The sequence below is a fragment of the Taudactylus pleione genome, unplaced genomic scaffold (assembly GCF_031769625.1).
Source record: "Taudactylus pleione unplaced genomic scaffold, aTauple2 ptg000128l, whole genome shotgun sequence".
Classification (NCBI taxonomy): domain Eukaryota; kingdom Metazoa; phylum Chordata; class Amphibia; order Anura; family Myobatrachidae; genus Taudactylus; species Taudactylus pleione.
The window spans coordinates 312913-457091 of NW_028284530.1; the positions used below are offsets into that span (position 1 = coordinate 312913).

Consider the following 144179-nt stretch of genomic DNA (forward strand, 5'->3'; position numbering starts at 1 on the left):
CCACAAGGGTCTCATCGCAAGCCTCGATGGTCTTGATGGTCTTGAGGCCGCGCAAAAACAAGAAAAAAATGCCCTGATTCAGAGCAAGAGCTCTTTCAGAGCATCCGGCTCTGAATTAGGCCCTAAATGCCTACAGTAGTTTGCCTTTATGCAGAGATCTATGTATCACTGTGTACAGAACATCCTTATCCGTATGCTTGGTTTCATAGCTGTCATCATTAGTATTCACTTGCCCCTTTAAACAAACAAACTTCTGTGGATCAAAGACATATCTAAACAAGCTAAAGCCTTTTCATTTATAAGGCAGTTTGCATGTCTTCACAGTTAAACTATGATAGGAAGGAAGCATGAGCTGTCTGAAAATGCTGTAAACGTCAAGTTTAAAACGTTACTATTACTTTGATATTCGTTTAATAAACTAATTGTACTTAGAGAAAAGTCTTTAAAATTAACTTTTAATTAATTTACATTTTATTTTTAATATACTTTATTTCCATGGGACAGTTCTATGGCTCTCTCCTTATTGCAGCTGGTTACTACAGGGTACATGAGGCGGGAAGCATCTGGCATCAACCTCCTCACCCCCAAGACGCAGTTCCCTGTCTACAGCTGCATAGTCTTAGGTAGCCTATTATAATGCAGCATGATTAAGGAACCTGTAGCAATCCTGTAAGCTGGGAGTTGTAGTTCAGCTGGCAAGCTGTTGGTTGCCTATATAGTATTGTATGGTAAAAGACCTACAGCTGTTGTAAAACCAGCACCATGTTCTCCCTTTTTCTTGTGTTTAACCCCTGGTTCTGCTGCATCCTGCATAACTGCTATCTCATGTGCATTTTCTGTTCCTGACTTCAACGTACCTCGAAGTGTCACTATGAAGTCAATCTGTCATCTTTATTAGTATTCAATTGTACCTGTTATGGATTGGATGGCTAATCAGACAAGAGTTGTCAGAGGACTGCTGCCAGTAGACTAGTTGTGGCCAAGTGTAGAATGTGAGATGCAGCCTGTGGGCTGTAGGAGCAGCCTTGAGGGCTAGTTGTGGCCTTTATAGTCGTGGCCAAGGGACTGGTGATGTGAAGCAGCCTTGGGGCTGTTGGAGCAGGCTTGGAGGCTGATTGTGGCCTTTATAGTCGTGGCCAAGGGACTGATGGTGTGAAGCAGCCTTTGGGCTGATGAGACTCAGGTGAGGTATGCAACAAGAACGTGGGGCTGCTACCAGTGCCGCCAGGATGACACTGGTGACGGTGTGTTAAGTTGCACACCTGGAACGCAGAGCTGCTACTAGCGCCGCCCTGATGACTCTGGAGACGGTGTGCTAGGTTGCACACCTGGAACGCTAAACTGCGACTGGTGCCGCCGGGTTGACACAAGCCACCGGATGGTGACAGATGCTTCTGGGGTAGGAAGAGCTCCGTGCTGCCCAGATGGAACAAGCAAGTGTGGACGAGATGCAGGTGGAGCCGCCTGGATGGATTAAATGGCACACATGAAACACAGCTAGACAGATTCAGGAATTCGACTGACATGTAGGAGACAGGAACCGGAAGTACGAAAAAACTTCTATCACCGGCATGGAGTGCTGGGCTGGCTGGACTTTAACAGAGACAGAGTAAAATCAAAGCAAGTCTCTCTTAATGACAGACTACTGTGCACCTGGGCTGTGTCCAGACAGGAGAATCAATTAGTGCACATGACACTGCACAGAGACAGGCAGTAATTAGTGCAGTACCTCAGTAGCAACAAAGGCTGGAACTCCAAGCAATATGATCATTCAGTGCAGGGAGAGGACTAGGGGCAGCCCAGCTACTGACGGAGTGCTGGACTCACACCCAGCCTGACGTTAAATGGGAGATGTGTCATATGGGCACGCCCCTAAATAGCCCTCGACAGGACTCCGCTCTTACCCCTGCCGGCTCGAAGATCTCTGGGATCCTCCTCTCTGGTCTGGTGTCCCTTGTTACGTGTCCTGGCAGTAAGTGTCAGCCGACACTGTGGATTCAGTGTTTCTCTCCAGTCTTCGCTTGTGGGTTAAATAGGATTATGGTTCTGGTGCCAACGCGTTTCGACCCACAGAGGGTCTTCTTCAAGGCGGAGTCCTGTCGAGGCAGGAGGAGGTGAGTGCCTTAGCAGGTCTGGAGAACGGGGACTGTTCCCACCAGAGCCATCTCCGTTCATCCGTCTCTGTTACACCACGCAGTCCCGCCCGACTGGACGCGCCGGTGGTCACGGAGTCAGCCCGGTGCTCTCCGGCGAGGTCCACGGCCCGGACTCGGTGTTAGTGTCCTACGCCTCCCACTGCTATCCAGGTATATATACCCGTACTGCTTACCCCAGAACATCACCCCGGGCATCTATACTCATCCTACACGCCGCTGTCCACTGACTTTATCGTGCGGGACGCCGCACCAACTTATTCCCCCCCCTTACACATTAACTCTTCCCAGCTAAATTATCTCCAGATCCCAGCAGTGTGTTGTTTTATCACATCATATCCCACTTTGTAACAGTGGGGGACTCATTCTCTTACAGAGAGGCACGCACCTCGAGACTTGCCCCATACAGCTGTACACCATACTCACATGCATGTGTATAATCTGACGATTCATTCACCATCCACTACAATACTTTGATAATATTGTTTGCTCTTTATTCATGTATGTTTTTCTTCAGTAAACATATATCTTTTAGCCAATTGGGTCATTTTGTATGCACCATATGCAATCATACGTACTTATATATTTGTAAGGGGTATAGAGCGCATTTGCTCACATTTGTTTTTCTCTATATTAGAAAGGCTGGACACCCTTTCATTAGTGCAGCCATACCTCTTACCTTTGCACTAGTCCAGTGCGCAATAGATCTCCACTTGTACTGTATCTCTTTACTATATCCCAGCTCTGCATCTATTTATTTATCACAGCTCAGCATCACTTTACTATATCCCGACTCTGCATCTCTTTACTATATCACACCTCTACATCTCTTTACTTTATCCCAGCTCTGCATCTCCTTATTTATCACGGCTCGGCATCTCTGTACTATACCCCAGCTCTCTATCTCTTTACTATATCACAGCTCTGCATCTCTTTACTATACCACAGATCGGTATCTCTTTGCTATATCCCAGCTCTGCATCTCTTTATTTATCACAGCTCAGCACCTCTTTACTGTACCCCAGGTCTGCATCCCTTTATTTATCACAGCTCAGCATCTCTTAACTATACTCCAGCTCTGTATCTCTTTACTATATCCCAGCTCTGTATCTCTTTATTTATAACAGCTCAGCATCTCTTTACTATACCCCAGCTCTGCATCTCTTTATTTATCACAGCTTAGGATCTCTTTACTATATCCCAGCTCTGCATCTGTCTATTTATCACAGCTGAGGATCTCTTTACTATACCCCAGCTCTGCATCTCTTTATTTATCTCAGCTCAGCATCTCTTTACTATACCCCAGCTCTGCATCTCTTTATTTATCCCAGCTCTGTATCTCTTTTCTATAACCCAGCTCTGCATCTCTTTATTTATCCCAGCTCTGTATCTCTTTACTATACCCCAGCTCTGCATCTCTTTATTTTTCCCAGCTCTGCATCTGTCTATTTATCACAGCTGAGGATCTCTTTACTATACCCCAGCTCTGCATCTCTTTATTTATCTCAGCTCAGCATCTCTTTACTATACCCCAGCTCTGCATCTCTTTATTTATCCCAGCTCTGTATCTCTTTTCTATAACCCAGCTCTGCATCTCTTTATTTATCCCAGCTCTGTATCTCTTTACTATACCCCAGCTCTGCATCTCTTTATTTTTCCCAGCTCTGTATCTCTTTTCTATAACCCAGCTCTGCATCTCTTTATTTATCCCAGCTCTGTATCTCTTTACTATACCCCAGCTCTGCATCTCTTTATTTTTCCCAGCTCTGTATCTCTTTACTATACCCCAGCTCTGCATCTCTATATTTGTCACAGCTTAGCAGCTCTTTATTTATCAGAGCTCTGCATCTCCTTATTTATCACAACTCATGATCTCTTTACTATATCCCAGCTCTGCATCTCTTTATTTATCACAGCTCAGCATCTCTTTACTATACCCCAGTTCTGCATCTCTTTAGTATATCCCAGCTCTGTATCTCTTTATTTATCACAGCTCAGCATCTCTTTGCTGTATCCCAGCTCTGCATGTCTTTATTTATAACAGCTCAGCATCTCTTTACTATACCACAGGTCTGCATCCCATTGTTTATCACAGCTCAACATCTCTTTACTATACCCCAGCTCTGCATGGCTTTATTTATCACAGCTCAGCATCTCTTTACTATATCCCAGCTCTGCATCTCTTTATTTTTTACAGCTCAGCATCTCCTTACTATACCCCAGGTCTGCATCACTTTATTTATCACAGTTCAGCATCTCTTTAGTATATCCCAGCTCTGCATGTCTTTATTTATCACAGCTCAGCATATCTTTACTGTACCCCAGCTCTGCATGTCTTTATCACAGCTCAGGATCTCTTTACTATATCCCAGCTCTGCATCTCTTTATTTTTCACAGCTCACCATCTCTTTACTATACCCCAGCTCTGCATCTATTTATTTATCACAGCTCTGCATCTCTTTACTATACCCCAGCTCTGCATCTCTTTATTTATCACAGCTCAGCATCTCTTTACTATACCCCAGGTCTGCATCTCTTTATTTATCACAGCTTAGGATCTCTTTACTTTACCGCAGCTCTGCATCTGTCTATTTATCACAGCTCAGGATCTCTTTACTATACCCCAGCTCTGCATCTCTTTATTTATCTCCGCTCAGCATCTCTTTACTAATCCACAGCTCTGCATCTCTTTATTTATCCCAGCTCTATATCTCTTTACTATACCCCAGATCTGCATCTCTTTATTTTTCCCAGCTCTGTATCTCTTTACTATACCCCAGCTCTACATCTCTTTACTATACCCCAGCTCTGCATCTCTATATTTGTCACAGCTTAGCAGCTCTTTATTTATCAGAGCTCTGCATCTCCTTATTTATCACAACTCATGATCTCTTTACTATATCCCAGCTCTGCATCTCTTTATTTATCACAGCTCAGCATCTCTTTACTATATCCCAGCTCTGCATCTCTTTATTTATCACAGCTCAGCATCTCTTTACTATACCCCAGCTCTGCATCTCTTTACTATACCCCAGCTCTCTATCTCTTTACTATACCCCAGCTCTGCATCTCTTTACTATATCTCAGATCTGCATCTCTTTGCTATATCACAGCTCTGCATCTCTTTACTATACCCCAGATCTGTATCTCTTTATTTATCACATCTCAGCATCTCTTTACTATACCCAGCTCTCTATCTCTTTACTATATCACAGCACTGCATCTCTTTACTATACCCCAGATCTGTATCTCTTTATTTATCACAGCTCAGCATCTCTTTACTATACCCCAGCTATCTATCTCTTTACTATATCACAGCTCTGCATCTCTTTACTATACCCCAGATCTGTATCTCTTTATTTAACACAGCTCAGCAGGGCATGATTAAGGGGGGGGTGACAGGGGCGGTCATCCCTGGGCCCCCACACATGGAGGGGCCCCCACTAGCAGCGGTGCAGCCTGCATCCGCCGCAGGTCTCCCTGCCGCTAGTGTATTGTAGACCGCAGTGAGCGCGGCCACACTACACAGTTCCAAACCCACAGCCGCCGACGGCAGCTGTGTGTTTGTTAGAGCAGCCAATGAGAGTCAAACAGACTCTCATTGGTTGCTGCATCAACGGAGGGACCCGGATGGAGCTCACTCATGAGCTCCGCCTTCTAGCTTCCCACACAGCGTGTGATGATGGGAGAGACGTCATGACGCTGATGTCTCTCCTATAGTGCAGTGGAAGAGCTGAGACTCAGAGTGGGCAGCGGCAGTTGAGTCAGAGTGGGGATTCAGGTAAGTTGTGCATTTCATTTTTTTTTCTGTGTGTTTGTAAAAGGGGCCTCTACAGGGTGTGCTGCATAGTGGGGGTCGCTGCAGGAAACACTGCATAGGGGGGGCCGCTACAGGGGGCACTGAATAAGGGGACACTGCATAGGGGGGGCTGCTACAGGGGGCACTGCATAGGGGGGCTGCTACGGGGGCACTTGGGGGGTGCTACTAGGGTCAATGCATTGGGGGGACAACTACTGGCCCCACTGTATAGGGGGGACTACTACTGGGGGCATTGCATAGGGGGCGACTACTACTGGGGGCACTATATAAGGTGCTCTGCATAGGGGAGGACCACTACTGGGTCTAGGGGCACTATATAAGGGGCACTACTGGGGTCACTGTATAGGGGGACCACTACTGGGGGGCATTATATAAGAACTGCATAAGGGGCATTACTACAGTGGGCACTGCATAGGGGGGACCATTACAGGGGCACTGCGTAAGGGGCACTGCTACTGGGAACATTGCATAAGGGGCCACCACAAGTTTGTTGCCCAGGGGCCCCCACAGAACTTAATCCGGCCCTGCAGCTCAGGATCTCTTTTCTATAACCCAGCTCTGTATCTATTTACTATATCCCAGGTCTGCATCTCATTACTATACCCCAGCTCTGCATCTCTTTATTTATCACAACACAGGATCTCTTTACTATATCCCAGCTCTGCATCTCTTTATTTATCACAGCTCTGCATTTCTTTACTGTACCCCAGCTGTGCATCTCTTTATTTATCACAGCTCAGGATCTCTTTACTATATCACAGCGGTGCATCTCTTTACTATATCACACCTCTGCATATTTTTACTAAATCACAGCTCTGCATCTTTTTACTAAATCACAGCTCTTCATCTCTTTACTATATCACAGATCTGCATCTCTTTACTATATCACAGCTCTGCATCTCTTTACTATACCCCAGCTCTGCATCTCTTTACTATATCACAGCTCTGCATCTCTTTACTATACCCCAGCTCTGCATCTCTTTACTATATCACAACTCTGCATCTCTTTACTATATCACAGCTTTGCATCTCTTTACTATATCACAGCTCTGCATCTCTTTACTATATCCCAGCTCTGCATCTCTTTACTATATCACAGCTCTGCATCTCTTTACTATATCACAGCTTTGCATCTCTTTACTATATCCCATCACTGCATCTCTTTACTATATAACAGCTCTGCATCTCTTTACTATGTCACAGCTCTGTATCTCTTTACTTTATTACAGCTCTGCATCTCTCTGCATCTCTTTACTGTATCACAGCACTGCATCTCTTTACTAAATCACAGCTCTGCATCTCTTTACTATATCCCAGCTCTGCATCTCTTTACTAAATCACAGCTCTGCATCTCTTTACTAAATCACAGCTCTGCATCTCTTTACTAAATCACAGCTCTGCATCTCTTTACTATATCACAGCTCTGCATCTCTTTACTATATCACAGCTGTGCATCTCTTTACTATATCCCAGCTCTGCATCTCTTTACTATATCACAGCTCTGCATCTCTTTACTATATCACAGCTTTGCATCTCTTTACTATATCACAGCTCTGCATCTCTTTACTATAACACAGCTTTGCATCTCTTTACTATATCCCAGCTCTAAATCTCTTTAGTATATCACAGCTCTGCATCTCTTTACTATATCACAGCTCTGCATCTCTTTACTGTATCACAGGTCTGAATCTCTTTACTATATCCCTGCTCTGCATCTCTTTACTATATCACAGCTCTGCATCTCTTTACTAAATCACAGCTCTGCATCTCTTTACTATATCGCAGCTCTGCATCTCTTTACTATATCCAATCTCTGCATCTCTTTACTATATCCCAGCTCTGCATCTCTTTACTATATTCCAGCTCTGCATCTCTTTACTATATCCCATCTCTGCATCTCTTTACTAAATCACAGCTCTGCATCTCTTTACTATATCACAGCTCTGCATCTATTTACTAAATCACAGCTCTGCATCTCTTTACTATATCCCAGCTCTGCATCTCTTTACTCTATCCCAACTCTGCATCTCTTTACTATATCCCAGCTCTGCATCTCTTTACTAAATCACAGCTCTGCATCTCTTTTACTATACCCCAGCTCTGCATCTCTTTACTATATCACAGCTCTGCATCTCTTTACTATACCCCAGCTTTGCATCTCTTTACTATATCACAGCTCTGCATCTCTTTACTATATCACAGCTCTGCATCTCTTTGCTATACACCAGCTGTGCATGTCTTTACTATATCACAGCTCTGCTTCTCTTTACTATATCACAGCTCTGCATCTCTTTCCTATATCACAGCTCTGCATCTCTTTTCTATATCACAGCTCTGCATCTCTTTACTATACACCAGCTCTGCATCTCTTTACTATATCACAGCTCTGCATCTCTTTACTGTACCCCAGCTCCACATTTCTTTACTATATCCCAGCTCTGCATCTCTTTACTATACACCAGCACTGCATCTCTTTACTATATCACAGCTCTGCATCTCTTTACTATACCCCAGCTCTGCATCTCTTTACGATATCACAGCTCTACATCTCTTTATGATATCAAAGCTCTGAAACTCTTTACTTCAGTATATCCCAGCTCTGCATCTCTTTACTATATCACAGCTCTGCATCTCTTTTCGATGTCACAGCTCTGCATCTCTTTACTATATCACAGCTCTGCATCTCTTTACTACAGTATATCCCAGCTCTGCATCTATTTATTTATCACAGATTTTTGTTCTTTATATTATAGCTCTGCAGCACTTCCCCCCAGACTTTGAGCCACCTCAGTTATTTCAGCTGTCCCTCATTTATTACATCGTGCCCCATCCCCCCTCCATTAAGGGGCTTTCAGCTTTCTGTTTAATTTAGCCCTGTGCCTCTGCAGTGAACCCTCTCATTACTGGCTGCTCGGGGCTTTTTAATGTGGGAGCTCTACCCCCCCCCACACCCTCTGTAGTCATACTGAGGGGCTCGTAAGCTGGGTTCACACTATATGATCCATTGTACGATACATTGTTTCATCAAGGAACGGAACCATATATCATACGGATTGCGCAGTGTGTACCCCTGATCCGTCATTTGCGATGGTCGTTCCTCATATCGTCTCATTTGCTGTTCGGCACAGCAGAATGAACAAGGCAATGAACGGTGCCATGAAGCTAAATGCAGCTTGTAACAATACATTGCGTCATCATACACCTGATCATGCAGTTTGTATGGCGCAGAATGTATCATTACATTGCATTGTTCCTTCACTGGATACACACATAGTGTAGTGTGTACCCAGCTTTACTCCTGTCCATAACTGAGTCCATGCCCATGGGTTATTCCCCCTCTTCAAATATTGGCTCTTTGCCCCTGCTTTGTGTGGTATTTCTTCCCTCAGAACATAATTAGGGGTAACTGGATCTCTCTCCAACAACTTAGAGTACCTGGGATCCCAGGAACTCTTTCCCCAGCTGAAATGTCCCCCTCTGTTCTCACTGATAAGAATCACCACACAGCACAGCTATGTAATGGATGTATCAAAGAAGCCCATTTATCAACGAGTTTTATCATACGCAACGAGTTTTAAAACTAGTTGTGTATGATAATGGTGCTCCAGCCAATCAGCTCCTAACTGTCATCTGTTTGAAAAATTGACAGTAGAGAGTTGATTGGCTGGAGCATCATTTATCATATGCAACTAGTTCTGAAACTCTTTGCGTATGACAAAACTCATTGATATAATGCTATAATAAAAGTTACTACTGAACAGATAATGCTATAATGCTTTGCAGCAACCAGTGAATTTGTACAATATAATAAAATGTTTCATTATACAAAGAAATTTTCTATCCTTTTAAATGTAATTGTGATTTGCAATCTGCTGTGAAATGCATGAAGTATAGGTTACATTTTGTTAATTATGAGATGGCTGACACAGCAAGGATGTACCCCATATGGACATTGTACAAGAATTTCATATTCATATTCAGCTGGATGGATAATTTATAATAAGTTGTCCAGGACCTGGGTCCCATTTACAGCATAGGGAGAGGCAGATTCCCAGTGGTTAGAGATGATGCAATCTCCAAGTGCTGGCAGAACAGTTCCACTGCACCTGTGAGCGCCATCCCTGGTTGGAGCCGAGTTGTGAAAGAGGTCTGACCTGTACTGGAACCGTGTTCCAAATCCCGGGTTAGACGAAGGATTTTGGTGTGAAAGGGGTATAAAAAGGACACTGGGGTGATTAAGACTCGGACGCAAAGCAGCGCACTTTCGCAGCCATCAGGGGCAGAGTATGCAAATTCTGCGAGCTCAAGGCAAGGCTTAAGGATTCCCTCTATGTCTTAGATAGCTACGGCTGAGCGAACGCACGCCAATCTAAAGACACCTCCTTTTCCTTCGCAGCACACGTCATCTCCAGGAAGTGTATGTAATATCAGTAACATCAACAGGCATCGGAGCTGCTCGTAGCCCTTGAGGTAGACCCTACCCTGCCAAAAGCACTGCGATCACTGCAGGCTGAAATGCAACCAGGTGACGTGTACAATGACACCTCCATGCTAATTATGCATGCCCATAAAATGCCGTTAGAACACACAGGCACGCCTGCGTTCATACATCCACACCCCCGTTTGCATAGACCTTCCCCTGATACCACCAACAAACGGCACTATCTGTCACTCAAATTAGTGCTCAGTCTGTGTACTACGAGAACACGAATCCAAATCGCAGTGACTGGCTCGCGCAAGCACATTGTGAGGCATACGCATGCACAGATGGGCGACTATCGGCCATAGCGTGCGTTCTCGGCTTAGTGTTCGGTCTGAATCAGGCCCACTGTCCATTAGATGTTCTGCGTACTGATAAACTTGCATCAAGGCTCAAAGTAGGTTCTTTGTATATCTTACACCAAGATCAGAATGAAAATGTCATAAGGATCCAGAAGATTGATATACAGTATACTGTATATCCTAAAAAAACAACAACATATAAACATATACATACAGTAGGCCCCATTTATCATTGAAGGTAAACACCAGAGCAATTTTTCATTTAGTATCACTGTGATACAAACTAAAAATCCATTGGTATTTACCAATACTTGCTCCTCCTCTGCGAGGTCCTCCTGTAGGCTGCTGCACATGTGCAAGACATGGGGACCCAGCAGTGCCTGGTAGGCTTTGCTGAATCCGGAAGGGCGAGAGCGATGCTGTGACAAACATCGGTAATCTTAGATTACCGTTGTATGTTAAATGCAGAAAGGAAGTCATAACCCCTTTAGCAGCGCTAAAGGGGTTATACATCATTGATAAATGGGGGACATAGGTCCTGATTCAGACCCGCTCGCAAGTAATATGCGCTCACAAGTGGGTCGATGGTGGGGCATGCGCAAGCCCCAGAGCAATTAAGAAATTCACTCGCTCCGGGGCTCGCTACAAATGGAGTGGCTGTCGATGTTGATCGACAGCCGGGGAGGGGGGGTGGCTGGACAAACAGAGGCATTCCTGAAGGAACCCCTGCCATTTGTGGGCGGCCCTACTGACATCACCAGTGATGTCAGTAGTGAGCTTCTGACTCTATTAGAGCCGGAAGCTCACTGGGTCTTGCAGCAGACGTGACCCCACCACAAGGGTCTCGTCGCAAGTCCAATGGTCCATCGCGACCATCACCTAGCTGCTCATTTTGCGAGTGGCTCTGAATCAGGGCCATAGTGTAATAGGTAAAAACATTTAATTGACCAAAATCGGTCCAACACATAAAAATGCACAATTAAAAAATAACATAACAGAAACATTCACTTCCTACTGGACAAGATATGTCAATAGTGCCTGTCACAACCATCATAGTGGACTCAGATAGAACTCTGCAAGTTTATCTACGATATAGTGAAAAATATCCACGGTAGGTGTAGCCCTTCCACCCACTATTGCAACGCGTTTCGACTACTTCTAGCTTCGGAAAATAGACTTGAAAGCTGGAGTCTCTTGTCTCCTCCTTGTTTAAAACAGAAGTGCGGCACAGTCTGTCTCTTGTTCACATAGAAGAAATCAATAAAGTTGAATGATGTTGCTAATGCTAGTATTATACCAAATGCCCACATCGTACCCTAGCTGCCAGGAATCTGGTGTAAATAAAGCTAAGTGACAGTCACGATCTCAATGTCTTATAGTAACCATGGAAACTAGACTCGATGCTCCTGTGCATCTTCTCTTTTGCCTTCTAGTGCCCTCCTCTGGCTTCTGACTCATCAGCCCTCCAGCAACTGTGACATTTGTGCATCCCAGAGTCAGTTATGGGGACACTGGGACTGTAGGCAGAAAACTGGTATGATCCCAGGAAATCCAGAATATATAGCATTCCTATGCTATGCAGAGCAGCGGATGAGAGGGAGAACTCCCAACCTTTCCTCATGGGGTGGGACAATGGGACAATGTCTGAAAAGCAGGACTGTTCCTCTAAAATTGGGTCGATTGAGGGGTCTGATATTTTTTTTTCAAATTGTATTACTTCTGGATTGCACCATCAATATCTGCTTTTAACAACTGGGGACTCAAATATATATATATATATATATATATTTGTCTATCTATTTATCCAAACAGGGGTATGGCCACACCCATCTGCTGCCCAGAATATACAGCCCAGCTGGGGCTGCAGAAGCCAACCCAGACCAGGAGGCCAGTGTGGCCATACCTACAAGAAGCAGACAGGACTTTGTGTGCTGTTGATATTTAGGGCTGAATAAGTGGGGTAGTGCCCTAAATGGGGGCAAGGTTGTTTTTTATTTTCTGTTACTATACGCTGATGATATTAAAGCACCATTTTGATTGTTTTAAACCAAACAAGCTGTATGGAGTCCCTTGTTTGAGCGCCCACAATTCCGCACCACTGACCACTCAATTGAGCAAAATAAAATTCCCCTTGTTTTGGGCCCTAATAGGATATCAGAGCCGACTCCAGCAGGAGCCGCGCCCTGCGCAGGGAGGGGATCAGACGCTCGCCTTGTGCGTCCGAAAGTAGGCATGGCCATATTATCATAGGACATGCCCACAAAATGATACGAAGCTGGGTATGCGTTTAAGATGACGGCGGTCATTATGCCGACCGCCAGCATCTCCACTACAGAATAGGTTAATTAACCCTCACCAGGAGACCGGCGCCCAGCATCCTGATCGAAGGGATGCCGGGCGCAGAGCGTGGACATCCGCAGGGGAGTGAAGGTTAGGTTTAGGGTTCCGGGGGGGACTTAGGGTTAGGCACCCCCCTCCCCAGAGGTTAGGTTTAGGCTAGGGGGAGGGAGGGTTAGGTTTAGGCACCCCCCCGGGGGACTTAGGTTTAGACGGCGGGGAAAGGGGGGGTTAGGTTTAGGCACTTAGAGGGGGATTAGGGTTAGGCAAAGGGGGGGAGGTTAGGGTTAGGCACCCTAAAAGAGGGTTAATGGTTAGATTAGGTTAGCAAATACTCATCTTTCAGACGATCGGGATTTCCTTCCACGTCGGGCTGGCGCTGCCGGGATTTGAACATGCCGATTCCGGTAGCTGGGGTATAGTAAAAGATGCTGAGCTGTGATAAATAAAGAGACACAGAGCTGGAATATAGTAAAGGGATACGGCGCTGGAGTATAGTTAAGAGACGCTGAGCTGTGACAAATAAAGGGATGCAGACCTGGGGTATAGTAAAGACATGCTGAGCTGTGATAAATAAAGAGATGCAGAGCTGGGATATAGTAAAGAGATGCAGAGCTGTGAAAAATAAAGAGATGCAGAGCTGGGTTATAGTAAAGAAATCCTGAGCTGTGATAAATAAAGAGTTTCAGAGCTGGGGTATAGTAAAGAGATGCTGAGCTGTGATAAATAAAGAGATGCAGAGCTGGGGTATAGTAAAGAAATCCTGAGCTGTGATAAATAAAGACATGCAGAGCTGGGATATAGTAAAGAGATGCTGAGCTGTGATAAATAAAGAGATGCAGAGCTGGGATATAGTAAAGAGATGCTGAGCTGTGATAAATAAAGAGATGCAGAGATGGGGTATAGTAAAGAGATGCAGAGCTGTGATAAATAAAGAGAACCTGAGTTGTAATAAATAAATAGATGCAGAGCTGTGATAAATATAGAGATGCAGAGCTGGGGTATAGTAAAGAGATGCTGAGCTGTGATAAATAAATGGATGCAGAGCTGGGGTATAGTAAAGACATGCTGAGCTGTGATAAATAAAGAGTTTCAGAGCTGGGATATAGTAAAGCGATGCAGAGCTGAGATAAATAAAGAGATGCAGAGCTGGGGTATAGTAAAGAGATGCTGAGCTGTGATAAATAAAGAGATGCAGAGCTGGGGTATAGTAAAGAGATCCTGAGCTGTGATAAATAAAGAGATGCAGAGCTGGGGTATAGTAAAGATATGCTGAGCTGGGGTATAGTAAAGAGATGCTGAGCTGTGATAAATAAAGAGATGCAGAGCTGGGGTATAGTAAAGAGATGCAGAGCTGGGGTATAGTAAAGAGATGCTGAGCTGTGATAAATAAAGAGATGCAGAGCTGGGATATTGTAACGAGATGCAGAGCTGTGATAAATAATGGAATGCAGAGCTGGGGTATAGTAAAGAGATGCAGAGCAGGGATAGAGTAAGAGATGCTGAGCTGTGATAAATAAAGGAATGCAGAGCTGGGGTATAGTAAAGAGATGCTGAGCTGTGATAAATAAAGGAATGCAGACCTGTGGTATAGTAAAGAGATGCTGAGCTGTTATAAATAAAGACATGCAGAGCTGGGGTATAGTAAAGAGATCCTGAGCTGTGATAAATAAAGAGATGCAGAGCTGGGATATAGTAAAGAGATGCTGAGCTGTGATAAATAAAGAGTTTCAGAGCTGGGATATAGTAAAGCGATGCAGAGCTGAGATAAATAAAGAGATGCAGAGCTGGGGTATAGTAAAGAGATCCTGAGCTGTGATAAATAAAGAGATCCTGAGCTGTGATAAATAAAGAGATCCTGAGCTGTGATAAATAAAGAGATGCAGAGCTGGGGTATAGTACAGAGATGCTGAGCTGGGGTATAGTAAAGAGATGCTGAGCTGTGATAAATAAAGAGTTTCAGAGCTGGGATATAGTAAAGCGATGCAGAGCTGAGATAAATAAAGAGATGCAGAGCTGGGGTATAGTAAAGAGATGCTGAGCTGTGATAAATAAAGAGATGCAGAGCTGGGGTATAGTAAAGAGATGCAGAGCTGTGGTATAGTAAAGAGATGCTGAGCTGTGATAAATAAAGAGATGCAGAGCTGGGATATAGTAACGAGATGCAGAGCTGTGATAAATAAAGAGATGCAGAGCTGAGATATAGTAAAGAGATCCTGTGTTGTGATAAATAAAGAGATGCAAAGCTGTCATAAATAAAGAGATGCAGAGCTGGGATATAGTAAAGAGATCCTGTGTTGAGATAAATAAAGAGATGCAGAGCTCTGATAAATAAAGAGATGCTAAGCTGTGAAAAATATAGAGATGCAGAGCTTGGGTATAGTAAAGAGATCCTGAGTGTGATAAATAAAGAGATGTAGAGCTCTGATAAATAAAGAGATGCGAAGCTGTGATAAATAAAGAGATGCAGAGCTGGGGTACAGTAAAGAGATCCTAAGCTGTGATAAATAAAGCAATGCAGAGCTGGGGTATAGTAAAGAGATACAGAGCTGGGGTATAGTAAAGAGATGCTGAGCTGAGATAAATAAACAGATACAGAGTTAGGAAAAATAAAGAGATGCTGAGCTGGGGTTTAGTAAAGAGATGCTGAGCTGTGATAAATAAAGAGATGCAGAGCTGGGGTATAGTAAAGAGATGCTGAGCTGGGGTATAGTAAAGAGATGCTGAGCTGTGATAAATAAAGAGTTTCAGAGCTGGGATATAGTAAAGCGATGCAGAGCTGAGATAAATAAAGAGATGCGGAGCTGGGGTATAGTAAAGAGATGCTGAGCTGTGATAAATAAAGAAATGCAGAGCTGGGGTTTAATAAAGAGATCCTGAGCTGTGATAAATAAAGAGATGCAGAGCTGGGGTATAGTAAAGATATGCTGAGCTGGGGTATAGTAAAGAGATGCTGAGCTGTGATAAATAAAGAGATGCAGAGCTGGGGTATAGTAAAGAGATGCAGAGCTGGGGTATAGTAAAGAGATGCTGAGCTGTGATAAATAAAGAGATGCAGAGCTGGGATATTGTAACGAGATGCAGAGATGTGATAAATAATGGAATGCAGAGCTGGGGTATAGTAAAGAAATGCAGAGATGGGATAGAGTAAAGAGATGCTGAGCTGTGATAAATAAAGGAATGCAGAGCTGGGGTATAGTAAAGAGATGCTGAGCTGTGATAAATAAAGGAATGCAGATCTGTGGTATAGTAAAGAGATGCTGAGCTGTTATAAATAAAGACATGCAGAGCTGGGGTATAGTAAAGAGATCCTGAGCTGGGATAAATAAAGAGATGCAGAGCTGGGATATAGTAAAGAGATGCTGAGCTGTGATAAATAAAGAGTTTCAGAGCTGGGATATAGTAAAGCGATGCAGAGCTGAGATAAATAAAGAGATGCAGAGCTGGGGTATAGTAAAGAGATCCTGAGCTGTGATAAATAAAGAGATCCTGAGCTGTGATAAATAAAGAGATCCTGAGCTGTGATAAATAAAGAGATGCAGAGCTGGGGTATAGTACAGAGATGCTGAGCTGGAGTATAGTAAAGAGATGCTGAGCTGTGATAAATAAAGAGTTTCAGAGCTGGGATATAGTAAAGCGATGCAGAGCTGAGATAAATAAAGAGATGCAGAGCTGGGGTATAGTAAAAAGATGCTGAGCTGTGATAAATAAAGAGATGCAGAGCTGGGGTATAGTAAAGAGATGCAGAGCTTTGGTATAGTAAAGAGATGCAGAGCTGGGATATAGTAACGAGATGCAGAGCTGTGATAAATAAAGAGATGCAGAGCTGAGATATAGTAAAGAGATCCTGTGTTGTGATAAATAAAGAGATGCAAAGCTGTCATAAATAAAGAGATGCAGAGCTGGGATATAGTAAAGAGATCCTGTGTTGTGATAAATAAAGAGATGCAGAGCTCTGATAAATAATGAGATGCAAAGCTGTGAAAAATATAGAGATGCAGAGCTTGGGTATAGTAAAGAGATCCTGAGTGTGATAAATAAAGAGATGTAGAGCTCTGATAAATAAAGAGATGCTAAGCTGTGATAAATAAAGAGATGCAGAGCTGGGGTACAGTAAAGAGATCCTAAGCTGTGATAAATAAAGCGATGCAGAGGTGGGGTATAGTAAAGAGATACAGAGCTGGGGTATAGTAAAGAGATGCTGAGCTGAGATAAATAAACAGATACAGAGCTAGGATAAATAAAGAGATGCTGAGCTGGGGTATAGTAAAGAGATGCTGAGCTGTGATAAATAAAGAGATGCAGAGCTGGGGTATAGTAAAGAGATGCTGAGCTGGGGTATAGTAAAGAGATGCTGAGCTGTGATAAATAAAGAGTTTCAGAGCTGGGATATAGTAAAGCGATGCAGAGCTGAGATAAATAAAGAGATGCTGAGCTGGGGTATAGTAAAGAGATGCTGAGCTGTGATAAATAAAGAGATGCAGAACTGGGGTATAGTAAAGAGATGCAGAGCTGGGGTATAGTAAAGAGATGCTGAGCTGTGATAAATAAAGAGATGCAGAGCTGGGATATTGTAACGAGATGCAGAGCTGTGATAAATAGAGGAATGCAGAGCTGGGGTATAGTAAAGAGATGCTGAGCTGTGATAAATAATGGGATGCAGACCTGTGGTATAGTAAAGAGATGCTGAGCTGTTATAAATAAAGACATGCAGAGCTGGGATACAGTAAAGAGATCCTGAGCTGTGATAAATAAAGAGATGCAGAGCTGGGATATAGCAAAGAGATGCTGAGCTGGGGTATAGTAGAGAGATGCTGAGCTGTGATAAAGAGTTTCAGAGCTGGGATATAGTAAAGCGATGCAGAGCTGAGATAAATAAAGAGATGCAGAGCTGGGGTATAGTAAAGAGATCCTGAGCTATGATATATAAAGAGATCCTGAGCTGTGATAAATAAAGAGATGCAGAGCTGGGGTATAGTAAAGAGATGCTGAGCTGGGGTATAGTAAAGAGATGCTGAGCTGTGATAAATAAAGAGTTTCAGAGCTGGGATATAGTAAAGCGATGCAGAGCTGAGATAAATAAAGAGATGCAGAGCAGGGGTATAGTAAAGAGATGCAGAGCTGGGGTATAGTAAAGAGATGCTGAGCTGTGATAAATAAAGAGATGCTGAGCTGTGATATAGTAAAGAGATGCAGAGCTGGGATATCGTAACGAGATGCAGAGCTGTGATAAATAAAGAGATGCAGAGCTGGGATATAGTAAAGAGATCCTGTGTTGTGATAAATAAAGAGATGCAGAGCTGTGATAAATAAAGAGATGCAGAGCTGGGATATAGTAAAGTTATCCTGTGTTGTGATAAATAAAGAGATGCAGAGCTGGGATATAGTAAAGAGATCCTGTGTTGTGATAAATAAAGAGATGCAGAGCTCTGATAAATAAAGAGATGCTAAGCTGTGAAAAATATAGAGATGCCGAGCTTGGGTATAGTAAAGAGATCCTGAGTTGTGATAAATAAAGAGATGCAGAGCTCTGATAAATAAAGAGATGCTAAGCTGTGATAAATATAGAGATGCAGAGCTTCGGTATAGTAAAGAGATGCAGAGCTGGGGTATAGTAAAGAGATACAGTGCTGGGGTATAGTAAAGAGATACAGTGCTGGGGTATAGTAAAGAGATGCTGAGCTGAGATAAATAAACAGATTCAGAGCTGGGATAAATAAAGAGATGCTGAGCCGGGGTATAGTAAAGAGATGCTGAGCTGTGATAAATTAAGAGATGCAGAGCTGGGGTATAGTAAAGAGATCCTGAGTTGTGATAAATAAAGAGATGCAGAGCTGGGGTATAGTAAAGAGATCCTGAGTTGTGATAAATAAAGAGATGCAGAGCTGGGGTATAGTAAAGAGATCCTGAGTTGTGATAAATAAAGAGATGCAGAGCTGGGGTATAGTAAAGTGATGCTGAGCTGTGATAAATAAAGAGATGCAGAGCTGGGATATAGTAAAGAGATCCTAAGCTGTGATAACTAAAGAGATACAGAGCTGGGGTATAGTAAAGAGATCCTGAGCTATGATATATAAAGAGATCCTGAGCTGTGATAAATAAAGAGATGCAGAGCTGGGGTATAGTAAAGAGATGCTGAGCTGGGGTATAGTAAAGAGATGCTGAGCTGTGATAAATAAAGAGTTTCAGAGCTGGGATATAGTAAAGCGATGCAGAGCTGAGATAAATAAAGAGATGCAGAGCAGGGGTATAGTAAAGAGATGCAGAGCTGGGGTATAGTAAAGAGATGCTGAGCTGTGATAAATAAAGAGATGCTGAGCTGTGATATAGTAAAGAGATGCAGAGCTGGGATATCATAACGAGATGCAGAGCTGTGATAAATAAAGAGATGCAGAGCTGGGATATAGTAAAGAGATCCTGTGTTGTGATAAATAAAGAGATGCAGAGCTGTGATAAATAAAGAGATGCAGAGCTGGGATATAGTAAAGATATCCTGTGTTGTGATAAATAAAGAGATGCAGAGCTGGGATATAGTAAAGAGATCCTGTGTTGTGATAAATAAAGAGATGCAGAGCTCTGATAAATAAAGAGATGCTAAGCTGTGAAAAATATAGAGATGCCGAGCTTGGGTATAGTAAAGAGATCCTGAGTTGTGATAAATAAAGAGATGCAGAGCTCTGATTAATAAAGAGATGCTAAGCTGTGATAAATATAGAGATGCAGAGCTTCGGTATAGTAAAGAGATGCAGAGCTGGGGTATAGTAAAGAGATAAAGTGCTGGGGTATAGTAAAGAGATACAGTGCTGGGGTATAGTAAAGAGATGCTGAGCTGAGATAAATAAACAGATTCAGAGCTGGGATAAATAAAGAGATGCTGAGCCGGGGTATAGTAAAGAGATGCTGAGCTGTGATAAATTAAGAGATGCAGAGCTGGGGTATAGTAAAGAGATCCTGAGTTGTGATAAATAAAGAGATGCAGAGCTGGGGTATAGTAAAGAGATCCTGAGTTGTGATAAATAAAGAGATGCAGAGCTGGGGTATAGTAAAGAGATCCTGAGTTGTGATAAATAAAGAGATGCAGAGCTGGGGTATAGTAAAGTGATGCTGAGCTGTGATAAATAAAGAGATGCAGAGCTGGGATATAGTAAAGAGATCCTAAGCTGTGATAACTAAAGAGATACAGAGCTGGGGTATAGTAAAGAGATGCTGAGCCGGGGTATAGTAAAGAGATGCTGAGCTGTGATAAATAAAGAGATGCAGAGCTGGGATATAGTAAAGCGATCCTGAGTTGTGATAAATAAAGAGATGCAGATCTGTGATAAATAAAGAGATGCAGAGCTGGGGTATAGTAAAGAGATCCTGAGCTGTGATAAATAAAGAGATCCTGAGCTGTGATAAATAAAGAGATGCAGAGCTGGGGTATAGTAAAGAGATGCTGAGCTGGGGTATAGTAAAGAGATGCTGAGCTGTGATAAATAAAGAGTTTCAGAGCTGGGATATAGTAAAGCGATGCAGAGCTGAGATAAATAAAGAGATGCAGAGCTGGGGTATAGTAAAGCGATGCAGAGCTGAGATAAATAAAGAGATGCAGAGCTGGGGTATAGTAAAGAGATGCTGAGCTGTGATAAATAAAGAGATGGGGTATAGTAAAGAGACGCTGAGCTGTGATAAATAAAGAGATGCAGAGCTGTGATATAGTAAAGAGATGCAGAGCTGGGATATCGTAACGAGATGCAGAGCTGTGATAAATAAAGAGATGCAGAGCTGGGATATAGTAAAGAGATCCTGTGTTGTGATAAATAAAGAGATGCAGAGCTGGGATATAGTAAAGAGATCCTGTGTTGTGATAAATAAAGAGATGCAGAGCTCTGATAAATAAAGAGATGCTAAGCTGTGATGAAATATAGAGATGCAGAGCTTGGGTATAGTAAAGAGATGCAGAGCTGGGGTATAGTAAAGAGATCCTGAGTTGTGATAAATAAAGAGATGCAGAGCTGGGGTATAGTAAAGAGATCCTAAGCTGTGATAAATAAAGAGATACAGAGCTGGGATAAATAAAGAGATACAGAGCTGGGATAAATAAAGAGATGCTGAGCTGGGACATGGTAAAGAGATGCTGAGCTGTGACAAATAAACAGATGCAGAGCTGGGGTATATAAAAGAGATATAGAGCTGGGATATAGTAATGAGATACAGAGCTTGGATATAGTAAAGTTGTGCAGTGTAATAACTGCATATGAGTTGTGTGTGTATGGCTGGTGCCTGTAAATTAGTGAGAGTCTTATAAAATAAGTAAATATGTTTAAAATGGCAGGCACTAATAAGGAGATGTATTTATTTTTTATTGTCATAACCCAAGTACTGTGCAGGAGGAGACGGAGATGTAGAAATATTTCCTCCATCATTTATGGTTTTAAATGAATGTAATGTGATGAAGGAGTAATTTAATAAAATAAAAATAATTTATTTTAGGATAGAGATGGTCTGGCACCCACCTTATTGTATTAGCACCGCACACCCAGCACGTAGCATCACCTGTGTCCACACAAGAAAAAACTTTACTGTAAAGCCTGAATGAGCGGTGAAGCCTATTTTTTCACAGGCCATAACTAGCTATGGTCGACCAGTGCCATCGCACCAAGGTTCTGTGGGCAGCACCATCGCTGCCCAATGGCCATTGCTCCTGGCTAGCAGGGTGTTCAGAAAGGCACCTTGTAGACAGGATTGCTGCTGCAGTACCCATAGAGCATCCTGTGGATGCTCCAGACAGGACTCCTGCACACTATATGCTGTCGATTAGGCATCCTGAGGACACCCGGTCAGTGCTGCACTTACCTGAGCTGTCAGTATCTCCCCCTTTGTGCCATATCATGTTGTCGTGTGTCCAGCGGGCAGGACCAGCTCTGGGCATTGATATGCCCTGGTCCATACCCATGTCATGTCTGACCACTGTGATGCCATGGTTCCTAGTGAACTGATTGCATTCTCAAAAGTATTGGTTGAGATAACAAAATGTCTGCCCCTATCGTGTTCTTGACAGGTGCACTTAAGAGTGCGCTTAAGGATAATAGCATAAATGATCTGGCAACAATAAACTTGTAAAAAGGTGTGATATCCATGTTTAGTCTAGAAAATCGGTCAGGTCCTAAAAGTAATTAATGATTTGAAATACCACCTTGTGAGTATCTGCTGGAATCCAGCAAAGCATTCCAGCAAAATGTTGCATGCATCTTTCTGTTTAAACTAATAACTCGTTATCTATTAATCTAAAGTCAACCTGTCTAAAATTCTAAAATATTTTCATCCAACCTATTTCTTTGCCAACAGAAATTGTGTCCTGGTTACAGTTTCTAATGCATAAGCTTATCTCCACATCTGCAGAAAACAAAGTATCTCACTCATTCCTGTAGACTGGGGTTAGGCAAAATATGACTCTCAAGCTTGCAGGGTGCCCTTCCAGTCATGGGCTGGCAGAATGTACTGGCACATAGTTCCACAACATCTGAATAGCCACAACAGAATGTACAACAATGCAAACAACTGGAACTACAATAGTATTAAGAGGACACACTCTACCACAGTTTTTGTTTTGTTCTCCATAACTTTAAACAATATTTCAGATTCTGAACAGCATTACTCATCCATCCACCTTAAGGATTGGCAACAGCCAGAACTGTTATCAGTACACATATGTTACGTATGTAATACTCATCTCCATTAACTCCTGTTATCTTGACTATTTTATAAATATTCATAAGAACATTTTGAATCTAATCATTTAAAGTAAGTATGTGTATATGGATTGTGCCATGCTGACCACATACATAAAGCATATTTTTGGGTTTATAAGTTAAATAGTACCCCCATTGCTCAGGAGAATATTACGTAGTTTAACCCTTCCAGCACTACGTGTGTTCATCTTATAAGACTTTTCACATTTTTTCTGGAAGCCATTTTTACGGGTAATTACTTTTTCTTATTTTTTGCAGCCTTCCCAAATCTTCATTTTGGATTTTCTTTTTGGACTATTTGTTAGACTATAGTGATAAATATATATTTTTGGAATTTGAATAGCAAATTTTTTTTTATTTAAATGGACTTAGCCTTCATTCTATCCCTTGTTATTATTTCACAACCGTGGCAGTAACACTTACTGTAACACCAAAAGTATATTTATGCTTAATATGCATACATTATCACAAATGACATTGAGTGTTATGAAATATTATTGATATCTAAGCATATGTTATTACATGTTCTTGCACTATGAGGATTGTGCAGAGCACCTCTCTGTGTGCTACTAGACCAAGAACCTTTCCCTCATCTATGGATTATGGGGTGGATTTGCCATGGGTCTCAATTTGAGATTATCCACAAAGTAGTCTGCCTCCCATATACTGTAATTATTAAAGCAGTAGAGTGTTGCTGCATGGTTTCATATTAATATGCTGGCAGCTCCCTGTTCTCTATGTGGTGGTGCTTCAATAACACCCTACAACAAAAATAATTAGATTTTTTTATAAGAAAAATCAAAAAATTCTAGATCGCTTTACACGCAATCATGCTGAACTCAGTCAGTCATCTTGGAAGTGCACAAACCCACCATAAGAGGTATGTTAATAAGCATAGCATCAACACAGGAAAAAAATGGAATTGACCTGAATGGCAAATCTGATGGCCTGGATTTTGTCATGGAGTTTAAAGCAGCAGGGATTCTCTAAATATAGCACATGTAAGAGCTCTAGAGCTCCGGGGTCAACCTAATCAGATCTTGCTGGCTGAAGTTTATTTTCTCATCCATGTTATCTAGTGGCTCTAGACAGGGCTAACACAGACCTCTTCTCACTAATGATGGAGGCATTAGCAGACTGAATTACAATGAACCCTGGCATTGTGGATCGGTAGTGGCCCCAAGTTTATAATCTGCTCTTACTCCTCCCCTGCTATATTTTTGGCTTTCTCACTCTTCTCAGACCCCTTTTTCTCTTCCTCCTGCCCTCACTTCATTCCCCTCACAGGATCCTCTTGATAAGGGGTCAAAGCTATTATTATTAACTTTATGTACGGCTTGAGTCCTTATAAGTTGCTTTACTATGATGTTGAGCCTTCTGTAGTCTTCATTACTCCCCTAAACCCCTCCCTTCTACCACTACTACTTTCTATATCACCGTTTCCTGGTACTTATTTTAAAAATTGTAATGCAATATTTCCTATTTTTTTTTATGTAAATGCTGCTAATATAATGTTGGGGCTGGTTGGGGGAAGGAAGCCTAATTATTAAACATAGTTGTTATTTATTTAAACTTGGGGCTGGATAGGGGGATGTAGACCTATTTATTAAACATGGGTGTAGCTTATTTAATGTCAGGCTATTTGCGGTGATGGAAACCTAGAGGGTTCACTCTATTCTTGACTTTCCATGAGCTGAACAGTATCTATCTCTTTCCAAACAGGATCCCAACATTCCAGGAAGCAGACAAACAGCAATTAACCTTAGGAGACCAGCATCAGCAAGCAATGAAAGCTGTAGAAGCAGGTACAGAGGAGGAGAGACACAGTCTACAAATAGGATTCTGGTGGGACAGTCTGATTTTTTGGGGGACTATCCAGCACAGTCATAACATTTGTACCTTTCATGCTGCTTTACTTGCAATACTATCTACTATCATATAGGATGTGAATCTCATTTAGTGGTCTATTATGGTGTGCTGGGGGGATTTTGTTTTTGTTTTTCTTTACTTGTGAATACCGAAGCCATGTGCACATAATTGTGGTGTGTGCAGTAATGCTAGTGTGTTTCAATGGGAATGGGTTTCAGGGTGGCCTAACATTACACTATATAAAACAATTGCGAAAACCCACTCTTGCAACATGCCAGCACCCATACCATTGTCGATCTGTCATTACATGGTGGAACATACTTTGCCTCAGCCCTTACTAAATAATAGCTACAATCTATCTGTGGTGCACCTAACTTTCCAACTCACAAACAAAACAATTGTAGGCAAACTGGTCTCACTTAGGTAGTACCTTTCTGCTTAGTCTTCTTCTTTCCAGGTAGAGGCAGTGCCATAAAAAGGATAGTCAAGGTGGTATCTGGGGACAAAGGTATCAGAGCAGGTTGGGCAAGGGGATGTCTCACATCTCCCAAATATTTCAGGTAGGCACTAGTGGAGGCACTGCTGGGTCTAATATTTATTTATTTTCACAAACAATATTTTTAACTGAGTCTGGGAATGGAGGTGCCAAGGAGGGGTGGCATGTAGCCAGGAAGACCATGTCTGACCACACAGATGAAGCACATCACTCTTCCTGGGGCCATGCAGACTATTGCTGCAGCGCCTAGCCCCTACCTCGTCCTTGGTGGTCCTCTCCTCCTCACAGGCTGAGGCAAAGCCTGTTACCTGCATTTAGTAGACTAAGGAGTTCACAATTCACATGGCCAGGTTAATGGTATAATGCTAACTAATGGAAACTAAGATGAAGGGATTAATGCTTTTATTTGGATTTATTAAGTTTATTTTTATGAGACTGAGGGAGGTAATGAGGGTGTTCACAAATGTTAATTAAATGAATTGATGATGCAGGGAGTAGTTAATGACTAGGATAAGAAAGTTAAAGATTTAAGGTGATAATTATGTTGAATTGTTACGTTGAGTTTTTACGATGAAGCTAAAAAATTTTAATGATTTTTGAGGAAGGCTCAATAGTAATTAGGGGATGATTTGTGTGGTGGTCAAAAAAATGCTCTTTGTATTGTATGGCAGTCACAAAAATTCTCTCTGTATGGCAGTCACAAAAATGCTCTCTATTTTGCAGCGGTCACTATGATGCTGTATAACCTGTATGGCAGTCACTAGAGGCTGTGTATACTGTATCACTGGGTCCAGGCTGTGTTGCTTTATATTGTTTCTGTAGTGCATGTTGAGGGCCATTCATGCAATATCAGGAGTAATTATTGATGTCATTTTGATGCAAATAATGTACATAGATGTTGATATTAGAATTTGGAAACACTTGAGCCTGGAATGCCTATTTTCCCAACTTCACTCCTTCTCACGTCAAAGCTGGCTAACCCCTTTCAGACAGAGAAAACAACCCGCTGAAGCACTGCTGATATTCTTCTGTCAGCGCTGTATTGCCGAGTGACTTGGCCCGGCTCGCCAATGGTGATGACGTCACTTTTGCGTGCCGCAGGCGGATGATGTATGCAGGCATCAGTGAAATGAACCAAGTACCCTTGAAGATAGAGGTAGGGAAAGTTAGCACTGGACTCCTATGGTGTGTATACTACGTATATGAGCATCACTTATCCGGTCTTCACCAACACTTCAGAAAAGAGCTATAAACATATTTTATACTTATTCATACACGTTTCGTTTTCTCTCCCCCCTCTCTTTATCTTTAACCCTTACTCATTTTCCTTTTCAGGTGCCACATATAGCAATAGCGCAAATTTTTTTACAAATTCAGGTTTTTTTTCTGTCTGAAAGGGTCAACCCGGGTCCAAATTCCCTGGTCTTTGTCCCAGGTATTTACCTGGGTTTTTCCCGGGTCTTACACGGGTTGCTGGCTGTCTGAAATGCTCTGACCCGGGTTTTGCAACTCCGGTCACAGTAAACAGCGCTTATTGGCTGAGATTGCGGGGCACTGGCTGATTGGCTGAGCGAGCAGGGCAGTGGCGTTGGCGTCTGATGTCACAATCGTGCTGCAGAAAAACAGAGAGGCATGACGCACTGGAAAGAGGAGGAGATCCGCCAGAAATTTAGCTCTTCTCCTCCTGGCATAAGATTGTGCCAGGTAGCACAGTGTAAGCACCTGCATCAGGCTCTCATTTGCTGTGTAAATAAAACAGCAAAAAGCAGCAATAACTCAGGAATGCCGGGCTACTCAGGAGTAACTCGTCTGCCATAGTAATGCAATGCAGTGAACAGTCACCACCCACTTTTTATTACCTCATCTCTGTGTGCCATAAAAGCAGTCCATATATTATGACACACAGTATATTGCAGGGCTGACCTCGGTTCAGTCTGAATAGGGTTGACCTGGTAATTACCCAGGTCTAATGGGCTGTGTGAAAGGGGGTTAGGAGCAAATTCCCGGATCCTTCCCAGGTTGAAAAATATGGATATTTTTCTGTCTGAAAGTAGTATGAGTGGTACTAAAACAGCATATTGACACACCCTTTAATTTACACATTACAGCTGCTAATCACTTTGTTGCCTGGATGGTGTCGACAAAACCTGGACTGGGAGAGATGACTGGAGCACCTAGTTTCTCTTTATTTACTACAGGGAAAATTTAAACTAGCTCATTCTTAGGCCAAGCCATTGGGAAAACTGTCTTCCCATCACAGTACATCATTTCCCTGGAGTCATCTATAACTTTGTCAGTGTTTTAATTACAATATATACAGTACTGTATATATTTATATATCCCATGAAAAAAAAATAGTATAAGAACATAAGAAAAATCTTGGTAATTAACATTTCCCTATGTTTATTTATTCAGGCTGTTATGACTGATTTATAATACAACACATTGTATCATAGTCACATGGTACTGTACATGATTTTGGGCTTTATTTATTACAATCCGCATTTGTAATGCACATTGTAGTGTGATATTCAGGCAATATCACAGGGATTTACTACAAATCCCTTGCAGGGACAGAGCTTGCGATAAAGCTCTGTCCCTGCGAATCCCCTCCGCACACTAGTCACGGTTTTTTCGCCAAAAATACTGTGACAAAGTGCCTGCGCATGCGCCGACCAGCCGCCGCTGCTACCCCCCTGGCGCTAAGCCCCGCCCCATCATTAAGCCCCACCCCCCACAATCATGGAACCCCCCCACGACCCCCCCCTCCCTTAATAGCACTTACCAGCAGTCATCAGTGCTTCGGTGATGTCTTCCATGCCTCCGGTCAGCTGATATCCCGTACAGCACTGGGACCCGCTCACCTGATGACCGGGCCACAGTGCACCATGGGAGACCAGCTAACCAGAGAGGAGTCATCACCGGAGCCCCGACCACCGGTCCATGGACTCAGGTAAGTACATTTTTTTTTTTTTTAGCAGAGATCAGCTTGCGGTCTGTTTAGACCACACAGCTGATCACTGGGACCGGCTCCGGGCTCTGCTCTGCCATTTAGAGCAGAGTAGGAGCCCGGTAACCGGGGGAGACCCTGAATAACGCCACCTCCAGTTATTATCACAGGGCTTTCCCCGATATTTTTTTACAATTTATTTTTAGTAACTTTGGTCGGATCACATTTCCCATTACAATTATGGGAAATGCGATCTGCTTACTAAAAATAATTAGGGGTTGGAGTACAATTTTACGAATTCTACACCAATTGCCCTATAATAACTATAGGTGATACTAAAATAATGTGAAACACCCTTTTTCACTTTATTTGAGTAGAAATAATGTTAATAAATAGAGCCCTAAGTGAGAAGAAGGCATTCCTGATATCTGCCTTCACTGTAACGGAACCCATCTTCACATGACACGCTGAGATTGTGTGTGCATGTGTGGGCACGTGTATGTGTGTCAGTCATATTCACCTCCCCTCCAGAGAGATTTTGAAAAGATCCTTTTTTTCTGTGTGTGGATGGACATAAAAAGCTTTTGTGGCATTCAAATGACAGGACAATATGATACAATACAATACAATAAATACAATACAATAAATACAATACAGTGCTCTGCCACTGTGAAATGGAAACTCACAGTCAACAAAGGCAGAATACCAGGTGTAAGGGCACGCACTATCTGTCCTTCCCTTGGAAATATGAGACACCCAAGGAGCACTTCAAAACTGGTAGCTCAAGGGAGACAAAAGGTCTTCTGTGAAGTCCATACTGGGGATTTCACTTCCTGACAGACAAGTGTTCATGGTGTGCTATTGCCGCACATTGGTAAACAGTATTTGGCCAAAGTTGCTGAAGTGACCCTCCACAATTAGGAAAACCTGAGGTTATGGCTGTGTTCTGCTCAGTAGGGACATATGGGACAAAAAGGGAGTGTAGACTCATGGTAAGGGGCGTGGCCTCGAGTTAAATTCAGTGCCCATGAGCCACGCCCACAGTTTTTGTCACACAGGGGGTATCCCCAGCTCTCCGGGAGCCTCCAGTCCCTCTCTCCAGTGAATGGACTGAGCAGTGGGTGAGAGGACTCCCAAACCCCCCTCCCCCATAGTGGAACACTCTGGCCTGCAGATGGGACTGCAGGTCAGTATCGTGTAACATCCTTTTACTGGTGGTTCTCTTTGTTATATGTAAAATAAGTGGATTTAGTGCTATAAATAATAATTATTTATGTAAAAAAATATTTTGACTGTTATTGTAGTATTAATAACTAATAGGAGCAATATACTTGTAACTGACAGCAGCTGTCAGCCTTTTACAGATTTCCAGTAGCCCTATGTGCTGGGATTTATGCAGCAGTGAGGGGGTTAATGTGGGAGTGTCCATTATATGGCTAGCTATGGGGTGATCTGCAGGTTTCCATGGCAACCCAAGAGAAGCTATAAATACCGCTGAGGCAAGGAGAGTTGGCAGTTGGCCTGAGGTAAAGGCTAAGAGAGGAGTGTCTGAGAGGGGCATCTGATGGAGAGAGACTTGTCTGTGTGACTTGTCTGTGTGTCGGTGCTGCTGGTATTCGGCCACCGCATCAGGTACGGAGAGCGGCTCAGTGCAGGAGCCAGTACCAGTAAGAGGAGGACTGTCCGAGCCCAAGTCTGACCCCACAGGCGGCGCTGAGGTCGGGGGAGGAGACTGAGGAAGTGCATTACAGAGATCTGTGAGGGAGAGAGCAGCATCATATTATAAATCGGAGCTCCAGTCACTTAAAGTGCAAAATACATTCATAGCTGCAGCAGTCTTGAATTCTGACACAAAGTAAATAAAAGATAGAATAACACCATTCTGCAACACCTTAGTATTGCCCCACAGATTATTCTATTCATACAAACGTGTACAGAGGAAAGCAGAAGTGACCCTACCCCTCAGACACCAGAGGCTTATGTAAAAGTGCACTAGCTTTTATAAGCAGACAGCATTATAAGCAGACAGCAAACAAACATCTGTTGAACTATCTGGGAGCATCACTAACGCAGATCTAGTAATATTCAATGCAGCAATAACTTGAAGTTACAGTTATCAACAAAAGTGTCAATAATCTAATCCAGGGACTGCAAACATCATATATCCTTAAAGGACGTAATGACTATCAGTAAATGTATCCCTAATCCTATGAGGACTGCTCTGTGCTGAGATAGTGTTCTTCTACAGTTAGGATCAGATACAGCAAGGATAGACTAGAGACAAAACCCAAATTCATCATCCCAAGGATATTGACTATCTCTAGTTGCTTCAGCATTTCATTTTTAGTAGCAAAACATTTTGTTAAAGATCAAATATTCGGCTAACAAACGAAACTAGATTTTGGAGCTAAATATAAGGGAACTCAGCCCATCGAGAAGTGGCATTGGATTGGCGATTGGCTCAAGATTATCAATTTAAGTACCACCCATCCGGAATAAAGGAGCAAAATCACCCCCCCCACCATTCTCCTTTCATCCGTTAATCACATGTGTGCACCTTCGTAGCATGGCCATGATAAGTCAGCAGCTATTTAGACTGTCATCTGCAATTGGTTCATAACTTTGAAGCTTTAAAGTATGTTGTATTCATCATTTCAAATATTGAGGGGTATTACCTATCCAATTAGCTAAACAAGTATTATAGTGGGGAAGTTAGGTTAAGCTCTTATGAGAACCAACAAAACAGTAACTAGCTTGTATAATTTACAATCTAAATTGGATTTTGGACTGTATGCAATTGTTTTGTGGATGCAAAATATAATAGGAGTTTGTTTAATGCTGAATATTATAGTTACTGTGTTTGCTTTTCTGTGTAATATATGCATTATATGATTGGGTATTCCCTAAATGCCATTTATTTCATAGGATTTACATCCTAAAGTAATCCAGTATAATAAAGCATATATTCCGTTGTTCTGATAAACCTTCTCTGTGTGTTGTCCATGTTGGAGCTGGTAACACGTTAGCCCTTTTCACATACTTTTAACTAAAATTCGGGGTTCTCCCAAGCCAGCCCCTGATAATTTGATGACTAATAACTAAGGCTTGAGTGGAGGCACCACAGAACACCTAGACAAGAGGAGATCTGAACCACGGACATAGTAACCCATACAAATACTAGGTGAGCCAGGGTTACATTTGGAGGCGCACTGCTGAGATTCAAAGAACATACACAGAGCCTGTTACCATACAAGTGTCAAAAGCCATCATCCATAATTAATTAGCGCAGTTTGCTTCCTCAAATTCCACACCATGGGAAAGAAGCAAAAGAAAAAGAAAGAGAGTGGTCTAACTGCTATAGCTGCTACAATTGGGGGAGCTGGAGCACATATGGATCAGATTGGAGCCAAAAAGAAAGAATTAATTCTAAATGATCCAGGAAGAAAAGATGGAAGCGGATCTGAAGTTGCCTCAGTGGAGACAGAAAAGAAAAATAAAAGATCAAAGGGCAAGAAATTAAGATTTAGACTTAACAACGAAGAGAGTGATGAAAGTGTAGGTGATGAATTTTCTAAAATTACGACCACTGATGAAGATGGCGAAGTACCGGAGGATCAGGCAGTACTTCCACCAGAAGAGAGGGATCCAGTGGGAGCAGTGACAGTAGTTGATGTGAAAGGAGAAGAGGATAAAAGCAAAGTAGAGAAGAGAGATAAAAAGGAGGGTAGTAGCTCAAGTGCCCTAAAAGCTGAACAAGAGGGTATCATTAAACAAAAGAAGAAAGACGAAAAGAATGACAGAGAAGTGAAAAGAGAGGAAGTTGATATTGAGGCAAAAGCACAGAAAATAAGAAAAGTAATAGGACAAATATCTGAGGACAGTAAGATACATGAAACACTGCTTTCAGGTCTTCGAGAGAGAGAACAAAATGCCCAGACCAAAAAGAGGTCTACTAATAACAATGGGCAAGTGAGTGATTTTATTCCCAATGATGTTATATCCCCGCTGGAGGTATTAGAACGAGTATCAGCTGACCGGATAAAACATATTAACTGGCTGCTGAATATTTTAGGAGAGGAATTAGGTGAAGTGAATGAGCTCAGAGGGGAACTTAAATTTGAGCAGATGCTCTATATGAAAATAGACAAAAGAAATCAGGAACTTGAGGGAGAGCTTTGGGAGATACGGTCAGAAATGAAATACTTGAGCCCAGAGGAGATTCAGAAGAAGAAAGAGCAAGAGCAGAAAAACACACAGAGGTCCATTGAGCAGGAGGAAAGGATTCAGTTGCTGGAATTGCAAATAACTCAGCTGTCTGAACTCTTGCGAGCAGCTGAAACTTCTAAACAGAAAGACCAGACTAGGCTTCATGAGATGAAAGAATACCTACTGTGGCTGGAATCTGAAAACAAAACACTTGCCATTGCCACCTCAATGAAACCCCTTCTTGAAACCAAAGAAATCGCCTCACAGACTGAAGTAGTGTTGGCTGATTTGCAGGAAAAAGATGCTGTTTACAGGATTGAATTTGGGCAGAATAGAGATACCACGCCTAGAATAGCAGGCACTGTTATATGGTTCTATGTAAAAAAAAAGGGGACGGCTTCATTAAAAGACATGACATGCAAGGAGATGTTTTTGTCCATTGGACTGCTATAACAAAGAATAACACTCTTAAGCTTCTGCAAAGTGTTGGACGTGGAGAAAGTGTAGAGTTTGAAGTAGTTGAAGGAGTGAAGGGGTTGCATGCAATCAATGTGACTGGCCCTGGAGGTGTACCAGTGAAAGGGAATCGATTTGCTCCAAGCCGACAAGGGACTTGCATATGTTGTCATCAGTCAAGAAAAAGAGAGAGAGGGACCGTCAATAAAAAGTCTTTTTCCCAGGACCCAGCCCAGACTAGACACTCTGCTTCATCAAGCTACCAACCTCATTCCAGATGGAGAGACAGAGCCACCAGACCCCAGCATCAAGCAAATTTAGATGCTAAAAATATGACACATTTAGACATTTCGCTAGAGAAAGAACATCATCCAAATGATTACCAAAGTGAAGTACTTCCTAAATTTGCCTTAACACAGCATCCCAAAGATCCCATACAAGGACAAATTGTAAGGAAACACAATAATGTTGATTTAGAAGATCAAGGTGGACCAGCTCAACAGGAGCAAAGCAGAAAAGAGGTAAAGGAAGGTGAATCTGAAATAAAAGCCCAAGAGATCATCACCTGGGAGAGGCAGGAGATTTCTGTGGTACTATCCCATCCTAGTTGGCCATCAGCTCGAAATATTGCATTAAGATGGCGTGCTAATATGTTCGAACAATTTGTGAATGGATCTAATAATTATATTATTATTTAGGATATATTAGCATTATATGCATTATGGGTGGTGCACTGGCAAAGTTTTTTAAGAAAAGTAATCTGTCAGTGCACCAGGGGGAGAGTGTAACATCCTTTTACTGGTGGTTCTCTTTGTTATATGTAAAATAAGTGGATTTAGTGCTATAAATAATAATTATTTATGTAAAAAAATATTTTTACTGTTATTGTAGTATTAATAACTAATAGGAGCAATATACTTGTAACTGACAGCAGCTGTCAGCCTTTTACAGATTTCCAGTAGCCCTATGTACTGGGATTTATGCAGCAGTGAGGGGGTTAATGTGGGAGTGTCCATTATATGGCTAGCTATGGGGTGATCTGCAGGTTTCCATGGCAACCCAAGAGAAGCTATAAATACCGCTGAGGCAAGGAGAGTTGGCAGTTGGCCTGAGGTAAAGGCTAAGAGAGGAGTGTCTGAGAGGGGCATCTGATGGAGAGAGACTTGTCTGTGTGACTTGTCTGTGTGCCGGTGCTGCTGGTATTCGGCCACCGCATCAGGTACGGAGAGCGGCTCAGTGCAGGAGCCAGTACCAGTAAGAGGAGGACTGTCCGAGCCCAAGTCTGACCCCACAGGCGGCGCTGAGGTCGGGGGAGGAGACTGAGGAAGTGCATTACAGAGGTATCTGTGAGGGAGAGAGCAGCATCATATTATAAATCGGAGCTCCAGGTCACTTAAAGTGCAAAATACATTCATAGCTGCAGCAGTCTTGAATTCTGACACAAAGTAAATAAAAGATAGAATAACACCATTCTGCAACACCTTAGTATTGCCCCACAGATTATTCTATTCATACAAATGTGTACAGAGGAAAGCAGAAGTGACCCTACCCCTCAGACACCAGAGGCTTATGTAAAAGTGCACTAGCTTTTATAAGCAGACAGCAAACAAACATCTGTTGAACTATCTGGGAGCATCACTAATGCAGATCTAGTAATATTCAATGCAGCAATAACTTGAAGTTACAGTTATCAACAAAAGTGTCAATAATCTAATCCAGGGACTGCAAACATATATCCTTAAAGGACGTAATGACTATCAGTAAATGTATCCCTAATCCTATGAGGACTGCTCTGTGCTGAGATAGTGTTCTTCTACAGTTAGGATCAGATACAGCAAGGATAGACTAGAGACAAAACCCAAATTCATCATCCCAAGGATATTGACTATCTCTAGTTGCTTCAGCATTTCATTTTTAGTAGCAAAACATTTTGTTAAAGATCAAATATTCGGCTAACAAACGAAAATAGATTTTGGAGCTAAATATAAGGGAACTCAGCCCATCAAGAAGTGGCATTGGATTGGCTCAAGATTATCAATTTAAGTACCACCCATCCGGAATAAAGGAGCAAAATCACCCCCCCCACCATTCTCCTTTCATCCGTTAGTCACATGTGTGCACCTTCGTAGCATGGCCATGCATATAGATAAGTCAGCAGCTATTTAGACTGTCATCTGCAATTGGTTCATAACTTTGAAGCTTTAAAGTATTTTGTATTCATCATTTCAAATATTGAGGGGTATTACCTATCCAATTAGCTAAACAAGTATTATAGTGGGGAAGTTAGGTTAAGCTCTTATGAGAACCAACAAAACAGTAACTAGCTTGTATAATTTACAATCTAAATTGGATTTTAGACTGTATGCAATTGTTTTGTGGATGCAAAATATAATAGGAGTTTGTTTAATGCTGAATATTATAGTTACTGTGTTTGCTTTTCTGTGTAATATATGCATTATATGATTGGGTATTCCCTAAATGCCATTTATTTCATAGGATTTACATCCTAAAGTAATCCAGTATAATAAAGCATATATTCCGTTGTTCTGATAAACCTTCTCTGTGTGTTGTCCATGTTGGAGCTGGTAACACGTTAGCCCTTTTCACATACTTTTAACTAAAATTCGGGGTTCTCCCAAGCCAGCCCCTGATAATTTGATGACTAATAACTAAGGCTTGGGTGGAGGCACCGCAGAACACCTAGACAAGAGGAGATCTGAACCACGGACATAGTAACCCATACAAATACTAGGTGAGCCAGGGTTACAATCGGAAAAGTGGGACTGTCCCATCAAAATCAGGATGGTTGGGAGGTATGTATCCCAACCTTATAATTTTGTTACAAGTTGAGCTGGTCTTCCTGCATGTTTGTCTGGGGGAGATGTATCAAACCCTTAAAAGAGATATGGTTGAACATAGCAACCAATCAGCTTCTAACTGACATCTAGATTTCATCTAGCACAGTCTAGATTTTCCTACTGAAGTTGGTTACTTTAGCATATTGTTTTACTGTGCAGTTTGTGGTTGGCAGTTTATGCCAAAATACACTTAATTTATTTATACCTGGATTTCTACCCACATATATGCTGCCAATTTCCATATTCCCTAGCAAGGGATCTTCATGAGAATTAATTACAGTAGTATATGGCACAGACTCAGTAGGAAAGGACAAGCTCAAAGTAGCCTGTTGCTCAAGCGAGAACTTTCACCTCTATACTACTAATAGGAGCATCAGTAAATCCAGGGCCGGCTCTAGGGGTGTTCAACCAGTGCGGTCGCACAGGGGCGCCACCCATAGAGGGCGCACCCCTCCCTAACATCCCGATTTCAGCAGGACAGTACTGTCCCGCTGTTCCATCTGTGGGCCGAAGTGGCCAGCAGGTGTTGGTGAAATTGGCAGGTTGGGGACCCCCACCGCCACAGCTGTGCGGTGGTGCCGGACCCCGGAGTCTGAATGGATGCTGCGCACATGCGCGCGGCATCCATTCAGTGATTGGAGAGGGGCGGGAGGAAGCCCAGCTAGTGAGGCTCCCCCCAGCCTGACGTTATTTGGATGTGTGCCATGCGGGCACGCCTCCAAATAACGTCATGTAGGGGCTGTGGCCTATGGTAATTAGGTCATGCCCCCATTTTCGGTCGCACGTGGCTTCCTTGTGCTCGATGTAAGGGTGCCCTGCTAAGAGCCGGCACAGGGTGCTGCGACCCTTGGAGCCGGCCCTGAGTAAATCCAATAGATAAGTAAATGTGCAAAATCAGAGTAGTAGCAAGAGATGAGTTAGCATTACTGCCTCACAGCACTGAAGTTGTGTATGTGCGTGTACATGTGGTAGGGAATACAGATTGTAAGCTCCACTGGGACAGGGACTGATATAAATGGCCAAATATTCTCTGTAAAGCGCTGCGGAATGTGTACGCTATATAAATAACTGGTACTAAATAATGAGAATATGAGCATAGTTTGTGCAATATATATATATATATATATATATATATATATAACCAGTACGGGTGGCGCTCCCATGTACTGTAACAACCATGTGGGTGCCTTCCGGTGAAGCCCCACTCCAGTGGGCTCCAATATACAAACGGACCGGCGGCACTCTCTCAAAAGATCACACAGACAGCAGGTCAAATACGTTCAATGTTTCAATGTTAATACATCATCATCAGGATCCTGATGACGATGTATTAACATCGAAACGTTGAACGTATTTGATCTGCTGTCTGTGTGGTCTTTTGAGAGAGTGCCGCCGGTCCGTTTGTGTATATATATATATACAGATAGATATATATATATATATATTGCCTATATTTTATATGTGTATATGTATATTTATTTATTTACTTTTTTCCTTATTTTTTTTTAATGTCGGGGAGTATGTCATAGGTCTACAACAGGATAAATAATTAAAGCGGATTATCTAATTGGTTATTATAATTTTAGGACAGATTTGCACCTATGAGCAATATTAATAATTTACTCTCACGAAGCTGCTTTTACAAGGGACTTATTCTGGGATGTCCTAAACAGAAAGAAATTCAAAACAATTCAGCATTTTCCAAGATTCACACATATTTTAGTATTTCAACATTTCAGAGTGACAGCATGATGAAAGAGCAAAGAATTTAGACATTTCAGTTTCCAACAACTCAATTATATTGTTAGAAATGCCAAGGTATGACAGCTACTAAATAGAAAGTGGGAAAATGGGACAGCCTTTACATGCTTCCAAACATTCCTTCTACATGACTTTTGTAAAAGTATTATACCATATTTGAGGCAAAATCTTTTATATGTACAATATCAAGATCAAGTATATCGCACAGTACAGAACTTTTACATTCAAATACTCATTATTTAAATGTTTATGAGGAGTTTTTTTGGAGAATGTGTGATTGCCATGGAGCTTTCCTCTATAGATGCACTCTTCAAATATAAATTTCACTGAAATGTTAAGTGCCTCAGTTGATTGCCCTTTGTAAAGATGGCCACCGTTATATGTTATAAACTTTAAGATGGCCACTGTTTGGAACGCAACTGCACGCGTCACTTCCGGTTTGGCAATAATTGCGGAAATTGCATGAGAAGGTAATCCGGAATAGGGGTATTTAAACCTCTCCAAGGAGAGGTATGATCAGAGCCGGCCCTAGGCATAGACAAACTAAGCTAATGCCTAGGGGCATCCAAGCCCGCCTAGTGCCGGTGGAGGTTTGGTGCAGGTACGGCCGGGGCACCTACTGCCGGCTGGACAAATACTCTGGCACCTTCTACTGCCGCTGCTCAGCGTCCATGATTGGAGCTCAGCTGACAGCTCCAATTGGGCCTGGCAGCAGCAAACAGTGAGCGGGCAGTGGCAGAAAAGCCGGCAGCAGTTTGCGGGGACAGAACACCTGGACAATGGCTAGTCGTTTCTCAGGCGTCACACAATGAGAATGAGCTTTTGTGCATGAGCAGAGACTATTCAGGACTATAAGTAAATGGTAGCAGGAGGGCTGCTGCACCATGTGCCTTTGCGGAGCTCGGAGTAGTGAGTCACACCTCACGGCTCTGGGCTCTACCTCCAGCAATCATCACACACAGCTGCGGCCTGCAAGCCTGAGATGGGAAAAGCAGGTCTGCCGCCCACGGTTTGCTGTATCTTGAGTCGGATGGCTCTGCAGGCTGTGCTCAAGTAAAGTAAGTTTGGAACTGGGAGAGGGTCGTGGTGCTGTGGTTCTCACTGCTGGGAGAGGGGTGTTCTGCTTGGATGGGGTTGTCGGTGAGGGTAGGTGCTGATACCGTGCTGTGCTGGGTGAGGTCCCTTCCATGAGGCCACACCCCTTTTCAGGATCCCACGGGGAGGGGGGCACCGCCCAAAATCTTTCTAGGGCACTAATTTGGCTAGGGCCGGCTCTGGGTATGATATCCATTCCTGAAGATGGTAATAAACTGAAACGCCTTGTATGGACGCCTTCATGCCAGGACTTCTGTTAACTCCAGCAGCAGAAATTTGAACCAGGTCCTATTGAAGTGCTGCAGAAGGTAAGTAATTAAGGACTAGTTAAGCTAATTGGAAACTTCCAATTGCTTAATTAGTCCTCAGGGGGGTTGCCGCCGGGGTCCCAGAGCAAGGCCCACTGATTTTTAGGAAAAATCTAACTTGCTCTGTAGGTGCGAAAATACCTCCCAGTGCTCAAAACAGAAAAAAACACGCACCTAATTGAATAGCAAAAATCCTGCACCTGCAGGAAAAACCTTGCAGGTGCGGAATTTTTTGTATTCTCGCCCCCAATTGAATATGCCCCTTGGACTGTATTGTGACATTTGCTGCTTTGCTTTCAATGAAGTCCTTGATTTGATGTCTCCATGTAGGTTTTCTTTTTTTTATATATATATATATGTTTGTAGTTTTCTAATGTCCACATTTGTGTTTTGTATCAGTGGAACAAAACCTGCTCAATTTATACATATGTCTTGCTACATTATATATATATGTATACACACATATGATATATATGTATACACACATATGATATATATGTATGCACACATATGATATATATATGTATACACACATATGATATATATGTATACACACATATGATATATATGTATACACACATATGATATATATGTATACACACATATGATATATATGTATATGTATACACACACATATGATATATATGTATACACACACATATGATATATATGTATACACACATATGATATATATGTATGCACACATATGATATATATATGTATACACACATATGATATATATGTATACACACATATGATAGATATATGTATACACACATATGATATATATGTATACACACATATGATATATATGTATATGTATATGTATACACACACATATGATATATATGTATACACACACATATGATATATATGTATACACACATATGATATATATGTACGAGGTTTAAATTAGCATGCATCTTTATGAAACATAGCGCCATTCACTGCACAGAATTTTGTTCTTTTTCTATTTGTTACTGGGGACTTGGTGTTACTCCCTTATGTACATGTGAGGCAGCTGGTTTCATTTTCACTGCACAACCCAAGGTGATATCAAACTGTTGTTTCACAATCTGTAATCTGCAATAGCAGAGCATGATGCACTTTACTGACTTCAGACAGAATCCAGATTTCTTACACTTGGTTTTCTCTTTGACCAAGCTTCCATAGTTATTATACCCTTTTGGGAATGGTTCTTGAGATAAACTGCTGTGGACAAGGCTTCTGCCCAAAACTGTTTGTCTAGGTCTGCATCCTCTACTCTATTGGTACATGGTTTGCTCATTCACTGACAATGTTTTGCTCAGTAGTATAGTCAATGGTCAATTGATGCTCTATTTTATATTTTCTTAAGAATTGTTCCATCTCTCCTCTGAGATATTCTCCAACGTTCTCAGATCTCAGGGTCTTGAGTTTGTAACCTGTCTGATTTTCTACAAGTCTCTTGCAATCTGCAATCTTTTTTGCCACTTCAGATCTCTCTCTGATGAACTACATGTGTCATAGTATCTGTATCCACTAACAGACTTTACTTCCATTGGACCACAAACATCTGATTGTACTATTTCAAGTGGTTTTGTAGCTCTGTTTGTTGATTTTGAAAATGGCTGATGACATTGTTTCCCCACAATACAGCTCTCACATATGGGTTTCTCTGCATTAGTCACTAACAATCCTGAGACCATCCGCTCTCTAGCTTCTGAGCACAGTGGTATCCAAGTTGACCAAATATTGTATGCCAGCTCAGTTGTCATCATTGCATAACAGTGCTGTGTATCAAGGACGTACAATTGCTGACATCTTGTGCCTGTAGCTATGATGGTCCCTTTTCTGTTTCTCACAATGCCCTTTCCTTTAGCAAAGTGATCTCTGTGTCCTCTTTGTTCTAAGACACTGATGGCGATAAGTAATGTTAAACCGAAAAATGGTGATGCACTAATCAAATGGGTAATGTTCCCAATATGGCAGAAACAGAATTTCAGGAACCCAACTGTTTAAATCAATATATTTTATATTATAAATACGTATACATCAATATCTAAAAACTAAACATATAAAGCTTCTCATTAAATATATATAACACTGCTGACAGAATTTTGCAGAGTAAGAATATGATATGGACAGCCTCAAACACGGAAAGAAAAATATTAATTGCAATCAGTAACAGACTGTTTCAAAATAATATAAATTTGTCAGTGATTTCACCACACAATATAACATATTACGGAGGCTGTCCATATCATATTCCTACCATTTTTCGGTTTAATTTATTGTTGTTGATGTGAGCCCTCACAAGCTCTCACTCACATTCTTTTGTTTGCACTCAATTGCTATGTGACCTATCTTGTGACAATTATAACACTTGAATTTATATTTTCTGAATGTTTCACTTTTTGCATGTAGCACAGTAGTCTCAGCACTCAAATCACATGGCTATTGTTCTTAAAACTGTAATAACTTTGCTCTGACTGTGTAACTTTGCTTTGTTTGACTCCAACGCTACAACCAGGAAGTCAAACTCAGGCATCAAGTTCTGCAGCATTGTTGTAGCAATCTCTTTATCATTTAATTGTACTTCAACAGACATTAATTGCTGAGACTCAGACATAATTTTGTCTATGTAACCACTCATACTGCTGCATTTATTCAATTTGGTGTTAAACAATACACATCTTAAATGTATCCTCCTCTTGAGACCTTCATCTTGAGAAACTGCTTGAAGTACTGTCCACATGCCGTTTCCTGATTCTATACCATGTATTATAGAGTACATGTGTTGCTCTACATTATGGTTCTCATGATGCTTTCTATATCTTCTGGGCTTGTATCTGCATCTGATTCTACAGTGACCACCCAAAACCATTCATGCTTTAATTGCTGTTCCAAAGCAAACTCCCAGGTTGCTTAGTTTTATGCACCCTATAGCTTTATAAACCCCATCATGAGTGAAGCTCCTGTATTTATGCTTCTTACAGACATAACTGTGTAGCTTCTGTACTTTAATCAACTTCACTGCCGCTATCTTGCACTGTAAACACTCTGGGCTTCATTCAGAGGCGGCCGTACGGTCTACGACCGCACGGCCGCCTCGATGTTTGTCCAGTGCGCATGCGCACGAGGGAGCCGGCTCCTTCGTGCGCATGCATGAGACCCGCTACGACTGACAGCACCGGTAGTAGCGGGTCTCTTTCCAAAGGGGGCGAGCTGTCGATGTTGATTGAAAGCTCGCCCTGTTTGGAAGGCGGGCCGGGGGGGTGGCAGCCCAAACGGAGGCATTCCCATGGGAACACCAGCCATTTGGGGGAGGCCCCACTGACATCACTAGTGATGTCAGTGGAGAGCTTCCGGCTCTGACAGAGCCAGAAGCTTTCCGGGGCTTACGACAAGTGAGACCCTACCCTGGGGTCTCATCGTAAGCCCCGATGGTCGCAATGGTCTATGACCATCGCGTCCATCACCCTAGCGGTCATTAGAGCTGTGGGTGTAAACCCACAGCCTAACGACCAAAACAGAGGCGGCCGGTTAGGATGCAAGCGGCCGCCCAGTTTCAGAGCAACCGCTTGCATCCTCCAACCGCCTCTGAATGAGGGCCTCTGTGCTGTCTTCTCTCTGTGCTCCTATGCAGCTTACACTACACATGTGCCTGAGATCACTTCTGAATGCTATTCTGGGCATCCTTATAGCTTGTATGTCTGTGCCTGGGCCTATAACCTGTTGTGTTCAAGTATTGATATTGCAGAGTTATGTAGTCACATGCCAGCAGATGACTCAAACTATTAACAGCCCAGTTACTTAAGTGGTGTTGGTTTATTGAGAGATAGCATGTACAGCTATACTCACTATTACATGTGCAATACTCACTATTACATGTACACTGGCACTGTAGCAGAGCTTGAATGGAGCGGGGTTTCAATATAGCTCACCAGCTGGTGAGTGTATCCTGCAAACCGGAGGTGGTGCAGAATTTTGGAACAGCTTTATAGCATGTATTAACCAGGTTCTCTATAGGAGCTAAGTAGGAGGCTTCTGTCTCCCACCATGTCACTCTACACAGTACTGAGTAAAGATGGCTGCAGTCATATGTGTAGTAGCACATCAGGTTGGACCTCCCTGCAGACTCTGGGTCCTAGTGCACAACATGTATGCAAAGTGAGATGTGCACTGCTTACTAACATAAATATGGGTGAAATAGGACATTCAACCAAAATATCCATGGATAAGTTTAATCTACCCGTGGCGGACTGGAGTATGTCCAGTGGCACTAAGGGGGGGAGGGGGGGTAGGTAAAGTTTAACCAGGCCCAGACTTGTTGGAGGGGCCCATCAGGGGCCAGAGTCTGATGCCGAGGAGGAGGTTCGTCCCCCTCAGCAGCACTGCAGTAGGTCGCACAGTGAAGTTTAGTGGGCTAATGCCTGCTGAGGGGGATGCACATTGTTCTCTTTTGCAGCCCAGCTCAGGCCCTCCCCCACCGACTTTATTGCCAGCGATAGTGTGACAGAGTGAGAGGCGCTGGCAGCGCAGCAGATCATTCGACAGGGACCCTGGAAAGAGAGAACTAATTGCAATTTAGTAACCATAGTCACTTTAAATAAACAAAAAATGGCTTTACCCACCAGGTCCAAGCTCCAGAATGTATCACATTCTGGATCTTGGCACATATGGAAATGCGGCCAAAACCTCAAACTGCATTTTCAGAGTTTTGGCCACATTTTCAAGCTTAGCACAGCTGCGGCTCCCGAACTCACATAAAGCCAAGGGACAATTAAAATAAGGAGACCCATTAATAAATTGGAGGTGATCCCCCTAATAGAGGAGTCTCCAGCCAATTTGCAACCTTGCATCTGGTGGCAAATTATCTGTATTTTATATATTACAAAAAGGACATTTAATAAACGAAAGTATTTATAACATGTGAACTTATTGATATATGCTTTTTGAATTTTCAAGGTTGTTGCAGCAAAGATTGAATTAATATAAAATATTAACATAAATGGATATATATGTATCTTTTAGTAATTTTAAGTTTTAATAAATCTGTGTAGTGTAAATACATATTGTGTGTGGTTAGAAAAAGCAGATACAGCTATTTTTAGATATATTTTTTTATATACAGTATTGCAAATTTAAGCGCAGTCAAGTTTCTAATGTTGGTAATTGTTGAAGGCAGATAAGCCACTGGTTTTATTTGACTAGCAGCATAATTGAGAAATATGAACACCTTCCTTTTGTATTTATTATTTATTAATTTATATTTATATATATATTTTTTTAAATCTATATAATTTATGATTTGCTTTATATATTCTCATCCGCAAAGAGAATAGCGGAAGCAATGCTGATATTTACGCAGATTGGGCAATCGTTAGCCAAAGCGCACGTGCAGCGACTTGATTGCAATTACGCTTACACAAAGTATTTGGGGGAAGTAGAGGGGGGGTTAGAAAAATGCAGGCGAGTCAGACCATTTAAATACTGTTTTCTGGGCATGCATAAATTAGCCAATGCGTCCTTGCTAGTAGCAGGTGAGCCCCCTGCGTTTCTGGAGACCCACTGTATCTGCGACAGCTTAGACTTACAGTACACAGAAGGCTGATGGCTCCTGATCTACGTCCGATGTTCCCTGTTTTGTGCATGAGCGGCGGATATAAGATGCTTTCAGTAGGTGTTTCTGAGCACTGGGCAGCGAGTGGCTTATTAACATATTTTCACAACTGTGATGCCATTTGCATCCACACCTGAATCACGCCCATTCTTAGGTATGTGAGTGGAAACAGAAAACAAAAGGAGGAATAGTAAAACGAGAGAGAAAGAGAGTCTTGTTGAATGAGACAAGAGTACAGCAAAACATCTTAATACTTATTATTCTCCCATAACCATAAGAAAAGGGAAGGGCCCGCAGCCAAGCAGCAAGGACATTTTCAGCTGAAGTAGCATTAATGCTAGCAGTACTCATCTGACACCAAACCAACAAATTCTCAATTTGTAAAATAGTGGACGGAAATCCCTAGAATGCATATTAGAAATCTAAATACATTTTGAACCAAGATTTGCCCAAATCACAACAATCAGAATTTCTGCAGTTTCATACACTTCTAATAACAAACCAACAGGTTCATGATTCCTCTCCTGAAAGATCAAAACCAAATACTTATACAAATATACCTATTCTGCAAGGGTGAAGCGAGGAGGGGGCGGATGGGGCACATGCCCTAGATGACAAATGAAGTGGGGTAGACCAGCGGGAGAGCACAGTTGCTGATTACACAAACACAGTGGCTGTGCCAGAATTTCTGCAGCAGTGCCGCCCAGAGCGTCCTTAGGATGCTCCAGACGGTCACAACGCTGCCTTTACAGGAGCCTGGAGCTTCCTGAGGAGGCTCCGGGCATTGCTGTAATCACCCGCTGCTGTTACCGGGTGCAGGCCATGCCCCCTACATGTGATGTCACACAGAGGGGCGTGGCCTGCACCTGGCGCTGGGCCCTATAGCTTCGGCACTGGACATCTGTACTCAAGCAAGCCAAGGGTGACTACTAATATGATAAATACTATTTCCCCATTTGTGGCAATATGTAACATCTTTTTGTTGCCACTTATCACAGCTATAAATAAATCCCTTATTGCCATATTATATCAAAACAATATCGCCGAGGCAGCCCAGTGATAATTATCTGCCACGGTGATACTGACCTGAAGGTTAACTTACCATGTTGCCAGTCAAGTCTTTGAGTTGACTTGCCAAATTTGGGTTTTCATGTAGATTGAATTGAAAAAAATGTTTTAATAAATTAAATTTATTTTATTTTAATTTTTCATATTTAATAAAGAATTAAAATATTTATGTGATTAAGTTATTTTAATGTGTTAACAGAATAAATATTCCGGCGGTAGAAAGACTGACATAATTGCATTGGGAAGTCTTTGCTTACAGAAGCCAGTGAATATTACTGCCGTCAGGATTATCACCTGCAGCTAGTACAGCCCTAGAGGCTAAATATCATTAAATAAGAAGATTGTTTTTACCGGTAACGATACTGAATTAGAACCTCTATACACTCCTTCCTATACCTTCTAATATCCTGCCTATACCTTCTAAGGATGACACTAATTTGCGTACGCAGTCATACAGTAAATAAAGACTTCAGACCTGGAATCTGTGGTTCCAAAGCACAAAGTATTATTCAAGTAAAAGTACTGTCAGTTACACGCTATTGATCCAAACACAATTAGGCACAAAGGAATTATACAGACCCAAGTACAGTATACATACGCAGCGCTTCCGGACCAGATGTTAGGCATCAGCAAGAAACCCCTCGTCAATCAGCATTCAGCACGAAGACTAAAACCCAGTGTTGGAGCACACATATTTATACCCCCAGAAATAGACAACACAATAGAGAAGTTTGTTGCTGATGCCATTGTTTCCCAATGGGGATGCATCTGTTACAGAGCATTTAACAGGCTGATTCAAATAGACCCAACCCATCCTCCAACAACTGGGGGTCTCTGGTTTCCCGCCTCATGCAACATCCTAACAGTTGTTCATATAATATACATTTTGTTGCTTGAAGTCTCTGCGGTCCATAAGTTGAGAATGCATGATGCGATTTCCACACCGATAATACCGGAATTCTGTTGAAAGAGTACGCATCAGTACAAAACCAAACACGGCTTACTTAGCATGTATAAAACCTTAGTTACCAAATAATCTTTATTTCATAGCATTTATACTAAATGAACAAACTTAAGTCTTATCCCTTAAAGCTTATGGAACCTTGTATGTGGATATGTAATGTGTGAGTATGCGGGGTTTGATATAAAGATGCTAGTTAACTTGGAGCAGATGCGTGCGCATAAAGCTAATAAACAGCGTTTTCATATAGGATCTTATGCATTCGCTAATATGCGACTAGTTAACAGTGCAATTGTGCGTATTAATGTGTATATGAGAAATGGTGAAAGATGCAATCGCATGGTGCTAATAGTAATATCACCATATGTACTTAAATGTGAGTTTATCTAAAATGGCGCTTGGATGGCCATTCGCAAAATGGCATCTTGCGATCTCATTTCTAAGATGGCGTCTTGCGGCCAGTCGCAAGATGGCGTCGCTGTGATTCAATTTTAAACTGATCTTGTCTCAGCCAATAATCCAGCTTCGACACCGGCCATGCCCAGGTTTGTTCATGTCTCTTCTGACTGGCAACATGCAGTACTCCAGCAGCCCCTCCCACCGCTGACCCGGACAGCTGACTGGCAGACACGCTGACAAGGTTTCCAGCTAAACTAAGTGCATGTTGATTGTTTATACAGCGCTGACTTTCAGCCTGCACGCTGACACACAGCGCTATATGGACCTGATTACATCTTTTCTACTGCTGGTCCGGTCAGCTGACCGGTAGACATGCTGGCAAGGTTTCCAGCTATACATACGACACATGTTGACTCCTCACTTAGGGGTCTATTTACTAAGTAGTGTTAGGAGACAGATTGAAAAGTGATAAGAACGTGATAAGGTACCAGCCAATCAGCTCCCAACTGTCATTTTTCAAACACAGCCTGTGAGATGACACTTGGGAGCTGATTGGCTGGCACCTTATCACTTTTCACTCTGTCTCATAACACTGCTTGGTAAATAGACCCCTTAATGCGGACTTTCAGCATGTATATTGATACACAGCGCTATATAGTGTAGATTTAGATACCAGTCTAGCTATCATCTACATACTGTTGTATGCTGATTTAGCATCCAGTGCTGATTTCCAGGAAAATGCTGAATTACAATGCTATAGTTGTGTAAGAGAGGCAGTGCTTAGCCTCTGGTTTATTATTATTTTGGGAGGAGTCCATTGTTTAATACAGTTGATGTGGGAATTAATTGTCTGGCACAGTCTGGAATCATTAGCAGGATACATACAGGTTACAATACTTTCTCTTTTTTTCTTTTTTAGGTGGTGGTATTGACTGGTCTGGGTGAATTTAACCCCTGCAATACCAACAGGCATCAGGGTTTATCTAACTCCCACTACTAAAGGACCTTTAACAAACCACCACTGTATCTAATATTTCTATGGACACAAGCTTCCCCACTCTCTCATCACCTGTTCAATACATAGGAATTGGATAACAGGTGAAAGCAGAAGTGGGGAACACTTGAAGTGTCTTACTTACATTTCTCTAAGGTATACATTTATAGGTATTGTGACCCATTACACCTGCTACTATACCAACAAATAGGAGACAATCATATGACATTGTATATGGTATATTTGATGGGATTGTTCTATGTTTTATGAAAAAATTGATATTCAATTACAGGATACCATTTATACATCTCCTATCTTGCGAATACCAGATATTATTGAGATTTTTTTTTTCTAACTAGATGGTTTATTAATGTGACACTGACTACAATTGAGAATGTTAAAGTCATTTGATGCTACAAAAAAAGCATTTCAGTACTATCTGACTAATTGACACAGTATTATTACAGAAGGTCTATAAGGAATAGTGCAGTACAATTGATTTACCCTGTAACATAGGCCAATAGGGAATAGTGCAATATAAGTTTTTTTGCACAATTGATTTGCCCTAGGTCATTGTTATACAGGATATACACTATTATATGGATTGTTGACATAATTATCTGTGTTCCAATAAAATAATGCAATTTTAATTATGCATATTGTTCATTATTTATGAACAAGAGGGATTTTTGCAATATAAATATCTTTTGTACGAACGGCACTTATCACTTGATGGGCAATGTGCAATTTCCCTTGATTGTATTTTTGTGACACATGGGATCTGAAATGTTGTGATGATTAATCTGTATTGGTGCTATATTCAGTATAAATGCCTTTCTCAATTAATGTTAATTTACTAACAAGGGAATTGTGCAATATTAGCTGCTATTTTCACAGATTTGTGCAATCTTTTACAAATGGCTGCCATTAAGGATTTAAGCTACATTCCATAGTACTGTGATAGTGTTGAACTTCATGTAATTATACAACTAATACTACCTCGCGGGTGATGTGCAATAATCTTACGTTGTTACTTTATTGATCAATGTTTGTTTACAGAAAAGGGAATTGTGTAATATATATAAATGCAATATAAGCTGCTATTTTTTTCAGATATGTGCAATCCTTTATAAGTTGCTGCTATTTAAGTTATACTCTATAGTACTGTGATAGTGTTATACTTCATACTACATACACTACCTCGTGGGAAATGTGCAATCATTTTATGTTGCTGTTGCACTTTACTGAGTGATCCCGTATTTTTGAAGTATACAAAATTGCTTCTATAGATACTTAAGAATTCTCTACTGCACGTAAAAGACCAGACAAGGACTCATATCACATCAGATAGAAGTTATTACACTGGTTGTGATTGGATATTTGGCATATTTCATGTGATATATGATTTGACAAAACATGATATATGATCCAAGACTGATGTGCTAAAATCTTTTTAATATTTTCACCTTAATTGTTTTTTTCCATTTTATTTTATAAGTAGGTTTATTAAAAGTTAAGTTTTAATCACTATAAGAGACACTAGTCACATAAGAGTGCCCCAAAAAGGATTTTTTTCTTTTTTTGCCTTTGCAAAAATATTTTTTGAGTACTCCAGCAGCAGCAAAAGAGGAAGAAGGTAAGGGATGAAAACCTCTGAAGTGACCAAAGAAGGGAATATCTAGGGAAGGTGCCAGCAAGAAGAAAAGTGCGTGGTTAGGGCCACAAGGGGAAAGTGGGTATTGGGAGCAGACACAAACAAGGAGGGAAGAAGAGAGATATACAGAGGGGTGACAGAGATATACACACAGGGTGGGAAGGAATGCAGACAAGTATGATAGTGACAGAAGCAGGGGGAGAAACATATATCTGGACAGAAGCAGAGGTCAGATGCACAGGAAGAGCTGCGCCCCCTACAGACACTATGGCTCCATACAGGGCTGCCGCAACATCTCATATTCAGGCTCTGGTTCTAGAGGAGAGACACAGCTAAGCATGGGTGTGTGGCCACAATCCGCTCTCAATACTAGGTCCTGCTGAGATAGTAGAGTGGTAAGGCTTACTGTAACTAGGAGCTTTGTCATGCAACACTCATGCTTTCGAGACCGACTCACGCCGACCTCAGCTTTCAGTTCCACTAAATAAACAACAATAATAATGCAATATAAACAAAACTGATACAAATATTTAAGATGAAGTATATTTTTTAACACTATTTTTACCATTTTTGCATTCATTTGTTTTTGTTATCACCGTCCTGAGACGGTGAGAGCAGAAGAAGGCTTGTGAGTCTTGTTAAACAGGCATCCCCATTCAAAGTTAAACCATTGATGGATAGAGGGACACAGCAAAATAAACAAAAATAAAAACAATTCCTTCAAAAATGGGTGTTTTCTCCAGAGATAGGGCCAAGGCCATATATAGGGGTGTGTGAGAAGTGCCACCACACAGAGCGCAGGGCTCTGTAAGCGACACCATCACTGCCACACAGCTTCTAGCTAGCAGGGTGTCTGGAATGGCACCTTGCAGTCAGTATAGCTGCTGCAGTGCCATCCAGAGCATCCAAATGCACCCTGCCGTCTATACATGCACTTGGAGTGTCCTTAGGATGCTGCCGGCAATGTGCTGCACTGCCCAGTGCTGGAGGCCTCACCCCCTCTGTGTGACAGCGCAGCAGGAAAAATGCACTAAATAAAGTTGAGATCCCCTACAGCGAATTACTTAATAAACCCTCTTTTTGAGTCAGTTCTCATCCTGGAACATATAATCAAAAGACCCATAGTTAACTCAACATGACGTATAATAGCCCAGATGACAGTAATGTACGAGATGCACGCGTGTCGAACTTTCATTTCCTGGTTGATGAACATTTTTATAAAACATAATGAAACTTACCAAATGTGATCTCTTTTTTTTGTAATCCAAAGATGTAACAAATGTATTCAGGGCTTCAGGGAACAATACGTCAGAAAATACATTTATTTTTGTCTGTCACTGGTTTTATTATTTTCTTTACTGTGGTTTATAGTTACTTTACAAGTTTGCAATATGAGTCTATGAGTGTAGGTCATGGTATAATGCGCGTTTCTTTATGTTCCTGCTATTGATTTATTCACAATCTTTATTGCTGTTTGCGGGTTTGCCCGAAGTTGTAATTATTTCTGCACTAATACAAAGATAGTTTGGATTCTCTTTCCTCCTGAGGCTGGCTTGTTTTAAAGCCAAAGGGAAATTAAATCTAATTTTTCTGCCGTTTCGCTGTAAAATGACGACCCAAACCTCTATATTTGTTCTAAAAAGATAAACATTTTTAAATAGTGTATATAAATATCAGTGTATCTTAGACTAGATTGTAATTGATGCTGGGCCTCATGTAGGAATGTAATCATAGTGTCCACATCATTTACAGTGTCGATAGTTCTGATGTCAACATTGTTGAAATGTCGACATTCCACACAGAGGGGAGGGTAGTCAAGCTAGTTACGCAGTATACAATTTATTGAGCTGATTTGCCAATGATCGGGTGATTTATTGCATAGTGTGTAGGCATAAGCGTTTCACAGATAAAACGGTTAAAAAAACGTCCACAAACATTCCTTCGATCATCCGATTGGTCAGCCAAGGCAGAAAATCTCAGTCTTAATCTCCCGATATTGAGCAGTGTGTGTGCATTCTTGGTAATCTGCCCATATTTCCTACTTTTTTCCGTGTCTACATCATTCTTCTTGTGGCGGACAAATGCAAACTCAGTGTGGCGTGGCGGAAAATCGGTAACTTGTAATAAAAAAATTGCATAATATTTAGAACAGATATTTGGGCATTTCATTTACTGAAAAATCACCCCGTTTGTTAGCCCGATCCAAAAAAAATCAGACAGAATGTACCTAGCTTTAAGGTTAGGCTATGGGAGAGGAGGCTAGGGGTAAGGCACCAGGGGCAGGGTTAGGTTATGGGAGGGGAGGTTAGGGTTGGGCACTAGGGGGAGGGTTAGGGTCAGGCTATGGGAGGGGAAGTTAGGGTTAGGCACCAGGGGCAGGGTTAGGTTATGTGAGGGTAGGTTAGTGTTAGGCACCAGAGGGAGAGTTAGGGTTAAGTTACAGGAGGGGAGGTTAGGGTTAGGCACCAGAGGGAGGGTTAGGGTTAGGCACTAGAAGGAGGGTTAGGGTTAGTCTACGGGAGGGGTTAGGTACTAGGGGGAGGGTTAGGGGTTAGGATTAGCAATACTCAGCTGCCCACAGGATCCGCTGGAAGTCATCAGATCGTCACCACCAGACCCGGAAGACACAGCTGGAACCGCTGTTCCAGGTAAGTCGCCACTAGATCACCAGGGATGCGTTGTCAACATTCTAATCATGTCAACATTTCATCAGTGTTGACATGATGAATTTCAACAAGGTGAATGTCGACATTTTGCCTGTCGACATTAAGACCATATCGATATTCTAGTGTCAACTTTATGAATATCAACAAAATATACCATACCACTCCTAAGTCTAGAGATGAGAATTATACTGGTTTATGTATTATTGTTATTATTTAAATGTAAGGCAGACAGAAAGATAGATGGCAGTAAAACAAAGGGTAGATTTATTAAATGTTATTTCAAAGCTGACAACTATCACAGGAATCTTTGCTGAACCAGAAAAATCTACCCCCAAATCATTCACAAAATAGGGATAGACAAAGTGTGAATGTGAAAACAAAGATTATGGTGGGTCCTGCTTATGAGAGCTTACAATCTAGGGCCGTATTCAATTAGCCGCGATATGCTCGAATTTGCGGAAAAGTATTGCAGATGACGTAATTTTTCCTGTGGAAACTTATCCCCGTATTCAATTCCAAAGACTTTTCGCCGGTCAAGTCAATGCAATGGAGTAGGTGAAAAAGATTCGCCTATGAATAGCAGTCGATAAAAAGTGCAGAATTGTGGTTTTGGGGTGCAAACTTCGGAAAAAAAACCTTGGGAAAGTCCTCCAAAACGTAAACTGCATCAAAAAAAGTTTTAAAAAATTCTTTAGATCACCCCAAAAAACTACTTTCACTTTGGGGACAAAAAGTCCAAAGTTGGGGGACAAACTTAAAACTATCAAAATAGACTCCAGGGGGGTCCCCAAGTACGCCCCAGGTGTTAAGTTTGCAGGTGCTTGCGGAAGGTGGATTTTTACAAAATTTTAAAACTTCACTTTAGCAACTTTAAAATATGCTAGCATCCATTTTCATGTACCCCAAATTTGCTGGGACTAGTTATTTTTAACAAAAAACCTGCTAAATGCTATTCTTTACCACTTGTGTAAATACGCTATATAGAGGCAATTGAAAGCACCCCAAATAGCTCCAGGGGGGCTAATCACCGACATCTATACTGATCCCCAATGTTAGTGCATCTTTTGGGGGGTGTCATGCTGATTTCCCCAAAACTGATAGCACTTTAAGCATGTTTGCCTAACCCTAACCTCTCCCTGGGGGTGCATATCTCTAACCCTCCCCCCTAGGGGTGCCTAACCCTAATCTCCCCCCCAAAACCTAACCCCACCCCCACGTGGCTAACGCTAAGGGCGCCCTGGACTTCCCTTGATTTGGAATGTCATCCTCAGCCTTCTGGCATTGGGATTATGATAGGCATCGGTATTTTGATGCCTTTCATAAATCCCTAAGCCAGCATTCCGTTGTCGGGATTGTGACCGGTGGACAGGACTACATTCCCCAAGGCCCTATCTTTGTGGAGTTTGTATGTTCTCCCAGTGTTTGAGTTGACTTCCTTTGAGTTATCTAAATTTTTCCCAGAATCAGAAAGGTTCATTGGATTCTGAGCAAAAATGTACCCTAGTGTACAGTACATGTGGGTCCACCATCAGGGAAGGACTGTCGGGAGTCCCAGACCCAGACAGAGAGGCTCATACTACCAATACCTGAAGAGCTGCATAGTGGCGTTACTCCCTGAGGCCACTGAAGCCCTTATCTCGGGTTCTCAAACCCAGTCCTCTGGACCTCAAACAATGTATGTTTTCCAGGTCTCCTCACAGAATCACAAGTGATATAATTAGCTCCACCTGTGGATCTTTTCAAATGTGTCAGTGAGTAATGAATACACCTGTGCACCTGCTAGGTGACCTGGAAAACGTGACCTGTTTGAGGTCCTGAGGACCTAGTTTGAGAACTTCTGCCTTATCTGATCAGGAGGTTAATTTCCTGAAATGTTTCTCAATCTAACTAAACATTATTGTGAAGTATACAAATGCTATATAAATATGTTAACAATAACTGAAATCAGACTCGGTTGAAAAGCCATTTACTTTCATCTGCAACTAGGTTTATTTTTCAGTGCCTCATCTCCAAATGAACTGTCTTCCATCTATTTTAGTACTATAGATTATGTCATCTGGCTGCTCTTAATAACCAAATAAAGCCAGTAACGTTGGTCAGCAGCCAGAAACATAGAGGACAATAGGAAAAAGAATTTTATCACCAAAACACACAATTAAAATGGTTACAGCAATGGATGGCAACATGATGTTTTTCAGGGGCCTCTCGTGTTCCTTTCGCAAACATGTTATTGACATTGTGGAAAAACATTAGTTCATAGAATGCGCTCAAGTGCCAACTTGTGAATAGCTAGTCATGCTGATGAGAGGCCATCACTAGGTCCATTGATGATGCAAAGGATGCAAAATAAGGCAGGAGCCCATTAGGGAAGTCCAAGTAAGAATGTTCTTAAGAAAAGCTTCTATCACATTGACCTTGTGAAGACAATAGACTCATTGATTCAAAGAGGAGAGTCAACTCTTGTAAGTAGTTATTGATTAAATGGATTAGTCTCTGGGTCGAACAATAGCACCAGCCAATATGGGCAGCTTTGACACTTAGGGTTGGATTGGATTGGTTGCTATGGGCAACATCTCTTCTAAAACTCACTTCTAAAAACTCTCACTTTAGTAAATTTACCCCTTAGACTTAGGGCCAAATCTTTACCTATTTTGCCGACAGAAGCCGTTTTGTCATGTGCTTCACATGCCACTACTTGTTTACATTTATTTTTTTATAAACCACCTACTTGGTCACCAAAATTGCAAACAGCAGCAATTCCGCCCAAGCATCACATGATTAGTCCTAATCCGACCCATATTTTCCCAAGTGGCTTGGGTGCCTACTAGTTACCTTTGTCCTGGAATCACTAAAGCATTTATAAGACTCTGCTCTACAATATCCTATTATCCTTCCATCATGGACTGAACTGCAGTGTAGACTTTACGCACACACAGAACTCAGTGACACAAGAGTCAATAGGGAGGACTAACTAGTTGAATATACTACAGCCACAAGAGCAACATGTGATCATTGGGACATAAATCTGCTACTGATCTGAAATGTCAGCAAAGTAAATGCCAGAGAAAGAGACCTGATCAAGACAGGAGGGAGGAGTGAGCCCCTCCTTACAGAGACATAGAAGACAGAGAGATAAGGCAGGAGAGTAAAGCTGTAGTTAAAATAATCTGGGACTGCAGTGTCCCAGTATGAGCGGTACCTACCTTCCTGAGGGGAAGTGGTTTCATTCTTCACATCTTGAATTTGGTGGGAGAAGCAAATTTATTATAACTATACACATATCTATCTGGTGTGATATACATTGCTACTATTAATCTTCATTACAATTATACAGCAAGGGCTCCAACTGTGCACAGAGATCCAAGTGCAGCCCAGATTGCCCTTATCTAAATTACTAAAAGAGTACCCATAATTTACAGCGTGTTCTGAACATTGTAGTCAGGTTAAATTGACCTTTATTTAATCCAGAATCTTCTTTGAACACAGGTATAAATCGGAGTGTAGGAATTGTTTTTATTATTGAATAGTCTATAAGATCTTGCAGATACAGATTTGTAGGATCATTGTGAGATTGTATTTGTTAGTGAATAGCCAGTTAATCCATATTTATGGTATATGTAGTAAGGTTATATTTAGTGTAAAAATGTTAGTTATATGAATATAATATTGTGTGTTATTGAATCCAATATTGCCATGTAGATTGGGAAGGAGCAAACTACTAATATAATGCATTTTAGCAAGTAGATTTATTTCCTCTCGGTACTCTGTGTGCATGCTAAAAAATGGGTTCGGCCATGCCCATTAGTCACTCTTGGGGCATGTAAAGCACTCCAGGAGCTGCTGGGCTGCCCCTGGTAATTAATGGCCTAAGGTCCATCTCGCTGCCGAGCACTGTGACTTGCTCATCACCGCAGCTAATGCCACAGATGGTAAGTTGGTAGGGGGTCCAGCATACGGTCTACTAATTTCTTAATGGTGTGGAGTTCCAACTCGTACACTTGCACTACTGCCTGGTCTATGTTTGCTTGGGGTTCCCCTGCCTCTCTGTTGCAGCATGGTCTGAGCCAAGAGTTTCTGCTAAATGAAGAAGCGAGAAGGTGGCTCTACTACAGAGATCATTAGAGCACCAAACCATCTATATCCTCACCTTTATGAGGTATCACATTATGGCAGACCCGTGATACATTCAGTCCAATAAGTGACTCAAAAATAATAACCACAATGTTGCACAGCACTTCTGCATATGAGGTGCAGACCAAAGTAAATTAGTCGCTTTCATTTCTTTTACATCTAATGGGACATTATTAAAAACATAATCTTGATATGTTATATGCTTTACATTAAAAGTAGGCAAGGTTGTGTAAGCATTATTCCAAAATAATATGTTCATTTACTGTATTTCTGTGTTATAGACTGATTTGTATTTGATTGTGCGCTCCTCTAAACAGAGGTAATCTAGTCCAGAGGCTCCCAAATTCCGCCATTACAGTCCATGTTTTAAGAATATCCAAGCTTAAGCACTGGTGACTTAACTAGTACCTCAGTCAATTTGTATTAACCATCTGGACTCTAGCATGGATACCCTTAAAACCAGAATGGTTATAGCGGAGTTTGGGAACCTATGATCTAGTCCATTACCCACATGGGACTGCGCGCAGAGCACATACTGTACTGTTGATGGCTACCTAATTCTGACACTCAAGCTCTGTCACTTTTATCATCAATATGTTTCCGTATCTGAAGAAGCAGGCAGCCACCCCTGAACTGTGTAATACTTTGGAAAGTGAAATTGACATATGCCTATGAGATGTTACCTGCTTATAATGACTCCATTTTGAAATAACTAAAGAAATATTATTAAAAGCTGTTATACCTTTGCAGGACCATTCAGTCTTATTTTTACAACTATTTGTCCTAACACAGACATTAGGAACAGTGGTATTCAAATTTAGGATCGACAAGTGTGTAGGGTTGAAGTAGGATGTGCCCCCTTTATAATGCCATCTGGTCATTTGGCGCAATGCAGCAGTCATCACTTCACATGTGGCCAAATTGATTAAGACAAAACAGGCTTATTGGAAAGTGTATGACAAGCATTATTCTCTGCAGTCATAAGCACCAAACAACTCTACATATGAAGCCAGGCATATTATTTTGAAAGCAGAATTCGTAAAAAGATAGGCAGGTTACTGGGAAAAAAACATCACAATATGGTTGGCATATATTGTGATTATACCTGTATATCTAATCATATGGCTAAAATAATAGGACAAATCTTTATGGAAAAAAATATTTTTGGCACTTTTATTTTTCTTAAAATAAATAATATATTTATAATGAAGGGTAAATAATTTTTAATATGAATATAATAATAACAAGACAAGTTGAATTTATGAACGGACACTGTCCATGTCCTCACTAACAATCACATAAGTGGACTGGTCTCCTACCAGATCGACACTCTTATGTCCTGAAATACTCTGAGCTACTGTTCAAATCCGGATGACAGGGGCTACAAGACATTCTATCCCAGCCGAAGACATCTGGGACGTGCAGAAGTTGAAGAACAAATGCAATAAGGTGCTGAAGGGCTAGTCAAATGCACCTTAAGAATGCAAGCTTCATCATTACATACATTTTTAAGATGGATTTGAAAACCTTAAATCCAGATTTTATTGAAACTAGATCTAGTGTTCATGCTTATACTGCAATGTGGTGAGAAATTGTAGAATGGTGTAAAGTTGAACTTGGAGAATAGAATGTTTGCATAAAGTAATGCAGCAACCAATCTAGAACTCTTCAGTAACTGTGGCAAGAGATACTATAGGACGCGTGAGCCAAGAAAATTCAATACTAAAACACCTATTAATATGACTTGTATATTATAAAGCTGAAAGAAAACACAGCAAGCCAATATAACCGAGACGGACAAGAATGTTTTCACATCATCTAAATATCTTTGTGGTGTATGAAAAAAAGATTAGAAGCATTTTTCTTCTGAATGATAATAAATGTACGGAATACTTACTCAGCTATAAGAATGAAACATGACACTCCAGGGAGATAGCCAAGGAAAAAAAAGCAATTTAACATTATAAATGAATTGCAAGATAGCTCCATGTTCCATGAAACTCAATAGAAAAGAGATTCTACTGCAAAATTGTAGAACAACTGCCAGACAAATCCAAACAATCCACAATATTTGCATTGACTGTTTATATTAAAGATTTACACTAAACATTTAATAATAAGCTTGGGCTATTTAGTAAAAATAAAAACCTCTAAAAATCCAAAAAATATTTTCAACATATTAAAATAAGTACCTATTTCCATTAGAAAAAAGATCAACTTTTTTCGAACAAAAGGAGTTTTAAAATTGTAACAAGATCCTTAAAGTTATGAATAGTTTTAATATTAACAATTTTCAGGCTATTAGTACAGTTACCTCTCTAGGGATCTGCAGAGCAAATCCTTGTTCTATCTAACCATGACCGAATACTAATTTATAGAGTCTGCTCTTCAGCATATGTATGCAGAAACCGGTCAAAGCAAAAATAGATTTGTTTAGAACTCTCACTTCACGAACATTTAAAATAACAGCTCCTGCTAATCATTTATTTAAAAATAAAAAATCAGTTCCTGTCTGCTCCTTTTTACTTAAATAAATGAAAATACATATATTTTCTTTCTTTTTTAGGCACAACTTATTTGAAAAGGAAAAACAAATGATTGCAAAGCTTTTAAAATAATAATACAATCATTACATATATTATCACATCATTATTTCACCTAAATATAGCTGTGTTTACTTAAACGTTACAGGTCTTCTTAAGTAATCTTGTCTATGGTGAACTGATCTGCGCTCCAGATGTACATTTTAGAGGGACTGTGCCGCACAGGAACTGGACATAGAACAGAGAGGGGGAACATCTGAATGTTTGGAGAATCGTAGCAAATATGTTCTCCCAAGCACTTTACATCAGACCGCTGAGATCTGGAAATGTCATTGGGAGAAGGGAATGTCTTTTAAACAGTCAGAAGCTAATGCTGACAGCCTGCAGATCACCTTTTTGGCAAAGCTGTTAAGATCAACCTTTGATTTATGTCTCCAGTTGACAACAACCAGTAAGAAATACAAACACACACATTATATATATATATATTGTGTGTATACTATGAGAAAGAAAAAGAGAGAAAGAGAGAGAAAGAGAGAGAAAGAGAGAGAAAGAGAGAGAAAGAGAGAGAAAGAGAGAGAAAGAGAGAGAAAGAGAGAGAAAGAGAAAGAGAAAGAGAAAGAGAAAGAGAGAGAAAGAGAAAGAGAAAGAGAAAGAGAAAGAGAAAGAGAAAGAGAAAGAGAAAGAGAAAGAGAAAGAGAGAGAGAAAGAGAGAGAGAGAGAGAGAGAGAGAGAGAGAGAGAGAGAGAGAGAGAGAGAGAGAGAGAGAGAGAGAGAGAGAGAGAGAGAGAGAGATTTAAGTGCATCGTGTCTCCATGAATTTAAACACCAGTAACTGGTCCAATATATTGTGGTCAAAAATGTTTTATTGCATTTGCTCGTTTACTATGTTGTAATGTTTATTATTAAGCCATACTTCAAAATACTAGGTCCAGACAAGCATTCATTTGCTCAAACTGTTTGTATTTGTAGCAACTAACCAGCTAATAGCCTGTGACATGGCAGTTCCAAGGCTTAGTAAATAGACCTTAAAGTTTGTATCAGATTTAGATTTTAACCATTAGGAATGGGCTGTTATCTTGGATAGTACTGAAACTATTCAACCAGCTGACGAACCGGGGAGTCCTTGGTGTGATGTGAACAGGATTGTACTATGGCCCTGATTCAGGCGCGCTCGCTGCCGTAGGCAGCTCGCAGGCTCAGTGAGCGTTTTTTGTCACCAGGCCGCTCGCAGAGCTGTGGGTGTCCACCCACAGATTGTGCGAGTGGGCTGGAGACTTTCGCGATTATCGCGACTATCGGGCTTGCGACGAGACCCTTGGGGTAGGGTCTCGGCTGCCGCAAGCCCGAGTGGACTCCCTGCTCTAATAGAGCAGGAAGTCCACTACTGACATCAATAGTGATGTCAGTAGGTCCTCCCACAAACGCCAGGCATTCCTAAGGAAACTCCTGCGTTTGTGCAGCCACCCCCCTTACCCGCCTACAAAACGGGGCGAGCTGTCACTCACCGACAGCCGCCCCGTCTTGTAGCGAGCTCCGTAACGACTGAAGTTCAGTCGCTCGGCGGGGCTTGCGCTTGCACACGCCGGACGTGGAGCTTGCGAGCGGCTCTGAATCAGGCCCTATACAGTATCTGGAATAAACAGACATGACAGGAAGCAGCTTTTGAAGGAGCAGATATATGCTTAAAATAAAACTGGTAATGTTCTCACAGCTGAGTTCTAATCTAGTTGACAGTTTATTTTCTAGACTAATAATTTGCACAGTAATGTTTGATTCTGTAATATATGCAATAGTGCAGTGTATACTATATTATGTAAAATAAAAGAATTGTATAATTTCAGCAACAGAATGGTTAAAAGCACGGTTGGACACAAAGCTCCTTTCCAGTAACAAAACAATAGGCACTTGGGGTTTGCAAGTCTTTATTTCTGTGATCATGATAGTAAGTCCGTTTGCAATTTTCACTCAGTACAGGTGCATTTGCTTCTCTTTCTCAAAATCCTTTCATCTCCTCCCAAAGTTGTGGTGTGATTATACCCGAGGATGTGGACTAGTGTTAAAGGGGATATATAGATATAGATAGCAGGCAAAGAGGAAGCAGATACAGATCTTAATATAATCACATCTTGCCCAGAGGGATAACAATACTACTACTATAGTATTGCTGGGTACACACTACTAGATATATTGTTTGATCAATTGACGAGCAATATATCGGCAGTGCATCGGCAGGTGTGTACAGCCGTAATGTCTGTGAACAACGTCAATCACAGACATATCAGACTGCATCGGCTGTGCTGGAGGGCTGAACGCATAAGTGGATCTGCATGTGTGCATGGGCGACCTGCCAACCGCCCGTATTCTGGCTTTAGGGACAACCACCACGAACATCACAACTGGGTGGGCAAATTTAAACGCCACCCAGTTGTGACGTCTGTACAGATATATCAGGTGGCCAATTGGCAAGTGTGCATAGCTCAGGTTCATAACCAGGGTGGTGTGACATGTGCCACCGCACAGGGCACCACAGGACAGGGGGCGCTGCTCGGGCCTGTCCATTTTCAATTTTCTGTTTATAATCACTCATTTGTAGCTTCCTTTTATTTTATCCCCAGCATCTCATGACCGCCCCTATCGCCTGCCTGGTCAACTCCCCATCCATCTGGCCACCTCCCCAAGCACCTTCAGTCACATCCTTTTTTATTTAACACACACTTCAAAATACTGTCATACCCAGGACTCAAGCCTATGACCTCTCAGATGGCACCTTGAGAACCTTTACCAGTGAGTTCAGCTGCCAGGCGCAGGGTACATATACGGATCTCCCTGCAGCTGATATATGCTGCATATACTCTACAAGTAGCGCTCTTTCTATATCTTCAGTCGGTGATCTACACTGCCAGCTCCAGGCTTGTGCACGGCTGTTCTGACAGACAAATCCTACTGCAAGTGCAGCCTCACCAGCACTTTCCTACATCTAGAGCTGGTTCGTTATACTGCATAATTATTGTATCATCACTGCAGCCATTGGATTCACACTGTTCTGCAGTGACACCAGGATAACAGTGGTACAACTGGATTGGTACCCCTTCATTACTTCATTATCATGTGGGACAAATCAGACTTCTCATGACCCTTCCCTATGAGACCACACCCCTTTTTCAGACTAGCATCTTTTGTACCTATTTGAAAATGGGGAGGGGCGGGGGAGAGCGCCAATGCTCTTTCTGGCCCAGGGCACCAAAAAGTCTAGTTACGGCTCTGGCATAGCTTACCAAATCAGCCGCTCAGTCGGCGTGACGGCAGTCACCCGCTCTGTCGGTAAGTGTGTACCCAGTTTAATACTAGTGGAGCTGAACACACAGTAAACATTTGAGGATATAGTGATTTATTGATTAATATGTGGGGCCATCCTTAGATGGCGATAACAGAGCAAGTAATGCAACTGCACCTGTACTACTGCGATGCTTGCTTTATAGGCTTCCCCATTCTAAGCTCCCTCTGGCAAAACCTGTCAATTCTTATCACCGTCCTCTATGTATAGAGCATTCTCGCCATCCTTAGGGCTTTTCACCCTATGATATAGTGTCTTTAATGTACAGTATGAGGAATATAGTAGTTTACCAAGACTTATTTACTTCATAATGAGGGCTAGGATGGAAAGAGCAAGAATCTACTCACAGTCAGTGAATGCTCTGTTTCCAATGGGGACTGTTCATGCAATCTACCACCTGTGTGTTTGGTTATCTTCCACATTTATCAACATATTCTATAAGGATCAGATTATTGCAGGGCTTTCATCTTATTTTAGTGCAACACTTCGATAGAATTTTAGTCAAGTTATGTGTAAATCCCAGTAGATTATGTATGTATGCTACATTATGAACGTAGATATTCCCAGCCATTTGACAAATGCAGGAAAGCCATGTTATATGGATATTAAACATTTAAAATGGATGAGTACAGACTATTGCCATTACTTTATACAAGCCATGAATAAAGCAATACAGATGATAGAATTATTAAATGATCCTCTAACAGGTTCATGTGATCTAAACTTTCCCAAACTTTTAGAACCAGTAGCCTACACATCTACATTTAAAATCAAAAAACCTAAAATAATTAAAACACCTATATATATATATATATATACACGGAATCTTTTGCATTTTATTATATATATATATATATATATATATATATACACACACACACATATACACACACATACGGAATCTTTTGCATTTTATTATATATATATATATATATATATATACATATACATATACACACACACACACACACACACACGGAATCTTTTGCATTTTAAAAATCATGTATAGATTGACTTAAGTATATTACACCTAATAAATATACCTAGAACCAGACAATTCAAAAACAAAATTTATCAAATTAAGGGGTCTTTTTGCTTGTTTTTTGCTATAACGTATAACAAATATGTTTAAATATATCCACTTTTGCTTTGTGATATTATATTATAATTGTTTTAATCCAGTCCATTGTCTTACTATGATGCACCTCCCTAAGGATTTGATAATAAAAAACAAAACAAGTCTTTTCTGCAAGAGTTACTGCTTCAACGACACCATGAAGAGGACAAGTCTCCCTGGAGGCAGCAACATATTAAAATGGGGAACATTAGATTAAACACTAAAAACAAATAATCTATTAGTTCTTTGTCAATTCAAAAAAAATTCAAAAAAAGCATTGCACTTAATTTGAAATAAAATGACAAGCTCTAGTTTTAGAGGACAACAAATTATAGCTAAATATAACACCACAAATTAATTTGTTGAGGTTTTTGCATCATATTAAAAATGTTGAGAATTGAGCAAAAAGATTTTATATGAAGAAGTTGCAAATATAATTATAACACTCATAGGAAGTCTTGCTCTCTTTAGAGAGTCAAGTGCAGTTTGATTTCTTATAGAGAAAACAGGGTTGTTCTATGATCATTCATCTATTTAACAGACTATTCTTGGTATTTTATGTGCAATAGCTTATTTCTAAAAGAAGTAAAAAAAAAATATATATATATATAAATATTTTTTTATTTTTTATTTTTTTATTAATTATACACACATACATCATGCTTAGTTGCTGCACTTCACCGGGCTAGAGGGGGTCCTACATGAAACTAAGGGGTACATTTACTAGAGTGAGTGTTTTTAGAAATGTAGATGTTGCCATAGCAACCAGATTTTATTTAACTAGCAACTTCTAGAAGGTAATAGCTAGAATCCGATTAGTTGTTATGAGCAACATCTCCACTTCTAAAAACTCTCACTTTAGTAAATATACCCCTAGGCTTTTGGCACTTCAGTGTATATGAAAAATAAGGCCATCTGTCAAAGGCTGTGAAGAGACCTGTCTGTATGCATGTTTTTTCTGTTATATCAGGACTTGATTTTAACTTAATAGTTCAGTTTTCCTGAAAGATTAACTTTATTAATGTATCTAGACGCTGAATAAAACTGAATTCCCATCATTAATGTCTGTGCACCTTCTATTTATACACAGTACAGCACTGCATGAAATTGGAGAAATACTGGTTTGTGGGCTATTCTGCAATGTTGGCTAGAACATGCATTTAAAGCACATTTATGCCACCTCAGACACATCTATAACCATACAAAAAGGTGTAAATCTCAGGTTTTTAGAATATTTTTTACATTTTTTGATAATCAATGTTGGATTCAAATATCACCGACTACTAGAGAAATATAAAGATACAAAAGTCAATTTAGAGAAGTGAACGCAGTCAGAATATTACAAACATGCCTTCAATCTGCTATATGTGTTTCCCAATGCAAGCCTTTACTGAATTTAATATTACACTTAAATTATTATGCTGGTTATCCTCTATTATGATGATGCCACTTAAAAATAGGTTTCGAATTTTAACTGCTGATAAGCAATTTGCTTGTTTAGAAAAAAAAAAGTGGGGTGTGGGGGCCAAAAAAGTGTAAATAAAGAAAAAATAAATAACAGTGCTTGTTCACAACAGCAAGAAAAAGGGAACTAATGGGATATTGCACAGGAAAGCCATGTATTCTAAAAAAATATATCTTATGCAGATATGTGATCAGTAGCAAAGTACATTGCCATATCGAAGCATTGTGTCGCAATTTATTGCAGACAACCAAAACCATTCTGCAAATTTATATTCATACTTTGCAGAAGAACTCTGCAAATGTATTCGAGAACATTTAGAGCGCAAAAACTAAAACAAAGTCAAAACACAGTATGGTTTCATTCATAAAGACATATCTGACATTATTACAGATGCAACAAAAATGTCAATAGTTCTTTTTTTGCAGCTATTGTTAATTTCTGGCCAAGTTTTTAAAGACATCTCTGTAGGTGAACCTTTAGTACAATGGAGGGAGACAAAGGATTTAGTAGATAACATTACTGTTATGTAGCTCAATTTTGCATTGAAAAATGCATTACACCAACAACATAAACTAATTGCAATGTTCAGTGCATCTGATCTTGCCATTTTATCTAGAGGGGTAATAAAGACAAATTGGTATAAAAATTCTGTCAGAGCAACATTACTGCAAATTGATGGTAATGTCAAATATTTTAAAATATAATTGTAAGACATTGAGAATTTATGAAAACAAAAAATTACCTGGGTTTTTAAAATATTTCAGTTTATATTGTTGAATAGGTGCAAGGCTGTTTTAGTAAAGTGTAACTGCAGTCAAAATGTATGCACACTTCATACAAACATTATAATTACGTACATCTGAAATAATAGTTCTTCCCTTTTTCCTATACTTGGTGAAGCCTGAAAGTTAAAATTTGTATAAATAAATTGTTCAAATAGTGGGTTGTACTAAAATGTTAAAAAAAAAAAAAAAGTTGACAAAGTGTTTTTACACATTTTTGTTTTTTAAATATGTATTAAGGTTGTTAAATCAAAAACACTTTATAATAACAAACCAACTTTTTTTATTTCGTATTCTGTCTTTCTTTGTGGCATATGCCATGTACCTTTTGTTGGAATCCTTTTTAAGCCATAGAAATATACAAATCATATAGGGCTGCAAAATATGTACATTACATGTACAACACACAAAAAAAACATAGATTTACATTTCTTGATGACAAGTGAAATATCTTACATTAAATAACTCAAATGTATAGTCTGGTTTGGTAAATTTGCTCTGTCTTTAAAACAAATCATTCAAGAAAAAAAAAATCTTGCTGTCAAAAATATATAAAAATAGATTTTGCATAATAAATCCAAAATATTTCATTTAGTGCTTACTGATTTTTATCATTCTTGTAGTTTCCTTCAAACAGTATGTTATGCATGTATAATAAATTAAGATATTTCAACCACTGTAAGGGAACCAAGCAATAGAAACAACAGCTTTGCATTATGGATTTGATGTGTGAATTACTCATTTAAAAAAATAACAGCTGTAATGTACTGGAAAACAAATTCTGCTGTGTGACTTCAAATATATTTAAAAAGGAAAAAAATGTTTTAAATTATATTTTTACAAGGGTTTATTGGGATATTTTATTCAAAGTTTTTGGGGTGTTTTTATTTAATAGGAGTTTTTAATTAAAAGTCATGTAAATAATGCCCTTCCAAATGGAGATGAGGATATTGTGAAAACAAATGGCTTCAAGTGCATTATATATAGTAAAACCAACCCCTATTACCCAATTCTGATTTACCTTACAGCCATGAACCATTTATCAATATGTGCTTTAAAAAGTTTTCAGAACAACCCCTTTGAGACCTGATACCAATAAGAAAGATTGTTTAAAATATACCCATACAAAATTTTAAAAAAGATGTTTTAAATTTGTTAATTTGAAATAAAAAAAAAAGAAAAGTTGCCTAGGTAAATGTGTAAATAAATACATACATTTAATTATTGGCAGTATTTAGGGATATATATATATATATATACATATAGTCACAAAAGCTTTGAAATAGAAAACAGCAGACCACAATTTCCCATAAATGTATTCATATTGTATGTAAAGTTTAGTGTATAGTATTAATATTATGTAAAGTATGAATTCTAAAAACTGCATAGTATGATTTTGCATTATTAAAATGGCTTTAGCTCATAAAAAATGTGGAACTTTAAATATCTTAATCTAAATACAGTAGGAGATATGAATTTAAATGTTTGAGTTATGTGCAGCTGTGTGTCTGGATAAGGCAGGTGATAATTAAATTGAAGACTGGAAAAAAATACAAAACCAAGATGATCCAACTAAAACAGGTGATCAATATTTTCCGCTGATAGTTTGCTTGTTAATAGAAAAAAATAAATTATTTGTTTATTTATTTTTTTAAGAAGAGTGGAAGTGTTGGGAGTGGAAGGAATATTTAGCTTTTTGTTGTTTTGTCTGAATATGATTTGTGTAAATTTTTGACTAGTATCTTGTCAATGAGTATGAATATTTAAAACTGAACATATAAGACTTTATGCGCAAAACAAAGTGCAATCCCATGTTCTCAAGAGGTACTACACAATGAATAGTAGTTCCTGGTATGAAAATATAATGTCACCAGAAAATAAGAAACCTTTGCCTATAATGGGCAGAATTGAGAGCATTTTAGGAGTGAACTCTTCATAAATGACTAAACCTTTAAAACAAAAAATTAAAATATGAAAAAAAAAAGACCTTGTCTGTGTCCATCCATATGTTGTGTTTCGCTCTCCCATTCATATAAACTTGTCTTTACCTACTATACATGTTCTATTTCCCGTGCACTTTGGACTTAGTTAATCTAATTATATACTTTTAAAAAGTCTTTATTTCTGTAAATAAATATTTTCAGTTCATTTTTTTTCATTACTTATTCTTTTTTTTTCCTCAGAGAGCAGTTGTGATAGGAGAGAAATGAATCCAGTTGCTGTCTGCTTGCAACTCCTAAGTGACCTCTATAAATTAAAGCAGATATTCAATATCATTCATAGTCCTTTGCTTTGTGTCTTACTTGCATACAAACTGGTCAACAATCTCGGTGCACTTCTTGCATTTGACGTAACAGCACCAGTGAAATTTGCAGTGGCATCTCTCAGTCTGTACAGTTTTAAACTGATCGTAACCCCTTCCGCAGCACATAAGCTCACAGCCGTCCATGCCCTCTGACGTTTTATTGCACAGCCTTCCCTGGGTCCCTAAAGACCCTGTACTTTCATTGCGAACACAATAATCCGGACTTGGGTCAATGTACACCAGATCGTTCGTAGTGGGAGAATTGAACTTGTTGTTCACTTGCACCAATTTCCCTCGGCTGTTGAGTTTCATTGCTCCCGCACTATCGTATTTCTCCTTTAAAAGGTCTCCCACCTTGCGGAAGTCGGCTAGTTGTAGCCAACAAGTCTTCAAACTACATGATCCAGATACTCCATGGCATTTACAGGCAACATCCGCCAAAGTACTTACAGCCTGCAACAAAAAAATAAGAAAAGTAATGGACAGTTTAGTGCAGCCCATCTAGACAATTCTATGGAAACATACAGACAGTCTTTTGAACAGTAGACCAGTGATTTTCAACCTTACAACTCAAAGCACACTACACAAGATTTTAAAATTGCAAAGCACTCTATCCGGAGATGCAGTGTGCGTGACCAATGAAAAAAATCTATACACATTGGCTCCCACATAAAAACAAAAAATACACACACATTGGCCTCCACAGAAATAAAACACAATACAGTACAAAATGCGCTGAGCTGACAGCTGTGGCACACTTGACAACCACTCGCGGCACACTAGGCACACAGAGGTCTACTGCAATGTTTTTTAGACTATTGGCCCAATAAGTTACCTCCACGGTTATTTTGGTCCATAAATTCTAGGGATAGCTTTAGGGTCACAAACTATTTTAAAAACATGTTTATGCTATATTTGTTTCCATCACATATGCTGGGTGTCTATTACCTATATTCTCTACCAAATTCATAAATGAGCATTACCTACCAACATTTTCATGTTCCCACCCAACCCTCAAGATTTAACCATCATGCAGGGCAATGGTGTTTAGAACTTAACTAAAAACAGAGTTAATTATGAGATTGCTCTTCTGCCCTATTTCCTGCAGAACATATTAATCTGCAAACACATTTCCTTTCACGAAGAAGTGTGCCTTTATGAAAAGAGCTGCAGGTTAAAAATATACTTGTAAAATTAGTAGTACATAGTCACTTTAGGATTCAAGGGACAAACTAACTAAAGTGCCATCTAAAAAACATTCATGATATGGTGGTGCAAACTAATAATTAGGTATAAGCATTTTGAAGAATACAGAATATCACATAGAAATTAAGGGTTTCTCCAGTCTGTTACTTAAAGTCTGATTGGGCAAAGTGGGCCATTTATTTTTTTTACAGGTTTCAAAGTTCTATCTCCACTTAGTAGAACAATGAAGATAATCTTAAATGGTTTGTAAGCATTAGATATTATGAAAAATATTTAAAAAACAAAAATTAAACCATAAACCGTATTAAAAAAACAACCATTCTTAAAATATTATATTACTCTATAGAGAGGTTTCTCCAACTTATACCAGGACAACTTCTGTTTTGGCTGTTACATAGCTAAGTATGAGGTAAAAAAAAAAACACAACTATAAAAAAAAAAAAATGTACTTTACAAGATATGAAAAAGCTAAATTATGCCCCAAACATGATCCGCCTATGCCACACCAACATTACCATGAGGCCACTCCTTTTTCAGGGCCTGCAAATTGGAACAGTCCTACCAAAATAGGGACTGAGTGGTATGTAAAATGAAATACCAGTAAGCAACTACCAAAGTCCACCCATACTTCTGCATTAGTACAATTTAAGTAACTACAGAAAATCATACTCTCATTGTAAAAAAATAAAAATAAATAAATCTAAATCATTATTATAGGCTATCAATGTGACAAAGTAATTTTTAAAGGCTGTAATTCTAGATTAATGTGGAGTATGGAAATTCAATGTTCAATACACTTGATTGTGAGGCCTGAAACATGTTATAAGTACTGTACTAAATGATTTCTCTAATCCGTGTTGGGAAAATAAATTGAGACAGCTGATTAGTACATATTTTGGCATCACAGACACATATAAACAAGTCACAGTCTTAATGTAATGGACGTATTTAAAGAACTGAAGGGTGAGGCATCATATTATTGGCACAAAATATAAATGTTAGATTTGTGCAAAAGAAAGGCCCATTTTTGCATATAATAAATAATAATAAATAATAATAATAATAGGGCAAATCCAAAAAAAAATTTCCTTAAGAAAGCCCTGAGAGACTGGCAGGGGAAATACTGGAGCAAAAAAGAGTAAATCGATTAGATATTGAAACAGGCCAATTACTTTAAAAAGGGGGGTGTCCACTTTTGAACATTGTTCTTATAAGGAAACCCCATCAGCAGGGATCTCTCTCGTACTTACCTTGTGTGCAGTGCCATTCCACACTACCAATGAAAAAAAAAAAAAAAACTTCTCACATCAAAACCTTAAACAAGGTGTTTGATCCAAAACCAGTGCACTTGATTCACAAATAGTGAAACATGTGTGACAATTTTTATGCTTTACCATCAGGATAGTTCCCAGAAGGGACAAGTAGGTAGCCGCTGAGGCGTATAGGGTGATCACAACATCATTATAAGCAATCAAACTGTATTCATGCCATTCCTTATATCTTTAAAAAAGGTCACTAAATGAGAACTCATTAAAGTTGAAATATCTGCAAATTACTACAATTATTAAATTATTATCTATTTTCAACTAATTTATATATATATATATATATATATATATATATATATATATGGTTTTTTTTTGTTTGTTTTTTTTTAACAATGTGGACCTGAAATTCCAGACCTGGATTATCAGTTCTAGCGCTTGTGCCATCCACAGAGACTATTGGCAAATATTGCTCTTGCAAATCAGTATCTTAACCCTGCGGAAAGAAACAAACCCGTAATTTTAAGCGAAGACTGGCAATTCTAAAAGGTTGCGCTTTAAGGGGGCAATTCAGTAGTGGATGGAATTGCAAGGCTGCACGCAAGCAGCTTTGCAATTATGCCCTTGCAAATATAGCAAGGGGTGGCTGACAGCAGTGCGATCGAGGTCGCGATGGTGGATGGCGCCGGCCAGCTGAGTAAGCCTCAAATGTCTCAGGCTGGCCGGCGAGGCCAGAAAACTGCATCCATGGACGTAGATCCTGGCCTCAGCACTTCCAGAAAATGGGGGCGAAACGCCCCCGTTTTCGGTACCACCGGCCATCCTTGCTCCTGCACCACCCCTTAAATGCCTCAGGTCAATCATGCAGGGGCTGTGTGCGATCATGCAGGACCTGTTCTGCACATTCGCAGAACGTGTCCTGCGCACGCGCAGATTCCCGATAATCTAGTGTGCAATGATGAATCAGCCCCTAAAATCTTTCCACAAGAGCAACACAAAGGATAACTCACAGCTCCCAAAAAGGGATATTGGTTCTCAAAGTACCAATGTAATTTTAAAAGCGCACGGTAGTAACCCCAGTATTATTCTGTATATCAAAGATTTATAGTCTACAATCAGCATTAAAAAAAAAAAAAAACGCTCCAGGCCTGTATATTTGGTCTATAATATAATTTTAATTGTCATGATAGGGGTATGAGTTTGTCATCCTGGCGGTCTAGATGCTGATGTTTACCTTACCGGCACCAGAACACCGGTGCCGGCATCCCGACCCCCAGGATGTCGAAGGTAAGTAGCGGGGAAGGGGGGGAGCTTACGGTTAGGCACTAAGGGGGGGGAGGGGGGAGGAGAAGGGTCAGGTTTAAGGTATGGGGAGGGGGAGGCTAGGTTTAGGCACTAAGGGGGGGGTGGTTAGCATACCGACCATCAAGTGTCAGTATGTTAACCCTGTCGGGATCCTGGCATTGGGATTCTGACCACCTGGATCCTCCAGTCTGTCGGTATTACATACTGATTTCATGATAAGCTGTGAGGCAAATTCATCGTTATCACAGACTCAGTCTATCGGCTTAATCCAATTAACCGCGAAGGTGAGAGTTGCAGTTGCCACGGCGTTAAAACACCAGTAATGACACCACATCTTGCACGCCACACAGGCCCGTTCTAAAAACTGAATTTGCACAATTTTGCTGGGAGCCCTATGGTCGGAGATCATTGCGGCTATGTGCATTGACACCTATGAATTGGTATAATGGACCTGCAGCAATTAGTCAAAGCAATGCTAGCGACCCAATTGTATTGCGCATAGAAATTGAGAATCAGGCTCGTGAGTTTATAACAGACTGCCATTATATACTGTAAACCAGTGTTTTAGACTTTCTGCAGTCATATACTAAAAATAAATAACTCTAAAATATATTGACCACTGGGATAGATTAGTCAGCCCTTGTCTTTATGGCAAAATGGAGGTGCAATTTTCAAAAATTAATTTCAAAGATAAGGTGTGTCAGGCAGGTATCAATTACACAGCAAGACATTACATTATTAGAGTTTGGGAGTCACGAACAAGAACTTACAATTTAGTCCCAGATTAGAGCACAAGTTTAGCCTAAGGTAGTTTAGGCTGTATTAATCCTGATGCTACATAAGCAACTATTTGCTGGGCACTAGTTAGTAAATTGCAGAAGTTTTCTCTGTTCCCACTTCTTCCCTAGTCTCACCAATTTATGTATGATATGTTCTGTGATGTTGGATTGGTGTTAATTTGTTTGATTACATTTTGTGTTTCAGATGAGGCACAGCATTGCTTCTCGGCGGCCAATATGATGCAAGTGTGGGGCACCTCCCTTTCACAGGTAAATTTCCTGTGCCTTAAAAGGGGTGACCTGAGCTTCTTCCTAAAGGTTGGGCCCAGTGATACTATGCCTACATAGGGCATGTGCAGCTCAAGTTGAGTTGGGGGTGTACATCTGCCTCCAGGCTTGTTAGGTCCATCTTGGCTTGAGCGGAGGCTACAGTGCTTTAGTGGCCACCTAATGGATCTTTTAACTACACTCCAGGTTTGTTTTAGCTCATTTAGATAGTAGTTAATAGATTTAGAATGAACATTACCTCATAATCTTCTCCAATGATTGATGGCTAAAGACAGGTGATAGTGGATTCACAATTAGGATCTTCATGTTCAAGCAACAACGGTTCATAGAAAACACTGTTTGAATGGCTCTTTTATTTTGTTTTTCATGTTGTTTTCTAGGATATTTTCTACCTACTGTAAGACCATGACAACCTTTTGCTTTTATTTACCATTGTCTGTCTCATTATATCCTAATCTACACTCTGTTCTTTTTTTGATACACCGGGAAGTAGATTTTCTTTCATTGGCATCATCTTCCTCTTTGTCCCTTCTCCTGCCACAGACTACTAGGGGCTATGTTTATGATGCGGCAACTTTTGTAAGCCACCACTTCTCAATGGGTTTGAGGTAAAAATTGAAAGCGCCATTAACATTAAGTGTAAAGACCGGTGTGCATTTGTGCAGCTTTAAATGTTCACCTCAAAGATGTCGCTTTGTACATGTAGGCCCTAATCTCTCTATATGGCAAATCAATTCTTTTTCTATGGACACTAGTTATGTACCATACAGTATCACAAACTGTCACTTTCCCTAACAAAATATACCTCTTTTTTCCACAATCTGCCTCCTGCATACAGATGCTCAACTCGACCGCCAACATTAGGGCTCCACAACAAATTTTGCTGAAACACAAGTTAATGGTTTTCCTGTAAGACTTGAAAAAATTAAATAAAAAGTGTTAGTGGAGGGAAGTTTGTTTCCAACATTACGGCAACTAAGCCATAACAAGGTTGGTTGAGTGTTAAGAGCTGTGACCAGGCTGATCATGTGACTGACTTACATCATCATCATCAATATCCACTACAAGATCTGAAAATGACTGCACGATTACGACATTGTAATCGTTCAGTCGTTTGTCAGTCGCGTGATGAGCCTGCACTGAACGAGCGGTCATTCAGTGCAGGGTCATCAATCATCTGGAAACATGCTGACCCAGGTTGAGCAGCATGTTGGAAAGATAATAGATGTCTAAACGACCAGCAGGCATGCGCATCGTTGGTCGTTTTAGACACTTTTACAAATGATTTGGAAACAATTGAATGATCAAACGATCGTTATCGTTCATAAAAATCACTAATACCCCTTTTCCACCAAAATTCTGGGTCTGACCCGGAGTTGGAACAGGGTTCCTATCCGGATCAGACCCGGAATTTAGCCGGCACCGACTCAGGATATTCCCGAGTCGGCGCCGCTCACACCGCAGTCGGGTCTGCATAGACCCGGCTTTTCCGGCGTGAAAGTGGACACTTGGAGATGACGTCATCTCTAAGCACCATTGAAGCCGGACCAATCGGTTGGCTTGCGGCGCACTGCAGGTCATCAAGACCTGGAGTGCGCCGTACGCACAGCAGAGTTTCACGGGCTACGCCCGTGTTAAACCCTTGTATGTACCTCGGTTGGATTGCCGGATCACTCGACCCGGCGATCCAACCCTCTACCCTTTTACACCAGGGAGCTGCCCGGGTTAACCATGCAATAACCCGGGTTTTAGCTCGGGTGTAAAAGGGGTATAAGTGGATACCCCCCTTTACTGACCGGCACAGCACAGAACACTCATTCACTCACCAGCTGGATGTGAGCGAATGCACACTGTATACAGTCACTACTTATTGACCATGTGTGACATGAGGTAAGGTTTTTTTTTTTATTGTTACAAAAACCCATTTGCAAAAGCAGCTTTATAATATAAATGTCATTAAATGTTCCAAAATTTTTCCCACTTTTATAATTAAATCACATTATGTTTCTCATCAAGGTATAGTGGGGATCTATGATTTGTCAGATTACAAATATCATTACAAAACACTTTATTTTTGTTTGCAAATCAGAGCTACTTTACTGCAATAACTGCCCTGACCATTCCTTTTGGCAACACTTCAGTTGGCAGGTCTAACATGAAAGTAGTGTGTCAGGTTTGCACAAGTGAGAGAGGTCTCGATTTCACCTGGACAACTGAGGGCTAACTAGAAGTCTAATGGCCCAATGGCATACATTCCTTTTGCAGCTATGGTAATACAGACCAGACCGGATAGTAACACAATAATACCAACAGAATAGAAATCATACTTGGCCATTATCATGGAATATCCAGGAAAAACCCACATTTTAGGATTTTTCCGCATATTACCGGAAAATCATCGAGACTTCCACACCTTTCATAGGTTGTGCGGGGCTTCATTATGCAAATTGTGCTGACACAGCCATCACCAGTGTCAGATTGGGGCATGAAGGGCCTACCTGGGGAAGGCAGTGGTTGGGGCCCATGCCCAAAAGATTGTAGCCAGTCACCACAGAGGCTTGGCCAACCATTATATAAGACAAAGTGGCTACTACAGTACATAGTCTGTTCATCCATGTTCTTACTCTATCAGTTAACTGACCCTGTAATAGAGTAACAATGTATAATTTGAGTGCACTGTCTGAAACCTGACATTAGAAGACAAGGTGGGGCCCACCGGGGATTTCCGACCCAGCCCATCGCACTTGTCCCCCAAGTATGTCAGCAAGTATGATATACAATACAGAGTATACTTTTATTACAAATTATAGTGTTTACTGCAGGTGGATACACGTTAGAAAATATAGAATAATGTCTTTCTGTACAAGTCGTAAGCACAACTAGGACAGTTGAGTTCATTATTTCAGTCTAATATGCATAGCAACACTAATATGTATGAGATTTAATGTAACCTGCACCTAAGGGTGACCTTAGTAATTTCGCTGCCCCACATCTGTTAAACAAACTACCAAATCATACACATTTGTATAAACTTAAAAAGGCAAAATATATAATTTTTGGAGTATTTTTGTAGGTTAACAATTAGTCATTTGCTCCTATTGATTGCAGGAGTTGAGACCTGGGAACTGAAAGCCTAAATAGAACCTCACGGCACATGTAATCTGACATTTTTCTGCAAAATCAGGCTGGACTTCACCGCAGGTGACGTTATCCAAAACTAGGGTCATAACCAGGGGTAGACAAGATATGTCGCCACCCAGTGCGCAGGACCTAGGGGGAGGCAACGTTGCTGCCCCATTGCTCCTGTATTTGGCACCATAAAGCCTAGAAAGTCACAGCCTGGAGCACCATTACAATGCTCCAGGAGTTCAGCTTCTGCACTTGGTGCAAGCACATGGCACCCTTTTGACCGGCTATGACTATACAAAACTCTTCCAAGAACCTACACCACCCACATCAAGAGCGGATTACCATCAATGCTTACAATGGACTGGAGCTAATAAGGGGATTAAAAAACAGAGACAAAACTAATGGCTTTCTCACCGAGCTAATCTTCTATAAGCATATTTATCAATCTGCAATAATAATGCTGTCTTTCTATCACCGCAGAGAACTTTTTATCACAGCTTAGTAATAAAAGGGCAAAATTCAGATCTGAAAGTGGTTGAGAGACAAAGAGAAACACAATGGCAAGGTGTTTTACGCAAGCATAGTTATACCCCTTTCACATAGCAAAAGTATCCTGGGATATTGCAGAGTCTCGAGGTGCCGTGTGAACGCGCCACCAGAAAAATTGCCGGGTCCTGTGACTCTGCATTTCAACTCTGCAATCGAGCAGGGTTGAACTCGGGAACAAGCCGGGTTGATGTGCAGTGTGAACAGGCCCAACCCGGGTTATCCAACCCAGGACTCAGTAAACAGCGATGATTGGATGTTCTTGTGTCTCCTTTGATGATGTCAGCAGCTAGAGCCCTGGACACACGTGCAGCACACTGCAGACAACAGAGGCAGCATTCCTGTATTAAATGGGTTTAATATACCATAACACCACTACAGAAATGTCCATTTGGAGTGTTGAAGAGGTGAGGGAGTTGCTGGCCATAAGGGGCAAGGATGAAATAAGAAGACATATTACAGGCACAGTGACAGACACTGTTGTCTATAAAAATATAGCAAAGATCCTGGAACCCCACAGCTTTCATAGGAGTCAGCAGCAGGTAGTATATAAACTTAAGGCACTCAGAATTTTTTTTATGAAAGTGCATGACCACAATAGAAATAGAAATCAATTATTAATGACATCCATAGGGTTTTACAGGTAAGACCCGGGTTCAGTGTGAACAGGGCAGACCTGGGAACAACACAGGTTGAAGGTGCAGTGTGAAAGGGGTCTGACCCGGGTCGCAGCCGAATCCGACCCGGCTTCAAAATCCCAGGTCAGAGCAGAGTTTGTGATGTGAAAGAGGTATTAGTAACACCTTTAAATAAGCAAGTGAAATCCTTGTAATTTGATTATTTTTATATAGTAATCCCATTTATATTAAGCCAAAGCATAAGTCAATAAAGTAATGAGGATTTCAATGATAAAATTATTGAGTTTGAAATATTTAATTCTATGGGGTCAGGTTGTGTGGCTTTTCTACAAAATACGACTTGGCAGAAGTGTATGAAAAAAGGGAGGAAACTATCCTGAACCTCAAAAAAGTGACAACGGAGATAGGAGGACCCATGAGTGCCGAGAGGGGGGGGCTGCACGTGCATCAACAAAGGAGCAGCGCCAAGCGTGCGCCTGTGTCCCATAAGTAAAAAGCCGGCTGGCTCATTTCTTAAAGGGTGGTGTAACCCACGAAGTGCACTACTCTCCAGCAAAAATAAAAAAATATTTTCTGTGTTTGTGTGCGCCTTAGCCGCACATACATATCAATATAACATAAGTGGAGGACCAAACTTTCTCCGATAAAAATAAAATAGGGAAAGATCAAGAACCACTTCCTCCTAGTGCTGTTGCTGCTGCTGGGAGTTGTTCATCATCCCAGAGAGGAAGTAGGAACACCACTACTTTTACTAAACAATTGACCCTCCAACAGTCCCTAGCGATGAGGATGAAGTACGACAGCAGTCATCCTGAAGCAAAACGTATAACTGAGGCCTTGACTGCTATATTGGTGTTAGACGTGCGTCCGGTATCCGCCATTAGTGCAGTGGGATTTAGGCAATTGATGGAGGTAGTGTGTCCCCGGTTCCAAATCCCGTCTAGATTCCACCTGCATCCTCAAAGCAGCAGCGACAAGTGTGCGTCTGTCTGTTAAAGGGTGGTGTAACCCTCAAAGTGCTCCAAAAAATAAAAAACTATTTTTTTATGTGTTTGTGACTTGTGTGCGATGTAGCCGCATGTGCATCAACACAGTAGCAGCGCCAAGCGTGCACCTGTGTCATAAGTCAAGGGCCGGTTTGGACATCTGGTCCGGACTGAAGGATGTGCCAACAATTTCTGACAAGTCTACTGTCACTGCATATGATACTGTCCTCAAAGCAGCAGCGACAAGCGTGCGTCTGTCTGTTAAAGGGTGGTGTAACCCTCAAAGTGCGCTCCACAAACAATAAAAAAAATTCTTCTTTTTTTTCCTATCTTTGTGAATTGTGTGGGCTGTAGCCGCACCTGCATCCTCAAAGCAGCAGCGACAAGCGTGCGTCTGTCTGTTAAAGGATTACATCGGTGACAGCATCCAAGTAGGCATGTCAGACAGTCCGTACATGTACTGGCAGGAAAAAGAGGCAATTTGGAGGCCCCTGTTCAAACTGGCTCTATTTTACCTGAGTTGCCCCCCCCTCCAGTGTGCACTCCGAAAGAGTGTTTAGTGCAGCCGGGAACCTTGTCAGCAAAAGGCGTAGGAGGTTGCTTCCACAAAATGTGGAGAAGATGATGTTCATAAAAATGAATTATCAACTTTTCCAGGGAGACCAGCCTCCAGAACGTACAGAGGGACCTATGGCGGTGGATTCCAGCGGGGACGAATTAATACTCTGAGAGGATGAGGATGTACACAACACTGAAGAGGGTGAGGAATCGGTGAATGAGGAGGATGAGGACGACATCTTGCCTCCGTAGAGCCAGTTTGTGCAGGGCCAGATTAATTGCCAGCTTGTTTTGTGGGGGCCCAAACGAACCAATCATTTCAGCCACAGTCGTGTGGCAGACCCTGGCGCTGAAATTATTGGTTTGTTAAAGTGTGCATGTCCTGTTTATACAACATAAGGGTGGGTGGGAGGGCCCAAGGACAATTCCATCTTGCACCTCTTTTTTTTCTTTGCATTATGTACTGTTTGGGGCCTAGTTTTTCAAACTGCCATCCTGTCTGCCACTGCAGTGTCACTCCTAGATGGGCCACGTGTTTGTGCCGCCCACTTGTGTCGCTTAGCATAGTCATCCATCTACCTCGGTGCAACCTTTTGGACATAAAAACACTATTGTGAGGTGTTCAGAATAAACTGGAAATGAGTGGAAATTAAGGTTTTTGAGGTTAATAATAGCATAGGAGCAGAAAAATCAACACATTCTGTGATTTTAGCTGTTTTTATGGGTTTTTTAAAAAAATACAGATCCAAAACACCGAAGGGTGGTTTTGGCAAAACCAATCCAGATCCAAACCACAAAAAGTGGCCGGTGCACACCCCTAATATATATATATATATATATATCTCCTCCGGCACTCTATTACTTGAGCATGATGTTATCTTGCCAGGGTGCCTTCCTAGGGGATAGCACACCCCAAATGTGAACTGACAGTAAGGCGGCACTCCCGGACTTTAAAGTGCACAGATCAATGAATAAAGCACCATTGATTTATGCACTTAGAATGTAAGATAGATAGCAGCACCGCCATGGACTCAAGTGAGGATACAACAACACAAAGCTTAGTATTACCAATGTTTCAGATGTTTATAGAATCTTTTATCAAGGATAGAAACAAATGAACAGTGTTTACCTATATAGCACACCATCACAAGCATGTTGGTAAGCAGTGTTCATTTGTTTGTATCCTTGATAAAAGATGTACTAAACATCTGAAATGTTGGTAACACTATGTTTTGTGCGGTTGTATCCTTACTCGAGTCCGTGGAGTGCTGCTATTTATCTTTGTCTGTTAAAGGGGTCAGTGATGGTGTAGAGGGGCACCTGGGCAATACAATTTTTGTGGAGTGCTGGCCACACACATACACAGTGTATATTATACACATTTTTATTTTTTGTTTTTACATATTATTGACTAAGAAGTTATACCCACTGGCGGTTTTTTTTTTTTTTTCAAATACTAAAAAGAAACCATTGTTGTTTTTTTATTTTTAACAATTTTTTGCATTGTGATAGTAAGTAAAACAGCTGCAGGTAAAAAGCATTAAGGATACCGTACTCCTAGAAGACTCTCATACTGCCATAGGGAAAAGAAAAAAAAAACACTGCATGTCATATCAGCTACTATACACAGCCTATAATAGAGCCATAAGAGCTAGAGGCACCAGCAAGACCTGACCTAGAACCCCTAATTGTGACATCATTGGAATTCTATTCATTAAAGTGGAAGAGAATACTAGATTGGAAGCACACCTCGCTCAGTTTAAATGCTGTGCGCAACAGTCAGAGTGCAGGAACCAAATTTAATTCCAGATACATTTCCTGTACACTGACTATGAATCCAAAGGTAGGAGGTACAGTTTCCATCTTAACAGTGCTGTATTAATACAACAAATGCAAATATATTAATATTTAGCAATAAACATTTAAAGAACTTTGGGTTTGGGTGGCAATTATACTGCATTTTATTATCTTATTTTCTATTTATAATAATTATATTCCCTGTTCTTAATACGCTGTTTGATCTAAAGAAGAGGATGTTTTCAAAAGAATTAGGGATGTATACTATTAGATAGCTTGCATGCTATAACTAAAGTCTGTTAGCTCAAAATGCCCCAAGTAGTACTGCTGGTTTCCCAACCTAGGATTATTATTTTATTGCATCAATAAAGTTGCAGTTTAAAACTGTATGGAGCCACTGCCTCATTACCAAAGGGAAGGATTAACCAGGTCTTAGAGTAGTTGATCATCTACAACTCGGACCTTCATAAAAGTCATAATAGTTCTGTCTAAACCTGGGTCTCCTGACAAATCGGCTGTGAAAGATGCTTAAAGTTTAATACATTGGGAATAATAAACAAATAACAATTATATTACAGATATAAAAAGACAAAAAAAAAAAAAAAAAATTTAAAAAAATCGACATTTATGGCACTTTTAACAAGCCAGTTAGCAAGAATCAAAACTAAAAAATATAATATATTCTGTTCCAAAAGTGTACACAAAATAAAAATTTAAACTTAGGATATTTAAAAATAAATGAATAATAAAAATAATCATAGTATCATTTTATTAATGATTATCTTATGATTAAAAAGTGCAGCTTATGTCATTTCCCACTTGTCCATCTTAGTGGTGACTCTGCAGATCAAACAAGCACCTAATCTTACTCAAAGATCTGTTCCATTAAAGACATTTGTGTAAGGTCACACACAACAGGTTGCAAGTTAATTTGGTAAACATGAGCAAGTTTATTTGTAGGATATGTGCCAAGCAATACAAATAAATCCTATTAGGATGTTTGCCAGGAATCCCTTGCCGGGATTCCGATGTCGGTATTGAGACAGGCGGCCTTGTGGCCGCCGGTCTCATAACTACATTCCGTTTGCCTTCATTATTTCATACAGTGCATATGCCCACCGAAACACACATTGTGTGCTAATGATTCAGCAAGATTCTTGAACAACTGGAACAGTGTTATATAGTCTCCCAAACGCAATGCCATATTGCTTACCAATCCATTGGTATGGCAGCTGTGCCGAACATCTGGATGTATAGGAAGCTTGATATATGCAATATATACCATAATATTGTCTTTACTAGAGTACAGCTCATTTAGAGGGCACCACCTGGTTGCAGTTGTCTCCTTATGGTTTAATTTGGTTTCATTGGAGCACACCTGGTATTGCTAGCCCAACCTCGACCTTTTCCCTTATGGGGAGTAGGTCTGGAAAAGATTACAATCTTCATCCTGACCTGTGGTGCTGGATGGTACTTAAAAATAAAACACAGACAGTGTCAGAGACAAAACCTTAAAAATGGAGGGCACAATGTTAAAATTGGGGAGAGTACACAGATATATAAATAAAAATGTGAATTAAGCATACTTTGTTTTTATTTTTACACATTCTTGATATGAGATAGGATGATAAAGTTACTACTGTGTTGTAAATTTTTTGGTTGGCACATACAGATTTGTCCTCAAACACCTAGCGCCTATACACCTTTCGGCGCGAGACACAAGGCGCAACCGGGACGCTACAAGAGGTGTAATACAGACTTTCATTTAAATTTTGCATCTAACACCACTGAAAGTAGGCTGCGACTTTAATACGTAAAAAGTCGCAGATGAAGCACACTGTAACTTGGCACGAGAACAAGCAGTGGCATCGCAGCACTGCGTACAGAGATTCAGACTCTGTTTCACACAGATGTACAAATCTCGCACATCAAAGTGACCAGTATAAGCTAGCCATGTAGTTATGTCGCTCCCAGTTGTTTTATTCATGCAAATAAGATGCACATTTTGAGCGAGAAAGACGCTCAGCGCTGCTGAGTCACTCCGGATCGGGCGCACCGAAAGGGGCTATTTGGCACGACTGAAGCCTCAGTGCTTGAGGACACATCTGTAAATTGGAAACGCATGTTTGTGGGTACATGTAATATTGCTAATCTCAAAAAGTAAAATGCGGTACTTGTAAAAATGAACAATAAAAAAAAAAAAAAATTGGGTAAGTGTAACTGAGTTTTTTAATAAAAAAAAATTCCCATGCCGTATATGCATGGCATACACACACACGTATAAATGCCAGACTTGCATAACAATGGTTTGTGTATACCATTCATGCCCTAAAAAAAAAAATCAGTAAGCCACCATGTCTATTAAGTAGGTAAGTAAAAGTGTTTGCAGTGCCAGCTGCTGGTCACAATAGGTACTACAGAAGCATTGCTAGTGCGCTATACAGTTTTCTTTTTGGGGGGCATATTGACTGACAATTCATCACAATACTGTTGGTTCCTATGTTGGTCTCTTTTAACAGTAAAATAAGTAAATGGTTATGGTTTTATTCAAGTTTTCACATACACATTATGGGCAGCACAGACGGTGTAATTGTTAGCATTACTGCCGCACAGCAGTGAGGTCGTGGGTTCGATTCCCACCACGGCCCTACCTGTGCAGAGTTTGTATATTCTCCCTGTGCTTGCATGGGTTTCCTACGGGTACTCTGGTTTCCGCCCACACTCCAAAAATATACTGGTAGGTTAACTGGCTCCCAACACAAAAATTAACCCTAGTGTGTATGTGTGTGAGCATGTGATAGGGAATATAGGATTGTAAGCTCCACTGGGGCAGGGACTGATGTGAATGGACAAATATTCTCTGTAAAGCGCTGCGGAATGTGTGCGCACTATATAAATAACTGGTAATAAATAAATAAAATAAATAAAATAATCCTGTGAGCATATGAAAACAGTAAGGTCTCCTAATGCAATAAGGAACGGGCACAAGCTATCTTCAGTTCGCTAATGCATAAACCCTGTTGGGTACCACAACGTGGAATGGCCAGAATAGCAGTTGTCAGTAGGTGGCTCCATGAGATTCATTGGCGATTTCCTTCTAACCAGAAACAAAATTTCTCATCAGGTCCTTTTCATAACACAGTTGACAGCAAGGTAACAACATAATACATTAATGTAAACTATAGGGTAACCATGGGCGTAACTACCATAGGTGCAACTGCTATGGGGCCCAGAGCTTAGAGGACCCCATCTCCTTTGTCAAAGTTACATATGTTATATACATTTCTCACCATTATGTGGTACATAGGGCAGAGCCTTAACTAGACTTTTTGGTGCCCTGTGCCAGAAAGAGCATTGGCGCCCCCCTCATTTTTCAAAGGGACATGATGCACCCAAAAAGAGGCATTGTCTCATGGGGAAGGGCCAGGTAAAAGATAGGGGAGGCCAGGAGATGCCGAGGATGAAATAAGAGGAAGCTACAAGCAAGAATGATAATAAACAGAAATTTGACAGGCCCAAACAGTGCCCCCTGACCTGTGGTGCCCTGTGCGATGGCACTGGGCCGCACTACCCTAGCTACGGCCCTGACATAGGGGTCCTTACACACTTTGCTATGGGGCCTTCAAATATCTAGTGATGCCCCTCAGTGTAACCTCAAGAAAACACTGGAATGCATGACGATGCAAAACACAAGCACCTGGTGTACATATGATGGCGTGCAGGGATGTGGATGCTCACCGGTCTACTCACCGGCGACCAGCGGTAATTTTCTGTGCTTTGGATGTGCAGACATGTTGTAATGACGTTAGATTGTCATAAGACAAAGAGAAAACAGAACACAGGTCTAGGTGACCAACAGCAAATGAACATTTGCAATCTTCGTAAAAGACAAACTGTACGGCACCCACAAAACCGTATTTCCCAGGAAAGTCCTAGTACGCTCCGGTGCAACGGTTTATCTCACACCTTAGTGTTCTTCAACCAAGACACCAGATTCATCTGCAGAAATAGACACCCATCACCGGTTTCCTGAAATTTGCAGCCAAAACTAGGGATATTATAACAGACTGAGAAAACTGTTAAATGGGCATTCTAGTAAAATAAGGGCCCCGAGCATAGTACCAATCATGGGCCAAAGGCCACCATGGAGGCACCTATTAAAGCATATGCTTCTCACAACTGAGATAGAACAATTGTTTTAATGTAATGTAAATACAATTAAATAGTTGATGAGTACTATAAATCGGCATGAGTAAAGCCGCTTACCCTTCTTCCAGCCTCATTGTTGTGCAGATTCATTAGTGTCCTGGCACTGTCATATGATCCTTTTTGGTAGATTTTTTCTCGTTCCCTGGCATCCACAAATTCCTTGGCAAATCTGTAGCCATAATCAAGATTATCTCCGCAGCCACCCCACAACCAGTCCCGGGGCAGATCCTTAGGCCGGGCTGCCCGGCTGCAACCGCAGGTTGAGAGCTCTCCCTCTCTGCATGCCCGACTCACTGCATTCACTACTCCTGCAGCACTGATTGCATAAGTGAATGCAGTCTCTCTGCTGCCTGCAAAAATAAGAATATAGCAATTACTGCAAACATTTACTATGGATATATAAAACAGAACAGTGAAAATCGGTATAACACATACACTATATTAGAGATGTGCAGGTTTGGTTTTATTCGGTTCCTATCGCCAAATTATTGCAAGTTCAGATTCGTTTGGATTTCTCTTATTGGCTATCCAAAACACGCAACAGCCGGATAGCCAATATGATGGCGTTTTTGAGATCCAAACATATCCGAATAAAACCAAACCGCACAGCTCTATAATATATAGACACACACACACATTTTATTTGCAAAGTTCTGTATATTGATTTAAACTCTCTGCATTCTCAAATTACACCCCAAATAGGTACCCATTTCAGCTGCAGGATGAAGTGGTCTAGCAAATTTATCTGTTAAATCAGAACTAGAGAAGGTTCAGGGGGTGGAAGTGATTTTGGGCTTTTTCAAATTTCTTCCCACACTAGTTCCCATTAAATGAAAACAAGATGAAAAGTTACATGTGCAGAGGGTTATAATAACTGCACTTAACTGACTTTCCAAAATAAATGTCAGTAAAAAAATAAAAACTCAAGATTTTTAAATCTGATATATTTTTCTCCCTTTCTGTTCCTTCCTGTCAAATTTTGTGCCATCTTATTCTTACATCAAAATAAAAATCATTTTGGTTTTTATCTTTAGATGCCTTCAAATGCGCTGAAATGGAGAATTTCAACCGAAGCCTGCAGAAGGTTTATATTAAATTAAGAAACAAGTTCTATTCACTTTGTGTAATGCGAGTGTTCTTTCAATATGAATGCCATATTGTCCACAGTCCCATATAAATGCCATAGGCCATCAGAAATCCAAAAGAAAGCCAAGATTTGGCTAGGAATATAAACTTTTTACTGATGTGGTCACATAGCATTTATTGGGGCATGAGGGGGACAAGGGTGCAGTACAGCCCACAAATTAAAAAAAAATATAAACATTTGTGCTGATAGTGTCGTGAACACGGCTTCTAGGGGGTTTAAACTCTAGTTACAATATGGTAAATAGCTTGTTACGAAAAAAATATTTAATTACTTGAATATTTTATTTCAATTCATTTTAATTCTTGCAAATACAAATAGGATCATTTAACTAGGGATTAAATCTTACATCTAAATTAGTTAGGCGCTACATGAATTTTCAAAGTTAATACCGCAAACATTAAGTCAGAACAGCAGGTTTCACAATATATCGTGAAATCATACTTAAAATTTAAGAAGAAAAAAAAACACTTAAATAATAAATGGTGACTGCGTACTGCGGCCATTTAGGTCCTAGACGTGGCCTTTGTCAAGCAATACATGATATTATTTATACACACATGCACACAGTTTGGACAGGAAAATATACAATGTAAAATCTTTGATAATTGTATGAGACATGTGGAGACATATTGATATATGGAGTTACCAAAAACCTCTGCAAAGTGCCTACAAAAGCACATTAATTCTGTAATGCATATCATCTTTAAAGCCCAGCTAATTTCCCAGAAATAAAATCATGCATCTGGCTCTCTCCCCTCCCCAGTTTATGAAACTTAAATATAGTCTGAAAATGAGCCCAGCTTCTTCTAGTGGATGAATAGCCACTTCACTGTCTGAGCCACCGCCTCCAAATACCTATTAAATCCTCTTAGCACAGCAGTTACTCTAAGTGGCTAATTGCCCTTATAAATTACTTCTTGTTTAAAAAAGTTTTATAGATAGATAGATAGATAGATAGATAGATAGATAGATAGATAGATAGATAGATAGATAGATAGATAGATAGATAGATAGATAGAATTGGAGTGCTCAACACCAGAAAATCCCCAGGGATTGCAACTGTCACAACCTTGCAGGAGTCTCCTCTTAGATCAACCCAACCGCGGATTTCCAAAAAAATGACTTTAAACCAAGAGCAAACAAGACAGAAGAGAGGGGAGAAGAGACCTGAGTGCGGATCAAAGTCTCACACACTGACAGGAAGCACAAGTCACTCTCCCTGTAAAAATCCCAGGTGTGAAAAACAGGATAATACTGTAATGCAGCCTCAGTTCCCATAATAAGGTCATTAAAACAAGGACTTGTATTCCCAAGCAGAGACCTGGCACTTCCAGATGAGGTGCACCAGAGCTGATATTTCACACATAATTAGAAAAATAAAAGCAATGGAATTCTCCTACCATTTGATTCTATATTACAATACATAACACTAGATATAGAATTTTAAAATCCTGCTGTGCAACAGATATGGGTTAAAAACTATATCGCCAGCATAAATATAATGCTTCATTCAGTTGGTTAGACACCCTAAGAATCTGAGGCTGCTTTAGAACTACAAACCTCTGCTTTTGTCTGGCAGGGTGCGCTGGGAAATGTAGTTCCACAGTAGCCATCAATAAGAAATTATAAAGTATAAATAGTACAAGTTGTCATGTTTAAACAATAACAATATATTTTCAATTACTAATATATATTTTAATTCATCACTATATTATAACATATAAATCAAATTTTTGGTTAGAGGTGTCCTTACCGATCTGCATAACTCTGCCAAACACTGAGGTGTTGTCCACTGTGCTGCAGTTCCACCTCCTGTGCCTGAACTGATACTGGCACTCTTTGATCCCAGTCTTTGCTCCCTCCCCGATAAATTGCATGTGGTCCTGATAGAGCTGACACAACTTCTTCTGCCCCTGAGAGAGCCCGGATAGCTGGCTGCAGAGGGGCTGTGCCCCAATAATATACACTTCTGGGAGCTGGACAGGGTTCATAGCCAGTGACCTGCACAAGAGTACCACAGCGTGTCATCCACTAAACACAACGACTAACACAGCACTGCATTTTATATTATGGCAATTTAAAGATTGAAATCAACTGGAAATGAATCCGTATAGACTGGCATTATGCAGGATCAGTATCAGTCTATGCAGCCTCTCTGCAACATCGTGTACAAAGTAACAAATCTATTTATAGACATTGTTTCCAGGGAGGAACGTACAGCTAAATATGTAAAGTTACTTTTCAATAATAAACAAAATAACAAAAAAGTGCTGTGAAATTAATAGGCAGAGTCTGTGAAAAACATTCAATAGTAGCATATAAATCGTATCTAGTTTTTTTGTTTGTTTTTTTTAAAAACGCAGATTTTTTTTTTTTTTTTTTTGCTTACCACCATGAACTTGCGTCTACCATCACATGAGAGATACTGGACAAGGCCAGGAGGAGAACCAGAAGATAGTTGGAAGTCATTGCTCCCCCAGGTACCCCAAAACCTCCTGATATTATTAATAGTCCAAAGGATTTCTGGGGGGAAAAAAAAAAAAAAAGTCAAAATTAAAATAAATAAATAAATAATAAAGTCAAAATAAATAAATAAAAAATATCTTAGATAAATCATTCAACAAAAATGATTAAATAGTGGAAAAATATTAAACGGTAAAACAGGTCTCCTGGACAATTTTTTTTAATTAAAAAAAAAAAAAAAACAGTAAAATAGAACAAAAGAGGTAAAAAGAGACACAGAGTGCATTTAGATTACCAGAGTGAATTAGTGATGGTATAGTAGAGGGAAGAGACAGTTATAGAGCAGACATGGAGTGGATGGAGTTATATCACTATAGTGGCGTGTCTTGCAAGGACCCCCCCTCAGTGTCCTGCGCTAACGAGGATGTCTCCGCTGAATGAGGATCTCAGGGTCTGCCTGCTGCTGGTATAATTTATGTGTGCTAATAGGTTTTCAAAGGATGTCCAAAAAACCTGAAACAAAAAAGTACTAACGAATAACATTTGGATTAAGCAATACTCCCAGCTGCCAGTGTCAGCCCGCACATCTGGTACTCCATTTGAAATTCCCTGCTCTGCTAAATACATTTTTAGTTGATATACACCAAATAGATAATACAAGAGGGGGAAAGTTTTTTTTTTGTTTTTGTTTTTTTTTAACAATTACAGGGAAATTTTAAAGGGACTGCAAAGATCTATATTAAATAACGAATAAATAATACATATATAATCCAATTGTACAGAAATTATCAAATAAATTAAGGAAACCAGACTGAGGATATATATATATATATATATATATATATATATCTTTTCTACAAAGTCTATAGGGGTCCTATGTAAGAATCTTGTGCTTTACAAGGTCTCGAGACAAACTTTCCTTAGCCCCCTCCCCAAATTCTCTCCCAACATCCCAAACTGGATTTTAGAGTAGAGTTTGCAGACCATTGCGTTATTATCTGTCCAGAAACAAAGACCGGCTCTCTCTGTACTAGATTATCTAGTTAACTTCTTCAGAAAACTCCCCCCATCCATCCCCGTTTTCCTCCATAAGGTACTGCAGCAACTCCCATGCCGTTACTATACTGGGCCCATCACAGTCCATATCTTGTCTAGTCATGGGGAGTTATTTATTACCACTCTGGGCTGCTAAACAACTTTATTTACTCTGGGTTATAAATTCCCTGTCTACTCTTCTCCTCAATCCTGTGTTTAATTCCTTGTATTGTGCAGTTGTAAATACAGCTTGTAGCTGTGCACACTAGGCATTATGCGGTGTATTAGCAAACCATAACACACTCTCCCAGCGCCTTCTAATCAATTACATCTCAAACATTGTATCAGTCTGCCACATTATAGATTGGTGATTGATCTCTGCCATATCAAGTGTTAACTTTAAAGTCATTATCATTTTAGAACTCTCAAGACACAAACAAACCAGTAAACAAACCACCACTCAGTACAGATTACAACATAGAAATAATCTGGTTATTAGTAACAATAAATGCTTTACTTGAATCGCACTTGAATGGTAAAAAGCACATTTGAATGCAGTTTAAGAACAGAGATTTTATACAGAAATATATATATTTATTAAACACACACACACACACACACACACCGTTTAGGTTGTTAATAGTGCTCTAGAAAAGTAACACTTCATTCTATTACTTACGTTTTTATTTGTTGAATCAAAAGAATTAATTGGAGTAATTATTAAAAAAAGTTCAAATGTTTGATTTTCTTTACAAAGGTTTGTTAATGCGTTTGAATAGTGATGTCACAGCGTGACCTTTCTTATAGCATGGAAAAATATATTTACTAACATTCATATTTCTTCCAAACAAATTATTAACTGAAGAGCAATAGTTAAAATGTGAGATTTAATTTGTTATTCGTTTCTAACAAACAAAACACACACACCTTCATCTAGATTCCACTTTTCAGATACACCAGCATCTTCTCGGATTAGAACAATTTGCTTTATAGTTTTATATTTTTGTTTATATTAAGAATCCAGTTTTCTTATGTTTGCATGGTGCTTCCCATAAAAATGTAACTTTTTAAAAGGATCATAGATGAATCTTTAGCCACTAAAAAGATAAGTGTCCGGTAAAAATTTATTTTATTAAAAAAAAAAATATATATATATATATATATATATATATATATATATATATATATATATATATATATATATATATATTTGAAATGCTAATTTTAGATTTGTTATTAAACATGAAAAGTCTAGAGTAATAGCTATCTCAATACGCAGCAAACGATAGGCCTATAAAAGTTTATTTTAAACTTAAACAAATGCTTAAGCGTTTGGCATTAATTTATTGCATTATTAATAAATAGAATGATTGAACCACAGTGCGTTCTTTCTACATGTAAAATTATGACATGAATATATAAATTAAAAAAAAAAAAGTTTGTTTTCTTTTCTCGTCTCATATATCACACATTATGCCCGTGAATTTTTATATGCAAATTTTGTATTCACCATTCCAAATGAAAATAAAAAAAAGAAAATGTATACATTTACATATTCTGAGCCTTTCTATCATTAAAAAAACAGAATAGAATCTTTAAAACAGTGTCTTTGTTGGTTGTCACCGCAAGAGGGCTCTCCCAGTGCATTGTGGACCTTGCAACATTGGAGACAAGGTGCAATTAATTTCTGCTTGTTGGGGGAAGGGAGAGGTAAGAAAAGGGTTAGGGGCACTTGTAATCATAAATTTCCTGTACGTTACTTTGACAAGAAACCCATCTGGACATATACATATTTCTCAATGACAAAAAAAAAAAAAAAAAAAGGAATAAATATGTTAAAAAAAAACAAAAACTAAAAATCTAATTCCGTCAACTAATTAACTAGTCTGTTAGATGATACAAAATAGAATTATTTTTTTTTATTGAACTGCATAACAATTTCCTCTCTGACAGAAAAAAAAGTGATCTTACAAATATTTCTAATTTAAAATCTCTTTTTTGCGTGCAACAGATTTTTTTTTTCTTTTCATAGTTTTTACAGATACATCAGATACGGGGGCTATTAGAGAATCAAGATCATACAATGTATACACCATTATAGATGTAGACCAGGAGCCCTCATGCTGGAGGAATGATCACATTCACAGTGACACACTCGGGAGAGTGTTTGCGCACTAAGCAGATTAGGCATCAATTGAAAATCATTAACAAGTTCAACTAGACCTGGGGCTGTGTGAGAAACTCGAAGCCAACGACACATCTCATCAGACCTTGATTTCTAGATCCATAGTTTAGCTGCAGTAACAATACTGTGTTACATAATATCCATAGGAAAATGCTTCGCATAAACTCCTTTTATAGAAGGCTGACACTTACTATAGGGGTTGTTTATAAAGTTCTGGATGGATAGAAAAGTTTGTATGAGGAAATTACCTAACACAGGGAACAAGCATCGGTGAGGTTTTGCAAACCACTAACATTTTATTATACATATGCATTAAAATATATAAATAATATACAATTTGCCCAGGATGGTTGCAGCAGTAGTGGATACAATAATTAATTGTAGCATTAATGGTTTCTTCCAATAGGGGGCAGCAAATGTCACGAATTCCTCAGATCTCACCTCTCATAATTTACCTTCCTACTTCATAAAGGAAGCCTAATTTTCCAAGTATATATTAGTGATGATTGAGTCATAGCTCCGACCACCTGCACTGGGCAGATCTTCTAGACCAGTGGTTGCTGGATTATCCATAGCAGGGTGTGACAGCCCCTTGGTGACAAGTTGCATCAAGCTCTAGCTCCAATGGGCTGTAATTCTCAGTCAATTCCCATATTTTGCTGGATACAGCCAGCTTTGAGCTATCTGAGCAATAAAGCAGCCGGACCCCTCTGCTGTATGTAGCCTGTCTGGGAGGGAGGAGACCCAAGCTTAGAGTATAGGTGTAAAGTGGGACCATCTTACAGCAATATTCCATGTGTTCTCTGGGAACTAAGGACATTTGCAATAGTGCTCAGCTAGTAACCACTATTCCCAGGGACTCCGCTGAACTCAGAGGCAAATTAAGAAAAACTTTACCACAACAAGCTCAATCACTGCTTAAAGTTTGCTAATTAGCACAGTACATGGGTAACGCTACAGAGCTCATGCTTTCCTTGCAGTAGTGAATTTAGAGGAAAAGGGGGGTGGGGAGTAGTTTTGGGGGGTTTCTGAAGTAATCCAGTTACCAACGTTGCTTTGTTCATGGCTTTAAGGGCTGATACATGTGCTGTTACCAATTACATACAAAGGTCTGATTAGAGGAGAGAAAACCTGTCTCTCATCTAAGGTCCTAAATAAGCAAAACCCCAGCCCCTCTCCCTCTCTTATAAAAGGAACAGAGCCTGCCTCGGGGCATCTAATCAGATGCTGGGACCGAAAATAGAGAAAATACAGATTTCTTCATTCACTGGGAAAGTTTGACAAGTTATTTAAAGAAAAAACACTATCTCCGCCTCTGTCCTGTGTTATATCCCCTATAGTGATGTACCTATCTGGGGGAGGTAGGTTACCCTCTGGGAAGGGAGAATGACACACAGGATGGGATAGGACACTGCACTCAAAATAGACTCACCTTCACCATTCTATAGCTGCAGTGGGACAACCTGATAATCCGAGTGAGGATAAATCCAAAATGTGTGAGCCCCAGTTACTGGGGGACCCCCGTAAATCAGGGGAGGGTCCGTGTGTAATCCCTGGGAAAGTACAGCTCCAACAAGTAGTCTATTCAGGTTCCTTCTGGATTACAAGCACTGGAGCCACCCTGTACCCCAATAGTAGATCCTGTGTGTACCCCTCTCCTGCCTGGGCCAGGTGCAGGCAGTGACAGAGGAGGGTAGATTTAGAAGTGCGTAATCCGCACTAACAGTCCCAGTCCTGCAAAAGGACTCTAGTAAATCCCCCGGAATAAGCGGTGAGCACCCCCAAGTAGCACAGAGCCTCTCCTTGCCCCACTCGGTTGTATATCACAGTGTTCGCTGCTCCCAGCCAGAGTCCATCACCGAGCACGGTGGCAGGGGGCTGCAATCGGTGAGACAGGAGCCCAAATCGGGATCAGATGCTGGAGGGGGAATGAGACGGGATCCCAATCCGGGGGTAGTAAACTAGTCTCCGGGCTGCAGGGGCACACACTCCAGCAATGGTCAAGGGGCTGGCTATGATCCGTTTCTGGGAGATGGAGAAGTCCGGGTCCCGCTGTAGATGATGTGCCCGGCACGGCTGCTGCTAAACCGGCTCCGGTTCCCTCTCTGCCTCCTGCTCTCACTACTGGCTACAGACAGCGGCAGGAGCTGGGATAACTCCAGGGACGCGCATGCGCAATGCGCCGGCCTATGGCAGCCAGGACATGCTGTATTGCTCCATATATACAGTGCATTCACTGGTAGAAATCCTTACAGCGCACTCACTGCTAATAACCATCCATACAGTGCACTCACTGCTAATAGCCATCCATACAGCGCACTCACTGCTAATAACCATCCCTACAGTGCACTCACTGCTAATAACCATCCCTACAGTGCACTCGCTGCTAATAACCATCCCTACAGTGCTGTCACTGCTGATAACCATCCATACAGTGCACTCACTGCTAATAACCATCCATACAGTGCACTCACTGCTATTAACCATCCATACAGTGCACTCACTGCTATTAACCATCCACACAGTGCTGTGACTGCTAATAACCAACCACACAGTGCTCTCACTGCTAATAGCCATCCATACAGTGCACTAACTGCTAATAACCATCCATACAGCGCTGTCACTGCTAATAACCATCCATACAGCGCACTCACTGCTGATAACCATCCATACAGAGCACTCACTGCTGATAACCATCCATACAGCGCAGTCACTGCTGATAACCATCCATACAGCGCTGTCACTGCTGATAATCATCCATACAGCGCACTCGCTGCTGATAACCATCCTTGCAGCGCACTCGCTGCTGATAATCATCCATACAGCGCACTAACTGCTAATAACCATCCATACAACGCACTCAGTGCTAATAACCATCCATACAGCGCACTTACTGCTGATAATCATCCATACAGCGCTGTCACTGCTATTAACCATCCATACAGCGCACTCACTGTTAATAACCATCCACACAGCGCACTCACTGCTAATAACCATCCACACAGTGCACTCACTTCTAATAACCATCCACACAGCGCTGTCACTGCTGATAACCATCCATACAGTGCACTCACAGCTGATAACCATCCATACAGTGCTGTCACTGCTTATAACCATCCATACAGTGCTGTCACTGCTAATAACCATCCATACAGCGCACTCACTGCTAACAACCATCCATACAGCGCACTCACTGCTGATAACCATCCATACAGCGCTGTCACTGCTATTAACCATCCATACAGCGCACTCACTGTTAATAACCATCCATACAGCGCACTCACTGCTGATAACCATCCACACAGCGCACTCACTGCTATTAACCATCCATACAGCGCACTCACTGCTGATAACCATCCATACAGCGCTGTCACTGCTATTAACCATCCATACAGCGCACTCACTGCTGATAACCATCCATACAGTGCTGTCACTGCTTATAACCATCCATACAGTGCTGTCACTGCTAATAACCATCCATACAGCGCACTCACTGCTGATAACCATCCATACAGCGCACTCACTGCTGATAACCATCCATACAGCGCTGTCACTGCTATTAACCATCCATACAGCGCACTCACTGCTAATAACCATCCATACAGTGCATTCACTGCTAATAACCATCCATACAGTGCTGTCATTGCTAATAACTATATATATATATATATATATATATATATATATATATAATCACTTAGCTATATACACAAGCAAAGGACTTAACACATACAACTCCATAACAAAAACAAATTGTTCTGCTTGTTTTTCTGTTTTGCACATAATCAAAATTTTGTTACATCTGGAATAGAATGTGAGTGTGCTGCATGTATACTGTCTGTATACTGACCATAGCGGTCCCCGGAGGACTAATAACCATACTGTAGCCCTGTTACTCCACCACAGCCACAAGCTTAGAGTACAATAACCCTATGGTATAATAAATCATATACAATGCTTCATGTGGCCAGATACTGAGAATCAGGTATACAGAATAAGGGAAATGATACTGGGCAGCTGCGCAAAACACAGGGGTACTAAGTTCTAAGTATTAAGTTCTATATACAAATATATTATCACGCCAAATCGGGAATTGCTCATCAGTCCCCAGAGACCGCAGTCCCCTATAGTAAGGTAGTTTGTTTTGGAAATAGATTATAATATGCAGAATAAATTTACAATATAAGGTCAATATTTTATCTGTATCCCCAGTAACCTGAAAGTAGCCAGTCTTCAGACCAGAACATCCTCATAGTGTGACATTATCAGAGTATAGTGAGAAAGGCAAACACCGCTGAGAAAACATGTTTCCCTATCAGTGTGTGGCATGTTCTTCCAGCGCAAACAGAGCCAAGGAGAGAGGAACCATGCAGCCAGTATGGGACCTGTAAGCTGCAGCCAGGTGTGAGCTGCCTTGCATCCACTATAGGGTCTGCAGCCAGGGAAGAGTAGCTTTGCAGCCAGTATCAGATCTGCAGCCAGGGAAAAGCAGCCTTGCAGACAATACAGGACCTGAAGCCAGGGTGAGAGCAGCCTGTACAGCCAAGGTAGGACATGTATCCAGGGGAGCACATCTTTGCAGCCAGGGAGGGACCTGCAGCCAGGAAAGCGCAGCTTTGCAGCCACTATGGGACCTGGAGCCAGGGTAGAACAGCATTGCAGACAGTGTAGAACCTGCAGCCAGGGGAGAACAGACATTGTAGGACCAGCAGCCAGGGTAGGACCAGCAGCCAGGGTAGAACAGCATTGCAGACAGTTTAGAACCTGCAGCCAGGGTAGAACAGCATTGTAGACAATATAGAACCTGCAGCCAGGGTAGAACAGCATGGTACACAGGGTAGGACCAGCAGCGAGGGGAGTGCAGCATTGCAGACAGTGTAGGACCAGCAGCCAGGGTAGAACATCATTACATACAGTGTAGAACCTGCAGCCATGGGAGTGCAGCATTGCAGACAGTGTAGGACCAGCAGCCAGGGTAGAACAGCATTACAGACAGTGTAGGACCAGCAGCCAGAGTAGAACAGCATTGCAGACAGTGTATTACCAGCAGCCAGGGTAGAACAGCATTACAGACAGTGTAGAACCTGCAGCCATGGGAGTGCAGCATTGCAGATAGTGTAGGACCAGCAGCTAGGGCAGAACAGCATTGCAGACAGTGTAGGACCAGCAGCCAGGGTAGAACAGCATTACAGACAGTGTAGAACCTGCAGCCATGGGAGTGCAGCATTGCAGACAGTGTAGGACCAGCAGCCAGGGTAGAACAGCATTACAGACAGGGTAGGACCAGCAGCCAGGGGAGTGCAGCATTGCAGACAGTGTAGGACCAGCAGCCAGGGTAGAACAGCACTGCAGACAGTTTAGAACCTGCAGCCACGGTAGGACAGCATTGTAGCCACTAAGGGACCTGCAACCAGGGGACTGCAGCATTGCAGACAGTGCAGGACCTGCAGCCAGGGAAGAGCAGCATTGTAGCCACTATGGGACCTGCAGCCAGGGCCCAGGGAGTGCAGCCTTGCACCCAGTGTGGGACCTGCAGCCAGGGAGGGCACTGTTAGCAGCACAAAGATAATGTTTGCCTTTGGGACAACCAGAGTTTCTCCATATACCGTATAGCCTGTCTCCTACAGTAATACGATAGTCTTTAGTGATATTACAGACTAGGGAATTGGATCATATATTCATTTCTAAACAAAAAATATACAGTCTACAATTGCAGCAATGTGCGCAGTTCTCTCTCATCAGCTGATAACTTTCATTATTAGTACTATACAAGCTGTGCAATCATGGTTACCACTATTTAGGACAAGCAGTAGTCAACAGACATGAGACCGCAATACTGTGTAATAACATATTCCTATGAAACATACAATTGGATTGATGTTTTTATGTTACACAGATATTACGAATACCTGCCTATGGACGATATACATTATAAAGCTATGTTTAGTTTTAAAAAAGTCGACACCAATTTTTTTTCCAATAAGAGTATTACATATATATATATATATATATATATATATATATATTCATTTAAATTACTTTACATTTAGTACATTTCCATGAAATCTCTGCCACCGAAAGGCTGGTCCATGCACCTATATATATCTATAGCTATATATAAAATGGCTATCATGGAAACCTCATGGCCAGGTCTGTAGAGAAGAAGTATTTATTAGGTGCCGGAATAGCCTGCAGGTGCGTCCCTGGGCTGGATGCAGGAGCCCAGCACACAGTTTATTGCCTGGGTACATGAATTGCCCCCCTTAGGAAGCTGCTGGGTGTGAAGGCTCATTGCTGAAATGACTAGAATTAGTGTGAAATAGCACGGATCTGTCAATGAGGGAATAACAGCCACAATCACCTGAAATAAAACGTTCTATTGCCCTAGATCGCTATAGTGTCCAGGCTCGGGGGCTGAGGTTAGATGGGTGTCAGATGCAGCTGGCCAAAGTGAGAGGTTGTTCCTAGCAATGCCATAATATTCTTATGTGTCCCCCCTGAATGTGACACAGAGCAAACTCTATTCCAAAAGGCAACACAGAGACAGGAGGCCCAGGGACAAAGCATGAAATATTATTATTATTATTATTATTATTATTATTATTATTATTATTATTATTATTATTATTATTATTATTATACAAAAACATAAAAGGGTCTGACAGCCTTTTAGAGATTTCCTTAAACCACAAGTCTTAGGTGTCCATGGCACGCTGCAACTTGTAGTTCCATTGCATTTGGACACTCTCTCGCATTTGGTTATAAAAAGTAGCTACAACTAATATACTGTACGTGCATTACATGGAAACCCCTGTATATGTGATAGATAATGGTCTATAGATTATTCTGCCTGTGCTGGAGATGCTCCTTTATGTAATATTATGAAAATAATAAGAAGCAGTTGGGCAATGTACTTACTGTGCAGCAGACAATCAGTGTCAGTCAGTGGAAGCAGTGATCTATCAGTTATTATCTAGCTCTCTGTACTGGGCAGAGGCTCCGGATAATTACAGGCATGGGGGAATTAAGAACACCACGATCCCACACTTCCAAAGGAGAAGTCTCCTTATACATTGCTGGCATTTTACTTTCCTCTGTGTATTACAATGGGATTTAATAGGACTCCTCGTATAGCCCTGTTATTACTCATCACCAGTCTACCTAGGTAGCAGTGTTCAGGTGTTACACACAGAGACTGTCAGTCCCTCTGGGTCTGTCCTGCAGCCGGGGAATCACAGTTATCTCATCACTGTAATATTATCTCAACGAAGTTGAAGCGATTTCTGGAAGTAAAACATTGATGCCCCCACTGATTCCCGACCACAATAATCTCCATAGATAGCAATTTCCCATTGTATACTGAATTTGTGCGGTCGGGACAATAGTAGGCGTTATAACCCGATAATACAGCGATTACTGTCTAATGATTGTATTTAGTGACGTAGGTGATTCTGCTGTAAATGGACCATTGCAAGTGTAACACAAATACAGTATGAGTAGTAATGATTGTCCAAATGTATAGGTAATAACCTATAATATCTAAGCTGTTACAATGATAATTATCCAAATGTATAGGTAATAACCTATAATCTCTAAGCTGATACACTGTCTAATTGTCCAATTATACAGGTAATAACCTATAATATCTGAGCTGTTACAATGTATAATTGTCCAAATGTATAGGTAATAACCTATAATATCTAAGCTGTTACAATGATAATTGTCCAAATGTATAGGTAATAACCTATAATATCTAAGCTGTTACAATGATAATTATCCAAATGTATAGGTAATAACCTATAATCTCTAAGCTGATACACTGTCTAATTGTCCAATTATACAGGTAATAACCGATAATATCTGAGCTGTTACAATGTATAATTGTACAAATGTATAGGTAATAACCTATAATCTCTAAACTGATACAATGTCTAATTGTCCAAATATACAGGTAATAACCTATAATATCTGAGCTGTTACAATGTATAATTGTACAAATGTATAGGTAATAACTTATAACATATGAGCTGATACAATGTATAATTGTGCAACCTATAATATCTGAGCTGTTACAATGTATAATTATCCAAATGTATAGGTAATAACTTATACCATCTGAGCTGTTACAATGTATACTTGTCCAAATGTATAGGTAATAATCTATAATATCTGAACTGATACAATGTATAATTGTCCAAATGTATAGGTAATAACCAATAATATCTGAGCTGTTACAATGTATAATTATCTAAATGTATAGGTAATAACCAATAAATATCTGAGCTGTTACAATGTATAATTATCTAAATGTATAGGTAATAACCAATAATATCTGAGCTGTTATATATATATATATATATATATATATGTGCACAATTTATAAACACAACTTTGCACAATAATGTATATATAGCATAATAAATACTAGAAAAAGTATAAAGTTGCAAATGATTGCCATGTACTGTGTAGTGGCTGTGAGCACAATATATAGGAATTATACAGCAAGGTGTGATAATGAGGTATGAGCAGGTTATATCAGGATCATTATTAACCTGGTCTACACAGACTATTTTATTGTATATGGTGACAATAACTATACCAGAAATAATGGCTGTAAAAATTTGTGTGAAATAGATTTGGGCCTGGAGACCTTATACCGACCATATAAGGAGCGATCTAGCTGCCACTAATTCTTGTGGCTTCCCCCAATGATTCAGAATCTCAGGACATAACAAGACAATGAGGACAGTCAGATCTTGTTCTGTGGTTAAACAGATTATATGAATCCACTGCAAGTGATACCATGAGTTGATCTCAGGGCTCCATTCGGCGCATTGTGCAGGTGCTGCTGGCCTTAGTCATAGATCTCATTCCTCATCCTCAGTGCAATCACAGGAAATCTCTTCATCCAATCACCAAATGTCACAATTATATCAATTAAGCCAATTAAGAGATGGTAGGCCATTTAGTTAATAGACAGAATGGACAGAAGAGACATGCATTGATTACAGATTTTGGGGGCCTCTGGAGTCATAATGCATTATCAGGTCTATTTACTAAGCTGTGCTAGGAGATAAAGTGAACGGTAATAAGGTACAAGCCAATCAACTCCTAACAGCCTGTGACATGGCAGTTAGGAGCTGATTGGCTGGTACCTTATTACCATTCACTTTATTTCCAAACACATTTTAGCAAACAGACCCCTATATCTGGTGTTGGGTTGGGTATGCGATCCCGGCGCTGATAATGCTGGCATTCAGAATCTAGTATTATAACCCTTTCCTTACCCCTACCCCTAACCCCAAACCCCCTTTCCTGCAGTCTAACCCTAACCTTCCCCTCCCGCAGCCTAACCCTAACCCTCCCCATAGTGCCTATTCCTAACCCCTAACCCCAAATCAAACCCAAACCCTAATACTCACCATCAGGTTCGCAGCCGTCTGAATTTTGGCGCCGGGAATTTGACTGCTGTTGGGATTCCGGCCCTGGGAATCTGACCGCCAACATTGTGAGCTCCGGGATGCCGACTACATCCCCTGGTGACCAAGCAGATCAGCCATATTGTTTGACTATTTAGCAGAGAGGATCATGTACTAGAATAATATTTCACTGGCACACACGTAAGAAGAGATTCCTAGCGCTTACTGGCATACAGATGATAAGAAAGTTCTAGTGCTCACTGGCACACAGATGAGAAGAGATTCCTAGTGCTCACTGGCATACAGATGAGAAGAAATTTCTAGTGCTCACTGGCACACAGGTGAGAAGAGATTTCTAGTGCTCACTGGCACACAGGTGAGAAGAGATTTCTAGTGCTCACTGGCACACAGGTGAGAAGAGCTTTCTAGTGCTCACTGACACAGAGATGAGAAGAGATTCCTAGCACTTACTGGCACACAGGTAAGAAGAGATTTCTAGTGCTTACTGGCACACAGGTAAGAAGTGATTTCTAGTGCTCACTGGTACACAGGTAAGAAGAGAATTATAGCGCTCACTAGTACACAGGTATCACTGGCACATAGGTAAGAAGAGACTTCTAATACTCACCGGCACACAGGTAAGAAGAGGTTTCTAGTGCTCACTGGCACACAGGGAAGAAGAGATTTCTAGTGCTCAGTGGCACACAGATGAGAAGAGATTTCTAGTGCTCACTTGCACACAGGTGAGAAGAGATTTTTAGTGCTCACTGGCACACAGGTAAGAAGAGATTTCTAGTGCTCACTCGCACACAGGTAAGAGGAGGTTTCTAGTGATTTCTGGGGCACAGGTAAGAAGTCATTTCTAGCATTCAATGGTACACAGGTAAGAAGAGATTTCTAGTGGTTACCTGCACACAGGTAAGAAGTGATTTCTAGCATTCACTGGTACACAGGTAAGAAGTGATTTCTAGAATTCACTGGTACACAGGTAAGTAGAGAATTATAGCGCTCACTAGCACACAGGTATCACTGGCACACAGGTAAGAAGAGACTTCTAATACTCTCCGGCACACAGGTAAGAAGAGATTCCTAATGCTCACTGGCACACAGGTAAGAAGAGATTTCTAGTGCTCACTGGTACACAGGTAAGAGGAGGCCTCTAGCACTCCCTGGCACACAGGTATCACTGGTACACAGGTAAGAAAATATTTCTAGTGCTCACTGGCACACAGGTAAGAAGAGATTCCTAATGCTCATTGGCACACAGGTAAGAAGAGATATCTAGAGCTCACTGGCACACGGGTAAGAAGAGATATCTAGAGCTCACTGGCACACAGGTAAGATGAGATATCTAGAGCTCACTGGCACACAGGTAAGAAGAGATATCTAGAGCTCACTGGCACACAGGTAAGATGAGATTCCTAATGCTCACTGGCACAGAGGTGAGAAGAGATATCTAGCGCTCATTGGCACACAGGTAAGAAGTGATTTCTAGCACTCACTGGCATATAGGTAGGAGGAGGTTTCTAGAGCTCACTGGCACACAGGTACGAAGAGATTCCTAACACTAGCACACAGGTAATAAGAGGTTTATAAAGCTCATAGGCACACAGGTAAGTGATTTCTAGCACTCACTGGCACACAGGTAAGTGAGTTCTAGCTCTCACTGGCACACAGGTAAGTGATTTCTAGCTCTCACTGGCACACAGGTAAGTGAGTTCTAGCTCTCACTGGCACACAGGTAAGTGATTTCTAGCTCTCACTGGCACACAGGTAAGTGATTTCTAGCACTGGCACATGTGAGAAGAGACACCAACCCAGTGTCTACTGGACTTCCTGAGAAGAGGTTGCCCATAAGAAGGCTGCACACGGGCCCCCTCCTCTTAAACCACCCCTGTTTCTAGTGCTCTGGCACTCACATAAGAGGAGTTTCTATGCTCGCTGGCACACAGGTAAGAAGAAGTTTCTATGCTCATGGGAATCTACATATGAAAAGAATATGAGAACTAAATAATACCAAGGAAGGAAGGAGTTAATATACTCCTTATGAATTAGAACAAAACAATGAAACTGACTGTGGCCTCCAGTCTTTGTTCCAGAGCTGATTCTTATTAATAAAGCACTGGTGCCCAGTACACACATATTGCTTCTTTTAATATATTTACAGTTCAGACCATGATGTATGCATTTCCAAGGACACATTTTATCCAGGCATATCATTACTGAGATAAAGAAACATTTTTGGCAGATAGAGTATCTTTTTGTTCATCTCTGAGATTTGTTTCTATATACTCGTTGTAGAGTCTGTTTAATGCATATACAGAGCACTGCCATTCACTCCTCTGTCTCCTATCTGTGAGATATTTAGGTATAAACTAAATGCCATTATTTCATTAAATTCTGATCACCTGCAGTTTGCTTTGTAGGATAACAGATGTATGCTATAGATCTGAACTAAAATGACATCACAGTAGGCCAATGACCAGCCAGCATCCGGAACAGGATAACGTTATATCTCAGAACTCATTCAGATGAGCACATGGAAAGGATTTTGTGACAAAACAATAACATGGGCACTGGGAAAGTACTGGTAAAATGCCACAGATTATGGGATCATCGATCCATATACCAGAAGGCGTGTGCTGTTCATACAGACATAGGTTACAGATATGACATTCCTGTAAAAGGAAGAAAACATTGCTATGCTTGATCCGGGTTGGGTATGGGATCCCAGCAGTCGGGATGGCGGTGGATGGGATAGTGGAGCCAGGATCTCAATGCTGTATTTTGGCCGTCTGCAACCCGCACTCAGGGATGCTGACTACATCCCATTTGATCCCATACCTTGTCAGTCTATTACTAGTGTTTTCCTCACATTTGGCAAATAAAGTCAGTAACAAAATGTATCAAAAGCAAATTTTCTGAACTATGGCTGCTTTGTTACTACGCAACCTACTGTAGGCATCTGCTTAGGGTTTGTCAGTTGCATGGATTGCACTAATCCTTTTGTTCGGTGGGGTTTTCATTTTAAACAGTAGAAATAAGAGGGTGAAGGACTGAAAGCAGAGTCTTCTGAATTTATGGCCAGACCGTTTCACTGGTGCCTGTTACTACACACTTACTGGTGCCTGTTACTACACACTTACTGGTGCCTGTTACTACACACTTACTGGTGCCTGTTACTACACACTTACTGGTGCCTGTTACTACACACTTAGTGGTGTCTGTTACTACACACTTACTGGTGTCTGTTACTACACATTTACTGGTGCCTGCTAGTGGTGTAACAAAGGGGAGTCAAGTGGGGCTTGTGCCCTGGGTGCCATGGTAGGCCCAGGAAAGGGGGGCGCTACCAGCCAGGGCATCGTACCTGCACCCCACTCCCCCTCGCCACCATGCCATCATTGTGCCCTGACTGACAAGATCGACTACTGGGGGTAAATTTACTAAGAATCGAGTCTGGGAGAGTTTGCTTTTTCTTCAACTTGATTAGCTACTCTGAAACTCTGGAGATTTGTGGCTCCTGAAACTCTCAAATTTATCAAGACGTGATTTTAACTGAGAGTGAGATGTCCTATGGTTAAGCAGATCAAGATTTCTCCCCCTAGTAGCAGGTTTTGCAGGAGATTACTCACCCGAGATTGCAGTGTCTTCTCTCTGCAAAACTCTCCCAAGCAAGCAGCCTGCACATATCAGTGAGATATGTGAAGGCTGCTTGTGTTCTAGCATGTCAAAAAAATTGTTAAAAGTTTTTTTTTTTAAATGACATAGGGCCCCCCCTAAAGGCTAACCAGCCCCGGACTTGCCAGCCAGTCCTGGTTCTTAAAATTACAGGGAAAAAAATGTGTAGGGTTCCACTGTAATTTAAGAACCAGCACCAGGCAGCAGGACCAGACCAGGTTTTAAATATAGGGTGAAAAAAATTTGCGTGAGGTTGCCCCTATATTTAAAACCAGCTCCGGACCCTTTCTAGCGGGGGATTGATGCCACAGCCAGGGGAGCCCTTTCACCGGGCCCCCCAGCCACAGCATCAGCTCTGACCTCTAGTCAGCCCAGGCCAGGGATCCCTGGGGAGTTGGGGACCCCCCAATAAAGGGGCCACCCTCTCGAGGGCACCCCTGTCCTAGGCTGATAGCCTGAGGCTATCCCCACCACCCCTGGGCACTGGGTGGTGGGTTGATAGTGTAGGTGTAGTGTTAAAAATTGAATTAACAATATTGTCTTTACAGTAGAACTGCAGGTCCCAGCAAGCCTCCCCCGCATGCTGGTACTTGGAGAACCACAAGTACCAGTATGCAGGGCATTAAGGGGTCACTGGTACGTGTAGTTCACCTGTAATGAAATGTGTAAAAAACACAAGACACACACACTGTGACTAGTAAAGCTTTATTACATACACCTACCCATTCACACATGCTTACCTATACCAGATGTTTCTGTCCTCTTCTCCAGTAGAATCCTTAATGACTGGCCCTGCAAAAAAGATTGCATACTCACATTCATCCTCCGTAGCAACCCCGGGACTTGCCAAAAAAATAAAAACAACTTACCCAAGCCAAGGACCCGGTATCAGTATGTGTGTTGACACACATACTAATACCTCGCGAATGCTTGCTGACGGGACTGCATGGGGCTTGCACGTCCCACCAGTCAATCAGCGGCCACTAGGTGTAGAGCGGCCTCTGATTTGCTCCGGCCACTGACAGTTCCCACGTGGGATTGCAGTGGCAACACACATACTGATACCGGGTCTGTGGCTCGGGAATATCGTTTTTTTTTGTGTGCAAAGTCCCGGGGATGCTACAGAGACCAGCGCCAGGATATAGTTGAGTATGCAATCTTTTTTGCAGGGCCAGTCATTAAGTTTTCTACATAGGACAAGTGGACAGACCGGCTGGTATAGGTAAGTATGTGTGAGTGGGTAGGTGTATGCAATAAAGTTATACTTGGCACGGTGTGTGTTTTGTCTTTATTAACTATTTATTTTACAGTGGGGGTACAGGTGCCCCCCATCTACTTGCACTTGTAGTTCCACAAGTGCCAAAGGGCAGGCATGCTGGCACCTGTAGTCCCACTGTAAAATACAATAGTTTAATTATATTCTTTACATTATTACCCCTGTACCCAATGGTTCAAGGGTTGCAGGGAAGAGCTCCAAGTTTCAGTCCAAGCCTGGGGTTTTGGGGGGATGACCCCTTCTTGGGGGGTCTCCACCTCTCCTGAGATCCCCGGCTTGGCCTGAGCAGCTTGGCCTGATAATGCTTTGTCCCTGTGGAATTACAGTCCAGCCATTTTGGGGCTGGTGCTGGTTTTAAATATAGAGGGTACCCTACGCAATTTTTTTCCCCCTATATTTAAAACCAGGACTGGCCCTGCAGCCTAGTGTTGGTTTCTAAATCACGGGGGGACCCTACTCATTTTGTTACCCATAATTTTAGAAACCAGGACTGGCTGGCAAGTCCGAGGCTGGTTAGCTTTAGGGGGGGGGGCCTATGTCATTTTTTTTTTTACTTTTAACCCATTTTTTTACAAGCTAGAACACAAGCAGCCTTCACATATCTCCCTGATATGTGCAGGCTGCTTGTTCGGGAGAGTTAGGCAGAGAGAAGACACTGCAATCTCGGGTGAGTAATCTCCTGCAAAACCTGCTACTAGCGGCAGAAATCTCATTCTCCTTCACCATCGGACATCTCACTCTCAGCTAAACTCACTAATTTGGAAAATTTGAGAGTTTCAGGAGCCTCAAATCACCTGAGTTTCTACGTAGCTATTCGAGTTGAAAAAAAAGCAAACTCTCCCAGACTCGATTCTTAGTAAATTTACCCCTTAGTGTGTAGTGCCGGTGGGGAGTGGAAGGTGTTGGCGGGGAAGGGGGGTGGGGATCGGGGGAGGCAATGACTTTTGCATTTGTTGCATTTATTTGTCTCAGGCTGGCTGCATTTGTAGGAAAGAAGTGTGTGTGTAGGCTTTGTCAGGGTGTGTTTATCTGTGTCAGCATATGTGTATCTGTGTCAACATGTGTGTATCTGTGTCAGCGTACGTGCATCTGTGTCATTGTGTGTGAATCTGTGTCAGCATGTGTGTATCTGTGTCAACATGTGTGTATCTGTGTCAGCGTGTGTGTATATGTGTCAACGTGTGTGTATATGTGTCAATGTTGGTGTATCTGTGTCATTGTGTGTGTATCTGTGTTAGCGTGTGTGTATCTGTATCAGTGTCTGTATGTATCTGTATCAGCGTGTGTGCATCTGTGTCAGTGTCTGTGTATCTGTGTCAGCATGTGTGTATCTGTGTCATTGTGTGTGTATCTGTGTCAGCGTGTGTGTATCTGTGTCAGTGTCTGTATGTATCTGTGTCAGTGTGTGTGTATCTGTCAGTGTGTGTGTATCTGTGTCAGCATGTGTGTATCTGTGTCCACGTGTGTGTATCTGTGTCACTGCATGTGTATCTGTGTCAGCACGTGTGCATCTGTGTCAGCGTGTGTGTATACGTGTCATTGTGTGTATCTGTGTCAGCATGTATGTATCTGTGTCATTTTTCTGCATGTATCTGTGTCAGTGCCTGTATGTATCTGTCAGTGTGTGTGTGTGTGTGTGTATGTGTCAGTGTGTGTGTATGTGTCAGTGTGTGTGTATCTGTGTCAGTGTGTATGTATCTGTGTCATTGTGTGTGTATCTGTGTCAGCGTGTGTGTATCTGTGTCAGTGTCTGTATGTATCTGCATCAGCGCGTGTGCATCCGTGTCAGCATGTGTGTATCTGTGTCAGTGCGTGTGCATCTGTATCAGCGTGTGTGTATCTGTGTCAGTGTCTGCATGTATCTGTGTCAGTGTGTGTGTATCTGTGTCATTGTGTGTGTATCTGTATCAACGTGTGTGTATCTGTGTCAGTGTCTGCATGTATCTGTGTCAGTGTGTGTGTATCCGTCTGTGTGTGTATCTGTGTCAGCATGTGTGTATCTGTGTCCACGTGTGCGTATCTGTGTCAGCGTGTGTGTATCTGTGTCAGTGTCTGTATGTATCTGTGTCAGTGTGTGTGTATCTGTGTCAGCCTGTGTGTATCTGTGTCCACATGTGTGTATCTGTGTCAGTGCATGTGCATCTGTGTCAGTGTGTGTTTATCTGTGTCAGTGTCTGTATGTATCTGTGTCAGTGTATGTGTATCTGTGTCAGCATGTGTGTATCTGTGTCCACATGTGTGTATCTGTGTCAGCGCATGTGTATCTGTGTCAGCGCATGTGCATCTGTGTCAGCGTGTGTGTATCTGTGTCAGCATATGTGTATCTGTGTTAGCATACGTGTATCTGTGTTATTGTGTGTGTATCTATGTCAGCGTGTGAGTATCTGTGTCACTGTGTGTGTTTCTGTGTCAGAGGATGTGTATCTGTGTCATTGTGTGTGTATCTGTGTCAGCGTGTATGTATCTGTGTCATTGTGTGTATCTGTGTCATTGTGTGTGTATCTGTGTCAGCGTATGTGTATCTGTGACAGCGTGTGTGTATAAGTGTCAATGTCTATATGTCTCAATGTCAGTGTCTGTATGCATCTGTGTCAGCGCATGTGCATCTGTGTCAGTGTGTGTATCTGTGTCAGCGCATGTGCATCTGTGTCAGCATGTGTGCATCTGTGTCGGCTTGTATGTATCTGTGCAGCATGTGTGCATCTGTGTCAGCGTGTGTGTATCTGTGTCAGTGTCTGTATGTATCTGTGTCAGTGTATATGTATGTGTCAGTGTGCATGTATCATTGTCAGTGTCTGTATGTATCTGTCAGTGTGTGTGTGTATGTGTCAGCGTGTGTGTATCTGTGTCAGTGTCTGTATGTATCTGTGTCAGTGTGTGTCAGTGTGTGTGTGTATGTGTCAGTGTGTGTGTATCTGTGTCACCGTGTGTGTATCTTTCTCAGCGTGTGTGTATCTGTGTCAGTGTGTGTGTATCTGTGTCTGCATGTGTCTTTATGTGTCAGCGTGTGTATATCTGTGTCAGCATGTATGAATCTGTATCAGTGTGTGTATCTGTCATTGTGTGTGAATCTGTGTCAGCGTGTGTGTATCTGTGTCAGTGTCTGTATGTATCTGTGTCAGCGCGTGTGCATCCGTGTCAGCGTGTGTGTATCTGTATCAGTGTGTGTGTATCTGTGTCAGTGTGTGTGTATCTGTGTCATTGTGTGTGTATCTGTGTCAGCGTGTGTGTTTCTGTGTCAGTGTCTGTATGTATCTCTGTCAGTGTGTGTGTATCTGTCTGTGTGTGTCTATCTGTGTCAGCATGTGTGTATCTGTGTCCACATGTGTGTATCTGTGTCAGCGTGTGTGTATCTGTGTCATTGTGTGTGTATCTGGGTCAGTGTGTGTGTATCTGTGTAAGTGTCTGTATGTATCTGCGTCAGTGTGTGTGTATCTGTCTGTGTGTATCTGTGTCAGTATGTGTGTATCTGTGTCCACGAGTGTGTATCTGTGTCACTGCATGTGTATCTGTGTCAGCATGTGTATCTGTGTCCACGTGTGTATATCTGTGTCAGTGTATCTGTATCTGTGTCAGCGTGTGTGTCTGTGTGAGCATACATGTATCTGTGTCATTCTGTGTGAATCTGTTTCAGCATGTGTGTATCTGTGTCACCGTGTGTGTATCTGTGTCAGCATGTGTGTACCTGTGTCAGCGTGTGTGTATCTGTGTCAGTATGTGTGTATCTGTGTCAGCGTGTGTGTATCTGTGTCAGTGTCTGTATGTATCTGTGTCAGTGTGTATGTATGTGTCAGTGTGTGTGTATCTGTGTCAGTGTCTGTATGTATCTATGTCAGTGTCTGTATGTCTGTGTTAGTGTCTGTGTCAGTGTTTGTCTATGGGTCAGTGTGTGTGTGTCTGTGTCAGCATGTGTGTATCTGTGTCAGTGTCTGTATGTATCTGTGTCAGTGAGTGTGTATGTGTCAGTGTGTGTGTATCTGTGTCAACGTGTATGTATCTGTGTCAGCATGTGTGTATTTGTGTCAGTGTGTGTGTATATGTGTCAGCGTGAGTGTATCTGTGTCAGTGTGTATCTGTGTCAGTATGTGTGTATCTGTGTCAGCATGTGTGTATCTGTGTCAGTGTCTGTATGTATCTGTGTCAGTGTGTATGTATGTGTCAGTGTGTGTGTATCTGTGTCAGTGTCTGTATGTATCTATGTCAGTGTCTGTATGTCTGTGTTAGTGTCTGTGTCAGTGTTTATCAATGGGTCAGTGTGTGTGTCTGTGTCAGTGTGTGTGTATATGTGTCAGCGTGTATGTATCTGTGTCAGTGTATGTGTATGTGTCAGTGTGCATGTATCTTTGTCAGTGTCTGCATGTATCTGTCAGTGTGTGTGTATGTGTCAGTGTGTGTGTGTCTGTGTCAGCGTGTGTGTATCTGTGTCAGTGTCTGTATGTATCTGTGTCAGTGTGTGTGTGTGTGTGTGTGTGTGTGTCAGTGTGTGTGTGTATGTGTCAGTGTGTGTGTATCTGTGTCACCGTGTATGTATCTTTCTCAGCGTGTGTGTATCTGTGTCAGTGTGTGTGTATCTGTGTCTGCATGTGTCTTTGTGTGTCAGCGTGTGTATATCTGTGTCAGCATGTATGAATCTGTATCAGTGTGTGTGTATCTGTCATTGTGTGTGAATCTGTGTCAGCGTGTGTGTATCTGTGTCAGTTTCTGTATGTATCTGTGTCAGCGTGTGTGCATCCGTGTCAGCGTGTGTGTATCTGTGTCAGTGTGTGTGTATCTGTGTCAGTGTGTGTGTATCTGTGTCATTGTGTGTATCTGTGTCAGCGTGTGTGTATCTGTGTCAGTGTCTGTATGTATCTCTGTCAGTGTGTGTGTATCTGTCTGTGTGTGTCTATCTGTGTCAGCATGTGTCTATCTGTGTCCACGTGTGTGTATCTGTGTCAGCGTGTGTGTATCTGTGTCATTGTGTGTGTATCTGTGTCAGTGTGTTGTGTCAGTGTGTGTGTATCTGTGTCAGTGTCTGTATGTATCTGCGTCAGTGTGTGTGTATCTGTCTGTGTGTATCTGTGTCAGTATGTGTGTATCTGTGTCCATGAGTGTGTATCTGTGTCACTGCATGTGTATCTGTGTCAGCATGTGTGTATCTGTGTCCACGTGTGTATATCTGTGTCAGTGTATCTGTGTCAGCGTGTGTGTATCTGTGTGAGCGTACATGTATCTGTGTCATTGTGTGTGAATCTGTTTCAGCATGTGTGTATCTGTGTCACCGTGTGTGTATCTGTGTCAGCATGTGTGTACCTGTGACAGCGTGTGTGTATCTGTGTCAGTATGTGTGTATCTATGTCAGCGTGTGTGTATCTGTGTCAGTGTCTGTATGTATCTGTGTCAGTGTGTATGTATGTGTCAGTGTGTGTGTATCTGTGTCAGTGTCTGTATGTATCTATGTCAGTGTCTGTATGTCTCTGTTAGTGTCTGTGTCAGTGTTTGTCTATGGGTCAGTGTGTGTGTGTCTGTGTCAGTGTGTGTGTATCTGTGTCAGTGTCTGTATGTATCTGTGTCAGTGTGTGTGTATGTGTCAGTGTGTGTGTATCTGTGTCAACGTGTATGTATCTGTGTCAGCATTTGTGTATTTGTGTTAGTGTGTGTGTATCTGTGTCAGCGTGTGTGTATCTGTGTCAGTGTGTGTGTATCTGTGTCAGCGTGTGTGTATCTGTGTCAGTATGTGTGTATCTGTGTCAGCGTGTGTGTATCTGTGTCAGTGTCTGTATGTATCTGTGTCAGTGTGTATGTATGTGTCAGTGTGTGTGTATCTGTGTCAGTGTCTGTATGTATCTATGTCAGTGTCTGTATGTCTGTGTTAGTGTCTGTGTCAGTGTTTGTCTATGGGTCAGTGTGTGTGTGTCTGTGTCAGTGTGTGTGTATCTGTGTCAGTGTCTGTATGTATCTGTGTCAGTGTGTGTGTATGTGTCAGTGTGTGTCTATCTGTGTCAACGTGTATGTATCTGTGTCAGCGTGTGTGTATTTGTGTCAGTGTGTGTGTGTATATGTGTCAGCGTGTGTGTATCTGTGTCAGTGTGTGTGTATCTGTGTCAGTATGTGTGTATCTGTGTCAGCATGTGTGTATCTGTGTCAGTGTCTGTATGTATCTGTGTCAGTGTGTATGTATGTGTCAGTGTGTGTGTATCTGTGTAAGTGTCTGTTTGTATCTGCGTCAGTGTGTGTGTATCTGTCTGTGTGTATCTGTGTCAGTATGTGTGTATCTGTGTCCACAAGTGTGTATCTGTGTCACTGCATGTGTATCTGTGTCAGCATGTGTGTATCTGTGTCCACGTGTGTATATCTGTGTCAGTGTATCTGTATCTGTGTCAGCGTGTGTGTATCTGTGTGAGCGTACATGTATCTGTGTCATTGTGTGTGAATCTGTTTCAGCATGTGTGTATCTGTGTCACCGTGTGTGTATCTGTGTCAGCATGTGTGTACCTGTGTCAGCGTGTGTGTATCTGTGTCAGTATGTGTGTATCTGTGTCAGCGTGTGTATCTGTGTCAGTGTCTGTATGTATCTGTGTCAATGTGTATGTATGTGTCAGTGTGTGTGTATCTGTGTCAGTGTCTGTATGTATCTATGTCAGTGTCTGTATGTCTGTGTTAGTGTCTGTGTCAGTGTTTGTCTATGTGTCAGTGTGTGTTTGTCTGTGTCAGTGTGTGTGTATCTGTGTAAGTGTCTGTATGTATCTGCGTCAGTGTGTGTGTATCTGTCTGTGTGTATCTGTGTCAGTATGTGTGTATCTGTGTCCACGAGTGTGTATCTGTGTCACTGCATGTGTATCTGTGTCAGCATGTGTGTATCTGTGTCCACGTGTGTATATCTGTGTCAGTGTATCTGTATCTGTGTCAGCGTGTGTGTATCTGTGTGAGCGTACATGTATCTGTGTCATTGTGTGTGAATCTGTTTCAGCATGTGTGTATCTGTGTCACCGTGTGTGTATCTGTGTCAGCATGTGTGTACCTGTGTCAGCGTGTGTGTATCTGTGTCAGTATGTGTGTATCTGTGTCAGCGTGTGTGTATCTGTGTCAGTGTCTGTATGTATCTGTGTCAGTGTGTATGTATGTTTCAGTGTGTGTGTATCTGTGTCAGTGTCTGTATGTATTTATGTCAGTGTCTGTATGTCTGTGTTAGTGTCTGTGTCAGTGTTTGTCTATGGGTCAGTGTGTGTTTGTCTGTGTCAGTGTGTGTGTATCTGTGTCAGTGTCTGTATGTATCTGTGTCAGTGTGTGTGTATGTGTCAGTGTGTGTGTATCTGTGTCAATGTGTATGTATCTGTGTCAGCATGTGTGTATTTGTGTCAGTGTGTGTGTATATGTGTCAGCGTGTGTGTATCTGTGTCAGTGTGTGTGTATCTGTGTCAGTATGTGTGTATCTGTGTCAGCGTGTGTGTATCTGTGTCAGTGTCTGTATGTATCTGTGTCAGTGTGTATGTATGTGTCAGTGTGTGTGTATCTGTGTCAGTGTCTGTATGTATCTATGTCAGTGTCTGTATGTCTGTGTTAGTGTCTGTGTCAGTGTTTGTCAATGGGTCAGTGTGTGTGTGTCTGTGTCAGTGTGTGTGTATATGTGTCAGCGTGTATGTATCTGTGTCAGTGTATGTGTATGTGTCAGTGTGCATGTATCTTTGTCAGTGTCTGTATGTATCTGTCAGTGTGTGTGTATGTGTCAGTGTGTGTGTGTATGTGTCAGCCTGTGTGTATCGGTGTCAGTGTCTGTATATATCTGTGTCAGTGTGTGTGTGTGTCAGAGTGTGTGTGTATGTGTCAGTGTGTGTGTATTTGTGTCACTGTGTGTGTATCTTTCTCAGCATGTGTGTATCTGTGTCAGTGTGTGTGTATCTGTGTCTGCATGTGTCTTTATGTGTCAGCGTGTGTATATCTGTGTCAGCATGTATGAATCTGTATCAGTGTGTGTGTATCTGTCATTGTGTGTGAATCTGTGTCAGCATGTGTGTATCTGTGTCAGTGTCTGTATGTATCTGTGTCAGCGCGTGTGCATCCGTGTCAGCGTGTGTGTATCTCTGTCAGTGTGTGTGTATCTGTGTCAGTGTGTGTGTATCTGTGTCATTGTGTGTGTATCTGTGTCAGCGTGTGTGTATCTGTGTCAGTGTCTGTATGTATCTCTGGCAGTGTGTGTATATCTGTCTGTGTGTGTCTATCTGTGTCAGCATGTGTGTATCTGTGTCCACGTGTGTGTATCTGTGTCAGCGTGTGTGTATCTGTGTCATTGTGTGTGTATCTGTGTCAGTGTGTGTGTATCTGTGTAAGTGTCTGTATGTATCTGCGTCAGTGTGTATGTATCTGTCTGTGTGTATCTGTGCCAGTATGTGTGTATCTGTGTCCACGAGTGTGTATCTGTGTCACTGCATGTGTATCTGTGTCAGCATGTGTGTATCTGTGTCAGTATGTGTGTATCTGTGTCAGCGTGTGTGTATCTGTGTCAGTGTCTGTATGTATCTGTGTCAGTGTGTATGTATGTGTCAGTGTGTGTGTATCTGTGTCAGTGTCTGTATGTATCTATGTCAGTGTCTGTATGTCTGTGTTAGTGTCTGTGTCAGTGTTTGTCTATGGGTCAGTGTGTGTGTGTCTGTGTCAGTGTGTGTGTATCTGTGTCAGTGTCTGTATGTATCTGTGTCAGTGTGTGTGTATGTGTCAGTGTGTGTCTATCTGTGTCAACGTGTATGTATCTGTGTCAGCGTGTGTGTATTTGTGTCAGTGTGTGTGTGTATATGTGTCAGCGTGTGTGTATCTGTGTCAGTGTGTGTGTATCTGTGTCAGTATGTGTGTATCTGTGTCAGCATGTGTGTATCTGTGTCAGTGTCTGTATGTATCTGTGTCAGTGTGTATGTATGTGTCAGTGTGTGTGTATCTGTGTAAGTGTCTGTATGTATCTGCGTCAGTGTGTGTGTATCTGTCTGTGTGTATCTGTGTCAGTATGTGTGTATCTGTGTCCACAAGTGTGTATCTGTGTCACTGCATGTGTATCTGTGTCAGCATGTGTGTATCTGTGTCCACGTGTGTATATCTGTGTCAGTGTATCTGTATCTGTGTCAGCGTGTGTGTATCTGTGTGAGCGTACATGTATCTGTGTCATTGTGTGTGAATCTGTTTCAGCATGTGTGTATCTGTGTCACCGTGTGTGTATCTGTGTCAGCATGTGTGTACCTGTGTCAGCGTGTGTGTATCTGTGTCAGTATGTGTGTATCTGTGTCAGCGTGTGTATCTGTGTCAGTGTCTGTATGTATCTGTGTCAATGTGTATGTATGTGTCAGTGTGTGTGTATCTGTGTCAGTGTCTGTATGTATCTATGTCAGTGTCTGTATGTCTGTGTTAGTGTCTGTGTCAGTGTTTGTCTATGTGTCAGTGTGTGTTTGTCTGTGTCAGTGTGTGTGTATCTGTGTAAGTGTCTGTATGTATCTGCGTCAGTGTGTGTGTATCTGTCTGTGTGTATCTGTGTCAGTATGTGTGTATCTGTGTCCACGAGTGTGTATCTGTGTCACTGCATGTGTATCTGTGTCAGCATGTGTGTATCTGTGTCCACGTGTGTATATCTGTGTCAGTGTATCTGTATCTGTGTCAGCGTGTGTGTATCTGTGTGAGCGTACATGTATCTGTGTCATTGTGTGTGAATCTGTTTCAGCATGTGTGTATCTGTGTCACCGTGTGTGTATCTGTGTCAGCATGTGTGTACCTGTGTCAGCGTGTGTGTATCTGTGTCAGTATGTGTGTATCTGTGTCAGCGTGTGTGTATCTGTGTCAGTGTCTGTATGTATCTGTGTCAGTGTGTATGTATGTGTCAGTGTGTGTGTATCTGTGTCAGTGTCTGTATGTATCTATGTCAGTGTCTGTATGTCTGTGTTAGTGTCTGTGTCAGTGTTTGTCTATGGGTCAGTGTGTGTTTGTCTGTGTCAGTGTGTGTGTATCTGTGTCAGTGTCTGTATGTATCTGTGTCAGTGTGTGTGTATGTGTCAGTGTGTGTGTATCTGTGTCAATGTGTATGTATCTGTGTCAGCATGTGTGTATTTGTGTCAGTGTGTGTGTATCTGTGTCAGCGTGTGTGTATCTGTGTCAGTGTGTGTGTATCTGTGTCAGTATGTGTGTATCTGTGTCAGCGTGTGTGTATCTGTGTCAGTGTCTGTATGTATCTGTGTCAGTGTGTATGTATGTGTCAGTGTGTGTGTATCTGTGTCAGTGTCTGTATGTATCTATGTCAGTGTCTGTATGTCTGTGTTAGTGTCTGTGTCAGTGTTTGTCAATGGGTCAGTGTGTGTGTGTCTGTGTCAGTGTGTGTGTATATGTGTCAGCGTGTATGTATCTGTGTCAGTGTATGTGTATGTGTCAGTGTGCATGTATCTTTGTCAGTGTCTGTATGTATCTGTCAGTGTGTGTGTATGTGTCAGTGTGTGTGTGTATGTGTCAGCCTGTGTGTATCGGTGTGTGTCTGTATATATCTGTGTCAGTGTGTGTGTGTGTGTCAGAGTGTGTGTGTATGTGTCAGTGTGTGTGTATTTGTGTCACTGTGTGTGTATCTTTCTCAGCGTGTGTGTATCTGTGTCAGTGTGTGTGTATCTGTGTCTGCATGTGTCTTTATGTGTCAGCGTGTGTATATCTGTGTCAGCATGTATGAATCTGTATCAGTGTGTGTGTATCTGTCATTGTGTGTGAATCTGTGTCAGCGTGTGTGTATCTGTGTCAGTGTCTATATGTATCTGTGTCAGCGCGTGTGCATCCGTGTCAGCGTGTGTGTATCTCTGTCAGTGTGTGTGTATCTGTGTCAGTGTGTGTGTATCTGTGTCATTGTGTGTGTATCTGTGTCAGCGTGTGTGTATCTGTGTCAGTGTCTGTATGTATCTCTGGCAGTGTGTGTCTATCTGTCTGTGTGTGTCTATCTGTGTCAGCATGTGTGTATCTGTGTCCACGTGTGTGTATCTGTGTCAGCGTGTGTGTATCTGTGTCATTGTGTGTGTATCTGTGTCAGTGTGTGTGTATCTGTGTAAGTGTCTGTATGTATCTGCGTCAGTGTGTGTGTATCTGTCTGTGTGTATCTGTGTCAGTATGTGTGTATCTGTGTCCACGAGTGTGTATCTGTGTCACTGCATGTGTATCTGTGTCAGCATGTGTGTATCTGTGTCCACGTGTGTATATCTGTGTCAGTGTATCTGTATCTGTGTCAGCGTGTGTGTATCTGTGTGAGCGTACATGTATCTGTGTCATTGTGTGTGAATCTGTTTCAGCATGTGTGTATCTGTGTCACCGTGTGTGTATCTGTGTCAGCATGTGTGTACCTGTGTCAGCCTGTGTGTATCTGTGTCAGTATGTGTGTATCTGTGTCAGTGTGTGTGTATCTGTGTAAGTGTCTGTATGTATCTGCGTCAGTGTGTGTGTATCTGTCTGTGTGTATCTGTGTCAGTATGTGTGTATCTGTGTCCACGAGTGTGTATCTGTGTCACTGCATGTGTATCTGCGTCAGCATGTGTGTATCTGTGTCCACGTGTGTATATCTGTGTCAGTGTATCTGTATCTGTGTCAGCGTGTGTGTATCTGTGTCAACGTGTATGTATCTGTGTCAGCATGTGTGTATTTGTGTCAGTGTGTGTATATGTGTCAGCGTGTGTGTATCTGTGTCAGCATATGTGTACCTGTGTCAGCGTGTGTGTATCTGTGTCAGTATGTGTGTATCTGTGTCAGCGTGTGTGTATCTGTGTCATTGTCTGTATGTATCTGTGTCAGTGTGTATATATGTGTCAGTGTGTGTGTATCTGTGTCAGTGTCTGTATGTATCTATGTCAGTGTCTGTATGTCTGTGTTAGTGTCTGTGTCAGTGTTTGTCTATGGGTCAGTGTGTGTGTGTCTGTGTCAGTGTGTGTGTATCTGTGTCAGTGTCTGTATGTATCTGTGTCAGTGTGTGTGTATGTGTCAGTGTGTGTGTATCTGTGTCAACGTGTATGTATCTGTGTCAGCATGTGTGTATTTGTGTCAGTGTGTGTGTGTATATGTGTCAGCGTGTGTGTATCTGTGTCAGTGTGTGTATATCTGTGTCAGTATGTGTGTATCTGTGTCAGCGTGTGTGTATCTGTGTCAGTGTCTGTATGTATCTGTGTCAGTGTGTTTGTATGTGTCAGTGTGTGTGTATCTGTGTCAGTGTCTGTATGTATCTATATCAGTGTCTGTATGTCTGTGTTAGTGTCTGTGTCAGTGTTTGTCAATGGGTCAGTGTGTGTGTGTCTGTGTCAGTGTGCGTGTATATATGTCAGCGTGTATGTATCTGTGTCAGTGTATGTGTATGTGTCAGTGTGTATGTATCTTTGTCAGTGTCTGTATGTATCTGTCAGTGTGTGTGTATGTGTCAGTGTGTGTGTATGTGTCAGCGTGTGTGTATCTGTGTCAGTGTCTGTATGTATCTGTGTCAGTGTGTGTGTGTGTGTCAGTGTGTGTGTGTATGTGTCAGTGTGTGTGTATCTGTGTCACCGTGTGTGTATCTTTCTCAGCGTGTGTGTATCTGTGTCAGTGTGTGTGTATCTGTGTCTGCATGTGTCTTTATGTGTCAGCGTGTGTATATCTGGGTCAGCATGTATGAATCTGTATCAGTGTGTGTGTATCTGTCATTGTGTGTGAATCTGTGTCAGCGTTTGTGTATCTGTGTCAGTGTCTGTATGTATCTGTGTCAGCGCGTGTGCATCCGTGTCAGCGTGTGTGTATCTGTGTCAGTGTGTGTGTACCTGTGTCAGTGTGTGTGTATCTGTGTCCTTGTGTGTGTATCTGTGTCAGCGTGTGTGTATCTGTGTCAGTGTCTGTATGTATCTCTGTCAGTGTGTGTGTATCTGTCTGTGTGTGTCTATCTGTGTCAGCATGTGTGTATCTGTGTCCACGTGTGTGTATCTGTGTCAGCGTGAGTGTATCTGTGTCATTGTGTGTGTATCTGTGTCAGTGTGTTTGTATCTGTGTAAGTGTCTGTATGTATCTGCGTCAGTGTGTGTGTATCTGTCTGTGTGTATCTGTGTCAGTATGTGTGTATTTGTGTCCACGAGTGTGTATCTGTGTCACTGCATGTGTATCTGTGTCAGCATGAGTGTATCTGTGTCCACGTGTGTATATCTGTGTCAGTGTATCTGTATCTGTGTCAGCGTGTGTGTATCTGTGTGAGCGTACATGTATCTGTGTCTTTGTGTGTGAATCTGTTTCAGCATGTGTGTATCTGTGTCACAGTGTGTGTACCTGTGTCAGCATGTGTGTACCTGTGTCAGCGTGTGTGTATCTGTGTCAGTATGTGTGTAACTGTGTCAGCATGTGTGTATCTGTGTCAGTGTCTGTATGTATCTGTGTCAGTGTGTATATATGTGTCAGTGTGTGTGTATCTGTGTCAGTGTCTGTATGTATCTTTGTCAGTGTCTGTATGTCTGTGTTAGTGTCTGTGTCAGTGTTTGTCTATGGGTCAGTGTGTGTGTGTCTGTGTCAGTGTGTGTGTATCTGTGTCAGTGTCTGTATGTATCTGTGTCAGTGTGTGTGCATGTTTCAGTGTGTGTGTATCTGTGTCAACGTGTATGTGTCTGTGTCAGCATGTGTGTATTTGTGTCAGTGTGTGTGTATCTGTGTCAGCGTCTGTGTTTCTGTGTCAGTGTGTGTGTATCTGTGTCAGTATGTGTATATCTGTGTCAGCGTGTGTGTATCTGTGTCAGTGTCTGTATGTATCTGTGTCAGTGTCTGTATGTATCTATGTCAGTGTCTGTATGTCTGTGTTAGTGTCTGTGTCAGTGTTTGTCAATGGGTCAGTGTGTGTGTGTCTGTGTCAGTGTGTGTGTATATGTGTCAGCGTGTATGTATCTGTGTCAGTGTATGTGTATGTGTCAGTGTGCATGTATCTTTGTCAGTGTCTGTATGTATCTGTCAGTGTGTGTGTATGTGTCAGTGTGTGTGTGTATGTGTCAGCCTGTGTGTATCTGTGTCAGTGTCTATATGTATCTGTGTCAGTGTGTGTGTGTGTCAGTGTGTGTGTATGTGTCAGTGTGTGTGTATCTGTGTCTCCGTGTGTGTATCTTTCTCAGCGTGTGTGTATCTGTGTCAGTGTGTGTGTATCTGTGTCTGCATGTGTCTTTATGTGTCAGCGTGTGTATATCTGTGTCAGCATGTATGAATCTGGATCAGTGTGTGTGTATCTGTCATTGTGTGTGAATCTGTGTCAGCGTGTGTGTATCTGTGTCAGTTTCTGTATGTATCCGTGTCAGCGCGTGTGCATCCCTGTCAGCGTGTGTGTATCTGTGTCAGTGTGTGTGTATCTGTGTCATTGTGTGTGTATCTGTGTCAGCGTGTGTGTATCTGTGTCAGTGTCTGTATGTATCTCTGTCAGTGTGTGTATATCTGTCTGTGTGTGTCTATCTGTGTCAGCATGTGTGTATCTGTGTCCACGTGTGTGTATCTGTGTCAGGGTGTGTGTATCTGTGTCATTGTGTGTGTATCTGTGTCAGTGTGTGTGTATCTGTGTAAGTGTCTGTATGTATCTGCGTCAGTGTGTGTGTATCTGTCTGTGTGTATCAGTGTCAGTATGTGTGTATCTGTGTCCACGAGTGTGTATCTGTGTCACTGCTTGTGTATCTGTGTCAGCATGTGTGTATCTGTGTCCACGTGTGTATATCTGTGTCAGTGTATCTGTATCTGTGTCAGCGTGTGTGTATCTGTGTGAGCGTACATGTATCTGTGTCATTGTGTGTGAATCTGTTTCAGCATGTGTGTATCTGTGTCACCGTGTGTGTATCTGTGTCAGCATGTGTGTACCTGTGTCAGCGTGTGTGTATCTGTGTCAGTATGTGTGTATCTGTGTCAGCGTGTGTGTATCTGTGTCAGTGTCTGTATGTATCTGTGTCAGTGTGTATGTATGTGTCAGTGTGTGTGTATCTGTGTCAGTGTCTGTATGTATCTATGTCAGTGTCTGTATGTCTGTGTTAGTGTCTGTGTCAGTGTTTGACTATGGGTCAGTGTGTGTGTGTCTGTGTCAGTGTGTGTGTATCTGTGTCAGTGTCTGTATGTATCTGTGTCAGTGTGTGTGTATGTGTCAGTGTGTGTGTATCTGTGTCAGTGTCTGTATGTATCTGTGTCAGTGTGTGTGCATGTTTCAGTGTGTGTGTATCTGTGTCAACGTGTATGTGTCTGTGTCAGCATGTGTGTATTTGTGTCAGTGTGTGTGTATCTGTGTCAGCGTCTGTGTTTCTGTGTCAGTGTGTGTGTATCTGTGTCAGTATGTGTATATCTGTGTCAGCGTGTGTGTATCTGTGTCAGTGTCTGTATGTATCTGTGTCAGTGTCTGTATGTATCTATGTCAGTGTCTGTATGTCTGTGTTAGTGTCTGTGTCAGTGTTTGTCTATGGGTCAGTGTGTGTGTGTCTGTGTCAGTGTGTGTGTATCTGTGTCAGTGTCTGTATGTATCTGTGTCAGTGTGTGTGTATGTGTCAGTGTGTGTCTATCTGTGTCAACGTGTATGTATCTGTGTCAGCGTGTGTGTATTTGTGTCAGTGTGTGTGTGTATATGTGTCAGCGTGTGTGTATCTGTGTCAGTGTGTGTGTATCTGTGTCAGTATGTGTGTATCTGTGTCAGCATGTGTGTATCTGTGTCAGTGTCTGTATGTATCTGTGTCAGTGTGTATGTATGTGTCAGTGTGTGTGTATCTGTGTAAGTGTCTGTATGTATCTGCGTCAGTGTGTGTGTATCTGTCTGTGTGTATCTGTGTCAGTATGTGTGTATCTGTGTCCACAAGTGTGTATCTGTGTCACTGCATGTGTATCTGTGTCAGCATGTGTGTATCTGTGTCCACGTGTGTATATCTGTGTCAGTGTATCTGTATCTGTGTCAGCGTGTGTGTATCTGTGTGAGCGTACATGTATCTGTGTCATTGTGTGTGAATCTGTTTCAGCATGTGTGTATCTGTGTCACCGTGTGTGTATCTGTGTCAGCATGTGTGTACCTGTGTCAGCGTGTGTGTATCTGTGTCAGTATGTGTGTATCTGTGTCAGCGTGTGTATCTGTGTCAGTGTCTGTATGTATCTGTGTCAATGTGTATGTATGTGTCAGTGTGTGTGTATCTGTGTCAGTGTCTGTATGTATCTATGTCAGTGTCTGTATGTCTGTGTTAGTGTCTGTGTCAGTGTTTGTCTATGTGTCAGTGTGTGTTTGTCTGTGTCAGTGTGTGTGTATCTGTGTAAGTGTCTGTATGTATCTGCGTCAGTGTGTGTGTATCTGTCTGTGTGTATCTGTGTCAGTATGTGTGTATCTGTGTCCACGAGTGTGTATCTGTGTCACTGCATGTGTATCTGTGTCAGCATGTGTGTATCTGTGTCCACGTGTGTATATCTGTGTCAGTGTATCTGTATCTGTGTCAGCGTGTGTGTATCTGTGTGAGCGTACATGTATCTGTGTCATTGTGTGTGAATCTGTTTCAGCATGTGTGTATCTGTGTCACCGTGTGTGTATCTGTGTCAGCATGTGTGTACCTGTGTCAGCGTGTGTGTATCTGTGTCAGTATGTGTGTATCTGTGTCAGCGTGTGTGTATCTGTGTCAGTGTCTGTATGTATCTGTGTCAGTGTGTATGTATGTGTCAGTGTGTGTGTATCTGTGTCAGTGTCTGTATGTATCTATGTCAGTGTCTGTATGTCTGTGTTAGTGTCTGTGTCAGTGTTTGTCTATGGGTCAGTGTGTGTTTGTCTGTGTCAGTGTGTGTGTATCTGTGTCAGTGTCTGTATGTATCTGTGTCAGTGTGTGTGTATGTGTCAGTGTGTGTGTATCTGTGTCAATGTGTATGTATCTGTGTCAGCATGTGTGTATTTGTGTCAGTGTGTGTGTATCTGTGTCAGCGTGTGTGTATCTGTGTCAGTGTGTGTGTATCTGTGTCAGTATGTGTGTATCTGTGTCAGCGTGTGTGTATCTGTGTCAGTGTCTGTATGTATCTGTGTCAGTGTGTATGTATGTGTCAGTGTGTGTGTATCTGTGTCAGTGTCTGTATGTATCTATGTCAGTGTCTGTATGTCTGTGTTAGTGTCTGTGTCAGTGTTTGTCAATGGGTCAGTGTGTGTGTGTCTGTGTCAGTGTGTGTGTATATGTGTCAGCGTGTATGTATCTGTGTCAGTGTATGTGTATGTGTCAGTGTGCATGTATCTTTGTCAGTGTCTGTATGTATCTGTCAGTGTGTGTGTATGTGTCAGTGTGTGTGTGTATGTGTCAGCCTGTGTGTATCGGTGTCAGTGTCTGTATATATCTGTGTCAGTGTGTGTGTGTGTGTCAGAGTGTGTGTGTATGTGTCAGTGTGTGTGTATTTGTGTCACTGTGTGTGTATCTTTCTCAGCGTGTGTGTATCTGTGTCAGTGTGTGTGTATCTGTGTCTGCATGTGTCTTTATGTGTCAGCGTGTGTATATCTGTGTCAGCATGTATGAATCTGTATCAGTGTGTGTGTATCTGTCATTGTGTGTGAATCTGTGTCAGCGTGTGTGTATCTGTGTCAGTGTCTATATGTATCTGTGTCAGCGCGTGTGCATCCGTGTCAGCGTGTGTGTATCTCTGTCAGTGTGTGTGTATCTGTGTCAGTGTGTGTGTATCTGTGTCATTGTGTGTGTATCTGTGTCAGCGTGTGTGTATCTGTGTCAGTGTCTGTATGTATCTCTGGCAGTGTGTGTCTATCTGTCTGTGTGTGTCTATCTGTGTCAGCATGTGTGTATCTGTGTCCACGTGTGTGTATCTGTGTCAGCGTGTGTGTATCTGTGTCATTGTGTGTGTATCTGTGTCAGTGTGTGTGTATCTGTGTAAGTGTCTGTATGTATCTGCGTCAGTGTGTGTGTATCTGTCTGTGTGTATCTGTGTCAGTATGTGTGTATCTGTGTCCACGAGTGTGTATCTGTGTCACTGCATGTGTATCTGTGTCAGCATGTGTGTATCTGTGTCCACGTGTGTATATCTGTGTCAGTGTATCTGTATCTGTGTCAGCGTGTGTGTATCTGTGTGAGCGTACATGTATCTGTGTCATTGTGTGTGAATCTGTTTCAGCATGTGTGTATCTGTGTCACCGTGTGTGTATCTGTGTCAGCATGTGTGTACCTGTGTCAGCCTGTGTGTATCTGTGTCAGTATGTGTGTATCTGTGTCAGTGTGTGTGTATCTGTGTAAGTGTCTGTATGTATCTGCGTCAGTGTGTGTGTATCTGTCTGTGTGTATCTGTGTCAGTATGTGTGTATCTGTGTCCACGAGTGTGTATCTGTGTCACTGCATGTGTATCTGCGTCAGCATGTGTGTATCTGTGTCCACGTGTGTATATCTGTGTCAGTGTATCTGTATCTGTGTCAGCGTGTGTGTATCTGTGTCAACGTGTATGTATCTGTGTCAGCATGTGTGTATTTGTGTCAGTGTGTGTATATGTGTCAGCGTGTGTGTATCTGTGTCAGCATATGTGTACCTGTGTCAGCGTGTGTGTATCTGTGTCAGTATGTGTGTATCTGTGTCAGCGTGTGTGTATCTGTGTCATTGTCTGTATGTATCTGTGTCAGTGTGTATATATGTGTCAGTGTGTGTGTATCTGTGTCAGTGTCTGTATGTATCTATGTCAGTGTCTGTATGTCTGTGTTAGTGTCTGTGTCAGTGTTTGTCTATGGGTCAGTGTGTGTGTGTCTGTGTCAGTGTGTGTGTATCTGTGTCAGTGTCTGTATGTATCTGTGTCAGTGTGTGTGTATGTGTCAGTGTGTGTGTATCTGTGTCAACGTGTATGTATCTGTGTCAGCATGTGTGTATTTGTGTCAGTGTGTGTGTGTATATGTGTCAGCGTGTGTGTATCTGTGTCAGTGTGTGTATATCTGTGTCAGTATGTGTGTATCTGTGTCAGCGTGTGTGTATCTGTGTCAGTGTCTGTATGTATCTGTGTCAGTGTGTTTGTATGTGTCAGTGTGTGTGTATCTGTGTCAGTGTCTGTATGTATCTATATCAGTGTCTGTATGTCTGTGTTAGTGTCTGTGTCAGTGTTTGTCAATGGGTCAGTGTGTGTGTGTCTGTGTCAGTGTGCGTGTATATGTGTCAGCGTGTATGTATCTGTGTCAGTGTATGTGTATGTGTCAGTGTGTATGTATCTTTGTCAGTGTCTGTATGTATCTGTCAGTGTGTGTGTATGTGTCAGTGTGTGTGTATGTGTCAGCGTGTGTGTATCTGTGTCAGTGTCTGTATGTATCTGTGTCAGTGTGTGTGTGTGTGTCAGTGTGTGTGTGTATGTGTCAGTGTGTGTGTATCTGTGTCACCGTGTGTGTATCTTTCTCAGCGTGTGTGTATCTGTGTCAGTGTGTGTGTATCTGTGTCTGCATGTGTCTTTATGTGTCAGCGTGTGTATATCTGGGTCAGCATGTATGAATCTGTATCAGTGTGTGTGTATCTGTCATTGTGTGTGAATCTGTGTCAGCGTTTGTGTATCTGTGTCAGTGTCTGTATGTATCTGTGTCAGCGCGTGTGCATCCGTGTCAGCGTGTGTGTATCTGTGTCAGTGTGTGTGTACCTGTGTCAGTGTGTGTGTATCTGTGTCCTTGTGTGTGTATCTGTGTCAGCGTGTGTGTATCTGTGTCAGTGTCTGTATGTATCTCTGTCAGTGTGTGTGTATCTGTCTGTGTGTGTCTATCTGTGTCAGCATGTGTGTATCTGTGTCCACGTGTGTGTATCTGTGTCAGCGTGAGTGTATCTGTGTCATTGTGTGTGTATCTGTGTCAGTGTGTTTGTATCTGTGTAAGTGTCTGTATGTATCTGCGTCAGTGTGTGTGTATCTGTCTGTGTGTATCTGTGTCAGTATGTGTGTATTTGTGTCCACGAGTGTGTATCTGTGTCACTGCATGTGTATCTGTGTCAGCATGAGTGTATCTGTGTCCACGTGTGTATATCTGTGTCAGTGTATCTGTATCTGTGTCAGCGTGTGTGTATCTGTGTGAGCGTACATGTATCTGTGTCTTTGTGTGTGAATCTGTTTCAGCATGTGTGTATCTGTGTCACAGTGTGTGTACCTGTGTCAGCATGTGTGTACCTGTGTCAGCGTGTGTGTATCTGTGTCAGTATGTGTGTAACTGTGTCAGCATGTGTGTATCTGTGTCAGTGTCTGTATGTATCTGTGTCAGTGTGTATATATGTGTCAGTGTGTGTGTATCTGTGTCAGTGTCTGTATGTATCTTTGTCAGTGTCTGTATGTCTGTGTTAGTGTCTGTGTCAGTGTTTGTCTATGGGTCAGTGTGTGTGTGTCTGTGTCAGTGTGTGTGTATCTGTGTCAGTGTCTGTATGTATCTGTGTCAGTGTGTGTGCATGTTTCAGTGTGTGTGTATCTGTGTCAACGTGTATGTGTCTGTGTCAGCATGTGTGTATTTGTGTCAGTGTGTGTGTATCTGTGTCAGCGTCTGTGTTTCTGTGTCAGTGTGTGTGTATCTGTGTCAGTATGTGTATATCTGTGTCAGCGTGTGTGTATCTGTGTCAGTGTCTGTATGTATCTGTGTCAGTGTCTGTATGTATCTATGTCAGTGTCTGTATGTCTGTGTTAGTGTCTGTGTCAGTGTTTGTCAATGGGTCAGTGTGTGTGTGTCTGTGTCAGTGTGTGTGTATATGTGTCAGCGTGTATGTATCTGTGTCAGTGTATGTGTATGTGTCAGTGTGCATGTATCTTTGTCAGTGTCTGTATGTATCTGTCAGTGTGTGTGTATGTGTCAGTGTGTGTGTGTATGTGTCAGCCTGTGTGTATCTGTGTCAGTGTCTATATGTATCTGTGTCAGTGTGTGTGTGTGTCAGTGTGTGTGTATGTGTCAGTGTGTGTGTATCTGTGTCTCCGTGTGTGTATCTTTCTCAGCGTGTGTGTATCTGTGTCAGTGTGTGTGTATCTGTGTCTGCATGTGTCTTTATGTGTCAGCGTGTGTATATCTGTGTCAGCATGTATGAATCTGGATCAGTGTGTGTGTATCTGTCATTGTGTGTGAATCTGTGTCAGCGTGTGTGTATCTGTGTCAGTTTCTGTATGTATCCGTGTCAGCGCGTGTGCATCCCTGTCAGCGTGTGTGTATCTGTGTCAGTGTGTGTGTATCTGTGTCATTGTGTGTGTATCTGTGTCAGCGTGTGTGTATCTGTGTCAGTGTCTGTATGTATCTCTGTCAGTGTGTGTATATCTGTCTGTGTGTGTCTATCTGTGTCAGCATGTGTGTATCTGTGTCCACGTGTGTGTATCTGTGTCAGGGTGTGTGTATCTGTGTCATTGTGTGTGTATCTGTGTCAGTGTGTGTGTATCTGTGTAAGTGTCTGTATGTATCTGCGTCAGTGTGTGTGTATCTGTCTGTGTGTATCAGTGTCAGTATGTGTGTATCTGTGTCCACGAGTGTGTATCTGTGTCACTGCTTGTGTATCTGTGTCAGCATGTGTGTATCTGTGTCCACGTGTGTATATCTGTGTCAGTGTATCTGTATCTGTGTCAGCGTGTGTGTATCTGTGTGAGCGTACATGTATCTGTGTCATTGTGTGTGAATCTGTTTCAGCATGTGTGTATCTGTGTCACCGTGTGTGTATCTGTGTCAGCATGTGTGTACCTGTGTCAGCGTGTGTGTATCTGTGTCAGTATGTGTGTATCTGTGTCAGCGTGTGTGTATCTGTGTCAGTGTCTGTATGTATCTGTGTCAGTGTGTATGTATGTGTCAGTGTGTGTGTATCTGTGTCAGTGTCTGTATGTATCTATGTCAGTGTCTGTATGTCTGTGTTAGTGTCTGTGTCAGTGTTTGACTATGGGTCAGTGTGTGTGTGTCTGTGTCAGTGTGTGTGTATCTGTGTCAGTGTCTGTATGTATCTGTGTCAGTGTGTGTGTATGTGTCAGTGTGTGTGTATCTGTGTCAGTGTCTGTATGTATCTGTGTCAGTGTGTGTGCATGTTTCAGTGTGTGTGTATCTGTGTCAACGTGTATGTGTCTGTGTCAGCATGTGTGTATTTGTGTCAGTGTGTGTGTATCTGTGTCAGCGTCTGTGTTTCTGTGTCAGTGTGTGTGTATCTGTGTCAGTATGTGTATATCTGTGTCAGCGTGTGTGTATCTGTGTCAGTGTCTGTATGTATCTGTGTCAGTGTCTGTATGTATCTATGTCAGTGTCTGTATGTCTGTGTTAGTGTCTGTGTCAGTGTTTGTCAATGGGTCAGTGTGTGTGTGTCTGTGTCAGTGTGTGTGTATATGTGTCAGCGTGTATGTATCTGTGTCAGTGTATGTGTATGTGTCAGTGTGCATGTATCTTTGTCAGTGTCTGTATGTATCTGTCAGTGTGTGTGTATGTGTCAGTGTGTGTGTGTATGTGTCAGCCTGTGTGTATCTGTGTCAGTGTCTATATGTATCTGTGTCAGTGTGTGTGTGTGTCAGTGTGTGTGTATGTGTCAGTGTGTGTGTATCTGTGTCTCCGTGTGTGTATCTTTCTCAGCGTGTGTGTATCTGTGTCAGTGTGTGTGTATCTGTGTCTGCATGTGTCTTTATGTGTCAGCGTGTGTATATCTGTGTCAGCATGTATGAATCTGGATCAGTGTGTGTGTATCTGTCATTGTGTGTGAATCTGTGTCAGCGTGTGTGTATCTGTGTCAGTTTCTGTATGTATCCGTGTCAGCGCGTGTGCATCCCTGTCAGCGTGTGTGTATCTGTGTCAGTGTGTGTGTATCTGTGTCATTGTGTGTGTATCTGTGTCAGCGTGTGTGTATCTGTGTCAGTGTCTGTATGTATCTCTGTCAGTGTGTGTATATCTGTCTGTGTGTGTCTATCTGTGTCAGCATGTGTGTATCTGTGTCCACGTGTGTGTATCTGTGTCAGCGTGTGTGTATCTGTGTCATTGTGTGTGTATCTGTGTCAGTGTGTGTGTATCTGTGTAAGTGTCTGTATGTATCTGCGTCAGTGTGTGTGTATCTGTCTGTGTGTATCAGTGTCAGTATGTGTGTATCTGTGTCCACGAGTGTGTATCTGTGTCACTGCTTGTGTATCTGTGTCAGCATGTGTGTATCTGTGTCCACGTGTGTATATCTGTGTCAGTGTATCTGTATCTGTGTCAGCGTGTGTGTATCTGTGTGAGCGTACATGTATCTGTGTCATTGTGTGTGAATCTGTTTCAGCATGTGTGTATCTGTGTCACCGTGTGTGTATCTGTGTCAGCATGTGTGTACCTGTGTCAGCGTGTGTGTATCTGTGTCAGTATGTGTGTATCTGTGTCAGCGTGTGTGTATCTGTGTCAGTGTCTGTATGTATCTGTGTCAGTGTGTATGTATGTGTCAGTGTGTGTGTATCTGTGTCAGTGTCTGTATGTATCTATGTCAGTGTCTGTATGTCTGTGTTAGTGTCTGTGTCAGTGTTTGACTATGGGTCAGTGTGTGTGTGTCTGTGTCAGTGTGTGTGTATCTGTGTCAGTGTCTGTATGTATCTGTGTCAGTGTGTGTGTATGTGTCAGTGTGTGTGTATCTGTGTCAACGTGTATGTATCTGTGTCAGCATGTGTGTATTTGTGTCAGTGTGTGTGTATATGTGTCAGCGTGTGTGTATCTGTGTCAGTGTGTGTGTATCTGTGTCAGTATGTGTGTGTATGTGTCAGCATGTGTGTATCTGTGTCAGCATGTGTAAATCTGTATCAGTGTGTGTGTATCTATCATTGTGTGTATCTGTGTCAGTGTGTGTGTATCTGTGATATTGTGTTTGTATCTGTGTCAGTGTCTATATGTATCTGTGTCAGCATGTGTATCTGTGTCAGTCTCTGTATGTATCTGTGTCAGTGTCTGTATGTATCTGTGTTAGCGTGTGTATCTGTGTCAGTGTGTGTGTATGTGTCATTGTGTGTGTATCTGTGTCAGTGTGTGTATCTGTGTCAGCGTATGTGTATCTGTGTCAGTGTGTGTATATGGGTCAGTGTGTATGTGTCTGTGTCACTGTCTGTATGTATATGTGTCAGTGTGTGTCTGTGTCAGTGTGTGTGTATGTGTCAGTGTGTGTGTATCTGTGTCAGTATCTGTATGTATCTGTGTCAGAGTGTGTGTATCTGTCAGTGTGTGTGTATCTGTGTTAGCGAGTGTGTATCTGTGTCAGCGTGTATGCATCTGTGTCAGTGTGTGGATATGTGTCAGCATGTGTGTATCTGTGTCAGTGTGTGTGTATGTGTCAGTGTGTGTGTATTTGTGTCAGTGTGTATGGATCTGTGTCAGTGTCTGTATGTATCTGTGTTAGCGTGTTTATCTGTGTCAGTGAGTGTGTATGTGTCAGTGTGTGTGTATCTGTGTCAGTGTGTGTGTATCTGTGTCAGAGTGTGTGTATCTGTGTCAGTGTGTGTGTATGTATCAGTGTGTGTGTATCTGTGTCATTGCATGTGTATCTGTGTGAGTGTGTGTGTATGTGTCAGTGTGTGTGTATCTTTGTCAGTGAGTGTGTATGTGTCAGTGTGTGTGTATCTGTGTCAGTGTGTGTGTATCTGTGTCAGAGTGTGTGTATCTGTGTCAGTGTGTGTGTATGTATCAGTGTGTGTGTATCTGTGTCATTGCATGTGTATCTGTGTGAGTGTGTGTGTATGTGTCAGTGTGTGTGTATCTGTGTCAGAGTGTGTGTCTCTGTGTTATTGCGTGTGTATCTGTATCAGTGTGTGTGTATTTGTGTCAGAGTGTGTTTATCTGTGTCTGTATGTATCCATGTTATTGTGTATATCTGTGTCAGCAGGACGCTCGCAAGCGGGTCGATGTTACCCCAATGCGCATGCGCACGATGGAGGGAGCTCCATCTTGCACATGCGCGAGACCCGGACAGCGACAACCAAGCTGTCGCTCCGGGTCTCGCACCAAAGGGGGCATGCTGTCAATGGTGATTGGTGGGCGTGCCGGGGGCATGGCTGCCAGACGGAGGCATTCCCATAGGAACTCCTACCGTCTGGGTCCAGCCCCACTGACATCACTAGTGATGTCAGTGGGGGAAGTGATTTTGGCTCTGGTAGAGCCAAAATCACTCCAGGGCTTGCGGTTACCGAGACCCTACCGCAGGGTCTCGTCGCAAGCCCAATGGTCGCGATGGTCTTACTGGTGCCATTGTAGCTATACAATTACTGGTGCCTCTGCAATTATACACTTACTCATACCTCTGTAGCTATACAATTACTGGTGCCTCTGCTCTCTGCATATATACACTTACTCATACCACCTACACTTACTTACACTTAGCCTATCTAGCTGTCAGGATGGGGCCTGGGATCAGCCGCTACTCTCCTCTGTGCCGGCGTCCTTGGGCTTTTGTGTTCAGTTGCCAGTAGTGTAGGTGAGTGGTGGTTGAGTATTCTCCCCACGGTCTGCTAGGGATTTTGTGCATGCGTCCTTGTTCTCATGGTGGCGGGCATGGGCGCAGCCATATTGGTCCATATCACCTGACTAGTCTCTCCCAATGGTAGTCCTGCTGTCACTCAGCTGATCTTCTAATCCAATGACCAACTACCTAAGGATATTTAGTCTGACTCCAGGAACAGGAAGCTGCTGTTTAACTTCACTTTCACAGTATTTCTCTCAGGCTTTAGGTTACTTTCATAGCATATCCCACAGCTAGTCTGCGTCTAGCTCTTTAGTACTATTGGAGCCAACTCGCGTCTCCATCACCTGTGCCATCCCGAGCATATCCGCATCTGGATTCCCTACAACTGGATCTACAGTGTATCAAGTTCCCTAACCCGCACCTGAGTTCCTTGCACAGTTACTTGTATTCCGTGACTGGATCTACAGTGTATCAAGTTCACTAACCTGCATCTGAGTTCCCTGCACAGTTATTGTATTCCGTGATTGGATCTACAGTGTATCAACTTCACTAACCCGCATCTGAGTTCCCTGCACAGTTACTTGTATTCTGGGACTGGATCCACAGAGTGCCTATGCACTAACCTGCGTCTGAGTTACCTGCACAGCTACCAAGGGTCTCTCTGTGTCTAGATTAATGAGCCTCTCTTACACTACCCTGTGTCCAGATCTTCCAAGTTACCCAAAGCATCCAGTATCTGATCTTCCATTATTCCTCGTCACTTCCAAATAGTCTGTGCTTTGATCTCCTGTGTCACTTCCTGGTGTATCCTGCCTCTGAATCCTGCAATGTTTCATAGACCATACCAGTGCATCATTCCATCCATTGTTTTAGTGTCATCCCCTAGTCTCCTCATCACTCCCAGGTACCTAACCAGAGCGCCGCGACCTGCTCATTCGCTACGGCAAAACCCAAATCCCAATAGGAGAGGTTACTGGTGAAACCACCGAGTTGGTTAGAGTTCGTGCCTCTTGTTAGGTCTAGCCAACAGCTGGGTTTGACCTGTCAGGGCTCAGCCGGGGATCGGCTCCCACTTACCGCGCCGCCGGCTTCCCCTGTCATCCTGGGTGGTCGGGCAGCTTGCGCGACGGCGGGGGAGAAGCTGAGTATTCTCCCCGCATGCAGTGGCTTCCTGGTGGGCTGGTGTCCGGCATCGCAAGTCCGGACATGGGCGCCGCCATGACAGTCGGCCCATGTGATTGTATCCTTCTCCCTGATACGTCCGTGATCAGCTGATGCTGTGCACCTGTCTAAGGGTTCCCCTGGGTATAAAACGGTTGTCTCCTAGCGTGCTTTAGTGAGTTCCCGGTCCAGGTTCCTATTTTCCTTACAGCAGCAGTGTTACCATCTTTACCTGTGTGCCTTAAAACGTCTCTGGTGAATACCCGTGCAGCAGTGTTACCATCTTTACCTGTGTGCCTTAAAACGTCTCTGGTGAATACCCGTGCAGCAGTGTTACCATCTTTACCTGTGTGCCGTAAACGTCTCTGGTGTATACCCGTGCAGCAGCGTTATCATCTCCACCTGTGTGCCTTTACGTCTTCAGTGAACATCCGTGCTACAGCATATACCACCTCTACCTGTGTGCCTTCTATCTCTGGTGAATTCTCAAGTAACCGTGAGTCGCTCCCCACTTGTAATCCTAATTATTGATCCTCGTGTCAAGGTGCATTACTGTACACTCTTTTAAGGAATTGCTTTGTTCCTTGAGCAGGCATAACCTCTCTGGGCCATGGGTGTAGTGTCTCTATTCCTGCAAGGCTTGGGTACCTGGTCAAAGGACCGTGACCTGCTCACGGGGTGCAGCTAAGCCCAAATCCCAATTGGGGGGGTCACTGGCGAACACCATCCTGTGGGTTAGACTCCGCACCTTTGCCCAGGTCTCGCCAAGACCTGTGGATGAGTAGAACTTATATCCAGGCCCCTCGTCTCCGCTTCCTTCCCCAACTTAGGCCCACCACGTCCTCTCCTCCAGTCTCAGACGTGACATGACCTTTATTGAGGACACCAGTACTGTCACCCCTCTAGCTGTCTCCTAGCCATCCCAACACCCCGGCTCCCTGTCCTCCACAGAGGAATTCTTTACTGGTGCCTCTGTAGCTATACACTTACTGGTGCCTCTGTAGCTGTACACTTACTGGTGCCTCTGTAGCTATACACTTACTGGTGCCTCTGTAGCTGTACACTTACTGGTGCCTCTGTAGCTATACACTTACTGATGCCTCTGTAATTCTACACTTACGGGTGCCTATCTAGCTATACACTTACTGGTGCCTCTGTAACTATACACTTACTGGTGCCTCTGTAATTATACACTTACTGGTGCCTCTGTAACTATACACTTGCTGGTGCCTCTGTAATTGTACACTTACTGGTGCCTCTGCACTTATACACTTACTGGTGCCTATCTAGCTATACACTTACTGGTGCCTCTGTAACTATGCACTTGCTGGTGCCTCTGTAGCTATACACTTACTGGTGCCTCTGTAACTATACACTTACTGGTGCCTCTGTAACTATACACTTACTGGTGCCTCTCTAGCTATACACTTACTGGTGCCTCTGTAACTATACACTTACTGGTGCCTCTGTAACTATACACTTACTGGTGCCTCTGTAACTATATACTTACTGATGTCTCTGTAGCTATACAATTACTGGTGCCTCTGTAACTATACACTTACTGGTGAATATCTAGCTATACACTTACTGGTGCCTCTGTAACTATACACTTACTGGTGCCTATCTAGCTATACACTTACTGGTGCCTCTGTAACTACACACTTACTGGTGCCTCTGTAACTATACACTTACTGGTGTCTCTGTAGCCATACACTTACTGGTGCCTCTGTAACTATACACTTACTAGTGCCTATCTAGCTAAACACTTACTGGTTCCTCTGTAACTATACACTTACTGGTGAATATCTAGCTATACACTTACTGGTGCCTCTGTAGCTATACACTTACTGATGCCTCTGTAACTATACACTTACTGGTGCCAAGCTAGCTATACACTTACTGGTGCCTCTGTAACTATACATTTAATGGTGTCTCTGTAGCTATACAATTACTGGTGCCTCTGTAACTATACACTTACTGGTGCCTCTGTAACTATACACTTACTGATGTCTCTGTAGCTATACAATTACTGGTGCTTCTGTAACTATACACTTACTGGTGTCTCTGTAGCTATACAATTACTGGTGCCTCTGTAACTATACACTTACTGGTGCCTGTGTAACTATACACTTACTGGTGCCTATCTAGCTATACTCTTACTGGTGCCTCTGTAACTATACACTTACTGGTGACTATCTAGCTATACACTTACTGGGGAATCGCATGGCCAGCGGTTCGATTCCCGGCAGCTGCAGCCCGACAGATGGACAGATCCCGACAGCGCTGGAAATCCCGATCGTCCTCAGGTAAGTATATACTAACCTAACCTGACCCCCTAACCCTAACCCTCCTTAGGGGTGCCTAACCCTAACCTCCCCCCCAAGTGCCTAACCCTAATCCCCCCTGTAAGTGCCCAACCCTAACCCCCCCCTTCCCCGCTGCCTAAACCTAAGTTCCCCAGGGGGGTGCATAACCCTAAGTCCCCCCCGGGGGTGCCTAACCCTAACCCTCCCTCCCCCTAGCCTAACCCTAACCATCCCGAGGGGGTGCCTAACCTAAGTCCCCCTGGTGCCCTAACCCTCCCCCCCGCGGCTGTCCGCTCGTGGTGCTCGGTATCCCTTCTATCGGGATGCCGGACACCTGTCTCCCGGCGTCGGGAAAATGATAGGCGTCTAGACATAGATGCCTGTCATTTAACCCACACCGGGATAAAGCAGTCGGGAAGCCGGATGTCGGGATCACGTCAGCCGGTTTCCCGATTGCATCCCCTTACTGGTGCCTATCTTGCTATACACTTACTGGTGCCTCTGTAACTATACACTTAGTGGTGCCTCTGTAACTATACACTTACTGGTGCCTATCTAGCTATACACTTACTGGTGCCTCTGTAACGATACACTTACTGGTGCCTCTGTAGCTATACACTTACTGGTGCCTGTCTAGCTATACACTTATTGGTGCCTCTGTAACTATACACTTACTGGTGCCTCTGTAACTATACACTTACTGGTGCCTCTGTACCTATACACTTACTGGTGCCTATCTAGCTATATACTTACAGGTGCCTCTGTAACTATACACTTATTGCTGCCTGTGTAACTATACACTTACTGGTGCCTCTGTAGTTATGCACTTACTTTTGCCTCTTTAGCTATACACTTACTGGTGCCTCTATACACTTACTGGTGCCTCTGTAACTATACACTTACTGGTGCCTATCTAGCTATATACTTACTGGTGCCTCTGTAACTATACACTTACTGCTGCCTCTGTAACTATACACTTACTGGTGCCTCTGTAACTATACACTTACTGGTGCCTCTGTAACTATACACTTACTGGTGCCTCTGTAACTATACACTTACTGGTGCCTCTGTAGTTATACACTTACTGGTGCCTCTTTAGCTATACACTTACTGGTGCCTCTGTAACTATACACTTACTGGTGCCTCTGTAACTATACACCTACTGGTGCCTCTTTAGCTATACACTTACTGATGCCTCTGTAGCTATACACTTACTTGTGCCTCCGTAACTATACACCTAATGGTGCCTCTTTAACTATACACTTACTGGTGCCTCTGTAACTATACACTTACTGGTGCCTCTGTAACTATATACTTACTGGTCACTCTGTAGCTATACACTTACTGGTGCCTCCGTAACTATACACTTACTGGTGCCTCTTTAGCTATACACTTACTGGTGCCTCTGTAACTATACACTTTCTGGTGCCTCTGTAGCTATACACTTACTGGTGCCTCTGTAACTATACACTCATACTGTTTTAACACCTAAGTCCTGGGTCTGACCCGAGATTTGGAACACAGTTAGAAAATGGGTCAGACCCAGGACAGACCCCTTTTCAACTGTGGCGCCGATCTGGATTATTCCTGGATTGGCACCGTTCATACTGCACATGGGTGCAGTGCAACACTTCACCCTGCACTTGGAGATGACATCATTTCCAAGCGCTGAGAAACCCGGAGGTCCCCATGCTGTAAACAGGACTAGGGTCGGATGACCTGGGTTGCCCGTTTACACTGCAGGGTTTCACAGGTCGTTCCCATGTTAAATCCTGCAAGTTACCTGGGTTGGATTACCTTTTACACCTAGAAGTTGGATTACCTTTTACACCTACACCTAGACGCAACCCGAGTAAGTCCTGCAATAACCCAGGTATTAGCTCTGGTGTAAAAGGGGTATCACTGGTGCCTCTGTAACTATCCGTGTTGAGATCCTACTATCAGAATTCAGCCTCACATTGAACAGAGTTGGCATTTCTATCTGCTTATCGCTAGTGAGATAAAACAGACAATTATATGTAATGTTAGAGCGCTTCCTGCATAACAAATCCCCTTAAACACCAGGTGCCACAATTTATGTATAAGACTAAATAAAATGGGATAAATCACCCTGCAGCAGTCCAATGTTGTCCAGCAACAATCAATGCAATTAGAAGGCAGATTTATATGGATAATTCCAATCCAATTAGCAAAGGCACTGACTGGTACTCACCTCTTCTGACATTGGGTAATACCTCTTCTCCACCAAAAACCCGGGTCCAACGGAATCGGTATGAAATACCGCCGGCCCCATGGTTCGATTCCCGGCAGTGACAGCCCGACAAATGCAGAGATCCCGGCAGTGGAAGCCAGACAGCGCTGGAAATCCCGATCGTCGATAGGTAAGTACTAACTAACCTAACCTAACCCCCTAACCCTCCTTAGGGGTGCCTAACCTCCCCCCTAAGTGCCTAACCCTAATACCCCTCTAAGTGCCTAACCCTAACCCCCCCTTCCCCGCTGCCTAAACCTAAGTCTCCCGGGGGTGCCTAACCCTATCCCTCCCTCCCCCTAGCCTAACCCTAACCCTCCTGGGGGAGTGCCTAACCCTAAGTCCCCCCCGGGTGCCCTATACCTAACCCTCACCCCTGCGGCTGTCCACTCACTTGTCTCCCGGCGTCGGGGAAATGTCAGGCATCTACATCTAGATGCGCGGCATTTCATCCCTCGCCGGGATGTGACAGTCGGGAAGCCGGCTGCCGGTTTTAAGGCAGCCGGCTTCCCGATTGTATATCAGTCCAACCTGGGTTTTCAGTAGGGGTGAGCGGGTTCGGATTTCCGAGGCCGATCCGAGTCAGGCTCGACTTTTCCCGCCTGACTCGGATCTGAAATCGAGGCAAAACGTCATCATCCCGCCTTCCGGGTCTCGCAGGTTTTGGATCCTATATAAGGTACCCGCGTCGGCGCCATTTTCTCACTCGGCTGTGGACAGTGAAGAGGGAGGGTGGGAGTTAGGGCTGGCTGGGCTGTGTAGTGTAGTGTAGTGTAGTGCAGTGTAGTGTAGTGCAGTGTTGTGCTGTGCTGTGCTGCGCTGTGCTGCTGTTGTACATAGGGGCTGTGTCCACTCCTTCAAAGTCCATAGGGGCTGGCTGGACTGTGTTGTGCAGTCAGTTGTCCATAGGGGCTGTGTCCACTCCAAAGTCCTGTGCAGTGTCCCAGTCCTAAAGGGGTGCTGTAGTGTTGTCCAGGGGTTGCTCTGTCCATCAGGGGTGCTCCCCCCAAGTGCAAAAAATATATATTTTTTTTCTGTGATTGTGAATTGTGTGCACTGTGGCTGCACGTGCATCAACAAAGGAGCAGCGCCAAGCGTGCGCCTGTGTCCCATTAGTAAAGGGCCGTGTGGCTTGTCCATTAAAGGGTGCTGTAACCCCCAAAGTACACTCCAAACAAAAAAAATATATATTTTCTGTGTTTGTGAATTGTGTGCACTGTGGCTGCACGTGCATCAACAAAGGAGCAGCGCCAAGCGTGCGCCTGTGTCCCATAAGTAAAGGGCCGGCTGGCTTGACCGTTAAAGGGTGCTGTAACCCACAAAGTACACTCCAAACAAAATAAAAAAATATTTTCTGTGTTTGTGAATTGTGTGCACAGTAGCCGCACGTGCATCAACAAAGTAGTGCCAGGCGTGCGCCTGAGTCCCATAAGTAAAGGGCCGGCTGGCTTGTCCGTTAAAGGGTGCTGTAACCCCCAATGTACACTCCAAACAAAATAAAAAAATATTTTCTGTGTTTGTGAATTGTGTGCGCAGTAGCCGCACGTGCATCAACAAAGTAGTGCCAAGCGTGCGCCTGTGTCATAAGTAAAGAGCCGGCTGGCTTGACCGTTAAAGGGTGCTGTAACCCCCAAAGTACACTCCAAACAAAATAAAAAAATATTTTCTGTGTTTGTGAATTGTGTGCACTGTGGCTGCACGTGTATCAACAAAGGAGCAGCGCCAAGCGTGCGCCTGTGTCCCATAAGTAAAGAGCCGGCTGGCTCATTTCTTAAAGGGTGGTGTAACCCACAAAGTGCACTACTCTCCAGCAAAAAATAAAAAAATATTTTCTGTGTTTGTGTGCGCCTTAGCCGCACGTATATATCAAATCAATATAACATAAATGGAGGACCAAACTTTCTCCGATAAAAATAAAATAGGGAAAGATCAAGAACCACTTCCTCCTAGTGCTGAAGCTGCTGCCACTAGTCATGACATAGACGATAACATGTCATCAACGTCGTCTGCCAAGGCCGATTCCCAATATCAAAGTAGAGGCCACATACAATCCCAAATGACAAAGTTCAGGAAAATGACCTTAAAAAAAACATTTAAATCATCTGAAGAGAAACGAAAACTTGCCAATATGCCATTTATGACACGGAGTGGCAAGGAACGGCTAAGGTCTTTCCTATGACTAGTGTGTGTCATAGTAGTATGACTAGTATGTTCATGACTAGTGGTTCAGCTTCACATGACGATGGAAGCCCTCCTCCCGATAAAAAAATCGAACGAGTTAAGCTGGCAAAAGCACAGCAAAGAACTGGGCGTTCTAAGAAGATATCACTAATCCCCAAGGAGAGTCCAAGTGTGGTGGCGGTTGCGATGCCTGACCTTCCCAGCACTGGACGGAAAGAGGTGGCTCTTTCCACCATTTGCACGCCCCCTGCAAGTGCTGAAAGGAGCACCCACAGTCCACTTGCTGATATGCAAATTGAAGATGTCACTTTTGAAGTACAACAGGATGAGGATACTGGTGTAGCTGGCGCTGAGGAGGAAGTTGGCGAGGAGGATTCTGATGGTGATGTGGTTTGTTTAAATCAGGCTCCGGGGGAGACAGTTGTTGTCCGTGGGATGAAAAAGCCCATCACGGTCATGCCTGGGCAGAAGACCAAACATTCCACCTCTTTGGTCTGGCAATATTTCTATCCAAATCCGGACAACAACTGTCTTGCCATATGTACCATATGTAAAGGTGAAATAAGTAGGGGTAGGGACGATAACCACCTAGGAACATCCTCCCTTATACGTCACCTGCAGCGCATTCATAAAAAGTTACTGTCAAGTTCAGAAACTTTGGGTAAGACTGTAAGCAGTCCAGGGACACCTAAATCCTTTTTCCTGTTTTATCCAAGGAATGGGTGGATGAGGAGGATGAGGACAAAATCTTGCCTCCGTAGAGCCAGTTTGTGCAGGGACACATTAATTGCCAGCTTGTTTTGTGGGGGCCCAAACGAACCAATCATTTCAGCCACAGTCATGTGGCAGACCCTGGCGCTGAAATGATTGGTTTGTTAAAGTGTGCATGTCCTATTTATACAACCATAAGGGTTGGTGGGAGGGCCCAAGGACAATTCCATCTTGCACCTCTTTTTTTCTTTGCAGTATGTACTGTTTGGGGCCTAGTTTTTCAAACTGCCATCCTGTCTGCCACTGCAGTGTTACTCCTAGATGGGCCATGTATTTGTGCCGCCCACTCGTGTCGCTTAGCATAGTCATCCAGCTACCTCGGTGCAACATTTTGGACATAAAAACAATATTGTGAGTTGTGAGGTGTTCAGAATAGACTGGAAATGAGTGGAAATGAAGGTTATTGAGGTTAATAATTGAATAGGAGCATAAAAAACCACAAATTCTGTGATTTTAGCTGTTTTTATGCTTTTTTTCAAAAAAACACAGATCCAAAACACAAAACCCAGAACCCCAAACACGGAAGGGTGGTTTTGGCAAAACCAATCCAGATCCAAAACACGAAGAAAGATCCAGATCCAAAACCAAAACACAAAACACGAAAAGTGGCCGGTGCACACCCCTAGTTTTCAGACATGGTTTCAACCCAGGTCAGACACCATTTACACAGCACCATCTTTCTGGGTTATTCTCAGGTCAACCCCGTTCACACTGAACCTGGGTCTGCCCTGCTAAACTTGTGAGGTCATAAAAACTGGGAGGTGACTGCTCTGCAACCACCAATCAGCTCATTTTAGGCATGACCCAAGTCGGATAACCCAGGTTACGCTGTTTACACTGCACCATTACCTAGGTCCATCCTGGGTCCAACCCTGGTAGCTACCTTGGTTGGATTGCTGGGTCACTTGACTCGGGTTATTTTTAAGGGACCCTTTTACACTGAGCTGCGACCCGGGTAAACCCAGCAAAAACCCAGGTTTTTGCTCTGGTGTAAAAGGGGTATAACAGCGGGCTTCTGTGGGAGGCAGGGTCGGTGTCCGAGGCAGAGGTTCTGACCTGTTCCAGTATCATCTTCATTTTGGAACCACCAGAGACGGCTCTTTTATTCCTGTTTTGGCATTTGGGAGAGTGTACATGCTTTTAACCATTTATGTTTTGTTAATTCACAAGGAAAAGGAGACATGTCATTTCAGATATATGTAAGGAGAAAGAAGGAGAGTGTGTACCACATTTCCACATTCATGGATTGGGATTAACCATATAAATCTGTCATCTTATTGCACTGATTGTTGCTGGACACCATTGGACTGCTGCAGGGTGATTTATCCCATTTTATTTTGTCTTTCACATAAATTGTGGCACCTGGTGTTTAGGGATTAGTTATGCAGGAAGCGCTCTAACATTGCATATAATTGTCTGTTTTGTTTGATGTATTTTGGTGTACCTGGATGAATATCTCTTTATGCAATTTTTAGCTGCACACCTGTATTTTATTGCACAGTACTCTAGGTATTTCTATTCTGCATCGCTAGTGAGATGTTAGGCCTGAGGGAGCATTTTATATAATCAGATCTTGAAGTAGACCAGTATTATACAACGTGTTACTTTCCAGTTGTTGTGGAAGTCCTGTTTTGCTGATATGCTGGAGCTTGAAGTTCCACATCAGTTGGAGCCTCGATGGGACAAAGGTGATGATTCTGAGTCGGACGAAGACATGGCCGCAGCTGCACCTTTTACCGCAGTTGCGTCTGCACCTTATACGAATGCCACACCCCGATTTCCATAAAGCTGAGACCCCCACTTGCAGCATCTTTTCTGTCACTGTGTGTCGCACCATCGAAACTTGCACCAGCTCTATGGAAGTGCCGTTTCTCCGTCTCAATATGGCCTCCTGTGTGAGCTGATGTATGCCTTTGCACGCAGTTGCTGTCAGAGGCACACCCACATCGGCTTCGCCAACCCCCGTTACCTCCCATGTACTCCCACTAAAATCCACAGACCCTGTGTCCAATTCTATACTGCGTCTCTGAGCGCTAACTATCGGGACGCATGCGATGTGACTGGGACACGTGCAGACTTAAAACATCGGCCAACTGCGTGAGGAGTCAACACTGCGCCCGTGTCAGAATCAGGCCCAATGGGAGGAGTTATTTTTGGCAATCAGATCAACAAAGATAACTAGAAAGAGTGGTATGGTGGATGGGGGCGGAGGGATGCCATGGGAAAGGCCTGTTGGTAGGACCAAATGAAGGAATGCGAGTGTGGTTTGGGGTCTAGGGGGGGGGCAATCGGTATCTCACACGGGGCACATGTGGTCTCAATCCAGTTCTGGCCAGGATGTGCGGTAAGGTTGGTCAAACATGAGTTTTTGTTGCCAGTTAGCCAGAGTTGCAAAGAACTGGATCAGCATGCCATTCTGCTAATTGTGTGAGTAGCCAAACTCTGTGAGACCCAGCTGTTTGGGGCTGGGACCGTGCAGTTGCGTCACTTCTATTTTTCACTGGGGTCTGTTAGAGTGGTGGAGAGATGACCTCACATGTTGGCTGAAAGTTTTCCAGCCTGCCTGATTATCCCAATAATTCAAAGTATTACCAAGCTTTGAGCTAGTTATGGAGTACACCTGCTGTGATATGTAGTCTTTTACCAACAACCACCAGCAATACTGCACCCCTGTGGCACCAGGCTATGTACAACATTGTAGTGCCTCCTCTCTCAGGTTAGGTAATCCACATTTATAGACAAAAGTGGCACGAGGTAGCAGTCGTTTGACACCTCTTTGCCTTCTTCATAGCTAATAATAACTTTTATCTTTTTAATCAAAAAGTAATTGCATGTTAAACCACAATCTACAAAGACCTTAGTACCACCTATACATAATACATCCTCATTTACTGGGGAGAGGGGGGGGGCAATTCCTCATTGGAAAAAATATTAAGGGGTCTATTTACTTAGCAGTGTTAGGAGACAGAGTGAAAAGTGATAAGAAAGTGATAATGTGCCAGCCAATCAGCTCCCAACTGCCATCTCACAGGCTGTGTTTGAAAAATGACAGTTGGGAGCTGATTGGCTGGCACCTTATCACTTTCTTATCACTTTTCACTCTGTCTCCTAACACTGCTTAGTAAATAGACCCCCAAGACAGAAATTATCATCAATTGTGTTATGTGGAGATATCAAACACAGCTAGTTACGGCTAACACTCGGTCACTGAGTCATGGAACACTCAGTTCTGTGTATGCTCCCAGACATCAATGACATGCAATGAGAGGATACATTTCTAAGCAGCTCTTGTTTTTGATATGGTTGAAACTGACTCATCAGACTCCTCCTTTAATCCCTCAGTGTCTGAGGCTAAAACAAATGCAATTAGGACAGGTAATAGCCAGGCACAGATTTATTCTAACATCATACAGTGGAGGAGATGCACTAAGCCTTGGAGAGTGATACAGTGGAGAGATATAAAGTAGCAACCAATTAGTTCCTAACTGCCATGTTACAGGCTCAGTTTGAAAAATGACAGTTAGGAGCTGATTGGTTGGTACTTTATCAATCTCCAAGGCTTATTGTATGTCCCGCAGAGACGTAACTTATTCTTGGGCAATATGAGTCTGATGCAGAGTGGATCATACACCTGCTTGTGTAGCGTACATTGCGTATCTTCCTTCATTGTTCCAGAACTGCGAGTACATTATTACGGGTGATGCAGACTCTTACGCATTTCAGTAACATCTACACTTACGATAGACGACTGTAACTGGGCTGTAATGGGGAGTTCTCACCTAGGCGATGCTCAGTGAGGAAGTGTACACACAATGCAGGCTACGCAGCCCAATGCGCCAGTTTGTAGGAGTATCTCTTCTGCTTAGTATAAGGTACCGTAGGTGGAAGTCCACACAGATGATGATGATGATGACTAGGAACATAACCAGGTCTGCAAAAAGGAGGTGGGCACATAGCAGGGTGCCTACAGCTCTGCCTATGGGTGACTATATGCACTGTTTCTGTTCATGCAGTTTGGGAACAACAGGCGCCCAGAAGCTTCCTTCCAGCTCTACGTCGGACCCGTTTTGTTTTGTAGAGCTGCTTGTGCTGAACATAACAAGAACACCTCTGTATGTGACAGATGCTTTGTCCAAAAGTATTTATTTTGTTAAGCCACGTAATATTCTATAATATCATGACCATGTGGGGAGTGGGCACCTGGTACATGGATGGATTGCGTACCATCCTCCAGCCTCCCCACCAATGTAGCTATGCCAGGTAACTACAAATGGCGGGGACCTCTCCTGAAATACTTCAGTAATGGTGTGCGAGAGAAAGATCCGATACCCAGGTAGAGATAATTAGTAGAATGGGGTAAGAGGGAGTTGTGGGAAAAGTAATACCAAATATTACAATACAAATATTCCTAAAAAAAAATTTTTTCTTTGTAGTGATTTATGTTCTACAG

At 42.0% G+C, this 144179-nt stretch overlaps 1 protein-coding gene and 1 pseudogene across 3 annotated transcripts; one reads left to right on the forward strand and one right to left on the reverse strand.

Annotated features, from left to right (window-relative positions):
* The first annotated feature begins 32263 nt into the window (after positions 1-32263).
* On the forward strand, positions 32264-33498 carry LOC148523723 (uncharacterized; annotated as a pseudogene).
* Positions 33499-65757: 32259 nt separating this feature from the next.
* On the reverse strand, positions 65758-93506 carry WNT5A (Wnt family member 5A). Of its 3 annotated transcripts, none has more exons than XM_088472665.1 (5): positions 92818-93506; positions 88092-88225; positions 87456-87703; positions 84613-84905; positions 65758-68302 (listed from the first exon to the last, which is right to left on the reverse strand). In XM_088472665.1, exons 1-5 carry the CDS (start codon positions 92824-92826, stop codon positions 67844-67846), a joined length of 1143 nt encoding a protein of 380 aa, XP_088328791.1. In that variant the 5' UTR covers positions 92827-93506; the 3' UTR covers positions 65758-67843. The 3 variants fall into 3 exon arrangements, with proteins under 3 accessions (XP_088328791.1, XP_088328793.1, XP_088328792.1); XM_088472667.1 differs by lacking the exon at positions 92818-93506 and adding an exon at positions 91827-91873; XM_088472666.1 differs by lacking the exon at positions 92818-93506 and adding an exon at positions 88461-88583.
* Between the last annotated feature and the right edge of the window lie 50673 nt (positions 93507-144179).

Coding starts and splice junctions, on each gene's coding strand:
- WNT5A (XM_088472665.1), bottom strand. Junction 87,704..88,091: donor GTAGACGCAAGTTCATGGTG/GTAAGCAAAAAA, acceptor ACTCTTGTGCAG/GTCACTGGCTATGAACCCTG. Junction 68,303..84,612: donor ACAATGAGGCTGGAAGAAGG/GTAAGCGGCTTT, acceptor TTTTTGTTGCAG/GCTGTAAGTACTTTGGCGGA.